The sequence below is a fragment of the Triticum aestivum genome, chromosome 3D, assembly GCF_018294505.1.
Source record: "Triticum aestivum cultivar Chinese Spring chromosome 3D, IWGSC CS RefSeq v2.1, whole genome shotgun sequence".
NCBI classification, from domain to species: domain Eukaryota; kingdom Viridiplantae; phylum Streptophyta; class Magnoliopsida; order Poales; family Poaceae; genus Triticum; species Triticum aestivum.
The window spans coordinates 15,339,576-15,483,171 of record NC_057802.1 but is presented as its reverse complement, the minus strand read 5'-3'; the positions used below and the strand labels follow the sequence as shown (position 1 = coordinate 15,483,171).

The following is a 143,596-nucleotide window of genomic DNA, read 5'->3' as shown; positions in this document are numbered from 1 at the left end:
TCTGACACCTGAGAGTGTCATCAAAATGAAACATAGAAGTATCTTAAGTCCCTTCAATATGGATTTTCTTAATACTACTAGAAGTTATGCTACTAAACTTCATTGCTTTGTGATGAAACAAAAGGAGCAAAGAATTGGAGGTAAATCATGTTGTAAGTGAAGACCTGAAGTAATTGAATTTCATGATCAGTTTGCAACAAACATTAGTGTGAAAGAGGCACACCCCATAATTCGTCAGACACACGATTGTAAGGGAAAAATGCCAAAGCCACCCATAATATAGCTGAACCAATATTAAATGGAACTAAATAAAAACATATCAAATCTAGTGGTACAGTGGTAGTAAACACGGGGAATTAAGAAGAACTTAAGCAAATTTCAGTGGATAGCTCAGCAAAATAGGAACATAGGTTAATGTGAACAAACTCAACATCATACAGTATATACGAATCTCAAGCAAAAAAAGCCATAAGATTGAAATACACCTACACAATAGCTAGTTAGCTACTGAACTACAAAGTTCAGATTTTCAACAAAATAGGTTTGTCTACCGAAAAAAAAATGTATGCCATTTGTTGACCCAATTACAATCTCTTTCAGTTAGGTGGAATGACAAAACAGGGGACAACCTATGAACAAAACCAAACATTACTTCTGATCGAACACATACAAATAGATTTTAGAATTTCAGTAGTATTAAGCTTGTACGTTTAGCTATGCCCAAAACAAGTAATGCTATTTTATGTCGATCTTTATTGCCAACCAATCTATATATATGTTTAATAGATCTTTATTACTCGTTCTTCTATCAACTTCATTTGTTCCTCAATTTCTCCAGCGACTGAAACATTCTTCTCAATAGTGCTATAGCCATTAGGTTCACCTTTCTTCTCACCAAAACCTAAATTTCGCTACTGGTTGTAATGAAAAGAGGACCTCAAATTTCAATTTAACATTACTTGTACCCACCACAAATATGAAGACATCCATATCCCACATACATTAGCGGTCATCCACCTGAACAGATACCTGAAAACAAAATATTTTCAGTTCTCAGAAGTACCAACACACAAGCGCACATATAACACTTGAGGGTTAACAGGCTTCATTACCATGCATTGGAAAGAGAAAACGCGACACTGCATCTTGCAATTTTTGCTAGTTGCAAGCGTGTATCCCTAGTAATCAGGTGTGCACCTAGAGGAAGTTCTGAAACCCTCCACATAGAGACCGTCAAATACTGCATGTCAAAAGTGAAAATCCATATTTTTACACCTGAATGATCCATGGAGAGGTATATAAACTGCTGTGAGAAAAAAACAAATATGATTGAATGCTTCCATTGAAAATAGAAGAACATACAAGAATAGTGCAGCGGCCACTCATGATTTGTAGTCGCCATGGGACTTGAGTTGCTTAGTTGCTTAAACAGTCTACTGTAGTCACCGTTACCAATTCGTCGTTGAGGAGAAGAACCTGCAAAGATCTAGAGACCACAAACCTGCGCCGGCAGATCCAGCGCTTTGCTCGGAGCACCAAAGCTCACCAGATCGAAGGATCCGAGAGCACCTAAAGCCGACAGTTTGCCGGTTCCGGCAAAGGCCTCGCCGGGATGAGGGGGAACCACCAACATCTTTATTCCACACCGACACCGACACCCCCACCATGACGGCAACTCCGGGAACCACTACCCTACTATCTACATACCGGAAGCACGGGACCGGGGTTCCCGCCCTCTCCCGTCGCCGGAGCGGCAGACGGAGAGGGAAGGAACCACCGGCCTGGCCGGCGGCAGATCGAGGGGACAAAGTCGCCTTCCTGTTCGCCTTCCGAGGGGAAAGGAAAGGAAACCGCTAATCTCGGCCCCATTAATTTCGTTCTGCACTTCGCTTATTATTCTGAACATCACCAGCCGTCTTACAAATGGACATAGAATTAGCATAAGAATAAAGAAACTGAACATAATTTCCAACTGAGCCATCTCCTCTGGCAAATTATGAATCATTGCAAATGGCCTTTAGAAGAGCAAAAGAAAAATTAGTTTCACACTATGATCAGTACAGTTCAGCAGATTTAGAAGCTAGTCAGATCCTATTCGCCCAAAATCATATTCAGGATAAGCAATCAACACGGTTCTTCATTTTTGCAATAGATAGTGGAGGCTTGTCACTGATTGTTGATGTCTTAACGTGTTAGGGCTGCTGTAGGCCGGTGAGGCTGGCTCGGTTTAGTCCCACCTTGCTTAGGGAGGAGGCCATGACCAGCTTATAAGGGAGAGATTCCTTCCTCCTTTTAGTCCGGGTTTTTGGGATGGAGTGGGCTCTCTGCAGAATGTTGGCCCATGTGCGCATAAACGTCCAGAACGTAAGTAGAGTGTGAGCTAGATCAAGTTGGACGCTAACATCTAGTATCAGAGCCAGCATCGCCATGCCTTCCTGAGGGGCTTCTCAGGGGGCCATGACCAGCTTATAAGGGGGTTTTTGGGATGGAGTGGGCTGATCAAGTTGGACGCTAACATAGCGCAACCTGAATCTCGTTGAGCATCACACTTTCTGATTTACAAATCCAAGGTACATCTGAATAAAGAGAAAACAGGAACAACCTGACCCGTCCAAGAAAGAAATAGACCCTTCAGTGAGAAGCAATTGCTTCACTTGAACACCCGGAATAAAGCTCAAGAAATCTTAAAAGCAACTGTTCTCAAGTATGTAATTACATATCTCGACAACAATTTCTCAGATCAATTTCCACGCAATTACCTATAGCATTTGTAAAAGCTACTTCATGTCCAGTAATAACAGATCGATGTTTCTACCAGCAAATTACTAATTAAAGAGGTGCTTTCTCGTATGTATGTATAGAAACCTCACTTTGGTATTTTTATACTAGGGGATAAACAAATGGTTATGATGGCACAGCCAATATTATGTACAGCTAAAATATTCCAGAAATTTTACCAAGGAAATCTCAAGAATTGTTTTGCAACCATGGATACATGGTGCACTCAGAGCCTAGCTAAAATATGACCTTATAAAATTGAATGAACAGGACAGATTGGGAAGAGATCAGAAATCAAACATGCATGCAAATCAGCTAGCCTGGGTGGAATTGTAGGCGGCCATGGCATAGCTTCTGGATATACAGCGCCGATCATGACCTTCATTCCTGCAAGGCAATCATTCAGATCTAGCAGGGTGAGCTGGGGTTGGAAGGGAAGCAGAGAGAAGAAGAGGGAGTGTGAGAAACGTGGAGAACCTGTGCCGGAGCCAGCTGTCGAGGAAATGGAAAGTCTGGTTCGGTGAATGTTGGTTGTCGCAAGCACCTTAGAGCATCTCCAGCCGAGCCCCCAACACGGCCCCCTAGGCGATTTCTTCGCGCTGGCGCCGAAAAATCGGCCCAGTCGCGTCCCCAGGAGCCCTTTTTCGCCGGTTTGGAGCAAAATTAGCGCCGGCGGACCCAGACCGAACCCGGCGCGCTGGAGGGCGCCGGAGGGAGCGATTTTGGCGTGAACATGGGTGGGCCCGCCGAGTCAGCGAGACGCCGCTTCGTCGCCCTCATCGCCTCGGTTCCCGCGGGAATCAATGCCAAGGCTATCGCGCTGTCGTGCCGGTCAGCCTCCATTGATGCCTCATGGGCGGCGCAGTGAAGACGCCGCCGATGCGCGTCCTGCCCGCTCCCGCCACGCGTCGCCCCGCATGCAGCCTCCACGCCGCCTCGCTAGGGCTATAAAAGGCGACCCCTCCCCGCCTGTGAACGCCACAACCTTCCCCTGCATCCGCCTCGCAAAAACAGCCCTCTCCCCCCTTCCCGCCGACGAGCAAAGATGGCCGAGAGGTTTCTAGGCGACGGCGCGGCGGCGAACGGCTTCGGCCTGGTCCGGCCAAAGCCTGAGCCTCCCCACGCTCCCTTCGCCTGGTCCGGCGAAGCCCGAGCCGGGCCTGCTCCCCGTGAAGCCGGAGCACGTCGACATGGTGGCCCCCGACGACGAGGCCGCCCTAAAATGGGCAAAGGAGGACTACGTCCGCGAGCAGGTGCGCCGCTAGCGCCAGGCGTACGCGGAGCTCCAGGCCCGGCGACGGGGCCGCGAGGAGGGCGGCGCCATCGTCCTCGACAGCGACAAGGAGGGCGAGGCCGGGCCGTCCAGTGTCCTGTAGAAGCAGGGACGGGGGTAGCTCCGGCGGGGCGCGCGACGACGATGACGACGACGACGGCGGCGGCGACTACACCCGCTTCTACAGGCTTCTTGGCATGTAGATGGCGCGCGGTGGACGCGGCGTAGTGGCTAGCGTAGGCTTCTTGGCATGTAGATGGCGCGCGGTGGACGCGGCGTAGTGGCTAGCGTATTTTGGCGTAGTTCACTTTTTTTGTAGAAATTTTAATGAAATTTCGCCGAGTTCGTATCAATTCGCCGAGTTTGCACAAGTTTGTACGTAATTTCGCCGAACTCGCGGCAACCTGGTGGGCGATGACTGGAGACGAAGTCACCCCAAATGCCAAACTTGCGCCGGTTCGTCCTCAGGCGGCTTTTTTTCGCCGCCCTGGGGACCAAACGGCTGGAGATGCTCTTATCCGACTGAGCAGTGGGATGGATTTGGGATTGGCCGCCGGTGCAGAATCGTTGTACGCTCCATCACCGCTGCCGCTGTCGGCTTCCGAGTCACACGAGAGGACGGGGGAGAGATGGACAGGGGAGTGAGGGAATCATCCGATGAGAATTCTCCGCCAAGCACATTGCCGTCCAGCACGCCGCCAATCACCGCCCGCTAGTCGGCGTTCAGCCGAAACCGCTCGCATCTATTGAAAAATGTATGCGATGGGGCGGTGGGCGTCAACGTTTTACATCGGTTTGTGCTGGGTTGAACCAGACCGTCACACGGCCGACTGACCCTGACCAGGGTGAAGAATTACTTATTCCTCACCCTGGGTCTTAAATAGACTTTCTATTAATGAACATTATTTATTTGACGATTTTCGTTTGGAATTGCATTATTGTATTTCGAAATTAATGAATATTTATTGAATCAGGGAATATATTTCGAATTGACGGATTTTTTTGTAATTCACAATCAGTTTTTTATTATTGTGAACATTGTAACAAATCATGAACAGTTTTAGAATTCCTTCACATTTTGATCAAATTCACAAACATTGTATTGATACGCGAACATTTTGTTATTATGGAAAGGGGGGTTGCGCGCTGCCTGGATCGCCAGCCCACAACGCGTCAAAGAGGAGCTCCCTGAAGGAGCCACTGTACTGGGCTAATATAAAACAAATGTTTATGAACTAAAAATATATTTGTGCATTTCAAAATATAGAATAATATTTTTTAAATATCACAATAATGAAAACATTAAATTTTGAAAACTACTCTGCAATTTATATAATATTCATGAATTACCAATTTTTTTGTGTGTTCAAACATGTTCTACAATTTTAAAAACGCAATTAAAAATGTTTACTCATTTAGAAATCGAATTTAAAATAATAATAATCAAAGTTCAAAAATGTTCTAGAAGTTTTTAAAAATGAATATTTAAAATTTGGAAAGTTCATATTTTTTAAACCAAAAATCAAGATTTTCAAAAGATGTTCAGGAATTATGAAAATTTCAATTTTTTAAAATATAACATGTCTTTTAAATTCTTCGCAATTTGATTTTTCTGCGAATTTTATAAATATTCATAAATTTTAGAAATGATGACAAATTTTGAAAATATTATGGAATCAATTTTTTTTGCAAATCACAAAATAAATCTAGAATGTTACATGAAGAAATAAAAAATGAACTGTAATTAAGAAGTGAAAAGGAAAAGGCAAACCGTTTAAGCTAATGAAGAGTAACAAGGACGAAGAAAAAGCGGTTCAAGAGAAAAAAGTGTGTTGTGTATAGCTGGCCCAAGGCAACCGATCGTGACCTGCTGCTTCTTCTTTGGGATCTCAACGCGGCTCTCTGCCCCACGACGTTTGAGCCTTGCTGCAGTGTGGCCTTGTTGGTCCTCACTGTCGTCCCCTCAGGGAGCTTTCCCTGTTCTAACTGGTTCCCCACAGAACTCACAGAATTTTTTTGAATTCATGGAATTTACCAATTTTGTTCATGTCATGTACTCTACTTGTAATAAATTATTTCTTCAACGTTGGAGTATAATGCCCACCTCTTTCCCATAGCTTGAACTTTTGGGTGAATTGTCTGGTGCGTGCGGTTTTACATGTTACCAGAGCCAAAGGTCTTGAGTTCAAGACCCGACTGACACAATTAAATTGCAGATGAGTTTGCTGGAGCACGAAATCAATATACTCCCTCTGTCCCATAATGTAAGACGTTTTTTGACACTAGTGTAGTGTCAATAAATGTCTTACATTATGGGACGTAGGGAGTAGTATCCAAGCCAAGAGGTCTTGTGTTCAAGACCCTGCCAACGCAGTATTATTAAAATAATTCTGCGACCTAAATAGATAAATGTTGATTGATTAAAAAAATGCACGAGTTCAACAAAAGTTTTACAGTTCGAAAACAAAATGTCCGCAAATTCAGAAAATGTTCATGAAATTGTAAAATGTTAACAAATTTTAAAAAGTTTAAAATTATGTACGAACTGTTCGCCAAATCATTATTTGTATATGATTTCAAAAAGGAAGTACGCGGACTTGAAAAGGATGTTCGCAAAATGGAAAAATAGAATGGGAAAAAGGATAAAGATAATAGAAATTAAAAGTAAGTAAATAGCTAACATGAAAAAAAAGAAAATAAAAAAAGAAAGGAAACAACGAAAATGAAAAAAAATCTGAAAGGGATAAAAAACCCGGTCTTTGAAAACCTTTCCAAAACCGATAAGGAAAAAGATCTAAGTTGACGTCGACCTAGTCACGTCCTACTACATAGTTTTATTTTTGCCAGGCAACGACCTACATAGTTTGAATTTACTAAATCAAAAACGCGCTGGTATATTCTACGATAGAGGATGTCTGATGCAAATAGGAACTGTATTTATTTTATTTATTCTAATCAGGGCAGCGTATCCATGTAACCCCCGGTGGCAAATCTTTGTGGAGTCCGGGCCTGTCCGTGTTTCCACAAGATTTCCGTTCGGGATATTATAACAGAAGATATCTCAAGCAATCGATGATCACCACGTAAGGAAGAGCTGAAAAAACTCCAGTGTTCGCTCGCAGATCGCAAGTCAAGGACCGATTATGCAGGGATTCGGCGGAAACGTCCGGCCCGCGTCCTCGCCGTGCACGTTACGCGGGCGGCGGAGGGCGCCGAGCGCAGCGGCAAGGACCGTCGCCGGTATCCCTTACCCGACGTTCGTCCTCGTCATGGTGGTTAGTTTGTAATTTCTTCTTCTACTAATTAACTTCTCCTTGTGTTCTATGCGCGTGGATACTCGAGAGTGTGCAATATACACATACTGATAAGATTGTTGTACTATGATTCTGGCTGCAGACACTATATGGCGCGTCGACGTGCAACGTCTTCTACCGCATTGCATTGCAGACGATCAGAGTCGCCCCAGGACTTTACGGCTTGGGAATGCTCGTTGGCGGGGTGCTCCCGTGTTTCCTAGCTTACCAAAGCTTAGGTTATTTGGTGTATCGTTTCTGCTATCCTGGAAAGTTGAAGTCTCCCCTAAAAAAGAGGAAAAAAGATAGAAAGTTGGAGTCAGCTTCTCCGGGAGCACCGATGACGAGGTCGGCAGCCTCGCCGGTGTCCCTCTTTCAGCGGTGTGTGTGAGTTTTGTGAGTAGATAGGTCGACTGGCTGCCCTATCTTATGGGCGTGTTGTGATAGTTTTCGCCTAATATTTCTCTAATTAATTGAAAAAGCTCTTTTCTTAATGAATCACAAAATACTTTGAGGTAGGACGATTTGTTGTACCCCCTCACTCAGTCACTCCTGCCCTCATGCAAACTCTCAACTAGGTTTCCTTGCATCTCGCCGGCGCCGCCGTCGGTCCACCTCGTCTCCTATGGTCCTTGGACCATGGCGGCACGATGGATCCCGACCCTTGCTGGTGGGAGGGCTCCGTTCAAGGTGCTTTTCTGAGTTCTGTCAGGGTTTGTGCCATGCTCAGAAGATGAGGTGGCGGCGGCTTCTTAAAGACGGAATAAGGTCCTTCCCACCTAGCGCCCGTCCCGGTCATGTTTCAAGCATCGTTGGAAGGCGTGTGGAGGTTTGTCTCTGAGGATCTCGTGGGATCCGGTCGGCTTTTGTCTTCGGTGGATCTGTCTTACTAGCTTGACAGTTGATGCATAGATCGGGAGTTTTCTCGCAAAAAATAAATTTACTTTGAGGTCGACATAAAAAAATCAAGTAAAGTAATGTAGAAATCCCTTCTTTAAACATGGTGCGGACGTTTTTCAAACAATCATACGCACACTCAATCTTATGAACACACGCACACAACTTCACCACTACGAGCACGTCCAAGAGAATGAGCCTGCAGATCTTGAGAGTTGAGATTCGCAAAGTGGTCATAGGCATCTTGTAGTCAATGAACATGATATGCAACTAAAAGAATACTGGCAGAGAGCCTGAAAAAATACAGCAAATATATTTGTTAGACATATTACTGGTAAATCAACGACAAAGAACGAGATCAACACGGAGAGACACTCGATTTAACGTGGAAAAACTCCTCCAACACAAAGGGGAAAAACCATGGGCACCAACCAGCGAACTTCGCCATATCGGGAGAGGTTACAAACGCATGGGATTTACAACTGATAAATCTATCCCATGCAGTGGCTTACAAAGGATATATATACCCCATCAGTTCAGGCCTCCTGACAACAGGCGTCGCTCCGCTCACTCCGAAGCACTTCTTGGATCTGTCAATTATGCTATGGCCGGAGTTTAGCTAATGGAGAAATTGACTCTTCCGGGAACCAGTAACGCGTAAACCATGTCAAACCAAGACCGATCAATATCCGAACGGAAGAAAGAAAAAAAGGAGACCCATGCCATGATTTTCAAATCTTTTCTCCATTGTTGCACCTTAGCCCGGTATAGTAGAAGGCGATCCATGCTATTCTTGAATGCTAACACCCTGGTGTCTCCTAACGCTACGCTTTCTAAGCAACCTGAGTGTTCTCTGAACTAGGTGAACAATCCAGGGCGATAGCGTGAAAGGGCCTCGTCTCATAGGAGTGATAGCTGGGGTTTTCACGGAGTTTCTTCGTACGATTGAAAAAAAGAGTGCTCTAGGTCGGAGAAAACAAGAAGAAGATTGTTCACCAGTCTGTCTCCCAACCTCTTTAAAGCAGCGCTCGTTTATACTTGAATTTGGAGCATAACATAATAAACTCCACCTTGAGACAAATTTCATGGTGTAGCATGAATGGTAACCTTCTCCCTGAACAAACAAAGAAAACACTTTCGGCGCCAAACAACCAGTAGGGCCAATGATCTATACCAACTAAGTCTGAGCAAAGCTCAAACTTAAGGAATTGGCTTTGTCAACATATCAGTTGGGATTATCATGAGTACTACTCTGGCATACATTCAGTTTACCTTGAGCAACAATGTTTCGAACAGGATGGTATTTGACATCAATGTGCTTAGTCCTCTCATGGAATGTCTAATCCTTAGTAAGGTATATATCACTCTGAGTGTCAGAAAACAGATTAATGTAAGAATTATCTCTACAAAGCTCATCATACAAATCTTTCAGCCAAACTGATCATTTACATGCTTCTGCAATATCCATGTATTCCGCTTTAGTGGTAGATTGGGCAACTACTGGCTGCAACGTTGCCCTCCAACTCACGGAACAACCACCAATAGTGAACACATAACTTGTAAGGGACCTCCTCTTATCCAAACCGCTGGAAGCAAAATCTGAATCCACGTAGCTAGCTAGTCCCTCACAAGTCCTGCCGGATTTCAAACAAGCATTGGATGTGCCACGAAGGTACCTGAAAATCCACTGAACAACCTTTCAATGTTCTTTACCAGGGTTAGCCATGTATCTACTTACCATACTCATTGCAAATGAAAATTCAGGAGGATAACACACCGTGGCATGCATTAAAGAATCGACAACACTAAAATATGAAACTCTTGACATATACTCAAACTCTTCATCATTACTAGGACAATGAGAAGACAAAATATGAAATGAGGAGCAATAGGAGTGCTTATTGACTTAGCATCATGCATGTTAAAATGAGAAGAACTTTCTTAATGTAACTATGTAACTCTGCTGACTAAGAAATAAAAAGCATGTCCCTGGTAATCTCCATGCCTAAAGTTTTCTTTGCAGCACCACAATCCTTCATCTCAAACTCAATGTGCCTTTAAAGGAGTGACCTGTTTCTTGACCTTTGCAACAATCAACATATCATCAACAGATAACAGCAGTATATAGGTGATCCATTAACAAACTTAATATAGACACAACTATCATATTCAGACCTCTTAAATCCATGTGCTATCATAAATGAATCAAACATTTTATACCACTGTCTTGGAGACTGTTTCAAACCATATAGAGACCTCTTTAACTTACAAACAAAATTTTCCTTTACCAGGTACTACGAACCCTTCTGGTTGGTCAATGTAAATCTCCTCCTCCAGTTCTCCATGCAGAGAAGAAGTCTTGACATCTAACTGCTCAAGCTCAAGATCATGCATAGCAACAATACCGAGATATTCACGAATGGAACTATGCTTCACAACTGGAGAGAACACATCATTATAATCAATATCTGGTATCTGACAGAAGCCCTTAGCCACTAACCTTGCCTTAAACCTCGCAGGCTCACTAGGAGACAAACCTTCCTTTCCCTTGAAGATATTTGCAGCAAAAGGTCTTCTTTTTGTTAGGTAAGCACATAATATCCCATGTATCATTGTTCTCAAGTGACTACATCTCTTCCTGCATAGCAGCAATTCACTTCTCGCGGTTGTCGTGGTACTAAGTCTGACAGTAAGAATATATAGGGGGTACCTATGAGGAGGCGAGGCCCTAACTACGGCGAGATTATACACACGAGTTTACGAGTTCAGGCCCCTCTCGGAGGAGGTAAAAGCCCTACGTCTCGGTGCCCTGAGGCGGTCGACTGGAATATGGGTGTGTGTTACAAGGGGTGCGAACCCTTGTCCCAGAGGAGGGGGTGGCTTATATAGAGTGCGCCAGGACCTCCGCCCACCTCCATTACAGGGGTTCAATGTACATTAAGACAGGGCGTTACTGGTAACGCTAGCTATAAAGTGTATGATGAAGGGACCTTCTTGGCTATGTTGTATGCTCCATTGTGAAGCACCTTGGTGATGATGAAGGGACCTTCCCAGGCCGGAGCAAGCTTGTGAGGCCGTTTCTGATCCACTCGGAGCACAAGCTCTCCTTCCTGGAACGCTCGACCTCTGACATTACGGGCATGGAATCGACGCAGATCTTGCTGATAGATGGTCCACCGAATCAAAGCCATCTCACGTTCCTCTTCCAGGAGATCAACTGCGTCTTCGTGTGCCTGCTCTACTTCAGCTTCTGAGAAGAATTCCACCCGGGGAGCATTGTGCAGCAAGTTGCTCGAAAGCACAGCCTCGGCGCCGTACACTAGGAAGAAAGGGGTTCGATCAGTCGACCAGTTCGGCGTTGTTCTCAGCCCCCATAAGACGGATGGTAACTTAGTCACCCAAGCTCTAGCAGCGTGCTTGAGGTCGCGCATCAGTCGGGGTTTTAACCCTTGAAGGATCAAACCATTCGCCATTTCTGCTTGCCCATTCAACTGCGGGTGTGCAACAGACGCATAGTCAACCCGAGTGCCTTGGGATGCACAAAACGCCTTGAACTCATCAGAATCAAAATTGGAGCCGTTATCTGTGATAATGTTGTGAGGAACTCCATATCTGAATATCAACTCCTTGATGAAACTGATGGCAGTGCTTGAGTCAAGGTTTTTGATGGGCTTGGCTTCGATCCACTTAGTGAACTTGTCGACTGCTACGAGCAAATGAGTGAAACCACTTCTGCCGGTCTTGAAGGGTCCAACCGTATCCAACCCCCAGACTGCAAACGGACAGACGAGCGGAATAGTCTTCAAGGCAGACGCAGGCTTGTGAGACATGTTGGAGTAGAACTGGCAACCTGCGCACTTGTCGACTATATCTTTTGCCATCTCATTTGCCCGAGGCCAATAGAACCCCGCTCGGTATGCTTTGGCCATGATGGTCCGAGAGGACGCATGGTGACCACAGGTCCCTGAGTGGAACTGAGTGGTCAGAAAAGTAGTGCGCAACTTTCTTCGTGGTCAGGTAAATCCCATAAACAAGCTTCTGATAATGAGGATATCTCTGCTTGGATGGGGTCAAGACTTCTGAAATGTAATACACAGGGCGCTAAACTTTGAAGGCCTTGCCTTCTTCTTCCCGCTCGACCGTGAGTACTATGCTGACAACCTGTCCCGTGGCTGCGATGTAAAGCAGTAAAGGATCCTTGCTGACTGGAGCAGCAAGCGCCGGCTGGGTGGAAAGCAAGGCTTTGAGCTCTTCAAACGCTGCTTCAGCTTCGTCATTCCACTCGAACTTGTCAGACTTCTTCATCACTCGGTAAAGAGGCAGTGCCTTTTCACCGAGGCGTGAGATGAATCGACTCAATGCAGCCAAACAACCAGTAAGCTTCTGAACATCGTGCACACGCACAGGGCGCTTCATTCAGAGGATTGAGCCAATCTTCTCCGGATTTGCGTCGATCCCTCGTTCAGAAACGAGAAAACCGAGTAGCTTTCCGCCTGGGACTTCGAATGTGCACTTTGATGGATTGAGCTTGATATCATATCTTCTTAAGTTGGCAAAGGTTTCAGCAAGGTCAGTCAGCAGGTCGGAACCTTTGCGTGACTTAACCACTATGTCATCCATGTATGCTTGCACATTTCGACTGATTTTGAGTGAGCAGGCACTTCGGAATCATGCGCATGAATGTGGCACCAGCATTCTTGAGGACAAAGGGCATAGTAACATAGCAAAAACACCCGAACGGGGTGATGAAAGCTGTCTTTATCTTGTCGGGTCCATATAGTCGGATCTGATGGTACCCGAAATAAGCGTCCAGAAAGGACAGTCGCTCACATCCTGCAGTTGAGTCGGCTATCTGATCGATGCGGGGCAGAGGAAAATGATCATTCGGGCAGGCCCGATTGATGTGCTTGAAATCAATACACATTCGAAGTGACTTATCTTTCTTGGGGACCATAACGACGTTGGCGAGCCACTCGGAGTGGTATATCTCGCGGATGAACTCGGCGGCCAGAAGCCGAGCCACCTCCTCGCCAATCGCCCTTCTCTTCTCCGCGGCGGACCGACGGAGATGCTCTTTAACGGGTTTTGCCTTTGAGTCGACTCGCAAACGGTGCTCAGCCAGCCCCCTAGGTACACCTGGCATGTCAAATGGCTTCCATGCAAAGATGTCCCAGTTCTCACGGAGGAACTGGATGAGAGCTTCTTCCTATTTGATGCCGAGTGTCGTTGAGATATGGGTCGGAGCAGCATTGGGGTTGGTCGGGTGAATGTGGACTGGCTTGGTCTGGCCGGCCGAATGAAACGCGGACTCCGAGGCAGGCCTCTTAGCACGCATCAAATCACTCGGATCTGCAGTCTTCTGATATTCTTGAAACTCTACTGCTGCCATCTGCTCATCGACAATCTTTGAACCGTTCTGGAGACAATCCTCTGCTCTCTGTCGGTTTTTCGGTGACCGTGATCACACCTTTGGGGCCAGGCATCTTCAACTTGAGGTACACATAGCACGGTCGATCCATGAAACTAGCATAAGCAGGTCTGCCTAGAATGGCATGATAGGCACTTTCAAAATCCACTACCTCAAACATCAACTTCTCCTAGCGGTAATTAAGAGAATCACCGAAAACCACATCAAGAGTGATCTGACCGAGTGAATCAGCTTTCTTTCCTGGAATGATGCCATGGAATCTCATGTTGTTCTCACTGAGTTTGGACATCGGAATGCCCATCCCCCGGAGGGCCTCTACGTACAATATATTCAGACCACTGCCACCATCCATCAAAACCTTGGTCAGTAGGGTGCCCCCAACGACTGGGTCGACCACCAACGCTTGCCGCCCAGGGGTAGCAACGTGCGGCGGGTGGTCGGACTGGTCGAATGTAATAGGGCTTTTTGACCACTTCAAATATCTTGGTGTCGGCGGAGCAACCATGTTCACCTCTCTGTTAATTACTTTCAGTCGACTTTTGCTCTCGAGATCAGCAAAAATCACCAAGGTGGCATTAACATTGGGGTAACCACCATCATCCTCTTTGTCTTCCTCCTTATCAGACTCCTTGTCCTTTTCATTGGGTTGGCTTTCTCTGAAGCTCTGGATCAGGAGTCGACACTGTCGAGTGGTATGCTTGGGGAAAATCAGATTCCCCTCCTCATCCTTTTCGGTGTGTATATGACATGGAAAATCCATCACATCATTTCCTGCCCCTCCTTCACTTTTTTAGGGATCCATGGCCCTTTAGGCTTCCCCTTGAATTTTCCTTGGTTCAGAACTGCTGCCTCGGCAGGGCCTGCTGCCTCAGCCTTTCGCTTATGCTTCCGACTGGAATTTCCTCCTCCGGTGTCCTGGGCGACTGGTCTATTCTTGCCACTCCGGAGTCGGTCCTTTTCTTCGCCATTAGTGTACTTAGTGGCAATCTCCATCATCCGGGCCAGAGACATGTCTCCGGTCCAACCGAACTTCAGACAGATTGAGCTCTCTGTAGCGGACACCTTCTTTAAAGGCACAGACTGCTTGGTGATCCGATACATTCTCCACTGTGTGGTGCAGAGTGATCCATCTATGGATATAATCTCTCAAGGTCTCATTATGTTTCTGCAAGCAATGTTGCAATTCCGGCAAACCAGCGGGCCTCTTGCAGGTGCCTTCAAATGTTCTGGTAAACACTCGGGCCAACTCATCCCAACTGAGAATGCTTCCAGGGGGCAACTGATTCAGCCAAGCTCTGGCAGAACCTTCAAGAATCAGAGGGAGGTGCTTCATGGCCACCTCATCGCTGCCGCCACCGATGTGCACAACCACTCGGTAGTCATCAAGCCAAGTGTCGGGCTTCGATTCTCCTGTGAACTTACTGACGCCAGTCGCCAATCTGAAGTTGTGAGGGATCTCAGCAGCTCTGATGGCTCTTCCGAAACACTCAGGGCCAGAAACGTGGACTCTGCTTCCACCGGGCCTGTCTCTATCCAGGCCCTCTCTGTATGCTCTGTTCCGGTCAACCAAACCCTGAACAAGGACTGACCTTGCGTTGAAGCCAGGTTCTCTTGGGCCGACTGGAACTCTGCGGTCATTACCATACTGGCGCCTGTCGTCATACTGTCGGGGCGCGTACGACCCGTCTCTCGGAAGAGGCAAAGGCACTCAACGGTGGTTGTCGCGGGCGTACTCCCGGTCGAACTCTCCATGAGCTCTTCCCAGGTGCCGATCTCGACGGTGATCACGATCTTCACGTCGCAAAGGCGACCCAGGACTTTGTGCCGACTGAACGGTATCTGCCCTTACTGATCTGCTATGGATCCTGTTCCGCGACTGGGACACGGCGGAGTTCAGCTCTCCCGCTGCTCGGAGCAGCGTTCTGATCTGTTCCAAGCCTCTTCCACCCTCTGAACGGGACGGCTGAATGGACTCTGCTATTCGCGCAGCAGCTGCAAGATTTTGTATCGGTTTGCGGAATATCTGAGTTTCAGGCGGAAACAACTGTCGTGGACGTCGACTGGACTCAGGGATCGGTCGACGGGCACGCTCATCGAGAGAGTGTTGGAGATTCTCCAAACGAGTGTGCTCAGCCAGCGTGGCCAGGCGCACTGCCTCCAAGGCCCGCGCCTCGGCGGTTTCCCCTAAGATGGGGGTCTGCAGGGCCTCCATGTTGCGAAGGTGCAGCTCCTCCCTCTGCTGCGAGTTGAGAGGTTGGGGCCGATACTCCTCGTGGCCGAATGACGGGCCATCGACGCTACCATTGCCGCCGTTGCGACGAAAACCAGGTGGGCTGCGACGGGAGTCGACCATAAGGACTTCTGTTGTGGGGTCACAGCTCCCGCTCTCGAAAAACGTGTCTGCAAAGTCAGTCGACGGGTCGATTGAACCGCAGTGAAACTCGTCGGGCTCGATTGCCGCGACTTGGGGGGTGACCGTCTGACGAGCCACCGCATGCTTCACCCACCGCTGGAGCCGCGACCGACCAGATCGCTTGCGGCGGCGTCCAGCGGAATGAGAAGGCGATGCGAGGACCAACCGATACGGGGTCGACGGCTGCCGAAGGAGGACTCCGCAAGCACTCGTGTGGAAGTGCGACGAACCATGGATCTGGAGAGCCTCGATGTCGAGGGGGGCTTCCTGGAGCCAGGCGGAGTCGTCGGTGACGAAAGTGAGCACGCCGAGTCGGAACTCGCGGCCCATGACCAAACCGCCGCCAGAAACCATGTCGATGAAGATCGGAGAAAATGCAACCTCGCCGGAAGTCGCTAAGATGCTTTGCCCCACGGTGGGCGCCAACTGTCGTGGTACTAAGTCTGACAGTAAGAATAGGGGGTACGTATGAGGACGCGAGGCCCTAACTACGGCGAGATTGTACACACGATTTTACGAGTTCAGGCCCCTCTCGGAGGAGGTAAAAGCCCTACGTCTCGGTGCCCTGAGGCGGTCGACTGGAATATGGGTGTGTGTTATAAGGGGTGCGAACCCTTGTCCCAGAGGAGGGGGGTGGCTTATATAGAGTGCGCCAGGACCTCCGCCCACCTCCGTTACAGGGGTTCAATGTACATTAAGATAGGATGTTACTAGTAACACTAGCTATAAAGTGTATACAATGACCTTTAAGACTACGGAGTGAACGCCTGACCGTTGTCATCCTGAGTGACTCTAGGTCTTCTGTACTCCGAGTGGATTCCTGTATGGTCGAATGACTACATCCAGGTCGAGTGAAGTGGGGGTATCCGAGTGAGGTGTCTAGTTGAGTGGATTGCACTCGGTGGCTTCAGTTGATACTTCCTACTGTGCTTTGAATGCCTTTGCTTCTAGGGTAGTTACCTTGGGTGGGGCGTATAGGTCAGGCCTATGACCCTACCCTAGGTCTACGTCGTCGTCAGCGGTCACCAGAAACAACGAATTCAGTGTCTATGGACGGCTCATGACTGTTCTCAACCTGTTCTACACAACTGAAAGCATAATGAACAATGTCACACTCCTCAATTAGGCATTTAGGTTTGTTAATGATCCTCTTTCTCCTGCCAGCTGCAAGAGACTGATTTTGTTGCCTCAAACCAATTTATTTGGATGCTTTTTGATACCTTTAAGGAATGAAAAGTTATGGGGTGAGTGTTGCACATCATTATCATCATAATCATCATGAACCTGTGTATTTAGATCATCATCCACATTATCATTAACATGTGGATCATCATTATCAACAATTACATTTTCCTCCTCATCAAGGTGCTCCACGTGCATAGTAACTTGTTGTGGCACATCATCAAAAGTATCTGATGAAACATCTATGGACAAGTTGCCATGATACATAACAGATTAATTGAAAACAACACTTCTACTCATAAAAACCTTTTTAGTTTCATGATTCCATAATCTATAGCCTTTTACACTTGAACCGTAACCAACAAACACACACTTAACAGCTCTAGGCTCTAACTTTCCATTATCAACGTGTGCATATGTAGTGTAACAGAAAACCCTCAACTGTGAATAATCAGATGATGTACCAGACCATACCTTAATGGGAGTTTTCTTATTAATGGAATGGATGGTGACATGTTGATGAGGTAGCAGGCGGTGGAGGCTGCTTCGGCCCAGAAATGTTTGCTCGTGTAAGAGTTAGACAACATTCAGTGAACCCTAGATATGATGGTTTGTTCATACGCTCAGCCACACCATTCTGCTGAGGAGTGTACGGGGTGGTGTGGTGCCTGACGATGCCCAAGTTTCTGCAAAAATTCTTAACAACTTTTGAACAGAATTCCATATCATTGGTAGTACGAAGTATTTTTGCCTTCCTCTCAGTTTGCCTTTCTATTCGCACACGAACACGTCACCGTGTACCCTCGACGCCGGGGGTGTTGCACCGCAGCTCACGTCGAAGGAGACCCGTCCGAAAGCGTGGTACGCAAGCAATCCGTCGGGTGCTTTTGAGGACCCGAAACCCCACACGCCCGGGAGGGACCCCGTCAGGGTGCATGGCGGCTATGGGCTGCCCTAGGTTGACCTGGTCGCCCCTAGGGCCTCGAGGTTCGCTGCCCTGCAACAAGAAGAACAAACGAAGAATGAGGAAGAAGAAGAACTAGGGTTAAGGAGAAAAGATAAAAGATAAAAGGTGGTAGATGAATTGCTCGATTGTGTGTTGTTCAATCGGCCGTCACCCCATAGGTATATAAGAGGCGGCTGGACTTCCCGTGCAAGGAAAAGGCTTGGATTCACGTCCAAAACCCTAGTCAAATTCGGATTGGTTTTGTCCGAACTTTCCAAAACTGTTCGGTTTAAACTGGTTGCACCTTACGGGTAATTGTTGAGGTGGTAAATGATCTCGGATGGAAACGAGCCCAAAAGCAATCTTCACCATTTCGACGAGACGAACAACTTTCATGTTGAATGTTTTTTTATCAGAGGTCATCTTGAGGGTCAAATCAGTCACGCAAAATAGGCTATTATTCGCGCTACCCATCAGACAGGATGTCTGGTGGGGCGTGCCAGTTTTTGCCTCCTGACAGGGTTGTATTCTGATGGCTCTAACTTTTGCATACGAACTCGGATTGGAATGATTTTTATATCAAAATCAATCATTTCGACGAGACGAAGACAATCCGTGCAGACCATTTTTCCGTTAGAGGTCGTCTTCGGGGCTTAATCGGCCAAACTGTACTCTGAATATAAGATCTTAGTACTTTGAGCATAGTTTCGTCCTTCGAGATGAAATCGGATGGCGATAACCCAAACTTCAAAGATGTTCATATCAACAATACGAAACTCTTTCATGTAGAACACTTCTCCTTTTAAGGCCATTTTAAATAAGTTCTTGACTGTGCCAAAATCTGGTGTCAACACATGCCCCCTGTTTTTCGGCAAAGCCCGTGTGCCGAAAAATAACTTGCACATAGCTTGCTCTAAGGACGATGTCAACACTCCATCGGCCATTTTGCATATTCTTAGGACGATAAGTTTATATCGGCCATTGCTTGTGTGAATATTTTGATGCAAACTTGGGTGAAACTTTCTCAACTTCATTAATCTGACTATAAAGTTCCTTTGATATGCATGTCAAAACCATCCATCAACCATATTGTTCACCCTTCTGCTAGGATCTTGCAGATAATCAACAATGAACTTTCTTGAATCCTTACTTTACCTGCATAAAAATTTCATTAGTGGCCGAGGTGGTGAGCTCCAATTCGGCCTTACCTATGTTGGCAAGAATAAGCATCGGCTATTGATAGACGTGCAATACACCATGACCAACATGGTAGCCGTATGTTTGCTATGCCAACCCTCTCCAATTTTCATGCCTAGATATATGATCAATTTTAAAGCAACCCAAGGTAAATTTTGCATCTAGACATACCCCAAGATAAACTATAAGTGATCCGTCAAAACATTGATAACCCTTGGATATTTGTTGCACTACTCATGACGAATCACCAAAAGCCTCAATATGTTTAGCACATATGGCAAAATTTTCAAACCGAATAACATTGCATATTCGGCTTTGATTATTGTGCAATAAATATTTTAAGAGGCATGAGGCTTCACAGAACAACACTATATGGAGATATATAAACAACACCAACACTGTGGCCATTGTTATGAATTCAACTATCAAAACATAATCTCCATAGTACTTGTCTCGCTCTCCAATCGAACTAAGGACGATGTTAGAATACTACACCGGCTATGCATTGACATACTCTTAGGACGATAGGTAAATATCGGCCATTACCATGTAAACTTCGTTAAAAGCACATATAGCCGAAACAAACAAACGAAATGTCAAATCAAGTATTTCGGCCCTTTGGATCAGCAACAAACTTGTAGCTAACCAAAAGTATAGTGACTTGGTAATACCCTTTCATGATGTAAGAAATTATATTGCATCCATGGATTAAAATAAGCCCATTGAGGGTTACCAATCATACCTGATGATAAATTCCATGGCATAAGCGTTAATGGCATAGTTGAAGAATATGGATAATGTGTAGACCGAAGATGCTAAAACCTTCGCCTTGGTCCTTCATAGTTTTCACTCTTTTCATTCTTCACCTTTGTCGCACTTCTTGTAATGGAAGCTTGCACATAATTCTTATTTTGAGCACTTCCTTTGGGAACCCATGCCATGTTCCTATCTTCAAGTTCTTGTGCATTAAGTTTTTGTAATTTCTTTTTTTGCCAATATGATAAGCCGAGTATGCACCCCGGCTGTGATTTTGTTTGAAGCAATGACAATTCTTGTTTTACCATGTGCACTTTCAACTTCTTTTCTTCAGATTTGGCACTTTGATTCTCGACAATTGATTGCTTCATCTCATTGACTTTAGTAGCCAATGTTAACACTTTAATTGGCTCTTTATCCTTTAAGATCAAATCTGAATTGGCACTCTTGCGACCATCTTTTTTAACTCGATATACTTGTTTGATCACCTCTTTCTTCTTTTCTTATTGAAACGGTCTTGAACATATGACTGTTTACTGAACGTTGATCTTCTTGGAGCTGCATAATAATGGTGAGATGGTCTAGAATATGATGGAGAATGTGCCATTGTATTATACCTATCCCATGATGAATATCGATATACATGAGCATAGGGAGGCATCCACGGCATTGGCATTGGCGATCCAAAATAAGGATATGAACACGTTGTATTAAAATTGTCTTCTTGCCAATACCGATCCTTGGATTTGCGCCTAGGGGGTGATCTTGATGCTTTTGCATTACTCGACCGATAAGCACCATTCTCTTTACTTTTCTTTTCATATTTATCTAATAGCTGTGCAAAAGTGACCTTGGATTTCTTGTGCTTGTGCTTATTGCAGCCTTTATCTCCTTTGGTTTTGCTTGCATCGATCTTTGGATTGCTTTGTTGCCCCCCCCCCCAGTCCTTGGCGTCTTCATTGTATCTTCGATAGAACTCATGCCTTCAAGAATATTTTCATTCTGCTCTTGAACAACTTCTTTACTTGAAAACTTGATCCCATCACCTGCAGTTTTTACATTCTCATCTTTAAAGGAATCGTCTTGAAGCAGCCGATTCAAAAACTTTTTTCCATTAGGACCAATCGGAATAGACTGGTCATCCCTTGGTGTTTCAACAAATTTTAATCGTCCTTTATCAATGGCCAATTTAACTATTTGACGAAACATGTTGCAATCCTCAAAATTATGCTTGGACGAATCATGCAATTTGCAATACATTCGTCCTTGGATTGATGGCTTCACATGGTGATCAAGAACTCTAATGTAATTATTTTTCAGCAACAAATCAAATATTTGATCACACATGCTTGAATTGAAGGTAAACTTTTTATTCTCTAGCTGATCTTGCTGTGAGAACGGCTTTGGAGTTAAGCTAACGAATAGTTCAGATTTTGCATTACCCCATTCGGCTATGCATTGTGTTTTGCACTCTATCTCCGATGACTTTGAAAAGGAAATTATACTATCATCGGTTTTCTCAACAGAGTATACCATTGGCTTTAAATTTCTGAAATCGAAGTAGTTAGAATATACATGTCTCAATTGAGCCCATGCGTAAGCCAAGTATGAAGCAAGCAAAGATACCCAATTAGATATGAACTTTAAATAAAGCAATGGGAAAAGCTTTGGTTGCAGTAATAAGTCACTATCGGTCTTTTTAAATGGTACAATATATTGACCGATATGCTTTGTAACAATTTTATTGCTAACAAGTAAATTTTCCTTCATCATTGGTCTTTCAAAATTAGTTATAAGATCTTTTCTAATAGATGTATCAACAATAAAGTTGCGACCAAATCTAAAAATAGGTAAATCACTTGCTAGACATACCTCTTTGAATATGTTGGGAGAGCATGACAATGGTGTAATTTGAATGATACTTTGTTCCGCTTTCGGTTGGCTCCCCAACGCCTTGGCATCCTCTTTTTCTCCAATAGATTCGGCAGATATAATATTTGATTCGGCTTTTTCAATAACCGAATTTTCTTTCTTACCTAAATCAATATTTTTATCTTTTTGAATTTCCAAAGCCTTTCGCTCTTGTCTAATTTTAGCCCACATCTCAGCTTGGCGAGCTTTAAACTTTTTCATCTCAATTTCCATCCACTCCTCATGAGATTGCCCCCCAATACTTTGAGACTCTTCCGGCAATGAGGTGCCAAAACTTTGCAATTGTTTAGGGGGTACACTAGATGGTACAACACTGGGCGAATGCATCATTTGCACAACTCTAGCTTTTACAGCAGCAAAATCATGAGGCTTCCCGCCTTCTATTAGTTCCTGTCAAATGGAGTTACACAAATCCCAAGAAAATGTAAGCTTGTTCTCAATTATCCAGTCTGGATATGGTTGCCCCCCAATGCTTTTAGAATCTTTCGGCAATGAGATGCTGCCGAAATTTCATAATTGTGTAGGGGGAACTGTTGGGGAACGTAGTAATTTCAAAATTTTCCTACGCACACGCAAGATCATGGTGATGCATAGCAACGAGAGGGGAGAGTGTTGTCCACGTACCCTCGTAGACCGACAGCGGAAGCGTTATCACAACGCGGTTGATGTAGTCGTACGTCTTCACGATCCGACCGATCAAGTACCAAACGTACGGCACCTCCGAGTTCTACACACGTTCAGCTCGATGATGTCCCTCGAACTCCGATCCAGCCGAGTGTTGAGGGAGAGTTTCGTCAGCACGACGGTGTGGTGACGATGATGATGTTCCACCGACGCAGGGCTTCGCCTAAGCTCCGCAACGGTATTATCGAGGTGTAATATGGTGGAGGGGGCACCGCACACGGCTAAGAGATCTCAAGGATCAATTGTTGTGTCTCTGGGGTGCCCCCCTGCCCCCGTATATAAAGGAGCAAGGGGGAGGCAGCCGGCCAAGGGGAGAGGCGCGCCATAGGGGGGAGTCCTACTCCCACCGAGAGTAGGACTCCTCCTTTCCTTGTGGGAGTAGGAGAAGGGAAGGGGGAAGGAGAAAGAAGGAAGGGTGCGCCCCCCTTCCCTAGTCCAATTCGGACCAGACCATGGGGAGGGGTGCGGCCACCTTTTGAGGCCTTTCTCTCCTTTCCCGTATGGCCCATTAAGGCCCAATACGAATTCCCGTAACTCTCCGGTACTCCGAAAAATACCCGAATCACTCGGAACCTTTCCGAAGTCCGAATATAGTCGTCCAATATATCGATTTTTACGTCTCGACCATTTCGAGACTCCTCGTCATATCCCCGATCTCATCCGGGACTCCGAACTCCTTCGGTACATCAAAACTCAATAAAACTATCATCGTAACGTTAAGCATGCGGACCCTACGGGTTCGAGAACTATGTAGACATGACCGAGACACGTCTCCGGTCAATAACCAATAGCGGGACCTAGATGCCCATATTGGCTCCCACATATTCTACGAAGATCTTTATCGGTCAGACCGCATAACAACATACGTTGTTCCCTTTGTCACCGGTATGTTACTTGCCCGAGATTTGATCGTCGGTATCTCGATACCTAGTTCAATCTCGTTACCAGCAAGTCTCTTTACTCGTTCCGTAACACATCATCCCGCAACTAACTCATTAGTCACAATGCTTGCAAGGCTTATAGTGATGTGCATTACCGAGTGGGCCCAGAAATACCTCTCCGACAATTGGAGTGACAAATCCTAATCTCGAAATACGCCAACCCAACAAGTACCTTTGGAGACACCTGTAGAGCACCTTTATAATCACCCATTTACGTTGTGACCTTTGGTAGCACACAAAGTGTTCCTCCGGTAAACGGGAGTTGCATAATCTCATAGTCATAGGAACATGTATAAGTCATGAAGAAAGCAATTGCAACATACTAAACGATCGAGTGCTAAGCTAACGGAATGGGTCAAGTCAATCACGTCATTCTCCTAATGAGGTGATCTCGTTAATCAAATGACAACTTATGTCTATGGCTAGGAAACATAGCCATCTTTGATTAACGAGCTAGTCAAGTAGAGGCATACTAGTGACACTCTGTTTGTCTATATATTCACACATGTATTATGTTTCCGGTTAATACAATTCTAGCATGAATAATAAACATTTATCATGATACAAGGAAATAAAATAATACTTTATTATTGCCTCTAGGGCATATTTCCTTCAGTCTCCCACTTGCACTAGAGTCAATAATCTAGATTACACAGTAATGATTCTTACACCCATTGAGCCTTGGTGCTGATCATGTTTTGCTCGTGGAAGAGGCTTAGTCAACGGGTCTGCAACATTCAGATCCGTATGTATCTTGCAAATTTCTATGTCTCCCATCTGGACTAAATCCCGGATGGACTTGAAGCGTCTTTTGATGTGCTTGGTTCTCTTGTGAAATCTGGATTCCTTTGCCAAGGCAATTGCACCAGTATTGTCACAAAAGATTTTCATAGGACCCGATGCACTAGGTATGACACCTAGATCGGATATGAACTCCTTCATCCAGACTCCTTCATTTGCTGCTTCCGAAGATGCTATGTACTCCGCTTCACATGTAGATCCCGCCACGACGCTTTGTTTAGAACTGCACCAACTGACAGATCCACTGTTCAATGTAAATACGTATCCGGTTTGCAATTTAGAATCGTCCGGATCAGTGTCAAAGCTTGCATCAACGTAACCATTTACGATGAGCTCTTTGTCACCTCCATATACGAGAAACGTATCCTTAGTCCTTTTCAGGTATTTTAGGATGTTCTTGACCGCTGTCCAGTGATCCACTCCTGGATTACTTTGGTACCTTCCTGCAAGACTTATAGCAAGGCATACATCAGGTCTGGTACACAGCATTGCATACATGATAGAGCCTATGGCTGAAGCATAGGGGACATCTTTCATCTTCTCTCTATCTTCTGCAGTGGTCGGGCATTGAGTCTTACTCAACTTCACACCTTGCAACACAGGCAAGAATCCTTTCTTTGCTTGATCCATTTTGAACTTCTTCAAAACTTTGTCAAGGTATGTGCTTTGTGAAAGTCCAATTAAGCGTCTTGATCTATCTCTATAGATCTTGATGCCCAATATATACGCAGCTTCACCGAGGTCTTTCATTGAAAAACTTTTATTCAAGTATCCCTTTATGCTATCCAGAAATTCTATATCATTTCCAATCAGTAATATGTCATCCACATATAATATCAGAAATGCTACAGAGCTCCCACTCACTTTCTTGTAAATACAGGCTTCTCCAAAAGTCTGTATAAAACCAAATGCTTTGATCACACTATCAAAGCGTTTATTCCAACTCCGAGAGGCTTGCACCAGTCCATAAATGGATCGCTGGAGCTTGCACGCTCCCTTTGGATCGACAAAACCTTCTGGTTGCATCATATACAACTCTTCTTCCAGAAATCCATTCAGGAACGCAGTTTTGACATCCATTTGCCAAATTTCATAATCATAAAATGCGGCAATTGCTAACATGATTCGGACAGACTTAAGCATCGCTACGAGTGAGAAGGTCTCATCGTAGTCAATCCCTTGAACTTGTCGAAAACCTTTCGCAACAAGTCGAGCTTTATAGATAGTAACATTACCATCAGCGTCAGTCTTCTTCTTGAAGATCCATTTATTTTCAATGGCTTGCCGACCATCGGGCAAGTCAACCGAAGTCCATACTTTGTTCTCATACATGGATCCCATCTCGGATTTCATGGCCTCAAGCCATTTTGCGGAATCTTGGCTCACCATCGCTTCTTCATAGTTCGTAGGTTCGTCATGGTCTAGTAACATAACCTCCAGAATAGAATTACCGTACCACTCTGGTGCGGATCTTACTCTGGTTTACCTACGAGGTTTGGTAGTAACTTGATCTGAAGTTACATGATCATCATCATTAACTTCCTCACTAATTGGTGTAGGAGTCACAGGAACAGATTTCTGTGATGAACTACTTTCCAAAAAGGGAGCAGGTACAGTTACCTCATCAAGTTCTACTTTCCTCCCACTCACTTCTTTCGAGAGAAACTCCTTCTCTAGAAAGGATCCATACTAAGCAACGAATGTCTTGCCTTCGGATCTGTGATAGAAGGTGTACCCAACTGTCTCCTTTGGGTATCCTATGAAGACACATTTCTCCGATTTGGGTTTGAGCTTATCAGGATGAAACTTTTTCACATAAGCATCGCAACCCCAAACTTTAAGAAACGACAACTTTGGTTTCTTGCCAAACCACAGTTCATAAGGCGTCGACCACAGTTCATAAGGCGTCGTCTCAACGGATTTTGATGGTGCCCTATTTAACGTGAATGTAGCTGTCTTTAATGCATAACCCCAAACGATAGTGGTAAATTGGTAAGAGACATCATAGATTGCACTATATCCAATAAAGTACGGTTATGACGTTCGGACACACCATTATGCTGTGGTGTTCCAGGTGGCATAAATTTGTGAAACTATTCCACATTGTTTTAGTTGAAGACCAAACTCATAACTCAAATATTTGTCTCCGCGATCAGATCGTAGAAACTTTATTTTCTTGTTACGATGATTTTCTACTTCACTCTGAAATTATATGAACTTTTCAAATGTTTCAGACTTATGTTTCATCAAGTAGATATACCCATATCTGCTCGAATCATCTGTGAAGGTGAGAAAATAATGATATCCGCCACGAGCCTCAATATTCATTGGACCACATACATCTGTATGTATGACTTCCAACAAATCTGTTGCTCTCTCCATAGTTCCGGAGAACGGCGTTTTAGTCATCTTGCTCATGAGGCATGGTTCAGAAGCATCAGGTGATTCATAATCAATTGATTCCAAAATCCCATCAGTATGGAGTTTCTTCACGCGCTTTACACCAATATGACCTAAACGGCAGTGCCACAAATAAGTTGCACTATCATTATTAACTTTGCATCTTTTGGCTTCAATATTATGAATATGTGCATCACTACGATCGAGATCCAACAAACCAATTTCGTTGGTGTGTATGACCATAGAAGGTTTTTATTCATGTAAACAGAACAACAATTGTTCTCTAACTTAAATGAATAACCGTATTGCAATAAACATGATCAAATCATATTCATGCTCAACGCAAACACCAAATAACACTTATTTAGTTTCAACACTAACCCCGAAAGTACAGGGAGTGTGCGATAATGATCATATCAATCTTGGAACTACTTCCAACAAACATCGTCACCTCGCCTTTTACTAGTCTCTGTTTATTCTGCAACTCCCGTTTCGAGTTACTACTCTTAGCAACTGAACCAGTATCAAATACCGAGGGGTTGCTATAAACACTAGTAAAGTACACATCAATAACATGTATATCCAATATACCTTTCTTCACTTTGCCATCCTTCTTATCCACCAAATAGTTGGGGTAGTTCCGCTTCCAGTTGACCAGTCCCTTTGCAGTAGAAGCACTTAGTCTCAGGCTTAGGTACAGACTTGGGCTTCTTCACTTGAGTAGCAACTTGCTTGCCGTTCTTTTTGAAGTTCCCCTTCTTCCTTTTGCCCTTTTCTTGAAACTAGTGGTCTCGTCAACCATCAACACTTGATGTTTTTTTTTATTTCTACCTTCGTTGATTTCAGCATCACGAAGAGCTCGGGAATTACTTTCGTCATCCCTTGCATATTATAGTTCATCACGAAGTTCTACTAACTTGGTGATGGTGACTAGAGAATTCTGTCAATCACTATTTTATCTGGAAGATTAACTCCCACTTGATTCAAGCGATTGTAGTACCCAGACAATCTGAGCACATGCTCACTAGTTGAGCGATTCTCCTCCATCTTTTAGCTATAGATCTTGTTGGAGACTTCATATCTCTCAACTCGGGTATTTGCTTGAAATATTAACTTCAACTCCTGGAACATCTCATATGGTCCATGACGTTCAAAACGTCTTTGAAGTCCCGATTCTAAGCCGTTAAGCATGGTGCACTAAACTATCAAGTAGTCATCATATTGAGCTAGCCAAACGTTCATAACGTCTGCATCTGCTCCTGCAATAGGTCTGTCACCTAGCGGTGCATCCAGAACGTAATTCTTCTGTGCAGCAATGAGGATAATCCTCAAGTTACGGACCCAGTTCGTGTAATTGCTACCATCATCTTTCAACTTTGCTTTCTCAAGAAACGCATTAAAATTTAACGGAACAACAGCACGGGCCATCTATCTACAATTAACATAGACAAGCAAAATACTATCAGGTACTAAGTTCATGATAAATTCAAGTTCAATTAATCATATTACTTAAGAACTCCCACTTAGATAGACATCCCTCTAATCCTCTAAGTGATCACGTGATCCATATCAACTAAACCATGTCTGATCATCACGTGAGATGGAGTAGTTTCAATGGTGAACATCACTATGTTGATCATATCTACTATATGATTCACGCTCGACCTTTCGGTCTCCGTGTTCCGAGGCCATATCTGTTATATGCTAGGCTCGTCAAGTTTAACCTGAGTATTCCGCGTGTGCAACTGTTTTGCACCCGTTGTATTTGAACGTAGAGCCTATCACACCCGATCATCACGTGGTGTCTCAGCACGAAGAACTTTCGCAACGGTGCATACTCAGGGAGAACACTTATACTTTGATAATTTAGTGAAGGATCATCTTATAATGCTACCGTCAAACAAAGCAAGATAAGATGCATAAAGGATTAACATCACATGCAATCAATATAAGTGATATGATATGGCCATCATCATCTTGTGCTTGTGATCTCCATCTCCGAAGCACCGTGCTTGTGATCTCCATCTCCGAAGCACCGTCATGATCACCATCGTCACCGGCGCGACACCTTGATCTCCATCGTAGCATCGTTGTCGTCTCGCCAACTTATTGCTTTTACGACTATCGCTACCGCTTAGTGATAAAGTAAAACTATTACATGGCGATTGCATCTCATACAATAAAGCGACAACCATATGGCTCCTGCCAGTTGTCGATAACTCGGTTACAAAACATGATCATCTCATACAACACATTATATCACATCATGTCTTGACCATATCACATCACAACATGCCCTGAAAAAACAAGTTAGACGTCCTCTACTTTGTTGTTGCATATTTTACGTGGCTGCTACGGGCTTAGCAAGAACCGTTCTTACCTACGCATCAAAACCACAACGATAGTTTGTCAAGTTGGTGCTGTTTTAACCTTCGCAAGGACCGGGCGTAGCCACACTCGGTTCAACAAAAGTGAGAGAGACAGACACCCGCCGGTCACCTTTAAGCAACGAGTGCTCGCAACGGTGAAACCAGTCTCGCGTAAGCGTACGCGTAATGTCGGTCCGGGCCGCTTCATCTCACAATAGCGCTGAACCAAAGTATGACATGCTGGTAAGCAGTATGACTTATATCGCCCACAACTCACTTGTGTTCTACTCGTGCATAACATCAACGCATAAAACCAGGCTCTGATACCACTGTTGGGGAACGTAGTAATTTCAAAATTTTCCTACGCACACGCAAGATCATGATGATGCATAGCAACGAGAGGGGAGAGTGTTGTCCACGTACCCTCGTAAACCGACAGCGGAAGCGTTATCACAACGCGGTTGATGTAGTCGTACGTCTTCACGATCCGACCGATCAAGTACCGAACATACGGCACCTCCGAGTTCTACACACGTTCAGCTCGATGACGTCCCTCGAACTCCGATCCAGCCGAGTGTTGAGGGAGAGTTTCGTCAGCACGACGGCATGGTGACGATGATGTTGTTCCACCGACGCAGGGCTTCGCCTAAGCTCCGCAACGGTATTATCGAGGTGTAATATGGTGGAGGGGGGCACCGCACACGGCTAAGAGATCTCAAGGATCAATTGTTGTGTCTCTGGGGTGCCCCCCTGCCCCCGTATATAAAGGAGCAAGGGGGAGGCAGCCGGCCAAGGGGAGAGGCGCGCCATAGGGGGGAGTCCTACTCCCACCGGGAGTAGGACTCCTCCTTTCCTTGTGGGAGTAGGAGAAGGGAAGGGGGAAGGAGAAAGAAGGAAGGGTGCGCCCCCTTCCCTAGTCCAATTCGGACCAGACCATGGGGAGGGGTGCGGCCACCTTTTGAGGCCTTTCTCTCCTTTCCCGTATGGCCCATTAAGGCCCAATACGAATTCCCGTAACTCTCCGGTACTCCGAAAAATACCCGAATCACTCGGAACCTTTCCGAAGTCCGAATATAGTCGTCCAATATATCGATTTTTACGTCTCGACCATTTCGAGACTCCTCGTCATATCCCCGATCTCATCCGGGACTCCGAACTCCTTCGGTACATCAAAACTCAATAAAACTGTCATCGTAACGTTAAGCGTGCGGACCCTACGGGTTCGAGAACTATGTAGACATGACCGAGACACGTCTCCGGTCAATAACCAATAGCGGGACCTGGATGCCCATATTGGCTCCCACATATTCTACGAAGATCTTTATCGGTCAGACCGCATAACAACATACGTTGTTCCCTTTGTCACCGGTATGTTACTTGCCCGAGATTTGATCGTCGGTATCTCAATACCTAGTTCAATCTCGTTACCGGCAAGTCTCTTTACTCGTTCCGTAACACATCATCCCGCAACTAACTCATTAGTCACAATGCTTGCAAGGCTTATAGTGATGTGCATTACCGAGTGGGCCCAGAGATACCTCTCCGACAATTGGAGTGACAAATCCTAATCTCGAAATACGCCAACCCAACAAGTACCTTTGGAGACACCTGTAGAGCACCTTTATAATCACCCATTTACGTTGTGACGTTTGGTAGCACACAAAGTGTTCCTCTGGTAAATGGGAGTTGCATAATCTCATAGTCATAGGAACATGTATAAGTCATGAAGAAAGCAATAGCAACATACTAAACGATCGAGTGCTAAGCTAACGGAATGGGTCAAGTCAATCACGTCATTCTCCTAATGAGGTGATCTCGTTAATCAAATGACAACTTATGTCTATGGCTAGGAAACATAGCCATCTTTGATTAACGAGCTAGTCAAGTAGAGGCATACTAGTGACACTCTGTTTGTCTATATATTCACACATGTATTATGTTTCCGGTTAATACAATTCTAGCATGAATAATAAACATTTATCATGATACAAGGAAATAAATAATACTTTATTATTGCCTCTAGGGCATATTTCCTTCAGGAACATGATATGTCACGGTAGTAGGTGAAGGCATTTGTGCTCCTGTAGAAGTTTCACTTATTGGCCATGACCATTAAGGTGCGGAGCCAAATTATGGACATCAACAGTTGCGTATGGTGCCAAAAAACTAGTAGCATGAGGTGTAGCATACGATGTTTGAGGGTAATTGGCCGAATAACTAGTAGTAGCATGGCCAATTCCCCTATCCACTGGCATGTTTGGATTAACATGTTGCAAATTAGTTGCCGATGAATAAAAAGATGAAACACTATGTTGCATGCCATTGAAAGTTCCTACATGGGGTGTTTCAACTTGATTAACCGAACTCATCATGTTGTTCATCGGCATATAGATTTGTGGGGTTGCCGATGCATGGGGGGAGTTAGGATACATATGTTGCATGTTGCTAAAATTATATCAAGTTGAAGCATGAAGATTATTCTGAATCGGCTGTTGCACATAATTAGATGCATGATTGATAAAAGTAGGGCTAGCCGATACATTATGTTCATTAGATGATCTAGCAACAACATATGCATTATTTGCATCTAAAGTGAATCGAGTATTCATATTACCTTTGTAGATCGCAAACCCTAGATGACGATCTCTTCGTAGCAAGAACAGGCCGGAGACCGTTCAAAGCTTCGTCCCCAGCGGAGTCGCCAAAAAGTGTGTTCGCACACGAACACGTCACCGTGTACCCTCGACGCCGGGGGTGTTGCACCGCAGCTCACATCGAAGGAGACCCGTCTGAAAGCGCGGCTATGGGCTGCCCTAGGTCGACCTGGCCGCCCCTAGGGCCTCGAGGTTCGCCGCCCTGCAACAAGAAGAACAAACGAAGAACGAGGAAGAAGAAGAATTAGGGTTAAGGAGAAAAGATAAAAGATAAAAGGTGGTAGATGAATTGATCGATTGTGTGTTGTTTAATCGGTCGTCACCCCTAAGGTATATAAGAGGCAGCTGGACTTCCCGTGCAAGGAAAAGGCTTGGATTCACGTCCAAAACCCTAGTCAAATTCGGATTGCTTTTGTCCGAACTTTCCAAAACTGTTTGGTTTAAACTGGCTGCACCTTGCGGGTAATTGTTGAGGTCGTAAATGATCTCGGATGGAAACGAGGCCAAAAGAAATCTTAACCGTTTCGACAAGACGAACAACTTTCATGTTGAACGTTTTTTGATCAGAGGTGATCTTGAGGGTCAAACCAGTCGTGCAAAACAGGCTATTATTCGCGCTACCCATCAGACAGGGTGTCTGATGGGGCGCGCCAGTTTTTGCCTCCTGACAGGGCTGTATTCTGATGGCTCTAACTTTTGCATACGACCTTGGATTGGAACGATTTTTATATCAAAATTGATCGTTTTGACGAGACAAAGACAAGCCATGTAGATCATTTTTCCATTTGAGGTCGTCTTCGGGGCTCAAACGGCCAAACTGTACTCTGAATATAAGATCTTAGTACCTTGAGCATAGTTTCGGCCTTCGAGATGAAATCGGATGGCGATAACTCAAACTTCAAAGATGTTCATATCAACAATACGGAACTCTTTCATGTAGAACACTTATCCATTTAAGGCCATCTTAAATAAGTTCTTGACTGTGCCAAAATCTGGTGTCAACACTTTCTACCATAACTTTTCATTCCTTAAAGGTATCAAATAAACATCATTTTTGTTTTTCAGGGAATAAGGCCGTACTTTTCTCGAGCAGTCATCTATAATGGTAAGCATATAATGAGCACCAGCAAGAGAGGGTTTACGAGAAGGTCGCAACAAATAAGCATGTAGGTAACCTAATGTACCTTTTGTTGTGTGAATAACAACATTAAAATTTACCCTTTTGTGCTTAGCAAATATGCAGTGCTCACAAAACTCCAACTCATTCAGGTTGCACCCATCTAGAAGTTCTCTCTTGGTCAATTCTACCAGGCTAAGTTTACTCATATGCCCAAGGTGCATATGCCAAAGATTAGGCTTTACTGGATTTATCAGAAGTAACAACAGCAGTACCAGTAATAGTGCTTCCTCTAAGAACATATAACTTAGCAGAATTCATTTCACCTACCATATGAACAAGGGAACCTTTTGTTACTTTCAAAACTCTACCTGGACTGGGGTGCTTGTACCCTTTGACGTCAAGAGTACTTGGTGAGATGAGGTTTCTGGCCATGCCTGATATGTCTCACATTTGTCAATGTGCATATCATGCCATCATGTGTCCTAATCTGAACAGAACCAATGCGCACAATCTCACGTGGGTTGTCATCTCCCATATGCACAAGATCCCCACTCTGCACAAACTCATAAGTACTGAACCAATATTTGTTATAGCCGAACATGCAGAATCAAGTATCCACTCATTGTGACAAGAAAGACAGCCAACAAAAACAACAAGAGCATCATCTGAATCAGACTAACTACCAGATGTAACATTGACCTTACAATCACCACCGGATTTGCTTTTAGGCTTCCACATACCGTTCCTTTTCTCCTTATTTTCAACCTTCCAACAATCATCAATGAGGTGACCCTCTTTCCTATAGTATGTACATAATTTGTCCTTCCCTTGTCCTCTGGACTTTGAACGACCTCTGTCGTTCTTGCTTTTATCTCTATTGTTGTTGTAGTATTTTTTCTGCTCAGGTCTGCCTCGCTCGTACCTGCAAAGCTTCTCCCCTAGAAGAGGAGTCCTCGGACAGGATCATATCTTACAACATCGTTTCCTCCTCTTCCCGCTCCTCCTCCCGCTCCTCCGGGTCACCGGCGCTCGTCAGCGTCTAGGCCGAGCTCGTGTAAACGCCACTCGACTAGCGCACCCGTGGCGCAACGAGGGCGGCCGTGCCTCCTTGGCTCCTACCTCCCGCCTCATCAAGCCGAAAACGGAGCCGGGACTCGCCCCCGTGAAGAGCGAGCACGATGACATGGCCGCACTCGACGACGAGGCCGCCATGAAGTGGGCGCGGGAGGACTGGGCCGGCTGGAGATGGAGTGCCAGCGCCGCACCATAGAGGAGATCGCCGCTCGGCGCCTTGGACGCGACGAAGGAGGCATCATCGTCCTCGAGGACAGGGACGACGAGGCGCCGCCGTCAGCCAAACCAGTCCGCCAGGGCGACCCCGGGCAGGGGTCCAGCAGGGACGGCCGCGGTGTGAAGAAGGAGAAGGAGGACGATGACGGCGGTGACTACGACGCCTTCAGCAAGTTCTTCGACCTGTAGTTGCGGCAGCAACAGCTTTTTTTCCTTTTAGTAGATTATGTTTTCAATATGAATAAAGACTATGGAAGGCCTAAATATCGCCGAATCTATGTCTTGTTTGCCGAATTTTGGCCGAGTATGTTTTTAAAAATATTTACAAAAGGGTGTCTGGGGGCGGCGCTAGGAACCCGATCACCCCCACACCGAAATTATCGCCGGTTCGCCCCCAAGCGGCGCTTTTTCCTAGCCTGGGGGGGGGGGGGGGGGGGGGCGAACGGCTGGAGATGCTCTAAGGGTATGCCATGCAGGCTTCGAGGAGCTATATTCTTCCAAACCGTTATCAAAGATCAAACATCAGTTGATAAAATTTGGCTTCTGAATCAACCTCCCAGCCTTTTCTTTTTCATTTCCGTTGACTGTCTTGGATTTTGTTTGAATCTTTGGTGCATGAATTGGTACCTTGCCAAGGTCTCTCCCGTGGAACCATGAACTCTCTCAAATGACCTTGAGCCCCAAAACAATTTCTTAGGGTTTTGTTTCTAAAACTCCAATGCCACCATATTAAACTTTGATTGATCCCTAGCCATTTCAAATGAAGCTTATTTTCCTTTGCACCCTTGATTCTAAAATTTGGATCATAGCCTATATGATATATATGAACCCCTCCTCCACAAAAATATTGCTAGGGCATTATGCAATATTTCCATTTATTGAATATACCTTTTATGTCCATTATTGCCTCATAAAAATCCAAAGTATATTTCCCTGCATCCAAAATTTATGAAACTTTGGGGACCTGTCATTTTTTCCCACATGATCATCCCATAAAATATCCCAGCTCCCTTGGAGTTGGGAAAATACATTTTTCCTATTTTCAGAAATGTCAATATAATGACCCTCACGAAGCAACTACCTTCTCTGTTGCTTCTAAAATACTGAAAATATTCATGGACCTCCTACTATGATATATTGCATATATCCACTAAGAAATAATCATGCCTTGCTCTATTTTGAGTAAGTCATCCAAAAACCCTTTCAGCCCGAAATACCACTTTGTGAAGGAAGTGTTATCTCCTTTGATATTTTTGATCTGCAAGTTTCCCAGTTTAAGAACCTTCCCAAGTGAACCACCCGAGAGGAAAATTGAATCCAGGATTGATCATCTTGACCAAATGCCAAGCACCAACAATATACTGATGTTTTAAAGTTTGACAATATTTGCATAGTGCATCTACAAGTTTGCATGGGGCAACACTTTACAGGTCCCTCCATCTACAAGCACCAACAATTCACGAACTAAGCTTGAACGAAGTCGCCCATAGAATTGTAAGCACTACTGCTCCAAAGACAAAATGAGCAACACCACCGTACAAGGCCATGACCTGGCCAGACCCTTCAGGAAAGAACTTGTAGAGACAGTACACAAGCATACCAAATATGTATATAACAGCCCCCAACGTGAGATGGGACACGACAACCGTCCTTCCTTGTCCATCATCAACCCCATGGGACAGCACCATTGCAAGCAGAATGAGGAGCCCCCCAAGAGCACACAACAAGATCAGTAAGCATTTCTCGTATTCTCCGAAAGAGAAGTTGCTTGCGAATACTGCCACCATTGTTGGAAACAGAAATGAGATTGAATCCGACAAGATTGCCTTGAATGATTCCATCATCTTCTCTTCTTTGAGCTTCTCAGATCGTTTCCTCGTCTTGATATTCTGAAGTCTCCTAATGCTACCACGTCTTCTTGTTTGGCTTGAACGAGTCCTAACCCATTATTCAGTCAATATTTTAGTGAGGAAATTTGAAATAAACATACACAACTATAAGCAACATTACGTAATCTGACGCAATACCTCCTATCAGGCAAACATCTATGTTATGGTAGTTATAGCCTTTCACAATCTCCATTCTGAAATCAGAATGAGCACAGCTTCTCTGAAAAACAAGAACGCACCTCTCCTCAAGAAACCTGACAAAATGCTCCTCGAGCAAGGTGCGGAGCTGAACGTCGATTGCCCCCGGGTCCAGGCGGCCACCGGCGACGAGCCGCTCCACGACCTCATTGCAGCTGTCGCGGACGCCTCCTCCCGCGCCGCGGCCGCTCGCATCAGGCGCGAGGGGCACATGCGACGGGGGTGCGGCCGAGCGAGGTGGCGAGGAGGTCGCGCCGAGGCCCTTGGAGACGCCGACACCCTGAGCTCCGGGCACAGAATCTCCCCCGTTAGCCACGCTGTCGGTGGCAGAAAATAAAATAAAAACAGGGAGCTTAGTTTAAATGGCAGTTGAAATGTGGACATAATAAAAAGTTGTTTTCATCATTCCTAAACTAATTAGTTAAGTTTTCATTGGCAGCAACAAAAGAAAAAGGATGATGCACAGTATACTACATATACTTCAACAGAAACCCATGTGAAATTGATCGAGGAAATTTGATATAAACAAGCACAATTGTAAGCAACCTTGTCCGTGCACGTAATCTGACACAATACCCCCTATCAGGCAAACATCTATGTTATGGTAGTTATAGGCTCTCACAATCTCCATTCTGAAATCAGAATGAGCACAGCTTCTCTGAAAAACAAGAACGCACCTCTCCTCAAGAAACCTGACAAAATGCTCCTCGAGCAAGGTGCGGAGCCGAACGTCGATCGCCCCCGGGTCCAGGAGGCCACCGGCGACGAGCCGCTCCACGAACTCATTGCAGATGTCGCGGACGCCTCCTCCCGCGCCGCGGCCGCTCGCATCGGGCGCGAGGGGCACACGCGACGGGGGCGCGGCCAAGCGAGGTGGCGAGGAGGTCGCGCCGAGGCCCTCGAAGACGCCGACACCCCGAGCTTGGGATCCAGAATCCCCCCCGTTCGCCACGCTGTCCGTGCGCGACCCTGGGAGCCCATGGCGGCCGGCGCTCCCATCGGGTGTGGGCGGCACACCCGGCGCGGGCGCGGGCGCGGCGGGGCGAAGCGGAGACGCGGGCGCGGCAGAGCGAAGCGGAGCCGCGGTCGCGCCGAGGCCCTCGTCGACGGGCGCGGCGGAGGGAAGCGGGAACGCGGTCGCGCCGGGGACCTCGTCGACGGGCGCGGCGGGGGGAAGCGGGAACGCGGTCGCGCCGGGGACCTCGTCGACGGGCGCGGCGGGGGGAAGCGGGAACGCGGTCGCGCCGGGGACCTCGTCGACGGGCGCGGCGGAGGGGAGCGGGGACGAGGTCTCCCCGAGGCCGTCCTCGACGCCGAGACCCAGAGACCCGGTCCCGTTCGCCATGTGCGCGAGCCTGGGAGCCCACGGCGGCCGGCGCGCTGGATTTCCTCCCTCTCCTCTCTCCCGCTCGTCTCCGGCCGGGGTTTCTAGAAACTACCGTGGGCTGTTGGGCGGCGGTGGCGGCGGTTATGTTTGAAGCTTTGGGGGGCGCGCTCGGCTGGCAGGGCCCGCCTGTCAGGTGATGGGAGCACGGGCGCGGTGGGTTGGTTGAGATAAATCGAGAAGTTTCTTTGTTGTTGAGATAAACCGAGAAGGTTTTAAAAAAAAAAATCAATAAACCGAGAAGTTATGATCATTGGACAACACAGCGATTTTTTTTTTAACTTTCGATCTATTCATCTTTAATCATGGCAGTACAACAAACACCAGAAATAATGAAAACTACATTCACAGCCGTAGACCACCTAGCGACGACTACAAACACTGAAGCGGGCCAAAGGCGCGCCGCCGTCATCGCCCCTCCCTCGCCGATAACACAACCATTTTGTCTGACACCATCGTCGCGATCGATAGGGAGAAGCTATTGCCACTTCTTCTTGTATATTGGGGATGGATCCCTTGCACATCAATGCTTTTTTCAAGAAAAAATACCTCTTGAAACAGGATTGCGCCCCGCTATATATTAATATAGTAAACACCAGATACAATCAATGATAGATGCTGGGATGGAAGCAGCACAATCACACTCAAAAGAGAAGAAAGAGAAATACAAAAGGAATAAATGCCGACAGCGGCAGATCAACAAAAATGAAGCCTCGCGATCGTTGTGCGCCCTGAAGAAGTTTATCAATCATTTAAGACATATTCCACCTGATAGGGCAAACGGAGGCTCGAGGGGCCCACAAGCTTAGGTGGCGCGCCCTATTGTGGTGGCCCTCTCTAGTAGATTTATCCACCAACATTTTTATTAACCTCAGAAAAATTCTCCATAAATTTTCAGTCAATTCCAAGAACTTCTATTTCTGCACAAAAATAACACCATGGTAGTTCTGCTGAAAACAGCGTCAATCCAGATTAGTTTCATTCAAATCATGCAAATTAGAGTCTAAAACAAGAGCAAATCTGGAGGAGAAGGGGGACAGCCACGGGTCGGCCAGCTCCGGCGATCGATGAGCAGATCCGGCTCGATCCCTACTGCGTCTTCTATCGGTACTTCTGCGAGAAGGATGGCAAGGGCGCCGAGAAGTGCAAGGGCAACCATGGATGATCTTCTCCATCATAGCCAAACATGTCAAAATTTGATAACCCGATGGCATGTTAGTGATAGTAGCCGGACGATGTGTGTAATGCATCGTTTACGTAGTTGCACGATTTTGTATGCATTTGAGGTATACTATTTGTGGTGTTCGGTTGTGAGAAGGAAAATATGAGGCTTGACCGTTCAGTGCCCGCAGACGCGTCCGGGCGCATCCGCACACGTTTGAGGGATGGGATTTGCCAAGTCCCCCAAATGCCATAGCCCACATGTCTTGTTTTGCTTCTCAAGTTAATTACATGTACATGCCACAAACTTGCACACGGGGACATTTTCATACACAAACTTTCAAATTGACTCAAATAGGCCAATGAACTTGTTTTACGGATTCCTTTATGCACAAAACAAGTCCGCAGTTGCCACGTCGGCCGGAGCCACTTTCCTGTCGCAGGAACATTTGCAGAAAAGGCCCCATTGTATGTCAAAATACGTAAAGCGATCCTCAGTCTCTCTCGACTCTATAGGAAACTGAAACAGCGGCAGCTCGGCCAGCAGTGGCGGCTCCTTCATGTCGTCCTGCCCACACGCGTCGTCGTCCACGAACGCCTAGATTGCCCGTCGCCGTCGAGCTCTGGGTCGTGGAAATAATAGAAAATGCAGTGTCAATCGCTCCATCTCTCCTACATAGCTTACTGGCAGAATTGCTGTGTCTGCAAATTTCAGGTCCTTGGTTCGACTGACAGGACCCATTTTTTCAGACTTAAAAATATTGCTGTATTCACAGGACAAGATTCCATCAGTATGCTCGCTCTGTAGATGCTCTGTTTTTCACAGGCGAAAATTTCATCAGTATTCAGACTTCAGGACGCATGTGTTAACATGCATGAAGAAACATAGCAGGTTTGTTCTTTGTTGTCGAACAGGTTAAGAACATGCATGTTTAGCAGTACAAAATTATGCATGGGCAAAATTCAGTTTAGTAGTAAAAAATCATGCATGGACAAGATTAAAAATTCGCAGCACAAAATTCAGTTTAGCACTACATAATTGTGCATGGGCAAAATTCAGTTTAGTAGTACAAAATTCAGTTTAGCAGTAAATAATTGTGCATGGACAGAATTCAGTTTAGCATTACAAAATTCATTTCAAGTACAAAATTATGCATGGACAAAATTCAGAATTCGCAGAAACATTGGGATTAGCAGTACCAATGCAATAGCATTGAGCTTAACAGTACCAACGCGGCAACATTCAGTTTAGCAATACAAACGCAGCAACATTCAAGTTTTTAGAAGATTACAAAATAAAAAGCCTATAGAGTTCAGACATGAACTACGACATGATTAGCCAGTTCATCGATGAACTTTCCTAACATCCTACTTAAAAAGGACCAGTTGGCGCATTTTGGATGACATTGATCTCTTCCGCAGCATTAAGATCAGGGATTGCTTTCTACATTAAGGTCAGGTATTGCTTCTGAAGCATTTAGGGATCCATCTTCTCCAAACAGAAGGTGGCACCAGCCCCTTCCACCAACACTTCCTCCACCACTTGTAGCATTTCTTCCCCTTGTTGTAGCATTACTCCCGCCTCTTCCTCCACCTCTGGAAGCATTGCTTCCCCATCTTCCACCACCTCTAGCAGCATGGCTTCCCCCTCTCCCACCATCTCCGGCAGCATTGCTTTCCCTTCTTCCACCAGCAGTTGCTCCACCTCTCACAACAGATCTTCCACCACCTCTGGCAGCTTTGCTTCCTCCTACAGTACAGGTACATTGGTTGTTGCTGCTGTAGCATTTCTTGCCCCTCTTTTAACTCTCTTGGATATTCCTCTCCCTGTAATCATACTCCTCTTGAGTGCTTCCCCAAAATGTCCTTCTCTCATCTAGCCCACAAAATATGTCATTGTGTTCAAAAATACAAGTAAAGAAACTTGAGTTTTCTCCCGCAAGAGCAAGCATGGGGGTTGTTACTGAACATGCGCAACACTTACTGTATAAACTAACAAAGCATTGCAAATCTGTACAAATACCATACTGTTAAAAGACAGTGTTTCTTTACAATACATCAACATGCAATTTGTAGTCTGAACTTCATAATTTCTAAACCTATATAACATCAATATATCTTTAGAGCATAGCAGCATGAAAATACTCTGAACTTTATAATTTCTAAAACTATATAACATCAATATATCTTTAGAGCATAGCAGCATGAAAATACTCTGAACTTCATAATTTCTAAACCTATATAACAGCCACCAGATCAAGTGACAAACATACATGAAACACTCCACCAATCTGAAACTCTGTTCCAAATCAAGTGACAAACCATACATGAAACACTGTTCCAGACACTTATCTGAACTTCATAGTTTCTGAACCTATATGACAGCCACCAGACCTTCTGTGTTTCTCGCACTTATTACTACTGATTCAAGTGAATCAAAGGATCCTACTACAACCGACACATAAATAGCAGCGAGCATTCAATCTGAACAACACAAGACATGAACTAGTTTCTGAACTTAATTCGCATCATGAGCAGGCAAAGGAAAACTAACTGAAACTTTACATATGAACACAGCACAAAGATCATAACAGATTGTGATCCAAACTCCCCCGAAATACAGACATTTAATCTCGATTTCACTCAGGATCATACACGATCAAAACCCTAGGAGGAGATAGGGGAGACAGTGAACAAATCATCGCGTCAACGGCGGTAGAGCTCGATTACATACCGTAATCCGGAGGAAACTCGGCGCAGATGCCGCGAGGACGTGGCTCCATCCAGTGTAGATCGCCTCCGCGGCGACTCGCCATGCGTCGCTCCCTTCTGCGTCGAGACTCGAGACCCAAGAACATGAACAGCCGGAGGCAAAGCGACGAGGGGTTTGTGAAGGGTTATCGGTAGCAATATCATATTATGCATAAGTACAGAGTTATTCTGATACTTTTTCGGCTCTCAATCTGCTTTAAGACCGCGGGTTGAGTATTTATATTTCACGGGGGTTCTCTGCAAATTAGCAAAACGACCGGCGCGTGCCTCTCTGCCGACGTGGCGTGGCACCGGGCTTCAGGCCCGGCCAAAAAAAAGCCCGGTGCTAAAAACCCAGGCCCGAGCCTGGCCCGGCTTGAGCCCGAAAAAGCCCAACATGGCCTGACTACGGCTAAAATCTTGTATTCTGCGAGCCCGAGCCCGGCCCGATCTGCCCGTCGGGCTCAATTTCCAGGCCCGAGCCCTGACCCGATGGCACACGCAGGCACAGCCCGCCCCGGGATTTTCGGGCTGGGTCGGGTTGGGCCGTCCGGGCGGGCTGCCTATGGCCAGGTATACGTGACACGCAGGCAATTCAGACTCTTTTGTACCCATTTGTTCCCGCACTGTAGCAGTTTCAGTGGCCTGTTTGAGTCATTTTGTAAGTTTGTGTAGAAATGTCCAGGGTCGTATGTTAGCATGTGCAACTGGAGCAATTGAACGGGCCCCCGGCTGCAGGTAATTAAGGTGTTAAACAGAGCATTAAGTGAAAAATGATGGAAATATCGCACCCCAAGGCATCCTACTACTCCCAGTGCCCTCTCTCAATGCATTGCTGCTATTCCAAAAAATCAATTTCACAAGCCCCAGATTAACTAATAGACCCATCGTTTCCTCCCCATCTTGATTCTTTTCCAATTCTCCTCGGGAATAATGCTTCACAATTTCCCCAAAAGAAAGACACTAGTGGCAGCAAACTGGCGTGGTCATGTACTCCAATCTTCTATATGTTGGGGAGTTTTCCTCTCAATTCTCATGTGCTCTTGTGCATCATTTAGAACCCTGTAGAGATTGGAGTCGCCCCTTGCACTGCTTTGTCGCTGACCTACCAATGAACCATCTGAGCTTCATTTGCAGTCTCGCATGATCTAAAACTACAGAGTCCTGGTAAGGTGGTGGCAGTTCTTACACCCAGTTTGCTGTTCTTTCTTGAACTTGTGCATCTGGTGGTGTATAATTCTACAGTGAGAACAGACTATACATTTTAATCTGCTCTTTCAAACGTCGGGGGCCTAAATTTTGATTCACACAGGGCGAGTCAATTGCACAAAACCACCACATTTACGGCTAGGTTTGCAGAAAACCACCAAGTCAATAATCCGTTGCAGAAAACACCGCGATTTCAATAATCCTGTTGCAAAAAGCACTGATTGGGTGATTTGGCTCGTTTAATCACTTACTGTCAGATGGGGCCAGATTGTTAGGATCTAACTTAGCAAAAACACACACACGCACACCCCTACAGATCTTTAAAAAACGCAATCGAGTCCCTCCCCGTCTGGGCCGGGTACTGTGCGGCGGCGACGGATCGCATGTCCACCCCGCAGGGCTGGAGCTCGCCTCCGATGCTCCGGCGGCTTCGGCGAAGAGGCGTCGCGCAGTGAGGCGGACCTCGCCGGCGCGGACGGCTACGGAGCGGAGGAGGCTGCCGACGGAGAGCACGTCGACGGTGGCGGCCAGGTAGGCGGTGTGGAGCGTCTCGGCGTCCGCCATGGATGGATCTTGGAATGGTGGCTGCTGCAGGGAGCCCGTCCCTGAGCCTGCGCTGCCGTCGGGAGCCCGCCCCTGCAACCCTTCGTCCCTTCCCTTTCCTTCCCGACGCATCTCTGCAGAGGAAGGCCGGGGCTCACCGGCGGAAGAGATCGAGGGCGAGGAGCTCGTCGATGTCTTGCTGTGTTGAAGTAGCACGGCCGCCGGCTCCGGTGTGCCCTTTGCGGTAACGTGGTTTGCAGGCGAGTGCCGAGGACGCGCTGGTGGAAGAGGCATCCCGGCGAACGGCAGGGCCAGGGCGCCGTGGTTGCGCCTCGCTGACAATTTTCCGCACGGAGGGACTGGATTGCATTTTGTTTTAGAATTGAGGGGTGTGTATGTATTTTTTTGTCAATTCAGCTCCTGACAATCTGGCCCCACCTGACAGCAAGTGATTAAACGAGCCAAATCACCCGATCAGTGTTTTTTGCAACAAGATTATTGAAATCGCGGTGTTTTTTTGCAACGGATTACCGACTTGGTGGTTTTCTGTAAACCTAGCCACAAATGTGGTGGTTTTGTGCAATTGACTCGCACAGGGCCTCTGATTTTCTAGGTACGGCCCTGGAAATGTCCCTGCAGTGCAAGTTTGTGTACTGTACATGTAATTCACTCTTGTTTCTCTTTGCAAAAAAATATTCTTGGCACCCAGCCGCATTGGGCATTCTAGAAACATAGCGTTGGTTCCGAACTCCAAACCGCGAAGAAATATAACCTGAAAGATCTACCTACTCACCTTGCTCAATTGTGTGGCAGGTTAGGGTTGCAAATAAAAAAGACCGCTAGTTACTTTGATATGATGAGGCAGCGGACACCATGAAATGTGGCAACAAAACCGGTTCTATTGCGAGGACGTGGCGAGGCCAGACATGGGTATTGGTTTACCTCCTTACACCTCTTTTTTTAATATCAGTACAGATGCAAGCGCTTATACATACGCGCATACACTCGCCCCTATGAACGCACACACGCAAGACTGAGCCGGCATATCATCTTGAGATTTACGAAGTCACCGTAGGCGCCTCGTCGTCGACGGGAACGTCTCCTCCCACTAAAAGCGCATCGCCGGAAATCCTGAAATAATCCAGGAATAATACGAGCACCAGGACTTGAATCCTGGTGGGCTGGGGATACCACTGTCCCTCTAACCATCCAATCACAGGTTGGTTCGCACCTCCTTACACCTCAGACCAAGTGGTGAAACTGTCTGGGTAGAATCCAAGGCTCACCAAAGCCAAAACAGAAGAAGTGAAGGTTTTGTTGAAAACATTCGGCGCATTTAAGATGAAGGATTGCACAGGAATGATGTCTCAATAGAAGACTCGAAACGAGTTAAAATAAGTTCGAAACAATATGTTTGTTATAAACAGATCACAATACTGGCTTCTGATAGAGTAAACGAGGAGAAAATATCTTAACATAATGATCCAGCAATCAGCATTATGCAAGTACTAATACAGTTCTATATAGCAATATATCAATAAACATGTTTGGCTAGCTCAAGTACATTCCAAAAAAAAATACATAACCAATATAAAGGCCAAATGGGTCCAAGAAAGAGAAAAACGCCTCCAGAACCATGGTGCATCACGAACATCATCTTGTCTGCATTTTTGAATTTGCTTTGCTTGAGTACTTCTGCCCAGCCAACAGGCAAGCTCCCTCGGCTCTACTTCCCGCCTGAGGGTGCCGGCAATTCAGGCAAGGGTAGCCACGAATCAGGCCGCTCCTCGCAAGCATACATCGACAAGGACGAGTCAGGTGTCGTCGGATGTTGGCGTGGTGCAGGGTGAGCCGACTACGTGGAGAGGTGTGGGGGGCCATTATTATCACCGAGAGGAGGACCATGCAGGGGATCCGAGGGGCGTGCATTACGTATGGAAGGGGCATTTCGACTGAGAAGCCCTGTCGCCGGCGTCACGTGCCATCGTGGTGGCAACGTAGATGGGGTGAGCGGGCAAGAAGGAAGGATGCGGCGGACAGATCGAGCAGAGGGACCTAACCAGGCGACCTCACATCTAGTTGTTGGAAACCCTACCACTGGGTCGCACACATGCCGTTGGATCCGGATCCGCTGTGTGTAGTGGCGGTGGCGCAAATGGTGAAGCCCTAAGGGCCCAACTGGGCCTCAACGGGCAGCAAGACCCACCCATCGCATAGCCCGACAGCCTTCCCCGTCCATCTTGGCTGCACCGATGGAAATGGGCCGGCCCGCCACACAGGATCCATGCGATGCTTCGGCCCGATCCTTTTGGTCACAGCCGCGCTGGGTGCCCGGCAACCCTAGCGAACCCATTGGCGGCGGCGACTCCTCACGAACCGCCACGACCGTGCTCGACACCGGGGAAAGCCCCAGGGCAACTCCCCAGAGCTACTCCCCCCATCACTGTAGGCGCCGAAGTCAGCACGGCCGACGACCCCGTGAGGGAGGACCAGGAGCGCACGACAGTGCCAAGTCCGGCCGGCGGCAGGCAAGGCCAAGCCAGGGGAGACCTCAGGGCGTGAGGAGGGGCCTCTCAAGCCTTGTGCCGCCGAGGGGCAGACCTGCACCCACCGGCGCCTGCAAGGCCAAAGCGAGAAAATCCCCAAAGGCCGGGCGCTCCGGTGGCGACAGGCGTCCGCGCGCGTATCCCCGCGAGGCCTCATCATCCTCCACGAAAACGAAAGCCGACTCACGATGAACACCAACTCACGATGAAGAGTCCACTTTTTTTTCCTAAAATAGAAAAAACGAAAGCCGAATCACGATCAAAACCGACTTAGTATAATTGGAGTATTTCGTGGCCCACCCGCCCGTCTCCTCGCTACTAGCACCACTATTTATATCGCCGTCGCCGCCAGGTCGGGGAGAAATCGATCGAAGCCAGACAGAGTCGAGACCCCCCAAACCCCAAAACCCAAAACCCTCTTACGTCCCGGCCGGCGGCATGGATCAGGACCAGACGCCGATCGCGCTCGAGGACGGGTGGCGCGACATGGAGGCCGGCATCGCCAGGCTCAAGCGCATCCTCCACGGCGTCGACGGCACCAGCTTCACCTCCCAGGAGTACATCAACCTCTACACGTACGTACGCTCGCTCGCGCGGCGCGGCTCGCCCTTTCCATCTAGGGCCATATATATACTTCTCCGGCGTGCTTTTTTCCTGCACCCGAAAACCCCAATCTGGTCTGACCTAATTCTTCGCTGTGGCAGAATGATTTTCAACATGTGCACGCAGAAGCCGCCGTACGACTACTCGGAGCAGCTCTACAAGCGCTACAAGCAGGCCCTCGAAGAGTACATCAAATCCACCGTACGTACGCCCGTTTCTTAGTTGGTTGAATTAATTAGATTGCTTCTTTTAATTGTGATCTTAATTTGTTGTGAGATTGCTCTTAACGCCAGTCGCCCGCCTCTATAAAGTTGCGCATGCGTTCCCCTCAGATTGTAGGCGTTGCTTAATTTCTTTTCTGGCCATGTTAGGTCTTGCCCTCGTTGAAGAGCAAGCACGGCGAGTTTCTGCTGAGGGAATTGGTGGAGAGGTGGAAGAACCACAAGGTGATGGTCAGGTGGTTGACCAGGTTCTTCCACTACCTCGACCGCTACTATGTTTCGCGCAAGTTGCTTCTGCCGCTCAAAGAGCTCGGCTTGAGCTGCTTCCATGATCTAGTAAGCCTCCGCGTCCTTGGACGATACTTTCCACCGGAGCCTCTGCTCATGAGCAATTTGTTATTTTTCTTGTGCAAGGTTTGAACATGTAGTAATTGGTTGTGTTGCCCTTTATAGGTTTTCGGCGGGCTGAAAACAACATTGACGACGATTGTTATCGACATGGTAAGCCTTGCCCAATGCTGCTTTTTTCCTTCTTCTGCCACATTTTTTTTACAAAGATGATGAGTTACAACAATAACTCGTGCTCCTGCGATTGTCTTTAATAGGTTGATAATGAGAGGGAAGGCCAGCTTATAGACCGTGCTCTTCTGAAGGATGTTGTTGGTATCTATCTCGAAATTGGACAGGGTAGTGTCGGTCTCTATGAGCTCGATTTCGAGAAAGCTTTTTGCAAGGGTACCACAGATTACTATTCTAAAAAGGCACAAATCTGGATGCTGGAGGATTCCTGCCCTGAATACATGCTCAAGGTTAGTTTTCTGTATTATGACTGAAATTTATACTAACTTAAATCAAATGTAAGGATACCTTCTGACTAGTACTCTCTGCTTATATAGGTGGAGGACAGCTTACAGAAAGAGAAAGAGCGAGTAGGCCATTACTTGCATGCTTCAACTGAAGAGAAGTTGCTAGAGGTTTTTAATCAGTTATTTATTTTGGTGTTTTTATAATAAGCTTTCCGTTATTCTCTGGGTTAAGCTTTTTCACGCAACGGAAATCTAACCTTAATGTTTACAGGGTACTATATTGGAACTCATAAGTTGGCGCGCAGAAGAAATTTTGTACAAAGAAAATTCTGGATGCAGAGTGTTGCTTTTAGATGGAAAGGTTTGATGTTTCTAATTTATGCCTTGCATATTTAACATTCGGATTGTGGGTTTACTAAATATTTAAGCTGTCTTATTTTACTGTAGTATGAGGATCTATCAAGAATGTACAGGCTCTTTTCCAAGATAGACGCTGGGCTGTTTCATGTATCGAAAATATTTAAGGAGGTATATATATATATATTGACAACCTCATATTAGGCTTTAATCCGTTGCACCCTTACGATAGTAAGATCTAATCAAGATGCTTACTTCTATGCAGCATGTCAAGGAAGAGGGCATGTCCTTGTTGAAACATGCAGCAGATGCTGCCAACGGCACAAAGGTGGGTAATCCATGTCTTCTCCCTCTGTTCTACAAGTGATTTGTATTGGATCAATGTTGGCATCATCATGTTAAAATCTCAAATTCCTTTAGTAATTCTTAATTGATTTGTCATTTTTCGCTCTGTTATAAACCAGTTTCGTGGGAGTACATGTATAATAAACGTGCTGATTAGTTGACATATCCCTTGAATAAATTTTAGAGGAACTTTTGAGAGACTCTTATTAAATGCTAGATTTGTGTTGAACTATTCCTTCTTGAATGATTATTATATGCTTCAATGTCATTGCATATAATAAATCTTCATAATGTGGTGAGTATATTTTATTCCAAGGTTGCTGGACATAGCCTTAGTTTAGCTATCTAGTAGGTTATTTTTGCCAGCTAACTGATTTAGCCGTTTAAAAAGCCTTCTAGTTTTTCTTCTTTGTCAAACTTGATATTTTTAAATTTTACATTGTTAATCGTCCACAAGTGGTCTTTAGAACCATTCTAGTCACCACTTTATTATGCAAAACAATTTTCTTATTCGGACTATTTTTGCAATGTCAATATGTGCAGAATGAGAAGAAGGAAGCTGTGGGTTCGCCGGAGCAGGTCTGTGTCACTTTAGCATACCTTTGATTAGCACCACCATATATATTTTCTCTTTTTCTCATGGTTTATTGCTCTGTTTAGGAATTTGTGCGGAAAGCGATTGAGCTCCACGACAAACAGCTAGCATATGTCACCAACTGTTTCCAAAACAACTCAGCATTTCATAAGGTTTGCACGTCAAGTATTTCCATCATTATACTTTGCCGTATCTCAGTTTCATTGTCTGGCGAAACCTGAGCCCGTTCTGTTTGCCTTCTCTATCTCTGTCCTTAATTAGGCTCTTAAGGCGGCCTTCGAAGACTTCTGCAACAAAGATGTTGCTGGTTGTACTAGTGCTGAGTCGCTTGCATCATTCTGTGATAGCATCTTGCGGAAAGGTGGAAGCGAAAAGCTAAGCGACGAAGTCGTAGAAGATACCTTTGATAAGGTACGGCAACTGCCATTCTTTTTCCCAGGAGCTTACAACAACAATATGCTTTTCTTGGTGCTCATGAGACTCAATTTTCTCCAGGTTGTGACCATTCTTTCATACATCAGTGATAAGGATCTCTTTGTTGAGTTTCACAGGTTTGTGTTTTCCTGCTGGCTGAAATTAATGTTACGCAAGCCTTTATACATTAACAAGAATCAAATATGATTTTTGAAGATTGAAACTGATCATGAAAAACTGTGTTGCAGGAAGAAGCTTGGAAAGAGATTGCTCTTTGATAAGAGTGCCAATAACGAACACGAGCGAAGCCTCCTTTCCAAGCTCAAGCAGTACTTTGGGGGACAGTTTACTGCAAAAATGGAGGGCATGCTCAATGACGTGTCAACAGCAAGAGACCATCAGACAGCCTTTGAAGAGTACATGAGGGACAAACTACCAAATCATCGTGTAGACTTCAGTGTTACTGTTCTGACGACAGGATTCTGGCCAAGTTACAAAACTTCAAACATAAATCTACCTTCCGAGATGGTATATCTTTTTATTCCTTCATCACATACCTGATTGGCTATCTCGTAGAGTTAGTCACCTGACATCTATTTGACCCGTGTATATATTGGTCTAACTTTTGTTCTCATGCTTTTCAGATTAAATGCGTCGAGATTTTCAAAGATTATTACAATTCGAAACAGAAATCCAAAAGGCTCACTTGGATCTATTCCATGGGAAATTGCAATATCGTTGCAAAGTTTGACGCCAAACCTATCGAGCTGATCGTTACAACATATCAGGTACTCCCCGCTAGCTATTTTAAACCCTTGACAAAGTACACTTCACTTTGTGATTTTTTTTTTAAATTCTTACATTCCCCGCTATTTTGACTGGCCAGGCTGCAATGCTTCTGCTATTCAACGGATCTGAACGACTAAGTTACTCCGAGATTGTGACGCAACTAAATCTGCCCGATGATGATGCCGTGCGCCTGCTCCATTCACTCTCATGTGCAAAGTATAAGATTCTTAACAAAGTGCCAAGCAACCGAATAATTTCTCCGAATGACGTCTTTCAGGTCAACCACAAATTTATCGACAAAATGAGGAGGATAAAGGTGCGTTTCGTAATTCAGTCTTCCTACCTTGTTTCTCAATTTTGCTCTGGTTCTTTCCAGATTATATCTTGTATAACCAAATGACTTTGCAATGCGCGTGCAGGTACCACTTCCTCCTACCGACGAGAAGAAGAAGGTTGTCGAGGATGTCAACAAGGACAGGAGGTTTTCAATCGATGCGAGCATCGTGCGCATCATGAAGAGCCGCAAGGTCATGGGCCATCAGCAACTCGTTGCGGAGTGCGTTGAGCAGCTCAGCCGCATGTTCAAGGTCCGTCCATCAAACTCCCAAGTCAATTTAGCTTTTGGATATTGCGATATTACTTTTTTGTGATGCTTACTAGCGTCTCTCGTGCAGCCTGACATCAAGATTATCAAGAGGAGGATCGAGGATCTTATCAGCAGGGAATACTTGGAACGAGACCTGGAGACTGCAAACACCTACAGATACTTAGCTTGATTCATGGACCGATAACCTCAGAATGTGAGGGTGCCTCAAGGGCCCGGCAAGTTATTAAAGTATTTGTTCAATTTGTTTCTGATGATAGATGCCGAGATGGGGCTGGCTAAAACAGCTATAGCGGGCTCGTTGTTTTGTAAACAATTGTACATCAATACCATTTAGCGGCACTTTCGTGAAAGAGAAAGATGTTGAATTACCCAAGTGCTTTATAATCTGTTGAACATCTTGTACCTTTTGATTTCCTGCCTTTTTCATTTTGTCTTGACTTACATCATCTGCAACTAGTCGAAATGAACAAAGGCACGATTTGCTTACAACAAACTCACTCACAAAAGGCTAGTACTGTGAAACTAACTTTTCCTCCAATCAAATTTGGAGATTAAGTGTACCTGAGCTGATCACCTTGGAGATTTCGGCGATTATACCAAATTCAGCATGCACATTTACAGGAAAGATTATTAATATTAAGCTATCTCCATCCATGACAAACAAAATCATCATATTTATTCATGGGATTTGCAGATCCGGCCAAAGTGAGGCTTTTTAGACATGATCAGCATCTGTACTTCTACATTTAACATCTTTTGTTCAGAACAACATATCAAAATTCTGAATTTCACAGACAAATATATTCCCTTTTTTCTCACACCTATAGAAATTTGCAAATCACTTAAGACAACCTGCATGAACCCCGTGATGGAGAGGTGAGATCCAGCCGGCGTCTCATGGTGAGATATTAAACACACGTTCAATTTTAAAAAACTGTTAATTTTAATGATTTATTTTCAAATGACACGAGGCATATTTTTAACGCATCAACATTTTTAAAATACCATGACCTTGCGAATATTTTTAACAAACTACATGAATTTTACTTATATTTTTGACAAACATTTTTTAAAATATCATGAACACATTTTTAAACATGTGAACATATTTTTGAATGCTACTCCCATTTTTATAAAATATGCGTGAAAAAATGTTTACACCGCGTGAACATTTTTTGAAATGCAATTATTTTAATTTAACTAAAAATCATTTCACAAATCTCTATCTCTACTCACCCCGTGATGGAGAGGTGAGATCCAGCCGGCGTCTCATGGCGAGATATTAAACACACGTTCAATTTTAAAAAACTGTTAATTTTCATGATTTATTTTCAAATGACACGAGGCATATTTTTAACGCATCAACATTTTTAAAATACCATGACCTTGCGAATATTTTTAACAAACTACATGAATTTTACTTATATTTTTGACAAACATTTTTTAAAATATCATGAACACATTTTTAAACATGTGAACATATTTTTGAATGCTACTCCCATTTTTATAAAATATGCGTGAAAAAATGTTTACACCGCGTGAACATTTCTTGAAATGCAATTATTTTAATTTAACTAAAAATCATTTCACAAATCTCTATCTCTACTCACCCCGTGATGGAGAGGTGAGATCCAGCCGGCGTCTCATGGCGAGATATTAAACACACGTTCAATTTTAAAAAACTGTTAATTTTCATGATTTATTTTCAAATGACACGAGGCATATTTTTAACGCATCAACATTTTTAAAATACCATGACCTTGCGAATATTTTTAACAAACTACATGAATTTTACTTATATTTTTGACAAACATTTTTTAAAATATCATGAACACATTTTTAAACATGTGAACATATTTTTGAATGCTACTCCCATTTTTATAAAATATGCGTGAAAAAATGTTTACACCGCATGAACATTTTTTGAAATGCAATTATTTTAATTTAACTAAAAATCATTTCACAAATCTCTATCTCTACTCACCCCGTGATGGAGAGGTGAGATCCAGCCGGCGTCTCATGGCGAGATATTAAACACACGTTCAATTTTAAAAAATGTTAATTTTCATGATTTATTTTCAAATGACACGAGGCATATTTTTAACGCATCAACATTTTTAAAATACCATGACCTTGCGAATATTTTTAACAAACTACATGAATTTTACTTATATTTTTGACAAACATTTTTTTAAAATATCATGAACACATTTTTAAACATGTGAACATATTTTTGAATGCTACTCCCATTTCTATAAAATATGCGTGAAAAAATGTTTACACCGCGTGAACATTTTTTGAAATGCAATTATTTTAATTTAACTAAAAATCATTTCACAAATCTCTATCTCTACTCTCTACCTAATATTAAAGGGAGGGTTGTTTCCCCAAATTGTTTGGTTTACGGTAGGACCTAGATAGTTTTCGTACGTCAGACAAGTCGTTTTCATTCGCCACAATTTGTTCAGAACAAATATATTTAACAATTTCGTTCCGGCCAAAGTGAGGCTTTTTAGACATGATCAGCATCTGTACTTATACATTTAACCTCTTTTGTTCAGAACAACATATCAAAATTCTGAATTTCACAGACAAATATATTCCCTTTTTTCTCACACCTATAGAAATTTGCAAATCACTTAAGACAACCTGCATGAACCCCTTGATGGAGAGGTGAGATCCAGCCGGCGTCTCATGGCGAGATATTAAACACACGTTCAATTTTAAAAAACTGTTAATTTTCCTGATTTATTTTCAAATGACATGAGGCATATTTTTAACGCATTAACATTTTTAAAATACCATGACCTTGCGAATATTTTTAACAAACTACATGAATTTTACTTATATTTTTGACAAACATTTTTTAAAATATCATGAACACATTTTTAAACATGTGAACATATTTTTGAATGCTACTCCCATTTTATAAAATATGCGTGAAAAAGTGTTTACACTGCATGAACATTTTTTGAAATGCAATTATTTTAATTTAACTAAAAATCATTTCACAAATCTCTATCTCTACTCTCTACCTAATATTAAAGGGAGGGTTGTTTCTCCAAATTGTTTGGTTTACGGTAGGACCTAGATAGTTTTCGTACGTCGGACAAGTCGTTTTCGTTCGCCACAATTTGTTCCGGCCAAAAAAATCGCACGACGCACAAAGACGAGCTGCGATGGGCCGGCCCACTAGCGGTTGCTGTACCAACAGCTCGCCCCAATAGCGGTTGATGGACCGTGAGGACTCGAACCCGGGCGCTCGCGCTTGACAAGTCAGAATTCAAGCCACTGGACTAAGCGTAACACTTTGTTGAAGTTGCAGCGCGACATCATAAATTAGCAAACAGCCGCGGCAGATACTAAGAGCAAAAGGAAAACATTTTTTTTGGAAAAAGTAGATATATTTTAGAACGTGAACATTTTAGCAAATTTCTAAACAAAAAATTTAAACTCGAGCATATTTTTCACAAAGAACAATATTTCTCTTTTTATTTTATTTTTGAAACCTGAACATTTTTTGAAAACTAGGAGGTGCTATAGCGTTTTTTCCGAATTTGAGAACATTTTCTAAAAACACAAATATTTTTTTGAAATTTGAATTTTAAAACTAGGAAGTATTGTATCTAACACCTTTTAATCTGTACCCACTAATACTAATAAAGCAAGGTGCGGTTCTCTGAATTTTTGATATGTCCATCGCATAGGATTTTTCATCCGTCTTGCACAAGGGCCACACGCAAGTGAAAAAAAACACCTTTTGTTCCCAGGTGAAAGATAAACGCTTAGCTTTTTTTATTCCTCAGTGTGTTTGTTTTTATGAATGTCTCAGGTGTCTTGCTTGGCCTCAGTCTGCGTTGTGGCCCAGCAAAGCCGCCCCAAGGCAGGCAAGGTAAAAATATTAGTTCCCGTTTGGAATCAAACTGGCGATCTCAATTCATCGCAACCGATTGAGCTAGATCATTTTTTGTGTTTAGGTGAAGGTTGTTTTGTCTATTCAATTGTCTCACCTTGGTTGCTTATAGATAATCCCTTCAGTTGATATGCTTTTGTGAGTTTTTAGGTATCAAGGAGCTGACTTGGGAATCAATAAGCCAAGGGTAAGGAACAGCGTGACAAAAAATAAAGGAGGAAAATTTAGTTGAGAGAACTACATGTCAAATGACATGAGACCTGACAAAGGAATGAAAGAACTAGGAGAGAGAGAAATAAGAAGGAAGAGGAGAACTTTTTTTGGGGCTAGGAAGAGGAGAACTAGACCTAATTAAGATAGAAGGAAGGAAGGTACATGGTGGATTATTAATAGGTGATGGGCTGGAATTCAAAAATACACGTGACATGGAAAGATACATGGTGGACCAGACGGTGATGGGATGGAATTCAAAACATGAGACATGGCAGAGAAATAAAAAGGAAGGGAAGAATTAGACGTGACATGTTCTTAAAAATACTAGATGTAACATGGAAGGTTTCATGGTGGGGGCCTAGAAGGATTCATGAGACTACGTACTAAAGGAGTAATATGTATTGGAAGCGCCGATAAAATACCAGTAAAAGGAATTTAATAATAAAAATTTGTACTTTTTTAATAATTATTACGAGGGTTAAGAAAATAGAATGCACACAGAAGTATTGTTTTAGTTCAATTTATTAAACTAGGGATATAGAGCAAACCTTTTTCTCCATCGCGTCTTCACGTATGACTAGCCTCGCTCGGCTTAGTGACACCCGTCATAATGCATGAGTCCAACTAAGGATTCACGGTCTATCTAACACAAACTACTCAATTTACATGATAACACAGACATATATTAGGTGCAGTGCATTTTCCTATTATATTATGTAAAAAAAATATGTGTTCGACGCTCTTGATCTCCTCGGACACAAAGGAGGCTTAACAATCCAGCTATTGGACCTGTCCAACATTGGTTAGTGACAACTGGTACCGCAACCACTGCCGACGAGGACAACAAAGAGGATAAGCGGAAACATGGGTCTGATGTCTGAGGGTGAGGTATTAGTCATATTTTTTATGTTATGGGCATAAGGGTGAGGCCTTTAGGCATGTTCAGTGGGTAAGAGTGTGTGGGGCTGTTTTCCCCGTTGCAACGCACGGGCATGTTTGCTAGTATAAATAAATGTGAGAAAAGAAAGAACATAAGGAAGAAACTAACTATTACGTACAGTGCCCATTGAGGTGAGGAGAGCTAAGGTCTCGTAATAGGCGAGACATAGTCGCGCCCATAAATGAAAATAAAATAGTTAGGAGGACTCCCATGTGATGACCGGAAATTGCTAATGGCTTCTTGAAGCCCGATTTTTGGAAAAAATATAATCAAAAATCATGTTGAAGTTTCAAAAAGTTGTGAAAAAATACACATGCATATAGAAAATATACTACATATCTGTAAATTTTCAAGATGGAATACGTTTTGATGTGATCTACAAAACAATTCATGATTCGCTAACACATGCACTATTCACTATAGGAGTTTATGTTTTTTTGTATGTGTAGATGACATCAAAACTTATTTCATCGTGACACTTTACAGAGATAAAGTATAGATCACTATATACATGTCTATTTTTTTTTCACATTTGTTAGATATTTTATTGTTTTGTTTTTGAATTTTTCATAATATCGAGCTCCATGGAGCTCGGGATCCAGAAAATCCTCTCTCATGTGACGAGCGATTAAGCTTCATGTTGCATTCCATTCCTGGGCAGACTCTAAGAGCTTAATTGGTTTGATGCCAATATTTGGCATGTCAATTGTTGGCAAGTCTAAAAAGTTGGCTATCAATTGGTTGCTTCCCAATTGGCTCTGGCCAATCTCTAAAAAGTTGTCAACTTTATTTATTTTGATTTTGCCAAATGTTAGCATCAAACCAATTAGGCCCTAAGAAACCAGCCAATAAATAGACCCTAGTACTCTTCAAAGAAGGGTTACTTCTGGATCCTAAATTACGAAAATGAATAAATGGTTTTTTCGGACTTCTAAATTTTAAACGAGGAATAAATCACGTATACAACTGAACACCCTTTTCTTAAATCTAAGCAACTATTCGTAAATCCAAGTAAACTTTTCCTACGTTTTTCTGTTTCATTTTCAAATCCACAATTTTCTCAATCCGTTCTCACTTATCAAGGGCAAAATTCTCATCGGGCCTCATGCACCAACATTCTTTGTTTTTCAAAATGGTACAATTTCTTTAATTTCGATTCTGATGTAAGCTATTTGCTTAATTAACAAAGTCAGAGCATCTGTCATAAAAAATGCAATGTCAAGAACAGCTACTTGTGACCTTCAAGTTGCAGGCCATTTCACATTTCAAAAAGGACAGATCATAGCAAATGACTTCATCAGGAGGAGTTTCAAGAACATGGCGTACTAACAATACCAAGTCAGTCATGCATGGTTGACGGTTTCTCTACAATTATTTCTTTTGTAAAAAAGGGATGGTGACTGGTTTCTTGTCCTGATCAAGCCTCCCTGCACTGTTGCTAGAACCAAGCTTATAATTAGTTGGTGGTGGCCGGACACGTCAGATAGTTTCTCTGCAATTGATGAGCGCCCGAGTCAAGGCGCACCGTGGAAATTACTAGTCGCTGGTCGGTAATGCTAGACGCACGGACGGGCCTATTACGGGATTTACGGAATAGCAGACGTGGGCGATCGGGATTGGAGAAGAGGGAGCATGGGCCCCACCCCCGCTGAAAATAAGGGGGGGGGGATTAGTTTAGAAGAAAATCACGTAAAACCCCGTAACAGGCCCGTGAGTCTAGGATTATTGGTCGCTGGTACATTTGATGGTGACTGAGAATGACAACCAACAATGACATTTAGTCTCCTAGCTAATTATATCATGTGGTCCTACAACTTTCCAGCTAAATTGCTTGGATGCTTTCTACAATTCTAGCCAATAAAATCCATTCTTTTACGATTGTAAAAGCTATTATCATAAGATAAACCATCTTATCACATAGGCTCGGTCCGATTCTGTATTATTCCGCCAAATGAAAACCATATAAATGAGGGTTTAATTCTCTCCTTTTTATTCTCAATTAGTCTCTCCACATAAGTAATTAAGCTAAAGCAGCGGCAGTATGCATGCTAGATTATGCAGAAACAGAAGTGTGGTTCCAAAAAAGACTTATCGACGAATTTGTGCAGGCCAGATGGCAAAAGGTTAAAATGAAGAACTATATATACCGAACTAAGTGCATGCTTTGTCTTGGAAAGAAAAGATAAGAAATCTATTCTAGCAAGCCGGCGATCAAGTGCAAGTGGAACCTCCAATTCACGAAATTCAGCATGGTTGGCGCCTTGATCGTTCCAAAATAATTAAATCCATTAAGCTACGCGTGAAGGGCAACCAGCTATGCCATGTGGCGCAAGCTGGTTGGCCGCAGTGAGAATTTTTTTTGATTTTTTTAAGATGAAGGTGTGGATTATTTTTTTAATGTATTTTTCATTTTTAGATGAAAGTGAGGACCTCTGATATTTTTTAAATAGAGGGTTATGCAAAGTGGCACTCGCTTGTAGGCTCTGGTGGTAATTTTTTTTTACTTCTTTTTTTAGATGAAGATGAGGATTTTTTTCCTGAGATAGTTTTTTAGACGGAGGCGAGAACTCTATGTGTTTTTTTTAAATAGAACGTGCGCACAACTTCCTCTCAAGCGGCGCCACAGGATGAAGCCCCAACCACTAGTAATTAAAATTAAGCTACATGTTCGCTAGTGAGAACTGAAAGCAACTGAGATGACCAGTGGCGGTGGGAAATTAACTGAAGAATGGTCCAAGTGGAATGTACATACTTCCAGTGTTCCTTTTTCCAAGTGGAAACAGAACTAGTGAGTAACATATTTTTCCACACAAGATGGAATAATTTGTCAAAGTAGTACAGTTTTTCCATGGAAAGAAAACAACACTGAGCTTTCATTGTCGCTAGCTGGCTTGACCTCCTCAAAACCAAGTGAACGATTCAAGACCAAGTAATGCAGTATTGACCGGTGGTAATTTTTTCCAAGTGACTAGGACCGATAGTGATTTGCTAGCAGCTGATGCATAACGCACCTTCGTTCATCATCTGGCTCTTCGTTCAGCAGCTGGTCGTGCTCGGCTGTTAGCTTCCTATGGCGACCACCGGCGTCCTCATCCTGCTCCTCCTACTCGCACCCACACCGTTTCTGGCGGCCGCCGATTTCTGCGACAACGTCAAGGCCGTCGGCGCCGCCCTCTCCAAGAACGCCTCCTCCTCCCCGGTAAACTTCGCCACCTCCACCTTCGGGCAGGCCCCCGACGTCGTCTACGCGCTCGCGCTCTGCCTCGGCGACGGCCCCGTCGGCTCCGCCTGTGGTGACTGCATCTCCAACTGGTTCGCTCAACTCAACCAGACGCAGTGCAACAAGGTCGGCGCCAACTACGGCGGCTGCATCGTCGTCTACGGCGCCAGCGCCGACATCCTAGCGGCACCCTCGAACGCCACGGGAGGATACGGCGACAACACGCCGCCGTTCCAGGATTGGAACATCAGGAACGTCACCACCGGCGACGTTCCCCGCATCGTCAACCTTACACGCGAGCTGCTGGTGGGGACCGCGGCGATGGCGGCCACCACAACGCCGAAGCTGTACGCCACGGGCGTCATGGACATGGAAAGAGTGACAACCTACCCCAACGTGTACTCCCTGGCGCAGTGCACGCCTGACCTGTCCGCCGACGACTGCTCGGCTTGCCTGCTCCGCCTCCTCGGCATGGTCAACTCCACCATGGCCCTGCGCATGGGTGGGCAGATGGGTGTCACGCGGTGTTATTTCAGGTACGAGGCCTCTCATTTCTACGGTGCCCAGCCCATGCTAAGCCTGCCGTCGTCGCCGCCGGGGACGACTCCGACTCGGACCAAACGCAGGAGCATGCTGTGGGTGATTCCCGTAGCTGTAGTTCCTCTAGCGGCAGCAGCGTTCTTCTTCTTCATCTGTTACTGTCGCCGGCTCAAAAGACAAAGAAAAGGTATGCTAATTATCTAGTGGAACCTTGTTATTTCATATAATCTTCAAAATTAGTGGTAATAGTTCTGATATGATATTTGATGCTACAAGTATCAAGAGGTGCTCACAGTTTAGAGTGGCAAGGGAAGAATTCGGACTTCTCTTTGTTTGAGTTTGAACAGCTACTGGAGGCCACAAATAATTTCTCAGAAGAAAGTAAACTTGGGCAAGGTGGCTTTGGCGCTGTCTACAAGGTAAATCGGTATATCTAAAAGGCTAATATGCATGACCTTTTGTATGAAACAAGTATGCCTACATCGAACCTGGCTTATAACTTGGAGTAAATGGTAGAGGAGGATTAATTACGACAAGCCTAGTTTTTCTTTTTAAGAAACAATGAGCCTAACTTTGGACCATGTCTGTTTTTTCTCAGGGCCAGCTTGCAGATGGGTCGGAGATAGCAGTTAAGAGACTTGCTTCACATTCAGGACAAGGTTTCATAGAATTTAAAAATGAAGTGCAGCTCATAGCCAAACTCCAGCATACAAATTTGGTTAGGCTCTTGGGCTGTTGCTCTCAGGAAGAGGAGAAAATACTGGTCTATGAATACTTGCCAAACAAAAGCCTGGATTTCTTCATCTTTGGTATATACATTTGAATTTCTTAATTTACTTGCAGTATTCTATATCGATATGATGCATCAGACTGTACTCGAGACTTTTATTTCTATCAGTCCTATGAGTATAATTTCATTCTCTTGGCTGTTTATTTTTATTTTCCTAGGTGTTTTTCTCCTGTTATACTAATATATCTAATTAATGTGCAGATGAGAAAAGAAGAGCTTTGCTGGATTGGACAAAACTTCTGGCAATAATTGAAGGCGTAGCACATGGACTTCTTTACTTGCATAAGCACTCTCGGTTACTTGTGATACATCGAGATCTTAAACCAAGCAACATCCTCCTGGACAGCGCAATGAATCCCAAAATTTCAGATTTCGGGCTAGCAAAAATATTCAGCTCAAATGACACCGAAGAAGACATTACAAGAAGAGTTGTTGGCACATAGTATGTTTCTTAATAAAACTCCAATTGCAATTATATATATAGTACATTTCAACCAGATAAGGCAATCTTGACACTTACCATATACCATTTTAGCGGCTACATGGCCCCTGAGTATGCTTCGAAGGGCATCTTCTCTATTAAATCCGATGTCTTCAGCTTTGGTGTTATCATTTTTGAGATTCTTAGCGGAAAACGGAATTCTGGCACCCAACAACGTGGAGGTTTCATCAATCTTCTTGGATATGTGAGCTTATGCACAAACTTAAGCTTGGGAAATTATCTCTTATTTTTCATTTTCTATACAATCTAATGTGTGTAATGGAATTGCAAACAGGCATGGCAATTATGGGAAGAGGGAAAGTGGATTGACCTTGTTGATGCATCATTGATTTTTGATAGTCACTCAAAGATAAGGCGGTGCATTAACATAGCATTGTTGTGCGTACAAGAGAATGCAGTTGATCGACCAACCATGGGAGACATTGTTTCAATGCTAAGCAATGAAACTATGATCTTGGCTGAGCCTAAGCAGCCAGCATATATCAATGTAAGAGTAGGAAATGAAGAGACATCCACTGCTCTTGAGTCATATAGTATCAATGATGTGAGCATATCTATCACAAGTCCAAGATAGTGTTTCTGTGTATTGTCCGTTGGTAATACATTCACACCGACATAAATGGTGTATAATGTGTTAGTTTAAGTGGTATCTCAAATGCGTGGTTTATGTACCCTAAAAAGTATAAGAGAAGGCTTCGAAGCTACTTGGAGTAACTTTTTCCGTTCTTCTTTTCTTCTTAATTTGCAACTTTTACCTAACTTTAGTTATGTGCATGAGGTGTTTTTTCTAGCTTTTTTTTGTCACACACAACTAAATCACAATACAACTATGGATCGTGCCAAATGATGCTTCGATTCTATTAAGTTGTTCCAAAGATAATGATTTGGTATCTAGGGAGTATGATGCTTGGCTATAAAAAGAACACCACAAACTACAATGTCTAAATGGTCAAAGGAGTAGAGGTGGTTTTGGTGCTTGATAAATGCTTCAATCTATCTATAGTAGATCACGATCTATTCAAAGGCTCGTCCAATATGAACCGGCTTTTGTTCCTCCATGAGGGGCCTTCGCCTTGGCAGGTACATGAATCCTCTACCGAGCGAAACTCTTTTTGTTCCTTGTACTAAGATTGGTTTTCTTGGAGGGATTCCAAATATCGTATGGGTAGTTTTCATATTTCTTAATTAGAGTACAGCTAGGTGAGGTTTTCTAGAAGGCCCCTTGGATATATAGTAGTTGTACACAACTTGTAGTCAGATTGATTCTATCTTTGGTGTCACTCCGTTTGTTGAGATGAAGATGTGTCGAGTTAATCATAGCCATGGGAAAAGAGAAACAAAGGAGTGGGACGAAAGCAGAGGGGGCTATGAGATGGCGAAGGGGTGTGTTCTGACTAGTTGGGTGATGTCCGAAATCAGTTATCTGAAGGAACGACTTTGAATTAGGCTTCCTACAGCAGGCTTTCCCATTTGTTGTTGTGCAAATTTTGTTGTTCTTCTAATTTGGACATGTGATTTTGTTCTTGTCTTAATATAGAAATAATTTGTTGAAAAAAATTAGTACTATCTAGTACAAAGTTGAGACACTTATTTTGAGAGGAAGTATATTATATTCCTGCTGGCCGGCAGCTAGCTAGTAGACCGAAATTAAGACACTTATTTTGGAAGAAAGTATATTATATTCCTGCTGGCCGGCAGCTGGTAGACCGAGTGTAAGTGAAAGTGAACTGAGCAATACTAAGTCAACAAATTAATTAACTGGGGATTACGCCGAGATTGATTGTTCAAATTAGTAGGAAAGCAACAGCAACAGTTAGCAGAGACTGGCCGGCCAATGCATAAAATTTCTTTCATTCTTCCAAGTCATCCACCAAGCGACGTGGAAAAAATATGATTGCCGGCCGTGCCAGACACGTATGGTTAGGTGAACGTGAACGTCCGTGACTTGAGTAATTCGTTATCTCATGTCATATTCAATAATTTGTCCTTGAGTCTCCGAAAGAAAGACTTTCTCAACTGAAAGCAACGACTAAGAGAATTGCCAGCGGTTAGTCAATTTGGAGTCCGAGGAATGGCATATCTATACCTATTAATAATAAAGAACAGAAGTTTTCATAGTTCTTCATAAGTCATGTATTTATATCCGTTGATTTTATGTTAATCATAAAGATTGACGATTGAGATTTAAAAGTAGATCTACACAATGTTACGTAAAATAAAAAACATGTACAGAACCTATAGTTTCATCATTGACACGTCTATGCCTTCTCTTTTTAGAGTACGAGAGTCCAACCTATTCTCAACTTTTTTTCATCCTATCATGATTTTCATAAGTCAGCACGTGTGTGTTCGATTTCCCTGGTCTCCTGCGTGGAGTCTTCGCTGCCATCCAGTTTGCTAAGCTCACGATTATGCTCAGCCAGGGCGCCTGGTCTCTTTTGACTCGAACAGACGTGTGTGTAAATTAAACAAATAAACAAAAATAAGCGACCTATAATTCGATCCCTGACATCCTGAATGGATTCTCGCACTGGAAAGTGGCAACCACATTGGTTGGCTCCTGCCTGTGATTTATAAGGGCGCTTGGTTCGTTTTGAAAGATAAGACGATTCTTCTTGTGGCGCAAGGATGTGGTCGAGTTCAGGTCTTTTCAGCGAGCAAATGAGTTTTAGTACGCCGTGGGCGTGCAGAAATAGGGTGCGGTGGCGGCACGGACATGTGGAGCAGCCGCAGCTGTCGCGTGCGCAATGATATGCCCAAGGCCTTTTGAGGCAGCGTATAACAATTCTCTAATGAATATTTTCATATCTGTTCAACCATTAAATAGTCCCATCTTGCTATCTTACACACTATTTTCACCGGTTTATGCATAATTAAGCCTATCATTAAGAAGGATAGAGCAATGAGGCAGCCCCGTTGGTTTCAAAAAATAGGGATTTATGACATGCATTATGAAGGATTGTGTTAACTCCTCGGATCAATCAAAGGAAAAAATGAAAAAAATCACAAGGTGACTCAGACTAGCCACAGTGGAAGTAACTTCGGTAGTAACATCGAGTCCAACTCAGCAATTTTGCTTATGTGGCAATGAGTTAATGAGGAGAGATGTAGTACTAGTAACTTAGCTAGTTACTGTAACATCACATGTCCCAATGCAATATGAGTCTATAACGTAATAAATGAAGTTTTGCATGTTACCATACTTATGTTACTACCCACTATTGACGTAGTAACATAGTCTAGGGAAATGTGTATGTTACTACTCTATGTTACTACTCATTGTGGCTAGTCTCAAAGGATGATGCACATGAAACGCCATTATGATCATTGAGAAGGCTGGAGCAATGAGCCGTTGGTTTAAACAAAATAGGATTCATAACATGCAAGATAAAGGTAGTTAAATTCTTGGATCAATCAAAAGAAAACAACATAAGGTGAGTAAGAGAATGAGGACGAGTCAAGCAGCGGCCAAGATGACATAGAACATACGAACTGACCCTATATATCGCGGTGCCGCTCTACGGACCGGAGGAACTCGCGATTTCCAGACTCGGCCACACTCATGAAGCTCGTAATAATGGAGGAGCCTCCAAGGTGCTCGGAAAAGGCCGTGCCGATCCAAAGTCTCCTATTGCAACGCACGGGCAAATGTGCTAGTTTCTATGTAATGATGGCAAAGGCAGGTTTCCTCAAAAAAAAAAAAAGATGGCAAAGGCAGGTGATCTTTTCCACTTAAAATCCAAAGGATGTAAATTATTAATTCACCGAATAGACCGCAAGATGTGTTTTCTTTTCTTCTGCAAGCTTTTCTGGTGTCTATCATTTTTTTATCCAAAGGATGCTTATCTTTTTTTATTCTGATTAGTAACTATCCCCTTTTTCATTTATCACAGAAATAACAAGTTCTTATAGAATAGAGGGGATGGGACAGATACTATTGGAAACCGGCAAAGTGCAAGAGGAAACATACTTTTTAATCGACCACGGCCTTGGTGGTCTCTTGACTGATCAGACCTCTCCGGTGCTTCTTCTCAGCGGCTTGCCGGAGGCGTCTAGTGGTACATTTCTAATATTTGTTAGCGTGCTCGGTTTATTTTCTAGTGTCTTTACTTGACCGGCTTGTATAAATATTGTTTACACATTATGTAGCATCCAGCTGTGTGAGGGCATCTCCAACACCGACCCCGAAACGGACATGGTAGTTGTCTACGGACTATGATACGGTAGCCGTTCATCCAAAACTTGTCCAAAGCTCCACGAACCCGCAATACAAAACAAATTCATACATTATTCATGCATACAGAAATAAAGTTTCATATAATTTACATAAACCGGATATTTTTTCCATTCAACTAAAAGCTTTAAAAAAAATCCAAACTAATTTGTAGCGGAAGGTTACCTTGTATGTCTGGCCTAGCTGGTCGGCGGCACCTCCATCACCATCCTTGTTGTCATCATTGTTGGAGTGGTCCTTCCAGCGACGGAAGGGCGCGGCAGCCCTGCCCGCCGGCCGCCCGACGCTTGTGGAGGAGCCGCTCGATTTCGTCCTGTGTTGTGCACAGGCCTTGGCCAACGCCAATCCAGGCGCCGGGGGGGGGGGGGGGGGGGGGGGGCTGCACTTGCCCTTGCCGGCGGTGTCGCGTAGAGACCACTCCTCCCGAATCATGATGAGATCACCATCGAGGCAGCGCAGTCTACGTGTGATCGGGGACGATGAAGAGGGGATCGGGGCATGACAGAGAGGAGATAATGTAAGGTGTGATGTGGACCGCGCTGAAGCCGTGCTTAAATAGCCGCAGCAAGGCGAACCGCCGGGCAGCCGACTTCTATGCGGCTCACCAGCCAAACTAGGCTTCTCGATCTCCACGTCAGCATTGAAGCTGCGCCATCTACTCGTCTGGTCGCATTCCTACGCCCGACATTAATGCGATGGAGTCACGTCCATTCTGAAGCGGGCTGACCAATATGAATGTGCGGTAACCGCTGCACGCGGAGAGGGTTTTTCGGGCGGAAAGGGATTTGGATTGGAACCAGGGTGTCGGGCGTGTACGTAGTGGCGGTCCAAATGCCCACATACCTCCCCCTGCTTTCCGTCTTGTTTGCGGGAAAATGGACACACGGACAGGTCCACAAACATATAGGGATTCACGTTGAATGACAAACTATGTCCAAACACGTGGACATGTGACGTTTGCGAATTTGGAGATGCCCTGCCTATTATTTATAAAACGGAGCAAAAGATTGTTCAAACACTGCAGAATATTTTTTCCACCAACGACAGTGAAATCCCCGAAGACCTGATGACCTTGACTTTCCCTGCATTTTGCCATGTTAAAGCAACAAGAAGCAGAGGCAATTCAGACAAGCAGCACCTGGAGTCATACGTACGTCCGGTCAGCATGGCGGGCGTGCTGCTCCTCCTCATCCTCATGCCGGCGTCGGCGTCGGCGATCGGGATCGTCTGCGGCAGCGGCGGCAACTACACGGCCAACAGCACCTACCATTCCAACCTGGCCGTGCTCAACGCCACCCTCCCCGCAAACACCTCCTCCTCCCCGCAGCTCTTCCTCACCGCTACTGCAAACGCCACGGCCAACTCGACGGCCGGCGTGGTGCGTGCGCTCGCGCTCTGCCGACACGACACCACCAACCTCACCGCGTGCAGGGAGTGCGTCGCCTCCTCCTTCAGCTACGCGCAGAAGATGTGCCCCAACCACACGGCCGCCACCGTCTACTACGACTACGACGAGACCAACGCCTTACAACCAGGGTGCCTCCTCGGCTTCTCCGGCGACCGCGACTTCCTCAGCCCCGCGTCCGGCACCACCGGTAACGGTACCTTCTTCCAGTATTTCAACACGGTGACGTCCATCCCCGGCAACGCCGGCGTCGTCGCTGCCGCCGTCCGCCAGCTCCTGGGGCAGACGGCGCGCTACGCGGCCGCCGCAGCCAGGAGGTTCGCCACAGGGTTCATGGACTCCATTGGCCCCGGCACCACGACAACGCTCTACTCCCTGGCGCAGTGCACGCCGGACCTGTCTGCCGGCGACTGCCTGGCGTGCCTCCAGCGTCTCGTGGGCTCCATCAACGCCACCAACTCCGTGCGCCTCGGTGGCCGGATCTTCCGGCTCCGCTGCAACGTCAGGTTCGAAGCGTTCATGTTCTTCGACGACAAGAACATACAGCGGATTCCATCTCCATCATCCCTGGCTCAGGCACCGGCGCCGGCTCCGGCTCCGGCAGGCAAGAGTATGTGATGAACAATCCTAGATTATTTACTTGGCATGTTATTACTATGACTTGTATGACAATTCCTTGCTTATGCTGATTTTGAAGGACATGGAGTCAAACCTTGGGTAATCGCCTTATCGGTGGCTGCTTCTGTGGCACTAGTTGCACTCTGTTTCATCGTCTACTGTCTTCGGCGGCTTAGAATAAAGAACACAAAAGGTGCGTCAATTAATTACCTAAATGATCTATATAAAGAGTCGGAATTTCAGAGATTGATATTCATAATTTTCAGGTAAAGGGAAACGTCCTCACGAGTTTCAAGAAGGAGATGAAGTTTGGGAAATGGAAGCAGAGCTGTCTGAGTTTGCAGTATTTGACTTTAACCAGATATTAGAGGCTACTGATAACTTTTCCGAGGAAAACAAACTTGGCGAAGGTGGATTTGGCCCTGTTTATAAGGTAAATATATATAACAATGTTACGTAATAATCCTTGTTTTATAGGCAAGACAACATGCATCACCATTATTGTCAGAGTATATATAGATATTAGAAACACAATGGATAAGAGGAAGAATATTATTGGTCTTAAAGCCCCCAAAATACTGATAGATGTTTTTTTTTTCCTAGGGCCGCTTTCCTGATGGAGTGGAGATAGCAGTTAAGAGACTTGATTCGGATTCAGGACAAGGTTTCATAGAGTTCAAAAATGAAGTTGAGCTCATAGCCAAACTGCAACACAGGAATTTGGTTAGGCTCATGGGATGTTGCTCTCAAGGAGAGGAGAAAATACTGGTCTATGAATACTTGCCAAACAAAAGCTTGGACTTCTTTATCTTTGGTACATATTTGCATTTTCAGATTCATATGTTACATTGTTTGTCATACTGGTACCTGGAAAGTTACTCAAACTGAAGTTCTCTTCTTTTGATTGTTTCTTTAGATGTTTTTGCTCTCTTATACCAACATTTAATTTGCGTGCAGATGAAGATAGAAAAGCTCTATTGGACTGGAACAAACGCATTGCGATAATTGTAGGAACAGCAGAAGGACTTCTTTACCTACATAAGCACTCTAGGTTGCGTGTTATACATCGTGATCTTAAACCAAGCAACATTCTTTTGGATGGCGAAATGAATGCTAAAATATCAGATTTTGGATTAGCAAAAATATTCAGCTCAAATAACACCGACACAAATACTACAAGAAAAGTGGTTGGTACATAGTAAGTTTCATATGAATTACTCCACTTATAAACATTTTTATTGCAAGTCACCCGTATAGTAATTTGACATATATTATTACACTATTTTAGTGGCTACATGGCACCTGAGTATGCATCCCACGGCATTTTCTCTATCAAATCGGATGTATTCAGCTTTGGTGTTTTAACTCTCGAGATCGTTAGCGGGAAGAGGAATTCCCATGAATGCGGAGCTTTCATCAACCTCCTTGGACATGTGAGTGCATGTTTACACATCCAATTAACTGAAAAAGGCTTTGTTTATTCTGTGGTCAACTAACTATTTGATGAAATTTCAAATAGGCTTGGCAATTATTTGAAGAGGAAAGCTGGGGCGAACTCATTGATGCAGCATTGGTTCCCAACATTTATTCGACAGAAATGATGAGGTGCATTAACATTGCATTGTTGTGTGTACAAGAGAATGCAGTTGATCGACCGACCATGTTGGATGTAATTGCAATGCTAAGCAACAAGAGCATGATCTTACAAAAGCCTAAGCACCCAGCATATTTCAGCTTAAGCACGGCAGGGAACAAAGAAGCACCCACTACTACTAAGTCTTGTAGTGTAAATGATGTCACTATATCTACGGTGACGCCTAGATAGTTTTCCATTATATGAACGTTATTTTTAATTTAAATGGTCTATAGTGGGCAAGTTCCAAACAATAAACGAAGTGCACAACACTTCTTCTCTATATATTACAAATGTAATGTGTTTTGTACAATGGATGTTGCCAATAAAAACCGTATTTCTGTTAATTTGTGTCGATATCATCTAATATCCTACCGATGGTTGACGGGGATCGAACTACAAATATAGTTGTATGGTATCAGACCATCTCTTCACCATCCAGATAAAAAAGAAAGTGGGTCGTTGGATGGAAGAGAGGAGCACGTCTCCACTTTTTTCTTAACTATGTATAGGTTGAAAAATCAATGTGTAGTCACTCCCAAAGATTTTTATAGTCCTGAAATTCATTTGCTTGAATCACCGGTGGCTAGATAGGCAAGAGGTATGATGGCATTTCTAACCGATCCTCTGTAAAATAGTGGAGTATCCGGCTGAGTAAAGCTTAGAGCAACTCCAACGCGCTGACCTAAACGGACGGCGATTTTGTCCGTTTGTGTCAGCCGCCCACTTAACGTCAGCCCTGTTTATGATTTGGGTCGATAGTGCGCTCAACACGCTGACCCATACTTACCGGCGTGGCCAGCTGGCCGCTGTTTTTGAACAAGTGCACAGTTTTTTGATAGTTTCAGAAACAGAAATAGCATAGTTTCACAACCAAATAAATTTAGCATAGTTTTACATGCCGAATAAAAATTAAATTGTCTCAAATACATTTGAAAAAAAGATACATCTACTGGTTGCCAACATGATCCCATATATACTCAACCAAATCATTTTGCAGTTGCATGTGAGTTTCTCAATCACGCAATTCATGATGAAATTGGGTGAACTGTGCAAACGTTGCCGCTCCTCCTCCATGCTCGGGCACACCATTCTCACCCTAAAACTGAAACCCTTGATCATAGTGTTGGGGAACGTAGTAATTTCAAAAAAAAAATCCTGCGCACACGCAAGATCATGGTGATGCATAGCAACGAGAGGGGAGAGTGTTGTCTATGTACCCTCGTAGACCGTAAGCGGAAGCGTTATGACAACACGGTTGATGTAGTCGTACGTCTTCACGATCGACCGATCCTAGCACCGAAGGTACGACACCTCCGCGATCTGCACACGTTTGGCTCGGTGACGTCCCGCGAACTCACGATCCAGCACACTGTCGGGGAAGAGCTTTGTCAGCACGACGGCGTGATGACGATGATGATGAAGCTACCGGCGTAGGGCTTCGCCTAAGCACTGCAACGATATGACCGAGGTGGAATATGGTGGAGGGGGGCACCGCAAATGGCTTGGAACAATCAAGTTGTGTGTCCTAGGGTGCCCCCTGCCCCCGTATATAAAGGAGCAAGGGGGAGGCCGGCCGGCCTTGGGGCGCGCCAAGGAGAGGGGGGAGTCCTCCACCTAGTGGGGAGAGAGGAAAGAGGGGGCGCCGCCCCCCCTCCTTGTTCAATTCGGACTCCCAAGGGGGGGAGGGGCAACCCTAGGCCCTCTCCTCTCTCTCCCACAAGGCCCATGTTGGCCCATTAGATCCCCCGGGGGTTCCGATAACCCCCTGGCACTCCGATAATTATCCGGTGACCCCTGGAACTCATCCGGTGTCCGAATATAGTCGTCCAATATATCAATCTTTATGTCTCCACCATTTCGAGACTCCTCGTCATGTCCGTGATCATATCCGGGACTCCGAACTATCTTCGGTACATCAAAAACACATAAACTCATAATACCGATCGCCACCGAACGTTAAGCGTGCGGACCCTACGGGTTCAAGAACTATGTAGACATGACCGAGACACGTCTCCGGTCAATAACCAATGGCGGAACCTGGATGTTCATATTGGCTCCCACATATTCTACGAAGATCTTTATCGGTCAAACCGCATAACAACATACGTTGTTCCCTTTGTCATCGGTATGTTACTTGCCCGAGATTCGATCGTCGGTATCTCAATACCTAGTTCAATCTCGTTACCGGAAAGCCTCTTTACTCGTTCCGTAATGCATCATCCCGCAACTAACTCATTAGTTACATTGCTTGCAAGGCTTATAGTGATGTGCATTACCGAGAGGGCCCAGAGATACCTCTCCGACAATCGGAGTGACAAATCCTAATCTTGATCTATGCCAACTCAACAAGTACCATCGGAGACACCTGTAGAGCACCTTTATAATCACCCAGTTACGTTCTGATGTTTGGTAGCACACAAAGTGTTCCTCCGGTATTCGGGAGTTGCATAATCTCATAGTCATAGGAACATGTATAAGTCATGAAGAAAGCAATAACAATATACTAAACGATCAAGTGCTAAGCTAACAGAATGGGTCAACTCAATCACATCATTCTCTAATGATGTGATCCCGTTAATCAAATGACAACTCATGTATATGGTTAGGAAACATAACCATCTTTGATTCAACGAGCTAGTCAAGTAGAGGCATACTAGTGACACTCTGTTTGTCTATATATTCACGCATGTACTAAGTTTCCGGTTAATACAATTCTAGCATGAATAATAAACATTTATCATGATATAAGGAAATATAAGTAACGACTTTATTATTGCCTCTAGGGCATATTTCCTTCAGTCTCCCACTTGCACTAGAGTCAATAATCTAGATTACACAGTAATGATTCTAACACCCATGGAGTCTTGGTGCTGATCAGTTTTGCTCGTGAGAGAGGCTTAGTCAACGGGTCTGCAACATTCAGATCCGTATGTATCTTGCAAATCTCTATGTCTCCCTCCTTGACTTGATCGCGGATGGAATTGAAGCGTCTCTTGATGTGTTTGGTTCTCTTGTGAAATCTGGATTCCTTTGCCAAGGCAATTGCACCAGTATTGTCACAAAAGATTTTCATTGGACCCGATGCACTAGGTATGACACCTAGATTGGATATGAACTCCTTCATCCAGACTCGTTCATTTGTTGCTTCCGAAGCAGCTATGTACTCCGCTTCACACGTAGATCCCACCACGACACTTTGCTTAGAACTGCACCAACTGATAGCTCCACCGTTCAATATAAACACGTATCCGGTTTGTGACTTAGAGTCATCCGGATCAGTGTCAAAGCTTGCATCGACGTAACCATTTACGATGAGCTCTTTGTCACCTCCATAAACGAGAAACATATCCTTAGTCCTTTTCAGGTATTTCAGGATGTTCTTGACCGCTATCCAGTGATCCACTCCTAAATTACTTTGGTACCTCCCTGCTAAACTAATAGCAAGGCACACATCAGGTCTGGTACACAGCATTGCATACATGATAGAGCCTATGGCTGAAGCATAGGGAACACCTTTCATTTTCTCTCTATCTTCTGCAGTGGTCGGGCATTGAGTCTGACTCAACTTCACACCTTGTAACACAGGCAAGAACCCTCTCTTTGCTTGATCCATTTTGAACTTCTTCAAACTTTATCAAGGTATGTGCTTTGTGAAAGTCCAATTAAGCGTCTTGATCTATCTCTATAGATCTTGATGCCCAATATATAAGCAGCTTCACCGAGGTCTTTCATTGAAAAACTCTTATTCAAGTATCCTTTTATGCTATCTAGAAATTCTATATCATTTGCAATCAACAATATGTCATCCACATATAATATTAGAAATGCTACAGAGCTCCCACTCACTTTCTTGTAAATACAGACTTCTTCAAAAGTCTGTATAAAACCATATGCATTGATCACACTATCAAAACGTTTATTCCAACTCCGAGATGCTTGCACCAGTCCATAAATTGATCGCTGGAGCTTGCACACTTTTTTAGCATCCTTTGGATCGATAAAACCTTGAGGTTGCATCATATACAACTCTTCTTCCAGAAATCCATTCAGGAATGCAGTCTTTACATCCATTTGCCAAATTTCATAATCATAAAATGCAGCAATTGCTAACATGATTCAGACGGACTTAAGCATCACTACGGGTGAGAAAGTCTCATCGTAGTCAACTCCTTGAACTTGTCGAAAACCTTTCGCAACAAGTCGAGCTTTGTAGACAGTAACATTACCGTCAACGTCAGTCTTCTTCTTGAAGATCCAGTTATTCTCGATGGCTTGCCGATCATCGGGCAAGTCAACCAAAGTCCACACTTTGTTCTCATACATGGATCCCATCTCAGATTTCATGGCCTCAAGCCATTTCGCAGAATCTGGGCTCATCATCGCTTCCTCATAGTTCGTAGGTTCGTCATGGTCAAGTAACATGACCTCCAGAACAGGATTACCATACCACTCTGGTGCGGACCTTACTCTGGTTGACCTACGAGGTTCAATAGTAACTTGATCTAAAGTTACATGATCATCATCATTAGCTTCCTCACTAATTGGTGTAGGAGTCACAGGAACAAATTTCTGTGATGAACTACTTTCCAATAAGGGAGCAGGTACAGTTACCTCATCAAGTTCTACTTTCCTCCCACTCACTTCTTTCGAGAGAAACTCCTTCTCCAGAAAGGATCCATTCTTAGCAACGAATATCTTGCCTTCAGATCTGTGATAGAAGGTGTACCCAACAGTCTCCTTTGGGTATCCTATGAAGACACATTTCTCCGATTTGGGTTCGAGCTTATCAGGTTGAAGCTTTTTCACATAAGCATCGCAGCCCCAAACTTTAAGAAACGACAACTTTGGTTTCTTGCCAAACCACAGTTTAGTAATGGAGTTTATAAACCATAGAGAAGTTGGAATATAGTAGGTTTAACACCAATATAAACAAAGAATGAGTTCATTACAGTACCTTAAAAGTGGGTTTGTTTTATTTCGCTAACGAAGCTCATGAGATTTTCTGTTGAGTTTTGTGTTGTGAAGTTTTCAAGTTTTGGGTAAAGATTTGATGGATTATGGAACAAGGAGTGGCAAGAGCCTAAGCTTGGGGATGCCCAAGGCACCCCCCGGTAAAATTCAAGGACAGCGAAAAGCCTAAGTTTGGGGATGCCCCGGAAGGCATCCCCTCTTTCGTCTTCGTCCATCGGTAACTTTAGTTGGAGCTATATTTTTATTGACCACATGATATGTGTTTTTCTTGGAGCGTCTTGTATGATTTGAGTCTTTGCCTTTTAGTCTGCCACAATCATCCTTGCTGTACATACCTTTTGAGAGAGACACACATGATTCGAAATTTATTAGAATACTCTTTATGCTTCACTTATATCTTTTGAGCTATATAGTTTTTGCTCTAGTGCTTCACTTATATCTTTTAGAGCACGGCAGTGGTTTTATTTTATAGAAATTATTGATCTCTCATGCTTCACTTATATTATCTTGAGAGTCTTTTAGAACAGCATGGTAATTTGCTTTGGTTATAAAATTAGTCCTAATATGATAGGCATCCAAGATTAGTATAATAATAACTTTCATATAAGTGCATTGAATACTAAGAGAAGTTTGATACTTGATGATTGTTTTGAGATATTGAGATAGTGATATTAAAGTTGTGCTAGTTGAGTAGTTGTGAATTTGAGAAATACTTGTGTTGAAGTTTGCAAGTCCCGTAGCATGCACGTATGGTAACCGTTGTGTGACAAATTTGAAACATGAGGTGTTCTTTGATTGTCATCCTTTGTGTGGAGGTCGGGATCGCGCGATGGTTAACTCCTACCAACCCTTCCCCTATGAGCATGCGTGTAGTGCTTGGTTTTGATGACTTGTAGATTTTTGCAATAAGTATGTGAGTTCTTTATGACTAATGTTGAGTCCATGGATTATACGCACTCTCAACCTTCCATCATTGCTAGCCTCTTCGGTACCGTGGATTGCCCTTTCTCACCTTGAGAGTTGGTGCAAACTTCGCCGGTGCATCCAAACCCCGTGATATGATATGCTCTATCACACATAAACCTCCTTATATCTTCCTCAAAACAGCCACCATACCTACCTATTATGGCATTTCCATAGCCATTCCGAGATATATTGCCATGCAACTTTCCACCGTTCCGTTTATTATGGCATGTTTCATCATTGTCATATTGCCTTGCATGATCATGTAGTTGACATCGTATTTGTGGAAAAGCCACCATGCATATTATTTCATACATGTCACTCTTGATTCATTGCCCATCCCGGTACACCGCCGGAGGCATTCATATAGAGTCATATTTTGTTCTAGTATCGAGTTGTAATCATTGAGTTGTAAATAAATAGAAGTGTGATGATCATCATTAATAGAGCATTGTTCCAAAAAAAGAGAAAGGTCAAATAAAAAAAGAAGGCCCAAAAAAAGAGAAATAAAAAGGGACAATGCTACTATCCTTTTTTCCGCACTTGTGCTTCAAAGTAGCACCATGATCTTTATGATAGAGAGTCTCTTGTTTTGTCACTTTCATATACTAGTGGGAATTTTTCATTATAGAACTTGGCTTGTATATTCCAACAATGGGCTTCCTCAAATGCCCTAGGTCTTCGTGAGCAAACAAGTTGGATGCACACCCACTTAGTTTCTTTTGTTGAGCTTTCATACATTTATAGCTCTAATGCATCCGTTGCATGGCAATCCCTACTCCTTGCATTGACATCAATTGATGGGCATCTCCCTAGCCCGTTGATTAGCCACGTCGATGTGAGACTTTCTCCTTTTTTGTCTTCTCCACATAACCCCCATCATCATATTCTATTCCACCCATAGTGATATGTCCATGGCTCACGCTCATGTATTGCGTGAAAGTTGAAAAAGTTTGAAAATTCTAAAGTATGAAACAATTGCTTGGCTGAAACCGGGGTTGCGCATGATTTGAATATTTTGTGTGACGAAGATGGAGCATGACCAAACTATATGATTTTGTAGGGATGAACTTTCTTTGGCCATGTTATTTTGAGAGGACATGATTGCTTAGTTAGTATGCTTGAAGAATTATTATTTTTATGTCAATATTAAACTTTTATCTTGAATCTTTCGGATCTGAACATTCATGCCACAATAAAGAAAATTAAATTGAAGAATATGCTAAGTAGCATTCCACATCAAAAATTATGTTTTTATCATTTACCTACTCGAGGACGAGCAGGAATTAAGCTTGGGGATGCTTGATACGTCTCCAACGTATCTATAATTTTTGATTGCTCCATGCTATTATATATTCTGTTTAGGATGTTTAATGGGCTTTATTATACACTTTTATATTATTTTTGGGACTAACCTATTAACCCAAGGCCCAGTGCAAATTGCTGCTTTTTTTTTGCCTATTTCAGTGTTTCGCAGAAAAGGAATATCAAACGGAGTCCAAACGGAATGGAACCTTCGGGAGCGTGATTTTTGGAACAAACGTGATCCAGGAGACTTGGAGTGGATGTCAAGAAATGAACGAGGAAGCCACGAGGCAGGGAGACGCGCCTGCCCCCCTGGGCACGTCCCCACCCTCGTGGGCCCCTCATGGCTCCACCGACCTACTTCTTCCTCCTATATATACCTACATACCCCGAAACCATCGAGGAGCACCACGAAAACCTATTTCCACCGCCGCAACCTTCTGTACCCGTGAGATCCCATCTTGGGGCCTTTTCCGGCGCTCTGCCGGAGGGGGCATCGATCACGAAGGGCTTCTACATCAACACCATAACCTCTCCGATGATGTGTGAGTAGTTTACCTCAGACCTTCGGGTCCATAGTTATTAGCTAGATGGCTTCTTCTCTCTCTTTGAATCTCAATACAAAGTTCTCCTCGATCTTCTTGGAGATCTATTCGATGTAACTCTTTTTGCAGTGTGTTTGTCGAGATCCGATGAATTGTGGGTTTATGATCAAGATTATCTATGAACAATATTTGAATCTCCTCTGAATTCTTTTATGTATGATTGGTTATCTTTGCAAGTCTCTTCGAATTATCAGTTTGGTTTGGCCTACTAGATTGATCTTTCTTGCAATGGGAGAAGTGCTTAGCTTTGGGTTCAATCATGCGGTGCTCGATCCCAGTGACAGTAGGGGAAACAACACGTATTGTATTGTTGCCATCGAGGATAAAAAGATGTGGTTTATATCATATTGCTTGAGTTTATCCCTCTACATCATGTCATCTTACCTAATGTGTTACTCTATTCTTATGAACTTAATACTCTAGATGCATGCTGGATAGCGGTCAATGTGTGGAGTAATAGTAGTAGATGCAGGCAGGAGTCGGTCTACTTGTCGCGGATGTGATGCCTATATACATGACCATACCTAGATATTCTTATAACTATGCTCATTTCTATCAATTGTTCGACAGTAATTTGTTCACCCACCGTAATACTTATGCTATCTTGAGAGAAGGCACTAGTGAAACCTATGGCCCCCGAGTCTATTCTCTATCATATTAATATCCTGTTATTTCTATCACCGTTTATTTTGCTTTCTTTACTTATAGTCTTCATTATAAAAATACCAAAAATATTATCTTATCATCTCTATCAGATCTCACTTTTGCAAATGGCCGTGAAGGGATTGACAACCCCTTTATCGCGTTGGTTGCAAGGTTCTTATTTGTTTGTGTAGGTACGAGGGACTTGAGTGTGGCCTCCTACTGGATTGATACCTTGGTTCTCAAAAACTAAGAGAAATACTTACGCTACTTTGATGCATCACCCTTTCCTCTTCAAGGGAAAACCAACGCATGCTCAAGAGGTAGCAACTCTCCCCGCTCGTTGCTATGCTTCTCCTAGATAGATCTTGCATGATCGTAGGTAATTTTTTTGAAATACTACGTTCCCCAATAGTACCGCCCCTATTCGCATCCCTAGTACTCACCGTCAGATTCGTTGCCTCGACATCGGGCGTCCACCGTGGGCCTGCGCGTCTAGCGATTTCCGGCACAGGTGGATTTTTCATCATCATCATCATGGTCCTCGGCGGTGAGATGGTCCTCCGCGGCGAGATATGATTCGGCGCCCTCAACTTCATTGCCGGCGACGTAGGTGGCTTCAGGAAGCTCCACTGGGCATAGAGTTTCTGCCCGTCCGTGATGCGGCGCACTTCCACGCGTCTGCTTATGGAATTCTCCTCCGATAATCGTCGGTCCCGTACCAAGCGGCACCCCTCCTTCCCGATGGACGTCGTCGCAAGCGCTGATGTGTACTCCTCTGAACGAAGGGCTATGTTGGCACCTTATATGCAATTTTGACTGCATGAATTAAGCAGGAGTAATGAAGGAAGTGGAGGAATGAAGGGGCCCACCCCACTTAAATTCAAGTGGAGGAAGATTTAGTTTGGTGTAGGTGTAGGTTTTTTTTGCGAGAAAACTTCCAATCTATTCATCGTCAATGATGGCAATACAACGAACACCAGAAATAATAAAAATTGCATCCAGGTTCGTAGACCACCTAGCAACGGCTACAAGCACTGAAGCGAGCCGAAGGCGCGCCGCCGTCATCACCCCTCCCTCGCCGGAGCCGGGCAAAACTTGTTGTAGTAGACAGTCGGGAAGTCGTCGTGCTAAGGCCCCATAGGACCAGCGCAGCAGAACAACAACCGTCGCAGATGAAGAGTAGCGTAGATCAGAAGGATCCAACCCGAAGAAACACAAACGTAGATGAACTACGACCAAATCCGAACAAATCCACCAAGGATAGATCCATCGGAGACACATCTCCACACGCCCACCGACAATACTAGACACACCACTGAAACGGGGGCTAGGCGGGGAAGACCTTATTCCATCTTCAGGGAGCCGCCGTCGTCTCATCTTCCTGAGCAGGACACAAACCTAACAAAACTTGAAGAAACATCTAACAATGGAGCCTTACCACCGGCAAGGCTCAGGATCCACCGCGCCTCCATAGCCCTAAGGCCACCGGAGATGAGGCGGATCGGCGGCGGCGCCGGCGGGAGGCAAAGGAACCAGAAGCTTCGTAGGTGTAGGTTTATCGATTAAGCAGGGTAGATTGAGTTGATTGATTGATTTTTGTAAACACGATCGATAGCTTGATTAGTGCTAACGAGGTAGCAAACAAAATATAATTTTCTAATTAATGACTTGGCATTTTTTTATAAAGGGTGGATTGTATTGGCTCAAAATGAAGCATCAAAAGGATACAAAACACGATGAGCACACACCTGATCTCTCCATAACTAGAATGCACATAACCAACATCAACACACACAAAACACACCGGCAACTAGAAAACTCATATGAGATCAAAGCTATGTGTACTTGTGAAAAAAATCATTTCATGACACCATACAAACGACGGTATTCTTCGAAAACAACGCCATCATGAAGGCAGTGACACTCAAGCACCGTCGTCACCGTATCCAACAACAAGGTTGGCGTCTAGGTTTTCACCCTAAACAATCAGTCCGATTATATCCGAGCAATGCCTACAACAAGGTAATGACGTAGAAAAAACACCGCCATTGCTAGGTATAACAAACCTGAGTCAGACCTAGGCTTTCACCCAGAGCTCAAGACCGGGTACACGAGTAGCACCACCTTGAAAGTCACTCATGTGTTGTCGCCAACACTTTTCCGCGATCTCAACAGCTACATGTCGTGTGAGACTGCCTTCGATGCACAACCATCCGTTTGCATCAAGCCATCATCCATAGTTCGCATCTCACTGTCCAATGTAATGTAGGCATGTATTCTGTATATAGTCATACGTACTTATAATAAGAACTTGCATGCCATCTTTTGTCCTACCCTCCCGTGGCAGCAGCGTGCATAAGGAAATCTAAGGGATATTAAGGCCTTCTTCTAATAGAGAACCATAACAACATATTAACACATAATGAATACATGAACTCCTCATACTACGGTCATCCCCGGAAAGAATCCCAATTGTTGTCACCTTGTGGTATGTGGATCATAACACTTAATAGGTGCATACAACTTGCAAGATATGATTAAGAACTCAAATATAATCATAAAAACATAGAGGTTCAGATTTGAAATCATGGCATTCGGGCCCTAGTGACAAGCATTAAACATAGCAAAGTCATAGCAGTATCAATCTCAGAACATAGTGGATACTAGGGATCAAGCCCTTAATTGACTCGATTTACATGACATATCATCCAACTCCATCAGCGTCCTGCAAGCCTACCATGAAATTGCTCACTCACGATGGTGAACATCATGGAATTGTTGATGGAGGATGGTTGATGATGACGACGACGTCGAATCCCCCTCTTCGGAGCCCCGAACAGACTCCAAATCAGTCCTCCTGATAAAAAACAGAAGGTGGCGACGGCTCCGTATCGTAAAACGCGATGATTCTTTCTCTCTGATTTTTTCTTCGTGAAACAATATTTATGGAGTTGGAATTAGGGCAACCGGAGGCTCGAGGGGCCCACAAGATCACATGGTGCGCCCTGGGGGGGAGGAGGGGGGTTGGGCGCGCCCCTTGAGCTTGTGGCTCCTGGGTGGCTCCCTCCCGTAGTTCTCTTCATCAATATTTTTCATATATTCTGAAAATATCTTCATAAATTATCAGCTCAATCCGAGAATTTATATTTCTGCACAAAAAATAACACCATAGCAATTCTGCTGAAAATAACATCAGTCCGGGTTAGTTCCATTCAAATCATGCAAATTAGAGTTCAAAACAAGAGTAAAAGCGTCTATAAGTAGATACGTTTGGGACGTATCAACCGCACCCCGACCAGCCTCGCCATGGTCTCCGGCCAGCCCAGCAGCCGCAAGCGCGACGAGGGGCATGGCGTCCGAGCGTCACCTGTCGCCGCGTCAGTCGCCACTCCCTGACGGCCATACGATTCAAAATTCAAAATTCAAATATCCCTAGTGGCTTCCCGTGTATTAGTCATATCACGAAAACCAAAAAATCGAAAATGCTTAGGTGTGGAACATTAATTTTCACCTCGTTCCTTGTTTTTTGATATGAATAAAGGAATCAACCAATAACAGCTACTTGTCACCTTCAGGTTGCAGGCCATTTCACATTTCAAAAACGACAGATCATAGCAAATGACATCATGAACAGGAGTTACAAGAATACGACGTACGCTAAAAATACTAAGTCAATCGTGGTTGATGTTGACTGGTTTCTTTTCTTTATCCAAAAAAGGATGGTGACTGGTTTTTTGTCCTGATCAAGCCTCCCCTAAATTGGTGCTAGAAACAAAACAAGCGCATAATTAGTTGGTGGTGGCCGGTGACGTCAGATAGTTTCTCTACAATTGATGAGTGCTCGACTCAAGGCGTTCCGTGGAAATTATTAGTCGCTGGTACTCTTTTGATGGTGACTGAGAATGACACCCAACAAAGACTCCTAGCTAAAATGACTTCAGAACGATACACTACGTAAGCAATCTATATGTATATTTAGTGGGGTAGAACGCCTCGGCACTTGCAATCAAGGTCATCGAAATCATGATTCTCTATCATATGGTTCTACGACTTTCAGATCTAAATTGACTGGACACGTTCTATATATGATTCTAGCCAATAAAGTCCATGGTTTTACGATTGTAATCGATATGATCATAAGATAAACGATCTTACCACATAGGCTCGGTCCAATTCAGAATCACGATTCCCTCTAACTCTTGCAAAATGTTAAAATGAAGAACTGATACCAAACTAATAAGTGCATGTTTTGCCTTGGAAAGGAAAGACAGAAATTCTATTCTAACAAGCCGGCCACCAAGTGGAACTTACAATTCACGAAATTCGGCGTGATTAGTGCCTTGTTGATCGTTTCAAACTAATTAAATTAAGGTATGTTTGCTAGTGAGAACTGAAAGCAACTGATATGACCGGTGGCGGTGGGAAATTAACTGAAGAATGGTCCAGGTGGAACGCACGTGTTCTTTTTTCCATGTGGAAACAGAATTAGCTAGTGAGTAACAGATTAATTTATCCACACAAGATGGAACAATTTTGTCAAAGTAAGACAGTACTAATTGGTGCGTCGATCGTGTCAAATTAAGTAATGCAGTATTGACCAGTGCGAAATCAGCTGAAAAAAAGGTCCCACTCTTCTTCTTTTCTCCAAGTGGCCGATCCGAATCCGATAGTGATCATTTGCTGATGCATAACGCACGTTGCTCAGAGATCATCGATCTGGCAGAAAAAAAACAAGAAGCTCCAGTAGGCCGTTAGCTTCCCATGCATGGCGACCACCGGCGTCGTCATCCTCCTGCTCCTCCTACTCGCGCCGACACCGTATCTGGCAGCTGCCGACTTCTGCGACAACGTCAAGGCCGCGGGCGCGGCGCTCTCCCGGAACGCCTCCTCTTCCCCGGTGCAGTTCGCCACGGCCACCATCGGCCAGGCCCCTGACGTGGTCTACGCGCTCGCGCTCTGCCTCGGCGACGTCCTCGACAGCTCCGCCTGTGGCGCCTGCATCGCCGACTGGTTCGCCACCGTGAACCAGACGCAGTGCGACAAGGCGGGCTTCAGCTACCGCGACTGCATCGTCGTGTACGGCGCCGGCGCCGACATCCTGGCGGCGCCCTCGAACGCCACGGGGGCATCTGGCGACAACACGCCGCCCTTCCAGGACTGGAACATCAGGAACGTCACCGCCGACGACGCCCCCCGCATCGTCAACCTCACCTTCGAGCTGCTGGCGAAGACCGCGGCGATGGCGGCCACCGCGACGCCCAAGCTGTACGCCACCGGCGTCATGGACATGAAAACAGTGGGAACCTACCCCAACGTGTATTCCCAGGTGCAGTGCACGCCGGACCTGTCCGCCGACGACTGCTCGGCGTGCCTGCGCCGCCTCCTCAGCATGGTCAACTCCACCATGGCCCTGCGCATGGGTGGGCGGATGGGTGTCACGCGGTGCTTTTTCAGGTACGAGGCGTTTCCTTTGTACGGCGCCCGGCCCATGCTAAGCCTGCCGTCGTCGCCGCCGGGGCCGGCTCCGACGACTCGGACCAAACGCAGGAGCATGCTGTGGGTGATTCCCGTAGCTGTAGTTTCCTTTGTAACGGCAGCAGCGTTTCTCTTCTTCATCTGTTACCGTCGACGGCTAAAAAGGCAAAGAAAAGGTACATATGCTATTTTTCTAGTGGATTCGTTCTTTCATATAATCGTCACAAATAGTGGTAAATTGGTGATTTGTTACTGCTATGGTATTTGATGGCAATAATGTTACTGAAAAAAAAATGTTACTCAAGGATCGAGACGTGCTCGCAGTTTGGAGTGGCAAGGGAAAAATTCGGATTTCTCTTTGTTTGAGTTTGAACATCTACTGGAGGCCACAAGAAATTTTTCAGAAGAAAGCAAACTTGGGCAAGGTGGCTTCGGCGCTGTCTACAAGGTAAATTAGTAGTATAGGCCACTTTTATTGTCAACTGTTTAGGAGAAGCCTAATACGGTCCCTTGTATGAAAGATGAACCTGGCTGATAAGTTAGTAAATGGTAGCTAGAGAAGGATTAACTACAATGATCCAAACTTTTGAAGAGATTGTTTTTCTTCAGGGCCAGCTTCCAGGTGGGTCGGAGATAGCGGTTAAGAGACTTGCTTCACATTCAGGACAGGGTTTCATGGAGTTCAAAAATGAAGTCCAGCTCATAGCCAAACTCCAACACATGAATTTGGTTAGACTCTTGGGATGTTGCTCTCAAGAAGAGGAGAAAATACTGGTCTATGAATACTTGCCAAACAAAAGCTTGGATTTCTTCATCTTTGGTATGCATTTGCATTTCTTAGTTTACTTCAATTACTCTCTGTCGATATGATGCATCAGAATGACTAAATATTACTCGAGGCTTGTTTTTGGCAGTCCTATTAGTATAGTTTCATGCCCTTGGCAATTTATTTTCATTTATCTGGGTGTCTTTTTCCTATTATATTAATAACAAATTGATGTGTAGATGAGAATAAAAGAGCTTTGCTGGATTGGACAAAACTTGCAGCAATAATTGAAGGGGTAGCAAATGGACTTCTCTACTTACATAAGCATTCTCGGTTGCTTGTCATACATCGAGATCTTAAACCAAGCAACATTCTCTTGGACAGTGAAATGAATCCAAAAATTTCAGATTTTGGGCTAGCAAAAATATTCAGCTCAAATGACACCGAAGGAGACATTACAAGAAGAGTGGTTGGCACATAGTACGTTTAAAAAAACTCCAATTTCAATTACATATGTTACATTTCAACAAGATAAGGTAATCTTGACATTTATCATATACCATTTTAGTGGCTACATGGCCCCTGAGTATGCTTCGAAAGGAAACTTCTCTATTAAATCCGATGTCTTCAGCTTCGGTGTTGTCATTCTTGAGATCCTAAGCGGGAAACGGAATTCTGGTACCCAACAATGTGGAGGTTTCATCAATCTGCTTGGATATGTAAGATTATACACACAAACTTTAAGCTTGCAAAATTATCTTTTACTTCTCATTTTCTATACAACCTAATGCATATGATGGAATTGCAAACAGGCATGGCAATTATGGGAAGAGGGAAAGTGGATTGACCTTGTTGATGCATCATTGGTTTCTGAGAGTCACTCAACAAAGATAATGAGGTGCATTAACATAGCATTGTTGTGCGTACAAGAGAATGCAGTTGATCGACCAACCATGGGAGATATTATGTCAATGCTAAGCAATGAGAATCTGATCTTGGCTGAGCCTAAGCAGCCAGCATATATCAATGTAAGAGTAGGAAATGAAGAGACGTCCACTGCTCCTGAGTCATATAGTATCAATGATGTGAGCATATCAATCACAAGTCCTAGGTAGTGTTTTTCGTCGTATCATGGTCTTGTACTATCCATTTGTAGTACATTCACACCAAGATAAATGGTGTATAATGCGTAAGTTTCGGTGGTGTCTCAAGTGTGTGGTTTATGTGCCCCAAAAAGTATAAGAGAAAGGCTTTGAAGCTACTTGGAGCAACCTTTTTCCGTTCTTATTTTCTTCTTAATTAGCAACTTTTAACTAACTTTAGTTATGTACATGAGGTGTTTTCCACCTTTGTTGTCACGCATACTAAAACATTGCCAAATGCGGTTGATTATGTTAAGTTGTTCCATACATAATGATCGTTATCTACGGACAAAATGAGAACTACAACGTTTAGCTATAAAAACACTACAAACTGCAATGTCTAAATGGTTGATACCAAAGTAGAGGAGGTGGTTTTGGTGCTTGATGAAGGCTTCAATTTATCTATGACAGATTGCGTCTATCCAAAAGCGCGTGCAATATGAATCACCTTTTTTTCCTCCATAAGGGGCCATCCGCTTCCTGTATATATATAGTTAGGGGAAAGTATCGTGGCGGGTACATGAATCCTCTACCGAGCGGAACTCTTTCTGTCCCTTGTCCTACGGTTGGTTTTCTTGGTTGGAGGGATTCCAAGTGTTGTATGGGTAATTTTTCTTATCTCTTATTAGAGTCTTTCCAAAGTACGACTATGTGTGGGTTTCTAGAAGGCTCCTTGGATATAGTAGTTGTACACTACTTGTATTCAGATTGATTCTATCTCCGGTGGCACTCCATTGGTTGAGATGATGATGCATCGAGTTAGTTGTGGCCATGGGAGGAGAGAAAGAAGGAGTGGGAGGAAAGCAAAGGGGGTTATGAGATGGTGAAGGGGCGTGTAACGGCCATTTGGACAATGTCGAAAATCGATCATCCCAAGGAACGACATTGAATTCGGCATCCCGCGGCAGGCTTTCCCATTTGTTTCTTGCGCAAATCTTGTTGTTCTCTTCTAATTTTGGACGTGTGATTCTGTTCTACTCAGTTCTAATCTAGAAATGACTTGTTCAAAAAAATACCTTATATTATATTTCTGCCGGCCGGCAGCTGGTAGACCGAGTGTAAGTGAAAGTGAACTGAACAATATTAAGTCAACAGATTAACTGGGGTGACGCGGAGATTGATTTTTCAAATTAGTTGGAAAGCAACAGGCAAACAGTCAGCAGAGGCTGGCCGGCCATTGCATAAAACATTTGCTTCATTCTTCCAAGTCATCCACCAAGCGACATGGAAAGCATGTGATTGCCGGCCGTGCTAAACACATACGTTAGGTGAAAGTGAACGTCTTGATCTGAATAATTAGTTATCTCACTCTGAACAAGTTGTTCTTCACCTGAATAACCCGTGCGTTAGGTGCCAAACACGTAGTAACATATTCAATAATTTGTTCTTGACTCTTCGAAACAAAGACTTGCTCAACCGAAAGCAACGACTAAAACAATTAGAAAGTTAATTTGGAGTTTTGAGGGGTGGCATATTTCTATGTGTGATGACAAAGGCGGGTGACCTTTTCCACTAAAATCCAATGGGTGTAAATTTCTAATTCACGGGATAGACAGCCAGATGTCTTATTTTTCTGCAATATTTTCTAATATGTCCTTTTTTCATGTTATTCTGGTTAGTCCATCGTACACATTTACTATAATACAACAGAATATTTTTTAGGTGTGGTTCCAATCTTTCTCTTTTGAACCGGACTATCCCCATTTGCATTTATCACGAAAATGATGAGTTCTTATAGACCAGAGGAAACGGGAAAGAGAGAAATAGTTTGAGACACTAATTGTAAACCCACTGTGACCTTGTTGTGGTCCGGCAACTCATGTGTTTCTTCTCAGCGCCTTGTAGAAGGCGTCTAGTAGTACACTTTTGATTCTTGTTTGGCTTGTTTTGTTGTGTGTTTATTTTTAATTCTTTTTTGCGGAAAAGCCAAAGGCCATATGGTCATATATTAAGTACTGTTTAGAAATACGCCTTTACAAAAAATGGAAAATACATTCAGATTCTATAGGGTTGCCGAAGTCTTTTTCCTCCTGCATCCATTGACTATTTCATCAGCCTGTATAAAAAGTCCCTCAACACTATATTGTATCTTTAGGCTGTGTCATGTAATTTATGAAACGGAGTAAAACCCTGCTTTGAAAAAACAAATCAAGACACTAATTGGAAGCCTGCTGCTAAGGGCATCTCCAACGCCGACCCGCAAATTCCTCTGGTATATGTCCGTTTTCATGTTCGGACATGGTCCGTGGACATGATACGGGAGGGAGCCATCCAACGAAAGTTAAAAAGTATTCGGCTGAGAGGAGAAAAAGTAGATGGGGACATGCATGCGGTGGGATATTTATGGTTTAGTGTCCGGTTGAGAGGAGAGGGAGAAGAGGGGACAACGCATGTGCGGTTGGGAGGAGAGAGAGAAGAGAGAGACATGCATGTGATTGGTCAAGTACATGTCCGGACTCCGGCAAAACTCCTCCATGTTTGTCTCCAAAATACCAGAATTTGGAACTTCGAGGACTGATAAAGGTCTCCATTGAATTGCAAAAGTGAACAAATATGTCCAGTCGGACAAATACCAATATTTTGCAGGTCCCCCATGGAGATGCTCTGAAATATCTGAAACACAAGTACGTGCTTTTTTAAAGGAAAATTCACCATGGCGACTATTAATTTTCGAACATACTTACGTTGTCCAAAAGGCTACATACAATGAATGACGGAGGATCTCCCGTCTAGACACAAGTCTGGGATCCCTTCTACATGGGGAGCTAGCAAATGAGCTACAATATTCCTCTCCCTCGGATGTTGTTCTATGATTACATGAGAGAAATTCCTAGCTAAGAACACACACTCTTTGTATATTGCCGAAACTTCTGTCGCTGAAAAACCTCCATCATGCATAGTTTGAACAACTTCCAGGCAGTCTGAGTTGATAATTATCTTCTCGCTCCAACTTGACATGCCACGATGAGCCCGTCTTTCAACGCTTGAGTTTCCGCAGTAGCAACCGAGTTTACATGTTCAGTTCTACTGTTACTCGAAGCCACAAAGTGCCCATGGTCATATTTGATCACAGCTCTAGTAGCCCCCTTCTCCTCCTGAAGACAGAAAGCAGTATGGATATTCATTTTAACATAGCCCTCAGGAGGTTTCGACCAACCTTGTTTCTTGATGAAACAGACACAGTTAGGACAAGCACATACGGTCAGCATGGCGGGCGTCCTGCTGCTCGTGCTGCTCGTTCTCATGCCAGCGTCGGCCACGGCGATCGGCCACGTCTGCGGCAGCGGCGGCAACTACACGGCCAACAGCACCTACCAGTCCAACCTCGCCGTGCTCAACGCCACCCTCCCCGGAAACGCCTCCTCCTCCCCGCAGCTCTTCGTCACCGCCACCGCCGACGCAAACACAAACGGGACCGCCGGCATGGTGCGCGGGCTCGCGCTCTGCCGCCATGACACCACAAACCTCACCGCGTGCAGGGAGTGCGTCGCCTCCTCGTTCGCGTACGCGCACAAGATGTGCCCCAACCACACGGCCGCCTCCGTCTACTACGACTACGACGAGACGAACGCCCTGAAGCCAGGGTGCCTCCTCGGCTTCTCCGGCGACCGCGGCTTCCTCAGCACGGCGTCCGGCACCACCGGTAACGGTACCTTCTTCCAGTATTTCAACACGGTGAACATCGCTGGCAACGCCGGCGTCGTCGCTGCGGCCGTCCGCCAGCTCCTTGCGCAGACGGCACGGTATGCCGCCGCCGCGGCGAGGAGGTTCGCCACAGGGTTCATGGACGGCGGCACCACGACAACACTCTACGCCCTGGCCCAGTGCACGCCGGACCTGTCCGCCGGGGACTGCGTGGCGTGCCTCCAGCGGCTTGTGGGCTCGATCAACGCCACCAACTCCGTGCGCCTCGGTGGCCGGATCTTCCGGCTCCGCTGTAACGTCAGGTTCGAGGCCTTCATGTTCTTCGACGACAAGAACATGCGGCGGATTCCATCTCCGTCATCCATGGCTCAGCCACCGGCGCCCGCGCCGGCTCCGGCAAACAAGAGTATGTGATGAACAATCCTTGATTATTTACTTGGCATGTTATTACTATGACTTGTATGACAATTCCTTGCTTATGCTGATTTTGAAGGACATGGAGTAAAACCTTGGGTAATCGCCTTATCGGTGGCTGCTTCTGTGGCACTAGTTGCACTCTGTTTCATCGTCTACTGTCTTCGGCGGCTTAGAACAAAGAGCACAAAAGGTGGGTAAATTAGTTACTGAAATGATCAATATAAAGAGTCGGAATTTCAGAGATTGATATTGATAGCGGCAGTTCATAATTTTCAGGTAAAGGGGCCTTACAAGGAAAACGTACTCACGAGTTTCAAGAAGGAGATGATCAAGTTTGGGAAATGGAAACAGAGTTGGCCGAGTTTTCAGTATTTGACTTCAATCAGATATTAGAGGCGACAGATAACTTTTCCGAGGAAAACAAACTTGGCGAAGGTGGATTTGGCCCTGTTTATAAGGTAAAAATATATAACAACGTTACGTAATAATCCTCGTTTTGTAGGCAAGATAACATGCATCACGATTATCATCAGAGTATACATAGGAATTTGGAACAGTGGATAAGAGGGAGAATATTGATCCATCAAAAAGCCCCAAATTGTTGCACAATACTGATAGATGTTTTTTTTCCTAGGGCCGCTTTCCTGATGGAGTGGAGATAGCAGTTAAGAGACTTGATGCGGATTCAGGACAAGGTTTCATAGAGTTCAAAAATGAAGTTGAGCTCATAGCCAAACTGCAACATAGGAATTTGGTTAGGCTCATGGGATGTTGCTCTCAAGGAGAGGAGAAAATACTGGTCTAGGAATATTTGCCAAACAAAAGCTTGGACTTCTTTATCTTTGGTACATATTTGCGTTTTCAGATTCATATGTCAAACTTAAGTTCTCTCGTCTTTTGATTGTTTCTTTAGACATTTGTCCTCTGCTATACCAACATTTAACTTATGAGCAGATGAAGATAGCAAAGCTCTATTGGACTGGGACAAACGTATTGTGATAATTGTAGGAACAGCAGAAGGACTTCTTTACCTACATAAGCACTCTAGGTTGCGTGTTATACATCGAGATCTTAAACCAAGCAACATTCTCTTGGATAGCGAAATGAACGCTAAAATATCAGATTTTGGATTAGCAAAAATATTGAGCTCAAATAACACTGACACAAATACTACAAGAAAAGTGGTTGGTACATAGTAAGTTTCATATGAATTACTCCACTTATAAACATTCTTATTGCAAGTCATCTGTATAGTAATTTGACATTTATTATTACACTATTTTTGTGGCTACATGGCACCTGAGTATGCATCCCACCACATTTTCTCTATCAAATCGGATGTATTCAGCTTTGGAGTTTTAACTCTCGAGATCGTTAGCGGGAAGAGGAATTCCCATGAATGTGGAGCTTTCATCAACCTCCTTGGACATGTGAGTGCATGTTTACACATCCATTTAACTGAAAAAAGGCTTCGTTTATTCTGTGATCAACTAATTAAGTATTTGATGAAATTTCAAATAGGCTTGGCAATTATTTGAAGAGGAAAGCTGGAGCGAACTCATTGATGCAACATTGGTTCCCAACATTTATTCGACAGAAATGATGAGGTGCATTAACATTGCACTGTTGTGTGTACAAGAGAATGCAGTTGATCGACCAACAATGTTGAATGTAATTGCAATGCTAAGCAACAAGACCATGATCTTACAAAAGCCTAAGCACCCAGCATATTTCAGCTTAAGCACTGCAGGGAACAAAGAAGCACCCACTACTACTCAGTCTTGTAGTGTTAATGATGTGACTATATCTACGGTGACGCCTAGATAGTTTTCCACTATATGAGCGTCGTGTTAATTTAGATGTTCGGTAGTGCGTAAGTTCTAAATAATAAATGAAGCGCACAACTTCTTCTCCATATATTACAAATGTAATGTGTTTTGTACAATGGATGTAGCCAATCAAAATCAAAATTGTAGTTATGTTAATTTGTGTTGATATTTTTTAATATCCTACCAATGGTTCTAGGCGATCAAACTATCGATAGTTGTATGGTATCGCACAAACTCTCCACCATCCAGATCACGTCCTCTCTTTTTAAACCATGTAGCTTGGAGAAATCAAGGTAGGCACTCCCAGAGTCTTTATAGTCCTGAAATTAAGTTGATGTACACCGTGTAGAAACCGAACCATCTCCGAGTGTCTTTCGTGGTTTTGAGAAGGAAGTGGTTTGACCGGAGGGGTGCAGGGAAAAATATAGAAATCAAAGAAAGAAAAAATAGGAGAGAAGAAAGGAAAAAATAAAATACAAAAGCTGGAACACGTCGCTGTCCCGTTGGTAGGCAAACCTGGAGCAGGCGAGCTCGTCCATACCATCGCCGCTCTCGTACGTGGAAGAGCTAACTAAGAGTGTGATTAAGCGGACGTAGTGGTGGATAGTTGGTTTGGGGGTGGCGGCCAGGGGATACTTTTTTATTAATTGGAGGGTAAGGATGGGCAAGACGCCGTTTAGGTCAATACGGCTCAGGTGGGCTCAGGATGTATCCCGCGCCGTGGCTGTCTTCCCGAGCCGTGCGAGAGCATTGCTGGTGCGGCCGCTATAAATGTGCTCATGGCCCACCGTTTTTTGGTTCGAGTACGCAGCGGAATACAGCTTCGAATACTTCTGCACGCACAGATCCAGATGCAGCTGAAAGGTTGTGATATCAGGTCCATCTGAGCACGGGCTTAGATTAGAATTTTCGATAGCTGGATGGCATACATGCGCGAATAAAGCGGATAATTCAATAAATTATATTGTATTTCATTAGTACTGTGAAAGATCTGCCTTTGGTCTTCATCTCTTGTCGTCAATTTTGTTCATGTTTTAAAAAATCGTTTGCAATCAAAAAAATATTTGCATTTTTTGAAAAATGTTTAGTATTTCAAAAAATAGTTGACAATTTCAATAAATATTCAAAATATTAATATTAAAAAATTAAATCCACAAACATTTTTTGGCAAATTCGTAACTAACTTTTGAGTTTATGAACATTTTTTAAAATCCGCAAGAAAAAATAAATCCGCCAACATTTTTTAAATGCACAGATTTTTAAAAAAATCCGAGAACAAATTTGGACTTCGCATAGAAATCAATCCATGAACAATTTTTGAATTCCAAACATTTTTTCAATTCTTGATTTTTTTTCCAAATTCATGATCATTTTTTGAAAACACAAACAATTTTCAAATTCATGAAAACCTTTTAGTTGTTGGATATTTTTAAAAATCACAAAAATGTTCTGGAGAATTTGAAGTTTTTTTGTTGTTGGAAAAAACACAGAAGGAAAAACTCCACCAATCAAACCTACGGTACACTATAGGAGCTAGCGATTCAATGTACTGGGCCAGTCCACCCATGGTGTGGGATCGCTCCCTTAACGCTGGCAACAGGCGCGCTATAGCAACTCCCTGTAGCATCTCCCACAAAACATTATTCAACACTAGTCATCAGCCCGTGCTACAACACGGTCTAGCATGCATCTAAAATAATTAGATGACTTTGTCTCGTAAAAACACTACTTGTAAAAAGCAGGTTGTTAGGAATACCAACACTCAAGCCCCAATAGGGAGTAAGGGACTTTTGAATGAGAAAAGGGGGATAGCAATCGGTAATTGTATTTCACGAAAATCATAGGATATTTTTTTTCTCCTCCAAGTTTTGGAGGAATCGGACGATGAAATCGAATGTCATGCAATGTTTTCTATAAGAGTGTGAATATAACTTCTATCTTTATCTCCTTTCTCTTTCAGCAGGCACCACATATTTTCGAGGTTCATGTCTTTTTTCCTATGCAAAATTTAAACACTGATTTCAAAGCAATGCATGCGTTTCATATTCTTGTATTGTTCAACTTAGCATGTAATTGAAATTCAGTCTGCCAGTTTTAAAAAAATGTTGTTCCAAAGTGACATTGTATATTAATCACCATATATTATGGTAGATTAGAAAATATATTGTTTGCCTTGGTTTACGTCTGACACTTCAGTTAGTTTCTGATTAGACTTTCATGTATTTATTGTTATTAGACTGACCTACAATATTTCTGGTGACAAACACACCTGACAACTTCTTTTGTAAAATTGATATGGCATTCTAACACCCCCCCCCCCCCCCACACACACACACACACACACATTTCTAGATTAAATTACTAACATTCTTACTGTTTGACTAAAATATGCATTATCTTAATTTTGTGTCACCTAATTAAATACAATCTATATTTGACATCCCAAATGAAGTATCTTTTTTTGTCTTCTAAGTGATATCTTTGTATTTTATTTTGGTTCCTAGTTATACAATACACAGCTTGTGGATATTACATATATGGCTGTGTTTTTTTATATCACATGCAGTTTTTTTTAGAATAATCACGTAAGGCTGTTGGAAGGTAGAGGACGAACAGCTTACATGGATATTCAGATCACGTGGGGCTGTTGGGAGGGTGTCTGGGACCTACATATTTTAGAGAAAAGGCATACGCCTGACTTTATAAATAAAGCCACCAGGCAGAGTAACAGAGCAAGCACCAAGCCAACAAAGTTTCACAACAACAACTAATAAAGTACGCATACATGGCTACCTAGCCAGTCATGGCACGCAGGCCAGCAACAGAACCCAGAAGGGAGGGGAACTAAGCATCGCCCGGTATCGTCATAACAGGGAAGAAGTCGTATATAGAGAAATAGGACTCCTACATATAGAAATAGCTAGGACTCTTTTTCTATCACGTACGTAGAGAAATATGACTCCTTTTCTACCACATCCGTATAGAAATAGGACTCTTTTTCTATCATGTTATCTCAGCCGCATAATTATGATCTAAAAGCTAATATTATGCGTTTTCTAGAATTAACGTGGAGGCTTCAATGGTGCCTCCAATTAGTAAATATAAAATAAAATTGTTATGCTTAACCTCTGTTAGTGTTTTTAGTTCATTTCATGAGAGAAGAGAGTCAAATAAAGAGGTGCATAAGTCTCGTTTTTCACTCCATTATGGAAACGGCCGCCGCTTGGGTATTATGTCGCCGCCCACTAACCTTGATATTCCAGTCATCCTGACTGTTTAATAAATGGCAGTAATTCAAACAGAAGGAGAAGTAACCTACGCATGACGCAATGATAACAGATGAAAATGAAGGGTCTGTCTAGGACACATCTAGATATGACATAAACATAGTTATGTCACATCTAACCTCATGTCCACTATGTTTGTGGTCTTTTCTTTTGTCCCAACATTTTTTTTGTTCCTTGTTGCTACGTTATTTGTGGGAGCTTAGAGGTGACATCATTAAAAAAAATCTAGATGTGAATTAGGCAAACTGTAAACTGAAAGCTAGAAATTTAGCAAACACACCCCCACACACAAAAAAACCAAGCTTCTATCCTCGCTAGCCGGGATGATAAGAAAGAGAATCTCTCCTACTTTAAAAAATAGTGTTCTCTCTAGCTCATTGGTTCGTCCACCCTTTCATCCGTAGTTTCTATTTTTATTTTCTCATCCCATCTTTTGGCTTTTCCTCATCAGTTTTGCATGAAAACCACCTTAACTATAAAGCTTTTTTCTTTAATTTGTAATCACATTAACAATAAAATGGCTTGTAATCACGGTGATTACCTACACAAATTCACTAAAAAATTAATACAAAGTTACTCCTTACGATCTGAAAAAGGTGTCATGGGCTCATGGCTTCAGTTTAATTTAAACTAAAGATGAACTAAAGCCACGACATTTTTTTTAGATCGGAGGGAGTACAAATTATGGTCCCGTTGTAATGCATTGACAATTATCTAGTGATTCAGAAGAACAAAAAATAAGGCCCCCCGCATTCAAAAGTCTGAGTGTGCGTTGATCGTTCCAAAGTAATTTGCCTGTCAGTGCACGGTGATGGGTGCGTTGGTCGTTTCAAAGTATAGTAAGTATTAATTGACCCATGTGAAATCAGCTGAAAAAAGGTTTCCGTGTTCATTTTTCCCAGTGACCGATGGTGATTTGATGACACACAAGCGCACTTATTTGTGGATCATCTCATCTGGCAGAAGGGAAACAAGAAACATGTTGTAGCTAGCTAGTCGTGCACTCGATCGTGATAGATCGGCCATGGTGATCATCCTGCTCCTCCTCCTACTCACACCGTCTCTGGCAGCCGCCGACGTGTTCTGCGACAACGTCAAGGCCATCGCCACCACTCTCTCCAAGAACACCGCCTCTTCCCCGGTACACTTCGCCACCAAGACCTTTGGCGGCGCCCCCAACGTCGTCTTCGCGCTCGCGCTCTGCCGCGGCGACGTCGTCGATGGCCCCGCCTGCGGTGACTGCATCGCCAACTGGTTCGGCAAGGCGCTGAACCAGACGAGGTGCGACAAGGCCCGCTCCAGCTACGGCGACTGTATCGTCGTCTATAGCGCCGGCTATGACATCCTAGCGGTGCCATCGAATACCACGGGAGGGTACGGCGACAACACGCCGCCATTCCAGCAGTGGAACATCAAGAACCTCACCACCGGCGACGTCCCCCTCGTCCATGAGCTGCTGGTGGAGACTGCTGAGAAGGCGGCCACCACGCCGCCGAGGCTGTATGCCACCGGCGTCATGGACATAGACGAGGTGACGACCTACCCGAAGGTGTACTCCCAGGCGTAGTGCACGCCCGACCTGTCCGCCGACGACTGCTCTGCGTGCCTGCGCCGTCTCCTCGGCATGGTCAACTCCACCATGTCCCTGCGAATTGGTGGGCAGATGGCTGTCACGCGGTGCTATTTTAGGTATGAGGCGTATCGGTTCTACGACGCCCAGCCCATGCTGAGTCTGCCGTCGCGGCCACCGCCGACGACTCCGGCCAAACGCAGGAGCATGTTGTGGGTAATTGCGGTAGTTGCAGTTCCACTATCGGCAGCAGCATTTCTCTTCTTCAATTGCTACTCTCGTCGGCTCAAAAGGCGAAGAAAAGGTATTCTAGCTAATGACCTAGTGGAATGTTCTTCCTTCACGTTCTTTACCGTTAGTGGTAATAATGTTTTTTTTTTGCGGCACTGGTAGAAAAAAGCCCTTTAGTCCCGGTTCGCAACAGCCTTTAGTCCCGGCTGTGCAACCGGGACTAAATATGCGCGACTAAAGACCCCCCTTTAGTCGCGCCTCTTACGGACCGCGACTAAAGGCTTTAGTCCCGGTTCTTGTGGCTGACCGGGACTAAAGGCCCGTCCACGTGGGCGCCCGTGGTCCGTCGGGGCGGAGGACCTTTAGTCCCGGTTCTCGTGGCCAACCGGGACTAAAGGGCTCCTCCGCAGGTTTAGGGTTTTAGCCCCCCTAAACCTGGTTTCTTTTTAGTTTGGAGTGTTTTATTTCTTTTATATTATATTTTGTGTTTTATTTTAATTTTGATAAAGTTTCAGTACACATATTTTACGCTACTATATACATGCATATGAAATTTCAAACAAGAAGAATTCAAGAGGAATATATAATATATATTCAATCTCGGGTGACCATATACAACTTCGAACAAGTTTCCATACACAATTAGGATGGATGACCATATACAACTTCGTACAAGTTTCAATCTCGGGTATGCATATAAATTTCTTCGTCCTCGGTATAGTGTTCTCCTTTAGGATTGATGACTTCCCTCATGAAAAATCCTGCTAATTCTTCTTGAATTGGTCGGAAGCGAGCTTCTGGACTAAGCCTCCTCCGCAAGTTATCCGTCGCGTTCCGCACGCTATCCGATGCCTTCCGCTCCGTGGTGTGTCTCCGGATGTTCTCACAAACATAGTATCCACATAGATTGGTCCCCGGTGGCTGCTTATCCACATTAACTAACCTTCTGAAATCTAGCTCATGTTTGAATTCACCGACAATTTCTTCTGAGAACCGTCTCCAAACCCTACAGGGCAAAGAAAATTAAATGAATAAGGAAGTTATTAGTTACTTGATATTAGGAAATGAACGAAAGAGACCGATCGATATAGAGCTCAAATGATTGAAAATAATTACTTTTGCAGCATTTTTCTCATGTCGGCCCAACGCTTTGGATCCGAATCCATAGAGTCCATGATTAGAACTCTGGAGGTGTGAAGTTCAATATTTAGCAGAATCCAGTGGAACCTGCGGACACGTTACATGCACAGTCATGCATAACTCATCGATTAGACATACCATGCATGGAGTAAACAAAAGAGAATGGGCACAAGAGAGAAACACTCACCCAAAATGGTAAGGAAATAGAATATGACTTTTGAGTTGATGCTTTCTAAGAAACTTGTACAGGTCTTTCTCCACGTCTTCGGGGTGATGTTGTAACACATGTCCATTAACGATATGTGGGTCAATGAACCCAACATCATGGATGTTTCTTATTTTGCATTCCCAAATCTTCAATCTGCATAATAGCGTACGCAACAATATAGTTAGGACAATATATATATATATATATATATATATATATATATATATATATATATATATATATATATATATATATATAGTGCAGGCAATGAAGAACGAGATGAGGTAGAAATAAATCACTTACAGAACGTAGCAACTCAGCATAGATTTGTCGAGGTCACGCAGATTGAACAGCTGGAACAATTCACTCATATGAATTTCTACAGAGTACCGTTTGGTGTGATGCTCATCTGTAACATCCGCATAAACATATTCTTTGTCGGCCCATGTTATGAATTGCTTGTACCAACGTAGCAGATTTCGCATTTGTGGTGGTAGACTCTTTTCCCGCGCAGGCTCGACGAGAGGCCCATTCCGCACATATTGTAATGCTATCTCACATACTGGCGCATCCTCAAGGCCTAAGAAGGCACGAAGAGTCAAACCCATCTCGGACGCTTGTTTCATGGCACCCGGTACAGTCAATCCAAGTGCTGCCGCAGCTGCTATGATCTCGGGGTCCTCTTCCGGACCGGCTTTCACTATGAGCGGGGGGATCGATTGTTTCTTCTGCATCCCGAGCTGGTCAACTTGTTTCCCGCTTTTTTTACTTTCTTCTTTCTCCTCCTTCAATATTTTTGCTTGCCTACGAAGTTCATGTCCATAGTCGTCAGGCATATTCAGCTCGGCTTGGGACGGTGTCGTCAAAAAATCCTTAGCCCACTTCTTTTGCTTCTCAGTGAATACTTGCTTGGGCTCAGGCTCTTTTTTCGCCTTCATATCCGCCTTCCATTTCTCATAATCAGCAGACGCGGCCAATTTGGTTTCAGCTTCACTAAGTTCCCCAGGCCTTGGGAGGAGAGGCTTCAGTGATGGCTCCGGTACCCTTGTGGTCTTAGGTACATAAGGGTCCGGGTTAATAGTCCAGGAGCGGGTTTCCTTGCTGTCCGCCTGCTTCCGCTTCTTCGCCGGAGGTGGATTGGGGGGCGTCTTACCCGCCGGAGGAGGATTGGGGGGCGTCGTACCCGCCGGAGGTTGTGGATCGGGGGACGGCGTCGAATGGCGTGAAGGAGGTGTAGGTGAACCACCACGACCACCACCACCGCCACCACCGCCACCACCACCACCACCACCATCGGAGGGGGGTGGACTTGCTAGCCTTGGCGCCTCGCCTGGAAACACTATGTACTTCTTTTTCCATAGAATGAACTGGCGCTTGACATCTCCAAGTCTTCTCTCCCCTTCGGGTGTAGGTTTGTCAATCTCCAGGTCCTCAAACCCTTGGACTATGTCTTCCACCGTGACACGAGCATAGCCATATGCAATGGGGTTGTTGTGGTGGAGTGCTCCAGGTGTACAGGGTAAAGCACTGCCGCTAGCTACCTTCGTGGAAACGTTCCCCACGGGATAATGCAGATCACATTCTTTCATCTCCTTTACATCATCCACGGGGTAGTGAGGCTCCGGTGCACGAATCTCGATCATCGGTGCACTAGCACCAGGCGGGGCATCCGTGGAAGCCACGCTGCTTCTCCGCTGCTGGCTTCCGCGATCCGCTTCATGATCTTCATGCGGCCCTGCAGCCGATTTTTCTTTCACTAGTTCATGCACGGTCTGCTTCAACTCATGGAGTTCCGATGCAAACTTCGTCATAAGATCTGCATCCCGGTCCGTCTTTCTCTTACGGCTTCTGTAACAGTACGGGTCATTGTCCTGGGAAAACCCTACTTTCCACGGAACTTTGCCTTTGCCTCGTACACGTCCTCCGTGTTCATCATTCCCGAGGGCTGTTGTCAGTGCGTCTTTCTCTCTGTTGAACTTGATCAAGCCCTCTTGAGCTTGGGTCATTGCGTCAATAAGGGCTTGGGTGGGAGCAAACTGTCTCTGCCGGTGAACACACACCCCTGTCTCCGGGTCTAGCGATCCCCCATGCCCGTACCACCAGCTTTTGGCCCTTGGGTCCCATCCCTCTGTACCTAGAGGGATTCCTCGCACCCTCAGGTCCTCCTCCATCTTCTGCCACCTAGGCTCCGAAAGGCGGTATCCTCCTGGCCCCATAATATGATGGAACTTTTTCTTACTCGCATTATCCTTATTTTTTTTGATATTTCCTTGAAATGCTCCGATTGCTTTTGCCTCACAAATTCTGGCCAATCATCTTTCAGTTTCTCATGTTGTCCATTGAAATCCGGAGTCTTGCCCTTGTTGACATAGTCACGGGTTAAATTTTTCTTGAAGTTCCGGAATGCTTCGCCCATCTTCTGAAGAGCGAACTCTTTAACTAGCCTCCTCCTCTGACGTCCACCCGGAACCTCGTTACCGAATTCATCGACTTTGTTGTATTCCGGAGGTAGAATGAAATGTTCCATAAGCTTTCTCCAGCAATCCTTTTTCGTTCTCTTGTCGACAAAACTGAAACCAAGACGTGCCTTCTTTGGCTCCTTCCATTCCTGGACGGTGATCGGGACGTTGTCTCTAACAACGACTCCGCATTGGTTGATAAACTTTGAGGTGTGCTGTAGGGGCTTGCCGGTTTCACTGACAAACTCAATGGCATATGTTTCTCCTGTTTTCATCGCCTTGGATTTGCCACGCTTTGTCGTACTCGATCCGGAGGGCTAAAAAAAGAAAGAGAGTCGCGCGCGTTAATACATATGTATTCACATTTCAGTAAGTTTGTATCACGAGAGGCTCAATGTATATATATACCTCGCCGGAGGTGGTTGCTACTTGCAATTCGAGATCGTCGGTTGTTGACGGTTGACCTCCGTCGACAATGTCCGTTCCTTCACCTTCTTGATCATCGACAATCTCTGTTCCACCATCAAGGTTCAGATAAGAAGAGACTACATCCTCTTGTTGCTCATATTCTGAGCCCGGCACATAAGGAATCTCGTTGTTGATGATGCCCATTAAATAACGTTCAGCCTCCGGATCCCTAAGCGGCTCGGTTCTATCGTCCGCCATATGTCACTCCTGCATGTAGTAAAAATTCTTTAAGTATAAAGGAATTAAAAAATAAGATTAAGGGGACATAGAGGAGGAGGAATTAAAAAATAAGATTCTTTAAGTAAAAATTCTTTTTTTCTTCTTCTTCCTTTCTTCTTCCTCTTTCTTCTTTCTTTCTTCTTCTTCCTTTCTTCTTCCTCTTTCTTCTTCTTCCTTTCTTCTTCTTCCTTTTTCCTTTCTTCTTCTTTCTTTCTTCTTCTTCCTTTCTTCTTCTTCCTTTCTTCTTCTTCCTTTCTTCTTCTTCCTTTCTTCTTCCTTTTTCTTTTTTCTTTCTTTCTTCTTCTTCCTTTCTTCTTCTTTTTTTCTTCTTCCTTTTTCTTTCTTCTTTCTTTTGGTTTTCATTTGGTTTTCATTTTTTTTTCTTCTTCCTTTTTCTTCTTTCTTTCTTCTTTCTTTTTTTCTTCTTCCTTTTTCTTCTTCTTTCTTTTTTTCTTCTTCCTTTGTTTTTCTTCTTCCTTTGTTTTTCTTCTTCCTTTTTTTTTCTTCCTCCTTTGTTTTTCTTCTTTCTTTTTTCTTCTTTTTTTTTTTTTTTTTTTTTTTTTTTTTTTTTTTTTTTTCTTCTGTTTGTTTTTTCTTCTTCTTTGTTTTCTTCTGTTGTTTTCTTCCTTTTTCCTTTTTTCTTCCTTTTTCTTGTTTTTCTTCTGTTTTTCTTTTGTTTTTCTTCTTCCTTTTTTTTCTTCCTCCTTTGTTTTTCTTCTTTCTTTTTTTTCTTCTTTCTTTTTTTCTTCTTCCTTTTTTTGTTTTCTTTTGTTTTTTCTTCTGTTTGTTTTTTTCTTCTTCCTTTGTTTTTCTTCTGTTGTTTTCTTCCTTTTTCTTTTTTTCTTCCTTTTTCCTTTTTTCTTCCTTTTTCTTGTTTTTCTTCTGTTTTTCTTTTGTTTTCTTCTTCCTTCTTTCTTCTTCTTCCTTTTTCCTTTTTCTTTCTGCTTCTTCTTCTTCCTTTTTCTTCTTCCTTCTTCTTCTTCTGCCGACGCGCGGAGGACGGCAGGCAGGGCCAGTGGGCGGCAGGGCGTCGGGCGGCGGGCGGCAAGGCGTCGGGCGGCGGGCGGCGGGCGGCGGGCAAGGGCGCAGGGCACGGGCGGCGGGCAAGGGCAGGGCACGGGCGGAGGCGGCGCTCACTGGGGACGGGGGCGGCGGCGCGCAGGGCTTCGGCGTCGGCGTCGGCGTCGGGGCAGGGCTTCGGCGTCGATCGGCGTTGGGGCAGCGCTTCGGCGTCGAGAGAGAGGAGAATGGGAAGTGGCGAAACTGCTAAGTGCAGTATTTATAGACGCACCTTTAGTCGCGGTTGGGGAGGCGGACCGCGACTAAAGGTACCCTTTAGTCGCGGCTGGCCACACCAACCGCGACTAAAGGGTTTTGGCGCCGCTTTACTTCCCGCGCAGAAAGACCCTTTAGTCGCGGTTGGGGACAACAACCGCGACTAAAGGGTACCCTTTAGTCGCGGTCCTCCTCCCCAACCGGGACTAAAGGGTCTGTGCTGGAACTGGCGCGGTGCGGTGGGATGTTTAGTCCCACCTCGCTAGCCGAGAGGCTTCGACAGTGGTTTATAAGCGCGGCTGCGCTCACCACTTCGAGCTCCTCTCAAATGCAGGCTTACGGGCCTATTCTGTCACTATGTGCCTGTGGGCCTACTGGGCCTTCTGCGGGCCTGAATCCTGGCCCATTGATGGGTTTCTAGTCGTATTCAGGCCGTGGTGGCCCAGTAGGTGGCATATTTTTTATTTTTTCCCTTTTTTTGTTTTCTTTTTTGCTTTATTTATTTTGTTTTGTTTTTCTTCTTTTTCTTCTTCCTTTTTTCTTCTGTTTTTTCTTCTATTTGTTTTTTTCTTCTGTTTTTTTTCTTATGTTTTTTTTCTGTTTGTTTTTTCTTCTGTTTTTCCTTTTTTCTTCTGTTTTTTTCTTCCTTTTTTCCTTTTTCCTTTTTTCTTCTGTTTTTTCTTCTGTTTTTTTCTTCTGTTTTTTTCTTATGTTTTTCTTCTGTTTGTTTTTTTCTTCTGTTTTTTCTTCCTTTTTCCTTCTTTCTTCTTCTTCCTTTTTCCTTTTAAAATCAGAAAAATAAAACTAATTCATTTTAAAATCTTAAAAATACAATTATATATCAAAAAAATCAGAAAAATAAAACTAATTCATTTTAAAATCCCTTGAAGGTTTGATAAAAGGTTTGATACATCATTCAGTTCATCGACCAAATACAAAGTTTGGTACAATAAATTATTACACATCAATTCTTCCCTTGTGTCCCTGCTTGCTTACGATTGTGCCGTATCCATGGAGCATCCTCATCATTTAACTTAATGCTTGGGTCAGTGTTCACTTTGAAGGGCGGAATTTCACCAAACATATTATAATCTTCTGACATGTCTGTCTTGTCCTCCACTCCCACGATGTTTCTTTTCCCTGAAAGAACAATGTGGCGCTTTGGATCATCGCATGATGTACTGATCGTTTTCTTATCTTTCCGTTTCCTCGGTTTGCTACTCATGTCCTTCAAATAAAAAACCTGAGCGACATCTTTGGCAAGGACGAATGGTTCGTCAAGGTAACCAAGATTGTTGAAATCCACCATTGTCATTCCGTATTGCTCGTCCACCTTTACCCCACCTCCTGTTAGCTTGAACCATTTGCACCGGAACAAAGGGACCTTAAAGGAGGGTCCATAGTCAAGTTCCCATATCTCCTCTATGTAACCGTAATATGTGACCTTTTGCCCATTCTCGGTTGCTGCATCAAAGCGGACACCACTGTTTTGGTTGGTGCTCTTTTTATCTTGGGCGATGGTGTAAAATGTATTCCCATTTATCTCGTACCCTTGGAAAGTCGTTATAGTCGAAGATGGTTTCTTGGCCAACATGTACAGCTGATCTCCAACATCATTGCCATTCATTAAATGTTTTCGCAACCAACTGCCGAAAGTCTCCATGTGGGCCTTTCTAATCCAGGATTCAGGCTTCCCCGGGTTGTCCGAGCGTAAAATATTCTTGTGTTGCTCGAAGTACGGAGCCACCAAGCTGGAATTTTGCAGAACTGTGTGGTGTGCTTCAGTCATAGAATGACCGTCCATACATATCGTGGATTCCCTTCCGATCTTGCCTTTTCCACTTAGTCTCCCCTCGTGCCGCGATTGAGGAATACCAATCGGCTTAAGGTCAGGAACATAGTCAATACAGAACTCAATTACCTCCTCATTTCCATAGCCCTTGACGATGCTTCCTTCTGGCCTAGCACGGTTACGAACATATTTCTTTAATACTCCCATGAACCTCTCAAAGGGGAACATATTGTGTAGAAATACAGGACCGAGAATGGAAATCTCTTCGACTAGGTGGACCAGGAGGTGCGTCATAATATCGAAGAAGGATGGTGGGAACACCAACTCGAAACTGACAAGGCATTGGACCACATCGTTCTGTAACCGTGGTAGATCTTCTGGATTGATTACCTTCTGAGAGATTGCATTGAGGAATGCACATAGCTTCACAATGGCTACTCGAACATTTTCCGGTAGGAGCCCCCTCAAAGCAATCGGAAGCAATTGCGTCATAATCACGTGGCAGTCGTGAGACTTCAGGTTTTGGAACTTTTTCTCCGCCATGTTTATTATTCCCTTTATATTCGACGAGAAGCCAGACGGGACCTTCATACTGCTCAGGCATTCAAAAAAAATGACCTTCTCTTCTTTGGTAAGAGCGTAGCTGGCACGACCTTGAAACCATTCCGGATGCCGGTCATCTGGGTCTTTCAAAAGTTGCTGGTCCTGCCGTGCTTCCTTTGTATCATTTGTCTTCCCATACACGCCCAAGAAGCTTAGCAGGTTCACGCAAATATTCTTCGTAACATGCATCACGTCGATTGCAGAGCGGACATCTAGGACTTTCCAATATTCTAGCTCCCAAAATATAGATTTCTTCTTCCACATGGGTGCGTGCCCGTCAACTCCCCGCGGAACTGATTGTCCGCCAGGACCCTTTCCAAAGATGACTTTCAAATCCTTGACCATATCAAATATCTCAGCACCAGTACGTTCCGCAGGCTTCGGCCGGTGATCTGCCTTGCCGTTGAAATGCTTGCCTTTCTTTCTTACGTTATGATTTCGGGGAAGAAATCGACGATGACCCAGGTACACGTTCTTCTTACAATTAACCAAACGTACACTTTCAGTCTCATGTAAGCAGTGCGTGCATGCATTGTATCCCTTATTTGTCTGTCCCGAAAGGTTACTGAGAGCAGGCCAATCGTTGATGGTTACAAAAAGCAACGCTCGTAGGTCAAATTCCTCTCCTTTGTGCTCATCCCAGACACGTACACCAGGTCTGGCCCACAACTGTAAAAGTTCTTCAACTAATGGCCTTAGGTACACATCGATGTCGTTGCCGGGTTGCTTAGGGCCTTGGATGAGAATTGGCATCATAATGAACTTCCGCTTCATGCACAACCAAGGAGGAAGGTTGTAGATGCATAGAGTCACGGGCCAGGTGCTATGGCTGGAGCTCTGCTCGCCAAAAGGATTAATGCCATCAGTATTTAGACCAAATCTTATGTTCCTTGCGTCAGCTGCAAAATCTTTGAACACTCTGTCGATCTTTCTCCATTGCGTTCCATCAGCGGTGTGTCTCAACTCCCCGTCGGACTTACGGTCCTCTTTGTGCCATCGCAACGACTTGGCATGCTTTTTGTTCATGAACAGACGTTTCAACCGTGGTATTATAGGAGCATACCACATCACCTTGGCGGGAACCCTCTTCCTGGGTTTCTCGCCCTCAACATCGTCACCAGGGTCATCGCCTCTGATCTTATAACGCAATGCAGTGCATACAGGGCATTCATTCAAATTCTCGTATTCACCGCGGTAGAGGATGCAGTCGTTAATGCATGCATGTATCTTCAGAACCTCTAAACCTAGAGGGCAGACAACCTTCTTTGCTTCGTACGTACTGGCGGGCAACTCGTTATTCTTCGGAAACATATTCTTCAACATTTTCAGCAAATTTTCAAATGATGAGTCACCTACACCTTCTTGTGCCTTCCATTTTAGCAAATCCAGTGTGCAGCCCAGCTTTTTCAGACTATTATCGCATCCTGGATACAACGACTTTTTGTGATCCTCTAACATGCGATCCAAATTCTCCCTCTCCTTGTCAGTTTCGCAGCGTCTCCGTGCATCAGCAATGGTCCGACCAAGATCATCAGCGGGCTCATCATGTGCCTCTTCTTCACCTTCACCTAACCCTTCCCCACCTTCAGCATCATCCTCCATGAAAGTATCACCGAAATGATCATGATAGTTGTCATCGATATCATCCCCTTCTTCATCTTCTTCCATTCTAACCCCTCTTTCTCCATGCTTGGTCCAACAATTATAGCTTGGCATGAAACCGTGCCGAAGCAGGTGCATGTGAACGTCTCTTGAGGAGGAGTAACCCTTCTGATTCTTACAGACAGCACATGGACAGATAATAAAACCTTGCTGCTTGTTCGCATTTGCCACTACGAGGAAATCTTTCAAACCCGTAGTGAACTCGCCGGAGAGTCGGGGACCGTACATCCATTGCCGATTCATCTGCATTATTATTATATAAAGTATATAATTAACCATCATGCATTTGTTAAACTAACTAGCTAGAAATAATACAAATTAAACAATGAACTACACACATGCATATTTTATCAATGACACATGAAAGGTTCAAGTTGCTAACCGCGATCGCGGAGGAAAAATAAATGAGAAAGCTCAAGTGTGGCTCGGACACTTCATATCATGTTTGTTTCAGGCTCTCGGGCATTTCATCAAACACCTTGTGTGCATAGGAGGAACCAAAAGCAAACCCACCACCCCCTTCTGAAAATTGTGAAGTGAGCTGAGTGAAGTGAAGTGAGCTGAGTCCTATATATAGGGATGGGCCTTTAGTCCCGGTTGGCCTGGCCAACCGCAACTAAAGGCCTTCGGGGACCTTTAGTCGCGGTTGGCCAGGCCAACCGGGACTAAAGCCCCTCCCGTCCGCCAGCTGGATGGGCCTTTAGTCCCGGTTGGCCTGGCCAACCGCGACTAAAGGCCTTCGGGGACCTTTAGTCCCGGTTGGCCAGGCCAACCGGGACTAAAGCCCCTCCCGTCCGCCAGCTGTCGACCGAGCGCGCTGGGCCCAGATAGTTGGTCGCGGGTCTCCTCCCGAACCGCGACTAAAGACCCCTTTGGTCGCGGTTCGATTGTTTTGGGGACTAATGGGGGCGTATGGAAGCCTCTTTTTCTACCAGTGCGGGTAAGTAATAATGTCTTTTTAACATAGTGGTAATAATGTTATGCTGATGATCTAGTGAAATTTAGGGAGAGAGGACCTAGTTTGGCAAGGGAAGAATTCGGAGTTCTCTTTGTTTCACTTTGAACAGCTATTGGAGGCCACAAGTAATTTTTCAGAAGAAAACAAACTTGGACAAGGTGGCTTTGGTGCTGTCTACAAGGTAGTACTACATTTGTAGGGTTTACATATTTTGCTTCTGAACTGTTTTAGCAGCCTAATACGATCTCTTGTATGAAACAAGTATGTCTACATTGAACCTAGCTATCTTATATAGCACTAACTTTTAAACGGGAGAGGATGATTAATTACAGCGAAGGTGGGGAAGAGCCTAACTTTTGGGTAGATATATTTTCCTCAGGGCCAGCTTCCAGATGGGTTGGATATAGCGGTTAAGAGACTTGCTTCACATTCAGGACAGGGTTTCACTGAGTTTAAAAATGAAGTCCAGCTCATAGCCAAACTCCAGCACACAAATTTGGTTAGGTTCTTGGGATGTTGCTCCCAAGAAGAGGAGAAAATATTGGTCTACGAATACTTGCCAAACAAAAGCCTGGACATCTTCATCTTTGGTATGCATTTGCATTTCTTAATTTACCTTAATTATTTTCCGTGGTTGTGTTGCATCAAAAGAACTAAATAATACTCGAAAATGTTATTTATATCAGTTCTGCGAATATGTAGTTTAATTTATGAGGCCGCTTTTCGCCGTATACTAAGTATCTAATTGATGTGCAGATGAGTATAAAAGAGCTTTACTAGATTGGACAAAACTATTAGAAATAATTGAAGGAGTAGCACATGGACTCCATTACTTACATAAGCACTCTCGATTGCTTGTCATACACCGAGATCTTAAACCAAGCAACATTCTCCTAGACAGCGAAATGAATCCAAAAATTTCAGATTTCGGGCTAGCAAAATTATTCAGCTCAAATGACACCGAAGGCGACACTACAAGAAGAGTGGTTGGAACATAGTAAGCTTGATAGAAAAAACTCCAATTACAATTATATATATTACATTTCAACCAGATAAGGTAATCTTGACATTTATCCTATATAATTTAGTGGTTACATGGCCCCTGAGTATGCTTCGAAGGGCGTCTTCTCTATTAAATCCGATGTCTTCAGCTTTGGTGTCGTCATTTTTGAGATCCTTAGTGGAAAACACAATTCTGGTAACCAACAATGTGGAGGCTTCGTCAATCTCCTTGGATATGTAAGCGTATACACACGAGCTTCAACTTGCAATTTTTTTCTTCATTTGCTATAAATCTCATTTTTATTAATGGGATTGCAAACAGGCATGGCAATTGTGGGAAGAGGGAAAGTGGATCGATCTCCTCGATGCATCATTGGTTCCTGATATTCACTTGGCAACGTTAATGAGGTGCATTAATATAGCATTGTTATGTGTGCAAGAGAATGCAGTTGATCGTCCGACCATGGGAGATATTGTTTCAATGCTAAGAAGTGATACTATGATCTTGGCTAAGCCTAAGCAGCCAGCATATATCAATGTAAGGGTGGGAAATGAAGAGACGTCCAATGCTCCCGAGTCATGCAGTATTAATGATATAACCATATCTGCCACAATTCCTAGATAGTGGTTTTCCTTGTGTCATGTTATTAGTCTATCTCATTGTACTAGTATGAACAACACTAATAACATTATATGATGTGGAAGTAGAAGTGTTGCTTCAAATGTGAGATTATGTACCCCAATAGATATAAAAGATTTTCCCATGCCTTTGATCATATTTCCCTTTTTGGTGTTGCAAAATATTACATTACTTTAATGATGTGCACGTAGTAAATTTTCTGGCATTATGTCCTATAGAACTGAAAAAACATGTTGCATGACAACGTAGAAAATGAAATGCAAATATGAATGGTTGCATGGAAGAAGTAGATGGAGTGCTCCCAGGAATTCTCTTGTGCCCGGAAGACATCGGAGAGTGGGCGGAGTGGAGTGTTGTGTCATGGCATGCGGAGAAGGGCTAGCCGTGGCCTGGAGGAGTAGAGGAGGTTGTCGACCGATGCAGTGGAAGAAGGGAAGAAGCGGGCTCACCACTTGATCCTGGGGAAGCAGGAATACGGTCGTGTGGCGAGGCACGCGGCGAAGGTTAGGAGTCTTTGCTTGGGCGATGGCCACTTGATGCATGCAAGGTGCTCGATGGGTGGATCTAGAGCTCGGGGACAAAACCTGTGCCATGTGGCCGGTTTTCCCATATAATTTGATTTTCGGACGAAAGTTATCCGGTTTTGAAACATGAGGGACTAAATGTCGCTCATAAAAACCTTAAGGGACCAGATGTAGACGTTTGTTAAACTTGTGGGACAAAAACATACTTTTCTGAAAAAATTAGGATGAAGCCTTGTCAAGCAGGTCAACAGACTGGTGGGCATCCACTATGAAAACTAGTCAACAAACTGGTCGGCATCCACTGCGAAGACTTGCTTTGCATTCTTACAAGTCAATCCACTATCTTTTTTATTTGAAAAGAAGTCAGTCCAGTGCATCAACTTGCTCAAAAATGCTAGATGGACGGAGCCCCACAAGCTTGTACAGGCTCCTTCGGAGTGAATTGTGGAAAACCACCACATTAAGGCCTAGGTTTACAGAAAACACCGGTTTACGAATTTCTGGTAGAAACTACTGATTCTTGACCTAATCTTTTGCAGAAAACAATAGTTGAGTACTTCGGCCCATTTGATGATGATTATGACAGATGGAGCCCACCATTTGTTGACGTGGCGTAACGTTTCGTTAGACGGGGTCTTTTTGCCAAAACCTCCTCCCCTCCCTGAAAGTTTTTTCCCTGAAAAACCTCCCCTCTCCGGCGCGACGCCGCCCTCCCAGTGCCGCCACCTCCCTCCCGGCTACAACCCCGGCGCGCAGCTGGGGCGCAAGCGGAGCAAGTTGCGGCGGCGCGCAGCTCGGGTGCAACCCCGGCCTCCAAGCGGAGCAAGCGGTGGCGGCGACGCACGGCTTGGGTGCAAGCGGCGTGCTTGATCCCGCCCTCCCAGTGGAGCAGGCAGCAGCGACGGAGACGCACAACTCGGGTGCAAGCAGCGACGCGCTTGACCCCGCCCTCCCAGTGGAGCAAGCAGCAGCAGCGGCGCACTTGACCACTACCTCCTAGCAGAGCAAAGCAGCGGCGCCGCGCAGCTCGGGCGCAAGTAGCGGCGGCGCCGCGCAAGCAGCGACCTCGACGGTGAGCGCACGGTGGCCGATGGCACCAAGCGCATGAACGAGCCCCACTGCCATGGCTCCTAGTCGCCGGCGACCCCGTACCAGCAACAGCGTCGCGGGCATGACCCAGCCGCCGCCTCCTCCTCTGGCGCTGGTCTCACCACCGCCAGATGCGGATGCGGCACCACGGGCCGACGGCGATGAGCCGCCCTCTTCCCCCCCCCCCCCTCCGGACGTGGTGGCCATGGCCGGTGATGAGACCCATGAGCGCTGATGCCTCCGCTGCAGTTCTGCGCACAGCCTGGAGCTGATTGCGTTTTGGACTTTTGCCCCAAGGGTGTCTATGCAAAAATACCAGGGACTATTTGGTAAATTTGTATCACACCTTGTCATCACATGCAAGCCCCACATGTCATAATCGAGGTTCAAATGACTAAAGCAACCGCTCAGTGTTTTCTGCAAAAGATTAGACTAAGAATCAGCGGTTTCTGGCAGAAATTTGTAAACCTGTGTTTTCTGCAAACCTAAGCTTCAATATGATGGTTTTTTGCAATCCACTCGCTCCTTCCTAACCAACTAAACATGCCCCCCTCTTGATTTTTAGATGGGTGGGGCCAACCTCCTATTAGTCCAGTCACAAATTGACAGCTTAAACACATCCTGTAAAACCTCATAAATGTCCGTCGACTTAGCATTGCTGGTGCCTTGCATTCTTCCAAGTCAATGGTGGGCGCGAAACACACGTACATTTCCAAGTGCATCCGTGCGTGTCAAACACGTACGTTTTGCGTTTTAAGCAACGAGAAACCAACACAAGCACGGACCATCAGAAACCCAGCCGCGCACAATGGTGGGCGTGCTGCTCCTCCTCCTCCTCCACATACCGGCGTCGGCGTCGGCGATCGGCCACGTCTGCGGCAGCGCTGGTAACTACACGGCCAAAAGCACCTACCCGTCCAGCCTCGCCGTGCTCAAGGCTACCTTCCCCGGCAACGCCTCCTCCTCCCCGCAGCTCTTCGCCACCGCCACCGCCGGCGTGGTGCGCGCGCTCGCGCTCTGCCGCCACGACACCACAAACCTCACCGCGTGCAGAGAGTGCGTCGCCTCCTCGTTCAAGTACGCGCAGAAGATGTGCCCGAAACACAAGGCCGCCACCGTCTACTACGACTACGACGAGGTAAATGTCACGCGGCCAGGGTGCCTCCTCGGCTTCGCCGGCGACGGCGGCTTCCTCAGCCCGGGATCCAGTGTCACCTGGAACGACACGTTCTTCCAGTTCTTTAACCCGGTGCAAATCCCGGGAAAGGCCGGGGTTGTCACCGCCGCGGTCCGCCAGCTCCTGACGCAGACGGCACGGTACGCGGCCGGCACGGCGAGGAGGTTCGCCACAGGGTCCATGGACTCAATTGGCAGCGCCGCACCGACACTCTACTCCCTGGCGCAGTGCACGCCTGACCTGTCCGCCGGCGACTGTCTGGTGTGCCTCCGGCGGCTTGTCAGCACGCTCAACGCTACAAACACAGTGCGCGTGGGCGGACGCATGTTCGTGCTCCGTTGCAACGTGAGGTTCGAGCCTTTTATGTTCCACAACGACAAAAGCATGCAGCGGATTCCATCTCCATCATCCATCGCTCCGGCACCGGCACCAGCACCGGCACCAGCACCAGCGCCAGCTCCGGCAAGCAAGAGTATGTGATGAACAATTCACGCATGCAACAATTCAAATATGCGACAAGACTCTTGATAAATATGCAACATTTATTTTTACTTTCAATATATATATACCGTAGAACGATTGTTTTACGGTTTTTGGGTCAAAAAAAATTATGACGTATGAAATTATTGTGACGTAATGCTAATTCATGGACGTATGGATTTTTTATTTTGAAGGACATGGAGTAAAACCTTGGGTAATTGCCATTTCGGTAGCTGCTCCTGTAGCGCTAGTTGCACTCTGCTTCATCGTCTACCATCGTCGGCGCCTTAGAACCAAGCACACAAAAGGTGGGTAAATTAGTTATTGAGATGATCAACATTATACTCCCTCCGTTCCCAAATATAAGTCTTTCTAAGGATTTCAACAAGTGACCTCATACGAAGCAAAATGAGTGAATCTACACTCTAAACTATGTCTACATACATCCGTATGTTGTAGTTCATTTAAAATGTCTAAAAAGACTTATATATATATATATATATATATATATATATATATATATATATAGTGATACTATTCATCACCCAGGGTGCAGAATAAGTTATTCTTCACCCGGGTAATTTAACGATCAGTTCATAATTAAATTATGTTTGGAATTCAAATAGTTACATTTTTATTGATCCACTACGTAAAATTTGGCATAAGAAAATAAAAATATAGGTCATAAGACAAGAAAAATTGCAGTTTACGATGATCATATATTTTTTTACGGTCTCTTTTTACGTTGGAAATAAGACAAAAACTTACGGAACGTAAAATTACGGTGTATCGATGGTAAAATAGAGGGGGTGAAGAATAACTATTCCTCACCCAGAGTAAAATATATATTGAAGAGATCCATATTGATTGCACTGGTTCTTAATTTTCAATTAAAGGGACAACCTTGCAAGAAACGAGTACTCACGAGTTTCATGAAAGAGATGAACTAGTTTGGGAAATGGAAACAGAGTTGGCTGAGTTTGCAGTATTTGACTTTCATCAGATATTAGAGGCTACAGTTAACTTCTCCGACGAAAACAAGCTCGGCCAAGGTGGATTTGGCCCTCTTTACAAGGTAATTATATACTCCCTCCGTTTTCAAATACAAGTCTTTTTAGATATTTCAACAATTGACTACATATGGAGCAAATGAGTGAATCTACACTCTAAAATATGTCTACATACACCCATATGTTGTAGTCCATTTGAAATGTCTAAAAAGACTTATATATAGGAACGGAGGGAGTACAACACTGTTCTGTAATCCTTATTTCTAGGCAATACAAAATGCACACCAAAGCCTCGTTAGAGTATAGGAAAAATATAGATCCAAAGTAGTGTAAATGTGCTTCTCCTCGGGACGCGGCGTTTCTGCTCCCTGTCTCATCTCCACCCGCGGTAAAAAAAATCAAAACAAATACAAAAAAGATTTAAAAAAATCCAATTTTTTTGTGTTGTAGATAATTTGACGCGTGGGGTCCGCTCTAAATTTCAACTCATTTGGAAATCTGAGTAGCTCTCGGCAAAAAAGACAAATTCAGGGTCTGTAAAAAAGTTTACTGTTCATGCACTCTTCTGACCCGATTTGCCTTTTTTTCCGAGAGCTGCTCAGATGTCCAAATGATTTGAATTTGGAGTGACCTCACGCATATTATCTACCATACAACAAAAAATTGTTTTTTTTGAAATTTTTAGTATTTCTTTTTGTTTTTCTTCTGAGCGAGAGCAGATGAGCCTGGGCACCGAGTTGGATTTCTGTTTTACTCGGCATTATTGAATTGTGAATTAACTTGTGCAAATCAGCCTAGATTGTTGCATAATATTAATATAAATATTTACGTTTCCTAGGGCCACTTTCCTGATGGAAATGAGATAGCAGTGAAGAGACTTGATTCACATTCAGGACAAGGTTTCATAGAGTTCAACAATGAAGTTGAGCTTATAGCGAAACTTCAACACAGAAATTTGGTTAGGCTCATGGGATGTTGCTCTCAAGGAGAGGAGAAAATACTGGTCTATGAATACTTGCCAAATAAAATCTTGGACTTCTTCATCTTTGGTACATATTTGCACTTTCAAATTCATATCATAGACATTGTTTGTCATGATGGCACCTTCAAATATTTTCAAAAATTAAGGTTCTCAGCTTTAGATTGTTTCTTTAGATTACTCTATTATACTAATATTTGTTTACGTGCAGATGAAAATAGAAAAACACTACTGGATTGGGACAAACGTCTTGCAATAATTGTAGGAATAGCAGAAGGACTTCTTTACCTACATAAGCACTCTAGGTTGCGCATTATACATCGAGATCTTAAGCCAAGCAACATTCTCTTGGATAGCGAAATGAATGCAAAAATATCAGATTTTGGACTAGCAAAAATATTTACCTCAAATAACACTGAAGCAAATACTACAAGGAAAGTAGTTGGTACACTGTAAGTCTCATATAAATTACTGCATTTGTGAATACTTAAATTGCAACTCGACCATATAGTAAGTGGACATATATTGTTGCATAATTTTAGTGGCTACATGGCACCCGAGTATGCTTCCCACGGTCTCTTCTCTATCAAATCAGATGTCTTCAGCTTCGGTGTTTTAACTCTTGAGATCCTTAGCGGGAAAAGGAATTCTCATGAATGTGGAAATTTCATCAACCTCCTCGGACATGTGAGTGCACCTTTACACATCCGTAAAATAAAAAGAAAATGCTAGTTTATTATGTGTCTTCCTAAAGTATTTGATGAAATTTCAAATAGGCTTGGCAATTATTTCACGGGGGAGAAAGAAGCACCCACTACAACTGAATCGTGTAGTGTTAATGATGTGACTATATCTACGATAACCCCTAGATAGTTTTCTTTTGTATGAGTGTTGTATGAACTTAGATGGTGTGTAGTGCACAAGATTGAAGTACTATATGAAGTGCATGACCTTCTTGATATTATAGATGTACCATATTTTGCATGATGCATATAACCAATCAAAAATATGGTTTTGGTAGTTTGTAGTAATGTCTTTTCATATTTTACCGATGGTTTTAGAGCATGGGACTACTTCGAGGGATCGATTGTGTATTTACACTATGCATAAAAACATATTACTTTTTGACCATGACATCGTCTTGGACATGATACATTTGCTAATTACTTTTTACATGTATAGGTTAGTAGAAAATATACAAAAACTAAAACTTGCAATTTTCATGGCAAATACAAATACATTTTTAATTTTAGCAAGTGGATTGTTTAAACAATTTAACAAGAGGAGTCACGCGAGTTTGACGGTATAATATTTGGGATGGCATGTATCAATGAATAATGATATACTATTTTTAGCAAAATAAGAAATCCAATTATAGTATAAAAATATTTTTCATGGCAAATAAAAAATATATTTTAGTTTCGGTAGTGGGGTTTGTTTATATATTTTGATAGAAAGAGTCACACAAAACTTAATTGTACAACTTTTAGGATAGTATAACTTTAAGAATAAACATATAGTACTAATTTTTACCAAAGTAATGAAGCCAAATCATCTTAGAAAAGAACAATAAGAGGTACATGCAGATTCAGGAGAAATTTTTCTAAAATAAGTTTTAAAACATTTATCCTTTGTATGCTATTAATATTAATGTGTTCTCTTTTATATAATCATCAATATATCGCATAAATTTGATATATACAAGAGAGATGTCATGTCCTTGTGCACTTCTCTTGTACATAATGGTCTTGATATGCATATCCAGTACAATGCATGCATGTGTTGCCACATCGAAACATAGTTCTTGAGAAACACAAGGACCAATTACTATAGCTTGCATAAGCCAAGTCAAATATCATGATCTTTTGTCTCTGGGAACTTCCACTAGTTCTCATGAGAATACGATACTACCTGAATCTAATATATTTGTATTAGTAAGGAAAGAATGGCCTACATGGACGAGAGGGACAATTATTGTAACATGAGCAAGTGTGGAGATGGGCCGAGGAATGAATATGACATTTCTAGTACTAGAGATTTCAGGACTTTAAGGCTGCCATAATGCCCCATGAAGGCATCTACCAAATATACGCCATTTCATAATTTCGTTCATGATCATCCATAGGTGTTGCGCCACCTCAAATTTGGGTGAACACATGTACTTTTGGAGTAAAAGACTATGTGCAGTTTTGCGAGTATGTTTTTAAGGAGGAGACCTACAATTCATATTGCTTCGTAAGTTCTTCTTTGTTCTTCGGCTGCGTGTAGGGATTGATCTTCACGATCAAGTTGAATGTCTTTTCGACACCATCAATAAACATACCAGAGTTTGTTGTTGGTTCGTCAAAGGCTCCTACAACAAAATAGAAACACCTTTGTACCTATCACGTGGTATCAGATTTCAGGTTGCTTGGTGAGAATGTTTTAGTTTTTCTGTATTTAGATTGCATCTGTTTTTCATATTATACCAACGAAATACTACAAAAATCGGGTTAAATTCCTGTCCAAACCAAACTAAGCCGTCGTAAAATTTCCTTTCCGTGCATTGCATCGTTGACTTTACAAATGCATCATCATGTTGAGTTTCTCGTCTTAGGGTCCAGTCCTTTAGAGTGTTGAGTTATGTTAGCCACCATCCTGCCATCATCATCATCTCCACTGTCGACCACCACCTTTTGGCAATCACCACCGCCCTCTTACATCATCATACTTGTGATCACTTGCATGTTTGCTCAAGCTAACTGTATTTTCCTCAGAACATAGAAAGAAGCCAAAAAATACTAGATCCAACTAAATAACTACACTCTGAATTGGGGTCAGAATTAGGTTTGCGTGGTGTTCACTAAAACGACTAAAGGATCATATCTCACTCATACAAAGTCTGTTTGGGCCCACAAGTACTCAAAATGCTCATGATGGCAAACCACATCCAAATACTACTTTAATAAATTAAAATGCAATTAACTAAATTAATTTGTTCCAATAAAGAACGGTCCATATAGCAAGTGTGAACAAATCATTTGCTCGCATTGTGGAAATTTTCTTCCGGTGCAATTAATTGAAATATTTTGGCCCTATACAAACTTGTGTAAAAATTCTATCAATGGAGATATGTTTCCAATGCTACATTTTTTCTACTTTCTAGTGCAATTCAAATTTGTGACCCCATTGTTTTATCATGTTTAGATTTGTTTCCATGAAAGTACATATGTGGTCTTACCTTCTATCAGTATGGACATATGTTTCCTTAAGTGGTTAAGCCTACATATGTACTCCCATAAACTGTTCTGGAACATGGTTTTTCATGCTTCATCCCACACATATATTAGTTCCATTGTGCCATAATATAGTTTCCCCACATAAATAGGGGGGCAGGGCTAGCCCCTAGAACACAAGTTTTGGAGCCTTCTCTAGTTGATCTAGTTCTAGTTTTAGTTGGTCCTAATTGACTAAGTAGAGTTAGCCCTAGCCACCTCTAATCCTCATAATTAGAAGCCCCGTGTGGTTATAATCTCCTTTCTCTAATTCTTCGGCAATGATTAGCTCTGGACGGCGAAGCGCTGCTGGATCGTGAAGACCGTACGTTTGCAACCAAGTAGAGAGGTCGTGCTTTTGGTCTTCAATTCGAGGGATCGTTCGAGGGCGATTTGCGAGATCGTCATCGACATTAGAGGGAATCCAAGTACGATCCAAACCGACTCGTCTACTTCTGCTGCATTCCGGAGTCGGTAATGATCGTTTATCCAAACCCGATATGCATCTTCATATTGTTTCTGGGTGTTCGTAGGGCGATTTTTGTTTTCTACTACGTTTCCCAACATCTTGATGATGAGACACTAGAAGAGGCTGCCACCTAGGCCAGGCTTGGCTCTCCTGCTGGTGGGCCACCTCCACCTGCTCCGTGAAAACCCGCTCCAATCCACGCTCGCCGGCATCGCCCGCGGCACGGCCCCATTCTCTCCCTCCGCCTGGGCCGCAGCGTCGCATTGTTGTCACCTTTCTGCAGCTGGCCAAGGAGTGCTTCTCCTTCGAGCTGGACGTCAACTTCGCCAACCGCTTGCGGTTCACCTCGGCATGGGAGGTCTCGTTCGGCTACATGGGGTTGTCGGCCGCCAGCTACGACTCGCACTGGCGTGCCATGCGCCGCATCGCCACTGTGCACCTCCTCTCGGCGTGCCGCGTGGACCTCATGTCTGACGCCGCCATCGTCGGCTAGACCCATGCCATGGTGCGACGCCTTGCACGCACTGCAACTGCGGTTGCCGGTGGCGTCGCTAGGGTCGAGCTGAAGTGGAATCTGTTCGAGCTCTCGCATGGCGTCCTCATGGAGGCCATCGCGGGAACCAAGGGCAAGCGCGTTGCTGGCTCCGACACCGACTATCCTAGGACGCGCACGAGTTCAAGAAAGTGGTGGACGAGATTGTGGCGCTCCTCGGCATGGCCAACCTGCACGACCACTTGCTGGCACCCCTGTGCTGGCTGGACTTCGGCGGCATCTGCCGGAGGCTCACCCAGCTGGTGAACCGAAGGAGCGCGCTAATCTATGGCCTGATAGATGTAGAGAGGCAGCAACGTCGGCAGGAGGACGCCAACGAGCTGCCGGACTCAAAGAGCATGATCCGCGTGATGCTCTTGCTGAAGGAGTCCGATCTGCAGCAGTACACGGACACTTTCATCGCCGCTCTAGTGCTGGAGCTTGGGTGAAAACCCTGTCTCGGCCTTGTGCTGTGACCAGCGATGGCGGCGGATGCGGCCGTCGTTAACCTTCTTGAAGGTATCGTTGCTTTGCCTCTGCACCGCTCCTGCACGGATCTGGCCATCTCGGCCTCTCTAGGGGAAAACCTTGATCTTGTGTGATCGGACGATGGCGGCGCCTTGGTGTCGTGTTCCCTCTTGGGGGCTTCGTCTTAGAGCTCGGGATCGGCAAGCGGGACCGGTGGATTCATCTCCACGTGGCTCTGCAGTGTGTATTGAGTCGACAATCGCCTACGGCAAAGTCAGAGTCGTTTGCTCAGTGTTTAGGGATGGCGATGACACCTCTAGGGGAGTAGTACTGTTTGCAAGAACAATTTAAGTATGGTTATTTTTTTGCGAATCATAGGAGTTTTATTTCATATTTAAAGAGTTACAGTGGAGAGGCAAAAGATCCTCAATACATGATGGTCCTTGGTGCATCCACACAGCTGTGGCACAGTCAGTACAACTATACTTTGCCAGGCAGTCGACAACTCTATTTTGATCCCTAATTAACTTTTGTGGAATGAACTCCCTGGCTTCCATCAACTCCTTAATTTCATACACGAGATGACCATAAGCAGAACGATCTAGCCCATCCGTTGTTAAACTAGACAACGCCTCACTTGAGCCAGATTGGACAATGACTGGAAGGTTAGTGTGTTGAATACCAAGCGCCATTCCTTGCATGATTGCAAGTATCTCCGTCTCCCGTGCATCGTTGCAATTTAAGTACGGTTAGTGATCATAATAGCTAATATTAATAGTTTGATTTATGTCTTGGCCCCTCACTTTTTTCTCCACGCTCCGCCAAAGCAAACGTGATCAAACACAAGTACTAATAAAAAGCTACTATGTAGTAGTTATCAAAATGACTCATATCAATAAAATGCAGTACCTAAAGTCCTAAACTATGTAGTAATCATCAATCAAACACCAATATAACAATGAACAACTTGATCACTCAAGTATCTTTCACAAGTCACCACCTAATCCAACATATACAACACCTAATGATTGTACCATCTTTTTCCTAAAGTCCTAATTAAACTAGACCTGAATTAGTGAAGTCCTTTTACTTTCAGGCCAACCAAGTACCTAAGTCCATTGCTGAACGATGCCAGATCGTGGAGTTATAACCAAAGGTAGCTAGAGCTAAACTGAGAGCTTAGTTGGAAATGGAATTGGGAGCTTAGTACGGCATGGTAATGAGCAATTTGATGCTTGTGCTAACAGTGTTCATGGTCTCTGCTACTTACCTCTTGATGAGGAGGATGAGAGGAAAGAATAGGCTACCACCAGGGCCAGGCTTCGCTCTCCCGCTAGCGGGCCACCCCCACCTGCTTCGTGAGAAGCCGCTCCATGTCACGCTCGCCGGCCTCGCCGCGCGCCACGGCCCCGTCCTCTCCCTCCGCCTTGGCCGCCGCGACGCCGTCGTCGTCACCTCGCTGCGGCTGGCCAAGGAGTGCTTCTCCTCCGACCTCGATGTTGCCTTCGCCAACCGCCCGCGGTTCCCCTCCGCGCGGGAGGTCTCGTTCGGCTACACGGGGCTGCCGGCCGCTAGCTACGGCCCGCACTGGCGCGCCATGCGCCGCATCGCCACCGTGCACCTCCTCTCGGCGCGCCGCGTCGACCTCATGTCCGATGCCGCCATCGCCGACGAGACCCGTGTCATGGTGCGACGCCTTGCGCGCGCCGCAGCTGCGGTCAGCAGCGGCGTCGCCAAGGTCGAGCTAAAGCGGAATCTGTTCGAGCTCTCGCACGGCGTCCTCATGGAGTCCATTGCGGGAACCAAGGGCAAGCGCGGTGCCGGCTCTGACGCCGACATGTCCGAGGAGGCGCACGAGTTCAAGAAAGTGGTGGACGAGATCATGCCGCTGCTCGGCATGGCGAACCTGCACGACCACCTGCCGGCACCGCTGCGCTGGCTGGACTTGGGCGGCGTACGCCGGAGGCTCACCGAGCTGGTGAACCGGAGGAACGCGCTGATGCATGGTCTGATCGATGCAGAGAGGGAACGGCGGCGGCAGGAGGACCACGCCGCCGACGAGGAGGAGCTGCTGCCGGAGTCGAAGAGCATGATCGGCGTGATGCTCTTGCTGCAGGAGTCCGATCCGCAGCAGTACACGGACACTTTCATCGCCGCTCTAGTCACCGTGAGTGCTCCTCCTCCTACTGGTTCGTCTTGCACGTTCACGGCCAAAAGAATGCATATATCCACGTTCTCTGCTCTGCTCTGTGAAGAACCTCTTCGGCGGCGGCACGGTGACCACGTCGGCGACCATGGAATGGGCCATGTCGCTGCTGCTCAACCACCCGTACGCGCTGCGGAAGGCGCGAGAGGAAGTGAGCGCGCGTGTTGGCCACGCCCGCCTCCTGAGCAGGGACGACCCCACCTCCCTTACCTCCGGTGCATCATCAGCGAGACCCTCCGGCTCTACCCCGCCGCGCCGCTGCTAGCGCCGCACGAGTCATCCTCCGACTGCAGCCTCCATGGGTACCACGTCCCGGCGGGCACCATGCTGCTCGCCAACGCCTACGCCATCCACCGGGACCCGTCCGTCTGGGACGACCCAGAGGAGTTCAGGCCGGAAAGGTTCGGCGTTAATAGCGCCGACGGGCAGGGCCAGCAGGGGATGATGCTGCCGTTCGGGATGGGACGGCGGCGGTGCCCCGGGGAGAGCCTTGCGCTGAGAACCATGGGGCTGGTGCTGGGGACCTTGATCCAGTGCTTCGACTGGAGCAGGGTGGCCGGCGACGAGGTTGACATGACGCAGGCCTCTGCCAAGATCCTGTATAAAGCTGTTCCTCTGGTAGCTCTCTGCAAACCCCACGACAACATGCGGGCTGTGCTTCACAAGATCTAGCTAGCTAGTCCATCAAGTCTCCAGCAGATCACCAATAAGACATCCATGCTTATATTATGCATTGTTGCAAACTAAAACTAATTTAAGGTGATCCATGTATGGGTAATACTCCCTGTACTAAACCAAAGACACTTATTTTAGAATGGAGGGAGTATTATATTGCTCCAACAAACCATGCAATTGCTCTAAGGCAAAAAAATCAACCACGGGGGCGTTCGATACTTCAGATGAAACCATTAGTCACTAAAATTGAAATGCTTTCTCTCACTATTTTGTATCTTTCAAGCTTTCTCTCACTAAAATGTCTTCAGACTAACCAACTGTCCTTGGATTTGTATCAATCTTTCTAATCAGTTTCGACCTTAAATGAACCCAATTTGTTACATACAGTATATTTGGATGTCTCATTTGGAATGGAATGCATTATGTTGATCCAAACTGAATGATGCACTTTGAGCCTTATATAGGGAAGATCGTCCTCAACTAAGAGAGAATCTGCTAGTGGCGCAAATGGTTCGGTAAATAGGTTGCATAGAGCATCCAATTCATTCGTAAGCTTTGCTTTCTTTGACTCCAAAAAAGGATGATCCTATTCTCTCAAGAGAAGGTTGAAACCGAATCAACTAGATATTGTAGATATATAAACGCATCTATCAGACATTCGATAAGATCTTGACAAGATCAGCAGCTAGCAAAGGCCGGTGTCAAATAAATTCATTTTGATGGTGACATTCCTGAATCGCTTGGGAGACTCGTTTCACGTCATGTACTAGACATGTCAAGCAATGCCTCCGTTGGTGATATATTCCGCAAAAATTGGCCAGATGAGTTAACTAGAATTGCCAGAGCTATCTTGGAACTAACTTGTCCAACAAACGAACAAAGGCTTAAGCGAAGGTGGGACTGAAAAATAATTCGGCAGATTCTTTAATTTGACCACTTGGGATTATTAATAAAAAGCTACTAGAAAGCAGTAGCACCCAGGTTGAACAATAGGGTATCCGCGAGAAAGCAGCATGAGAAGAAGAAAAACAGTAGCCCATTTTGTGATAATTAATTATTAGAAGAGTACCTGCGCAGTGACGAGGGCGAACAGAATCAACTCGAATGGCCTTCGCACCATCTTTCCTGACAGCATCTCGGATCAGCACCTTGGCTTCCCTGGTTCCACTTATCATGAAAACATCAGCAAGCATGCTTGCTACAATCATCGCGAACTGTAAACGGACATCACCATCGCAGCAATTAGGGTAAGGTTCAGGTTTCATAAATTACACACACCTCCAATGTAATTAATGGAACCGAACACCGATCTCCCACACATGTTGTTCACTGGTTCCTACACATGACACCCATGCGAAGCGAAACAAAGGGGTGGCTATCACGGAGCCCATGCGAAGCGAAACAAAGGGGTGGCTATCACGGAGCCCATGCTGGACACTAGAAACGATCACTCTCTCCGAGTGCTTCGTCTTTGGCAGCCAAATGTGGATTCATGCTGTTCTCCCTCATGGCACAGTTTCTGTCGCTGGGCTGACACGACTGTCAGCGCAAGGCGGAGGGATTGCGCAATTGTTCATCATCCACACCATCTTTCCAGCCGGCAGTTCGCTTACACGCAATAAAATCAGCAAGCTGAGGCAGCTGGATCACAGGCTGTTGGCCTAGCACGAACTGCATGTGCGTCGGACAGCATTCAGGTTGATCAGCCTTCTGGCCAGCACATAATTCACAACTCTGCACCGGCTATGCTGGTTTTATTTTTGCAATGATCTGACAGACAGAGGAATAAGAACTCTGCAATATGACTGTTTGCATTCATGTCGCAATAGTACCTGAAACAATTAACGAATTACATCATCATGCTTATGTTCCAGAGCTAGTACATCTAGCCATCTAGGCCAAACAACATCACATACTCCTACAGATAAGCCGTCGTAAGGCTCAAGACATGATACAACTGCATATATGCATTCTACGACACGGAACATATGTGAACTTCAGAGTGAAAGTAATATATGTACAAGTCGTATTACATCTGAGTACCTCAGGGATAGCACCCTTCCAGGAAAACATGCAGTTCACTTTAATTAGATGGAAAATATTGGCACATAATCTAACATACCATGTCCCAACAAATCAAGGACCTTAGTTTTTTTTATTGGAAGATTCTACTAGGGCACAAGCGTTGGATATTTTTCCAAGCAAGCTGAAGAAAACTTAAATTGTGAGAATCCATGAGCATCTCCCGAGGAGGTGACAGACGTATCAAAGTTATCTTGGAGACTGATCACAGCTAGGGAGTGCAGGGTCGACAGGGAGGGGCAAATAGGACCAACAAGATTACAATATCTCAAGCTGAGAACTCGGAGATTCGGAAGAGAATCAGCAAATGCATCACACCAATCATCTGCACTGGTAGACATATCCACTCCATCAAGGTAGAGCTCTCTCAGATTGTTGAGGTTGCCAACTAGGATCTGAAAGTTGGGTTCCTGCAGCCATAGCCAACTAGTAACGCCAGGAATGCTGGTGCCATAGCCATTAAGAGAATCATCAGAAGCCATATAATAGAGAACAGAAAGATCCAAGGAGATAAGGTTGGCAAGTTTGCCGATGCCAATAGGTATCTGGCCTTGGAAGCCCGAATTGGAGAGGTTGAGGTGTGTGAGCAAGGAGAGCCTCTCAAACCCGGTCGCCGGGAGATTGCACTGGCCAAAATTGTTCATGCTAAGGTCGAGTAGTTGGAGCGAGGTGAGGTTGAAGATTGCGGGGTCAAGGCCTTGACTGTACAAGCCACGATTACTTAGCTCCAGAGCGGTGACATACCCCGAGGAGTTGCGGCAGCCAACACCTTCCCAAAGACAACAGTCGGTGTCATCCTGCCATGACTCAAGGCCACTGGGGTAACGGAAGAAAGAGAAGGATCGCTTTAGCAGGAGGAGGCTTGCAGCCTGGTCTGGATGGCATCGGAGAGTGAGGTTATCGTCGCTATGGGTGTCGGAGGTGGCTAGTGCCGAAAACATTGCAAGAAAGAGTAGTAGAGCCCAACAAATTGAAGCCATTTGGTTCTAAGTAGTTGTTTCTCTTCCTTCTGAGAAAGCAAGCAGGAGTACAGTTAGGCTTTATAGAGAGAAGAATACCAAAGAAAATTAGAAACAAGAGGTTCAGAAATTGTAGTGACGGATCTCTGTCACAAGTTGTATCAATTCAAGTTTTATGCCGGTCTTCGCTCAGATCGTCCAAAAACACAATCGGCCAAAAAAATGAAAGCCCCCGGTGACACGAGACGACTTCCACCATACGTGTGAGACGGGTTGCGTGGAATTGTGATCCTTGCAGATTTTCCCGTAGGACAGGGGCCATAGGTTCCTTCAGATATGTCCATAATAGCTAGATATTGTTTGGAAGCTACTGTCCCAGTGGCACTAGCTAGATTAGATGATGAAAACTATTGAAAAGATAAAGATATGCCTTCATGCAGAAGAACAAAATTACTAGAATAACATCTCCGAAAAAAATAGAGTAACAAAAAAATATCATGTGTAATAAAATAAGTATAAAAAATGCAAAATTTTCGGTGAAACGAAAATTGTACATGGGCTCGTGGGAGGAAATAACAATGAGAAAATTGACACGGTTAGGCAGGGAATACACAAACACTCAATATTCCTGTAAAAGAGAGGTAGAGAAACTAACTCTGCAATATGATAATCAGATTCATCTGTCACTCTGCGCCCAAACAAATTACAGCAGCACAGTTATCTTCCAGAAATGGTACTTTGTCACAAGAAGCTAGTGCAACTTTAGGAGAAAAAACAGAAGTGTTGGTGAAGCGTATAACCCTTGTCAGGCCGCGTGGCATTTATTTATACTCAAACAATATAACATAATAGTTACAGATTCATCTCCAGGCTAAACATATACATGATCACACTTAAACTAGAGATAACAACAAACAGATACCGGAGGTAGATTACAAGATGTTCAGCCATCTAGCCATCTAATCTAACCCAAGAAATACTGTATAGCATACACCACAGGAGATAATGTGTAGCTTGGGCTTAATACATGAAAGCACAGCACACAACGTACACTAGATAAAAAGCATACTTACAATATACTGCAGGAGCAACGACTGCTGCAGAGGAATAAGCTCTCTTCCAGGACAGCATTCTTGCACCAGGGAACAGTCTCCCAGATCAGATCAAGTCCACAAAGCTCTTGCAGATTTAACAAACCATTTGCCGATTCGACCCCATCTCATCAGAATGGCAGCTGCAAATCCAACACCGAAGCCCAGCCCGGCGAAGAGAAACAGGATGACATCCACATCAGATGACTTCTCCACACGTGCCATGCTTGGAGGAGCAAGTGATACACCACAGGGGTTGGAGAATGGCGGTCCACACAGTCCCAAATTCCCTTCGAATGAATTGATATCAAATGTGAGGAACTGGCCTGACTGCGGTATCTTCCCCACCAACCGGTTGTCGGACAAGTTCAGGGTGGCCAGAAAGTTGAGATTTGTGAGTTCCTGTGGAATCTCCCCAGAGAGTTGGTTGCAAGACAGGTCTAGTGACTCCAGATCAGTCACACCGCCAAGCTGGGTTGGAATTTTTCCCGTGAATGCATTGTGTGACATGTTCAGTACGCGCAGTGAAACAAGCCGTCCAACTGACTCAGGAATGGTACCTTCCAATCTATTATTTGAAAGGTCAATTGCTGTTAAAGTGGTCAGGATCCTTGTAAATGTCACGTCGGACCCCTTGTATGTGAGCTCAGTAGAATCTTGGTAGTATTCCGCCATACCTTCTAAGTTTGTAGCACGGACAATATCTCCAGAACTATTGAACTTGCCCATCATTGATTTCAACTGACCAAACCATTCTGAATTCAAATTGCCAGAGAAGTTGTTCAAGGAAAGATCAATAATTTGCAAGCTAGGGAACAACCCTCCAGATTGGTGGTTCCCAATAACATCATCTATGGAACCATAGAACTGGTTGGATCTTAAGATAAGAACATATAGATTGGAAAGCTCCCCTAGCCAGGATGGAAAAGTATCAACTATTCGATTGTTTCCAATATCAAGAACCTCCAAATAACTGCAGTTAGAAAGTCCCCTCGGAATTTGTCCTTCAATCTTATTGTCATGTAAATCTATTGTCTGGAAAGTGCATTCGCTTGTAATATTGGATGGCAACGTCCCTTCAAAGTGATTCTCTCTCAAATTTAATACGCTCCGTTGAGCATTTTCTATCAAACAGGACGGAATCGGCCCGCTAAAGTTGTTATATGATAGGTCAAGGACATCCAACATGGAATGGCAAACTGTTTCTGGTATATATCCATTTATACTATTGTTGGACATACTGAGATAGTTGGTGTGACTGAGATACAGAGTGAAGTTTGGAAGAACAGAAGAGAAAAAGTTGTGTGAATAATCCAAATATTCTGATGATAAGTCTGGCATAGGGATCTGTCCCCGTAGCCTATTGGAACTAAGATCAAACACTTCCAGGTACCCACTGAATGGAAGAACATATGAAGTAAGTTGCATACTGGTGAACATGTTGTGTGAAAGATTTAGTTGTAAAAGGCTATTGTTCCATCTCTCCCATATCAACTTTGGTATATCTCCAGCGATCTTGTTGCAAGAAAGGTCTAGATAAACCATTCTGTCAAGATGTGTCAAAAAACTAGGAAATTTGGTTATATTGCAACATGCTAGTCCCAGTTCGTCCAGTCCAAACAGAGAGGTATACAGAGAGTTATTGCCTTCGTCAATCATAACAGACAACTTATTGTGGGAAAGATCCAAACCAGTGAGCTTTCTTAACCTCCCAAATGATGAAAGATCCACTGAATCTACAAAGTTGTTCAAGTTGATTTCTAGACGAACCAACTCTGCAAGTTGAAAGAACGACTTGGGAAATTGTCCTGCCAATGAATTTCCGCTCAAAATCACCAACTGTAAGCATGAAGATAGTGCGTCGAACTCTTCTATAGGACCATAAAGTTGGTTCCAACCAAGATTCAAGTAGCTTAATTTTGGAAGAGCGAAAAGAGGTGTCGGAATATGACCTGTAGAATGAGTAGAGGTTATTATTCTCCCTGTGCAGTTCGAACATGGGGTATACACAATTGATCGCTCCTGAACATAATAATAAAAAAAAGGCAAGCTTCTGTTTATCAATGAAATTTTATCATTCAAATTTAAAATTGGTGTGATCTGCCATTGTACCATCTTGACTATCCATCCACCAAATCTGATGGTCAATAGCTCATTAAATACCTGTGTGGGGCCATGAGTTATCCGGATACTGTTGTTTTGAGTCATAACTAACAAAAATTATTCCCCTCGTTACCATGATGACACACTACCCACTACTTACACCTGAATATATAAATTTTTTGTCGCCTATGCTTATCTTGTTTCAGTATTTGGTGGCTTCTTGAGAATGTCAAAGAAAACAAAGTGATAATTTGAATTTCATACTATAATCTTACCTGTCACATGATTATAAGAGAGATCCAGTCCAACCAGCTTAGTCAAATTGAGAACTGAACTTGGTATCCTCCCAGAGATGTTCCCGACTGTAATAGTTAGCTGTGTCAATTCCTTGAGTTGCCCAACTGCATAAGGTATTGGCCCAGAAAGCTGACTACGTTCAATAACCATGCTTTTCAAATTAGTGAGGTTGCCAACTGCAGATGGTAATGCCCCAGTAAAGTCACAATGGTAGATCGCCAATCTTCTTAAGTTTCTGAGATAGCCAATTGCAGCTGGAATTGCTCCACAATAATCACAATTCTTCATGTACAAGCTTCTTAAATTTGTGAGGTTGCCTATTGAGGATGTAACTGAACCATGCAATTTGCAGTTAGACATACCAGATATTTCCAAGTTTTGCAAATTAATGAGATTGCCAATTTCAGACAGTATGGGCCTAGGGAGGTTGCAATCAAACATCTTCAAGCTTCTCAACGCCTTCAGGTTGCCAATGGAGGAAGGCGTTGTCCAAGAGAAGTCGCACCTATAGATATCCAAGCTCGCCAAGTTCCTGAAGTCTCCAATCCATGAAAAAATCGGTCCCAAAACATTTTGTGAGTTCCTCAAATCAACTTTCAACTGGCATAAAGATCCAAGTACACCGAATGAAGAGAGAAAATCCATCGACAGAAATATCCCGTCAAGAGTTAACTCCCTCAACATCTTGAAATCGCCAGAAGAACTTGGGTTACGATAGGAGAAGTTGGTCCCCTCTAGCCTCAAAGTATGTAGAGAACTTGCATGGGGAAAGTTTGGCAAATGCCCCGAGAGATTCGGGTTTGAGGACAAATCTAGGACCCTTAAATTTTTGAGTTGAAAAATTCTTTGAGGGAACCACCCCTGAAGATTCATATACGAAAGTTGAAGCTCACTTAGATTGGGAAAATCTGCGAAGAACTCTGGAATCGGACCAACATCATTGGATCCAAGGTTGATCGCAACAAGAGAATGGAGGCTCGAGAGGGAATGATGAATAGGACCATTCAGCCCGCATCCCTCCAAGCTAAGTACCTGAAGACGAGGAACATATTTTGCAAGAGCTTTGCCCCAATCTTCACCGCTGCTAGACATTATCTCCACCCCATCAAGGTAGAGCTCTCTTAGATTGTTGAGGTTCGCTACCAGGATCTCAAAATTGGGCTCCCAAAGATGATTAAACCAGTCAGCTGCAGAGGTAGGATCATCATAATCAGAAACTCTGCGACTTGAAAGATCCAAGGAGACAAGGTTAACGAGTTTGCTGATGCCAATAGGTATCTGGCCATCCAAGCCCGAGTTGGAGAAATTGAGACATCGGAGGGATTTGAGGCTGAAGAGCGCCGGGTCCAAGCCATAACTGTTCAGGCCATGCCCACTGAGGTCTAGTACTGTCACAAGACCAGAAGAAGCATCACAGCTAATGCCCTCCCAGAGACAGCAATTGGTGCGATTTTGCCATGACGGAAGGAGAGTGGCGGTGGTTGCTGCAACAGAGAAGGATTGCTTCAGTTGGAGAAGCGCTGCAGCCTGATCTGGATGGCACCACAGTGTGAGGTTACCATCATTGTAAGCTCTGGAGGTGGCCAGTATGGGGAGTTGTACAAGAAAGAGTAGTAGCGCCCAGTGAATGGAAGCCATTAGTCTAACACGGTTCTGAACCTACGGCATGTGCTCAGGCTTCCAAATGGACATATATTATATATAGTGGTACTGCAATAAGCCAGCAATCAATCCAATGATGCAAAAGAAGTAGCACAATGATGTATCTTAGAACGGATATTAACTCAAGTTTTAGTCCGTTTTTCCTGGAATCTTCCAGTTAATGCAACGGGCCTGGGAAAGCTCCTGGCAAGCAGGAGTCTTACCGCGTGCAAGACTGGTTCCACGTAATTGTGACTCTTGCGGATTTTTCCACTAGACAGGGACCAGACGTGACATTTTTTTTTTTAGAAAAGGAGGATGCCCCCGGCCTCTGCATCTGGGAGATGCATACGGCCACTTTATTAATTATTCTCGAGGACCTTACAAAGTATTACAAACAATATATCTGAAACTACCATCTTGGCAACATATGCCGCTCCTCTTATCCATATGATGTAGGGATGCTAGCTGGGCCACTACCCAAACCACTCACTTAAACCTAACATCAAAAGCCGGAAGCCCCAGCCGAGCCACATACCGGGTCTGGGGCACAATCCGGTCAGACGCACTCTTGTGTCGTCGCCGCCATCTTTCACAGGTCCGTCTTCAGATTATATTGAATCTTCTACCTTGTGAAGGCCACTACTGCCATCGACGTCACCATGACGCCAGACAACTACCTCCTCCTGCGCGAGTCCATCTCCGCACATCGGACGCCGAGCCTCCACGGCGCCATGCCGCCGATCTCCGCCGCCATCAATGAGTGAGATGAAGTACCGCTCCACCACGGCAAGTACAAGGTGAGAAAGGGCGAGGTCGCCATCGGAGACACGGCCAGACATGGGCCGCCACCAGGAACCAGACAGACTCGCCATGCACACCCAACATCCCCAAGCCCAAGTCGGCGCCTTCAAGAAGGTAACGACGCTGAGGCGCCGCCGCCGCTTAGCCACCGGGGCTAGGGTTTTCACCCGGGCGCAGGGGGAGGGAGGGAGGCAGGGGAGGTTTAGCCTCGGCGCCGCCACCAAGGAGGGAATGGCGTCCGGGACGCCATCGACGCCGTGACCGCCATCGGCGGCCAAGGGTTTCCCCCAGCCAAGCACCCTGCCGCCACCTCCGAACCAGCCACAAATCAGCAGGCGCGTGCACGCCGAAGATCCAGACCGGCCGGAGGTCATGCATGACGAGCGGACCAGCTCGCCTCCGATCCGACGAAGGGAGACCGGGACCTCCCCGCGCCATGACCAGCGCCCACCGGGACCTCGCTGCCCACGCAGCCGAGGGGATCCGGCCTACCTCACCGACGAGCACTCCCTGCCGCCAGAGGATCGCCGTCCGTACCAGCGGGGCCGCCGCCTCAGATCCGACACACCGGTCGCCGTGCTCCGCCGCCGCGCCCGAGGAAGCCGGACCCCACGGCGCCGTCCGCAGTCCTCGCCGCCCGCAGCCCGCGTCACGACACGGCTAGATATGACGGAGTTGCGTTGCCGCACCATCCGCCCCGCACGCTCCGCCACCACGACGCCCGTCGCGCAGCCAGAGAGGCCGTCGCCGCACAGCTCCGGCTCCCCGCCACGCCGCAGCGCCCACCGCCAGCGCCGCACCCCAGCCCGGCCGCCCCGTCCCGCATCAGGGCCCCGCGCGAGAGGACGAGATCTCCCCGCCGCCGCCGGCGCCAGCCGCGCTTCGCCCGGCTGCGCCCCCTGGCGGCGGCGAGGGAGGGAGGAGAGGAGGAGGGAGCGCCCCGGCGGCGGCGGCTAGGGTTCCCTCCTGGCCGCCCGCGGGGTGGGGGGCGCAGGAGGGTCGGGCGAGATCTCTTCTTTTTAACCAGACGTGACATCACAACCATATATTTAACTTTTTCTGGTTTGGAGGATGGATCTTGTTTCACTGTCAGAGTTACTCTAGATTGTGATTCGAGAGTACCAACTACCATGACCATCTAGTGTTGCAGGTTAATTGCAGCACCGGCACGTAACCGCACAATCAATGATCAAGGAAAGCTCAGACTCGAATTATTTTCGTGTTCCACACAATACATGTACCATCAGATGGTTAACTGTGGTAGGTTGACCGCTTCCAAGTCAAGTAGGCACCATCAGATAATTAATGGTGGCCAATGGCCTGCTGCCAGGTTTGTTCCTGCTAATTTTGATCTTTCGTAACAGTACATTGTCTTAAAAGAAAATTAAGTAGGCAACTATATACAAGTAGCAAGGAGGTGAACTGAAGAAAAATTTGAATACTTTTTGTACTTGCAGCCCATGAATTGAGCCTAACAGGATTGGACAGTATGGGCCACAGTGGGCTTGGGCTAAACCGGGGCCTAGGGACGACAGAACGGATGGATGGCCCAGTGCGGGGCTCGTGGCCGCACCGTACGAGTCTCATATTTTCCAGACCTCAAAAAAAAAATCTCATATTTTCCCACTTTGCCAGTGAGTTACCCCTCAAATTGGCCAGTGAGTTCGTCCCAGAAAACAAGGCTAGTGAGTTCTAAAGAAAAAATTGGCTAGTGCCAAGTCATCTAGAAATGGGACTGGTAGCCTAAAAAGTTAGGACCTGGATATCCAACGAACGTTTGATTTTTAGGCATACCAAATCAAATATTTCTCATGGCAAATCATGTTCGTCGAGAATGACAAGTTTACTTGGCGAGCATGACAAATCCGCTCCTGTTCATTTTTTTGTTAGAAATTTGCAGAAATTGCAAACTTAAATTTTCCATCCTCTCGCCAATATAAAGTGCGATGAGAAATGTTCGATTTGGCATGCCTGTAAATTTGACGTGAGACTTTTAGCCTTTTTGTAAGTTTATTTACCATAAGTCGGTTTTCTGGGTCCATTAGACGAAGATCCATCTTCCTTTTAGCTTTCTTCCTCCACCAACCATTTTCTCTATCCCAATCGACTAAATCAAGTTGCAAACTCACCAATCTTACATATAGCTATTGTGTAAAAAAAAAAGGCCAAGTCTACGTTTGCAGAGACAAAAATAACCGTAACTGGCACATGAGTGCCGAGCAGTAAGCACATTGCACAGCCGAATCCCTCTGCTAGATATAGTATCTCTTCACACTTTTCCGATGCAGTTACTAGATAATACCCACGAGTTGATGTGGAAATTTTTAGCAATGAAATTCAAAAAAATAAAAATTACAATGTATAAGAATAGTATAGCACCACATTGAACGTAGATGTAAAATGGAGTGTGGATGCATGTTATATTATCTTGTTACATTCAAGTTCAATTATTTATTGTTGAAAAATGATAAAAACGATGTGAAGGCTTCGATGTGGTAGAAAGTGAAAAGCTCAATGATTGCACGGACTCTTGGCGCGTGTTTGGTTGCAGTTTGCAACAGTAGTTGCATTGCATGTCCATCTCCAGTCAGCCTGGTTGCTGAAATACAGCCTCATATGCAGCAGATGCAACCTGTTTGGTTGCCTGCATCGCATCGAGAGGCACTTACCCCCTGCTGTTTGGTTGCCCGCATTTGTGCTTAGGGTGTGAGCAGATGCAAACTTCAGCTGTTTGGTTGCAAACATCATTTGTGTTCTGCTCACCCCATTCAAATGTGGTGGCCTTACCACCACACATGATCAGCACAACAGCAACAGCACAACAGCAACAGCAAACAAAGCAAGCAATGTAATGACAATAAACTTAACACAACAAACTACTTAACTAGATAGCATAAGTCTAGATTAAGAGTAGGGGCATCCTCCTTCCCTGCTCCGTGCCAGGGTGCTGCTCCTGGCCAAAATATAAACAAGTTCCCAGCAGAAGTCTCGCCACACACTATAAAAGTTCTCCACTAACACCTTACTTAACTTAACTACATAGCCTGCTCGATGCCACCAAGGCAGTTGTGCCTGCTGCAACGATACCTGCACATCACCGACGAGTCGTGGTTGTAGATCTGAACCTTCAGTCCGAGTCCTGAGATGCGCACAACGACGAGGTCGCCGGGGACGATGCGGCGGCGGCGGCAGAAGTAGTTCCACCCCCGGCCAAGCACCATGTGGCCCTCGGAGTTCTGGACCTGCACCCAGAACACACACCGCTTGTTGGCCGAGAGCCTGACCACACGCGGGAGTCGCTTGATGACCAGCCAGGTGTTCATCACCTCCACGAACTTGGGAGGGACCACGAGCATCGCGAGGTCCTCGTTGTCCTTGATCTGCTGGTAGAACCTCATCGGCTCCCTGGCTCCCTCCTCGTGGCCCTGCCTTGGAGATCATCCCCTTGAACAAGGCACGCTCATGAAGGAGATTGTCGGTGTCAAAAACGGCGGATCTCGGGTAGGGGGTCCTGAACTGTGCGTCTAAGGTCGATGGTAACAGGAGACAGGGGACACGATGTTTACCCAGGTTCGGGCCCTCTCTATGGAGGTAATACCCTACTTCCTGCTTGATTGATCTTGATGAATATGAGTATTACAAGAGTTGATCTACCACGAGATCGTAGAGGCTAAACCCTAGAAGCTAGCCTTATGACTATGATAATGAGTATCCGCCTATCCGGACTATGCTCTCCGGTTTATATAGACACCGGAAGAGATCTAGGGTTACATGGAGTCGGTTACATACAAAGGAATCTACATGATTGATCGCCAAGCTTGCCTTCCACGCCAAGGAGAGTCCTATCCGGACACGAGTATGGTCTTCGGTCTTCACATCTCCACGGCCCATCAGTCCGGCCCATGGCTAACAGGCCGGACGCCCGAGGACCCCTTAGTCCAGGACTCCCTCAGTAGCCCCTGAACCTGGCTTCAATGACGAGGAGTCCGGCGCGCAGATTTGTCTTCGGCATTGCAAGGCGGGTTCCCTTCTTTCGAACTCCAGAATAGTCTTCAAATGTAGTAAGTATATCCGGACCTGTGTAACATGAATACCAAACACATAGCCGTAGGGAGTACAATATTCCACGAGTCCAATCCGCTGAAAACTTTTCGTAATGTGACATCACGCCTCCCCGGCTCATTATTTCGAACTGTTTTCTTAACCTACCACTGCACATCTTGCGAGGCAGTTTTATTGGCACGTCTTGTCGAAGCAGAGATCGTGTCCCCTTATCGCGGGATTCTCATTAATACGGGTGTGGGTAACCCAACCGTGCCATTTACACAGGCCTTGGGAATAGGCGAGTCTCGAGGCGAATGGGGAGGTGTGAGATATTCACTGCCTTTATAAGGGGATAAGGATTCCCTTCTTCCCCCACGCCTTCTCGCCTTCTCTGCCCTTCCAATCTCGAGCTCCAGCGCCCAAGTTCTTGTCTCCTTTCCACTTGAGCTAGCACTGCAACCATGTCCGGATCCGGAGGCCAGGGTAAGTGGATGGTCTCCTCCGTTAAGGAGAAGGACATTACTGAGCTTCGGGCGGCCGGGTACTTCGCGAAGGAAATCGCCCACCGTCTTCCAGCCCAGGGACATGTTGTCCCCACGCCGAAGCCCAACGAGAGGGTGGTATTCCTCCCTCATTTCTTCCGAGGACTAGGGTTTCCACTCCACCCCTTCGTCCGCAGGCTGATGTATTATTACGGGATAGATTTCCACGATCTGTCCCCGAATTCCTTCGTCAACATCTCGGCGTTTATCATCGTGTGCGAGGCCTTCCTCCGCATCCAACCCCACTTCAGGTTATGGCTTAAAGTCTTCAATGTGAAGCCGAAGGTGGTGGATGGCCAGCACGCAGAGTGCGGCGGCGCCATGGTGAGCAAGATGCCCAACGTCACATGGCCGAAGGGCACTTTTGTGGAGACTGTCAAGGAGTGGCAGAAACAGTGGTTCTATATCACTGAGCCACGCGACGATTCTTGGGCGGCGGCTCCGGAATTCAAGTCTGGAGCTGCAATGCGGCTCACTTCTTGGATAGAGAAAGGTCCCAACTGGTCTGCGTCGGACGAGCTATTAGTGCTGCAAACACGCATCCAGAGTATGGTAAGTAGAAACGTCAAGCTTGTCGACGTGATCCAGGTGATGCTAGTCCGCCGGATCCTCCCCTGCCAAAGCCGAGGTTCTCCTCTATGGGAATTCGATCCGGAGAAGCACCAAACCCTGGAGAGGCTCTTCGGAACTACTCACGAAGACGCCTGGAAGTTGCTCTTCAAGGGCGACGAGAAGCCACCGGCCATGGATTCGGACCGCGGGCACAGACTCGCCCGTCCCGCTAATGCGGTTAGTCCTTTACATCTTTAAGGCGTACCCTCTACTCGCCTATCCAAGGGGGATGCCTGATTTTTACCATGTTGTTTCAGGAGTGGACGGAGAGAGCGGAGCGGATTCGAAGTTCGGCTCCGCTGCCCGAAGAGCCAGTCATCCCGCTCCTGGCAAAGATGCTGGTGCCGGCACCATACAAGGCGCCGGAGAAGAAGGCCAAGAAGAAGGCCAAGGGGGGCAAAAAGCGGCCCCGCCGCAAAGGCGCTTCGGACGGGTCGTCCGAAGATGAAGAAACCCCCTCCTCCGCCGCTGGGGGTGACGACAACGAGGAGGAAGCGGGGGAGGAAAACAATCCTCCCCCCGAGGAGGGGAGGAGGAAGAGCCCGGCCTCCAACAAACTGGAGGCGGGGTTGCCCAAGAAGGGGAAGGGCTCCGTCGCGGCTAACGCCGCGTGGGACATCGACAGCAGTTCGGAGCGACACCTCCGCACTAAACCCCGAGCCGCGTCGTAAGTTCCATGACTCACACGCTCCCGTGTATCCGGCCTCTCATCTTCATTGTGTTAACGTGATTCAATTGCATCGTTACAGTCCAGCCCGCACCAGTATCCAGTGTTCCTCATCTGGAGGTTCGTTAGATCCAAAGGAGATGGCCAACGAGTCACCACCGACCGCTCACTCCCCCGAGGTCGAGGGTGACGAGGAAGTGAGGTCCCGAAGGACCTTCCCAGGCTGGGGAGGGGCTCGGAGGCGCCAGAGGGCGAAACCTCCGTCCCTGAGCACCAGGGGGATTCCGGCCCCCTGGAGACTGAAAGTAAGGGCCGTACTCAGTTAGGCACTCAGCCGAACACGGTTCCAGAGACCGAAGTGGTTCCGGAATCCGGAGCGCATCCTCCTTCGAAAGAGGGAGGTGCCGCAGCTCCACCGGTGACCCCCGTCCATCCAGGGGCACTGACTGATCTGATGGAGGTGCTACAAGGCGCCACCATCGTGGAGGAGCATCGTGTCCTTATGGGCACGGTGATTGAGAAGGTTCGGTCCGCCGAAAGCGGATGGACCGAAGCCTGTCGCATCCTGCTAACAGGTTTCGAGGTAAGCGACACAAAGAGAGAAAATCCCAATATAGTCAGTAGCCCCTGAGACACTATCCGACGTTCGGAAAGAAAAGCCAGACAGAGGATCAGCCCCTTGCAGGAGACTAACTTGATATGTATGAATAAGCAGGCGTCGCTGTTAGCCGCGACTTCGCATACTGCCAAAGTCTCTGAACTGAAGCAGAGGCTGGAGCAAGCCGAGAACGAGTTCAGAGAGGTGAAGACTCAGCTCCGGGAGAAGCAAGGTGTGTAGCGACTTGCTTGTGTATTCTTAAAGAATAAGTGGTGTGTATTGACCAGAGTGTCATAATATGTGTAGGAGCGACGACCGAGGTCGAGGCCCTAAAAAAGGCCCTGGCCGAATCCGAGGGGAAGGCTGTCCAGCAGCAAGCCACCCGTAAGAAGCTCAAGACTCGGGTCAGCGAGGTTCAGCAGGAGCTCCAGGACGCGGTGAAGAAGTGCGAGGACCTGGAGCGTGATGCGTCGGTCCGAGAGACCGAGCTTGCCAAGGCTCGTCAGAGCGCGAAGGCCGCACGGAAGGAGGCCCAGGACGCCCTCGAAAAGGTCCAGGGGGCCAAGAAGATCGCGTCGGGTAAGGCATTTAACATGCAAAGCAAGTATGCGGAGAGGAAGTACCTTTTACTAACCCAAATTCGGAGTTGCCCAGGGGCTTTTGCGGATCTACCATGCAGCGTGTCCGATGCGGCGGAGTTCTTCCGGGCCAAAGAAGGGAGCTCCACAGAGAAGCTGTTCTGGACGCAGTACGCCGTGCCAGAACATCCGGTGCCCTTTACTGATCAGCTGAAGCAGCTGGTCGAGCTGCACAGGGTGGCCGAACTGGCCATGAAGGATTTGATAATTCGGTTGTGGCCAGCCGAGGCGATACCCAGCAGTTACTTTAGCCTCGTGAAGCGGGTGGTAGAGGCCTGTCCTCGGCTAGACATCGTCAAGCGATCAGTTTGCATCGAAGGTGCCCGCATGGCCTTCTTCCGTTGCAAGATGTGGTGGGCAAAGATGGACGCCGTCGAGGTGGCCAGGGGGCCGCCGAAGGGCAAGGAGCACCGCACACCCGAGCGATATTTTGCGAATGTCCTAGAAGGGTCTCGACATGTAGCAGCGCAGTGCGGGCAGGACATTGTGTTTGAATGAATACACTCGTGTTTTGTCCATGCCTTGTATGATAAAAACAAAGCCGGTTTGTGTGATATAACACTTGTTATGTTTTAATTGTTTCCTCCTGTGCGGCCGTGTTGTATAAAATCTGAGGGTTGGCCAGTCGTCGGCTTCTGCCCTCACGTAGGTAGTACGGAGGTGTTCGGGATGGAATCTAAACAATCTCTATCCAATTATATGGTCCTTGAAGGAGTTGTTTAGCGCAACGAACCAGGCAATCGGACTATGCGACTTAAACGCCCTCACTTAGCCATAGGAGTTTTATAATAAAACATGTGCGCAGCCCCTGGTATACGAACCAGAGTGTTGTCGGCGTCTGATCGGGAAGTACCGATCCGTCGCGGAATGCGGAAAAAATCTCCAACAATTTGTGACCTCCGAACAGCTGACCGGCTCTCGCCGCATCATGACAGTCAGTTTTCGGCTTTCTCTACTGAGGTGCTCATCCGGTTTAGGCCAGGGTACAATCGCAGTAGTTCTCCCTTTACTACCCTAGCCGATGTAGCGGAACATAGGGTAGCAAGCACAGGAGCCGGGCAACCCAACTATTCACCAAAGACAAGATTCGAAGCCAATGCATATAATGCTAAATTCGGGGTGCCGAACTTATCTATAAGAAGTGTTCGGACTTTGCTGCTATATTATGGGGCGATCGTGAGCCCCTGGCGGATATGAAGCGTACCAAAGTGTACGGATGCGGTCGATAAGCAAATCAAAATAAGATGCCGTAAGGAGCGAAAACCACAGAAACTGGGCCGCAAACTATTTTCATTATAACTGGATGGATACGTCAAGGCGTAAGTTGTACAGATAATGCGATAAGCATCTGGGCTGTTTAACATGCCGGAATCTAGGGGGCGCAGCGTGCGGGTCCTAAGAAATAAATAGAAATACCGTCAAGAAGAACGTATAGAGGTTACCCTACACACCTATGCTGCATGTCGCCTTTGTATGTCGATCCTTCGAAGGGACTGGTGATCAGGCCCGCGGGAAGAGGGACCTGAAACAAATTAAAAGAAGAAAAAAGGTGAAAGTATGTGTGAGTCCCGGGTCGGTCGAGCCGTACTGTGGACCACAAGCTATGCCTCCGTCGATGCCCATGGGATTTTGAGTGCGTAATTATGTACGCGTGGTACTAGCGCCACTATGTGATCGGGACTTGGACGGAGGCCGGATTGCTAGTCGAGCTCATGACGAGCCGGGCTGTCCTCCTGTGGCGTAGTTCGTACTCTTTTGATGGTGTCCAGGGGCTCGGCAGCCGGATTCCGGTTCTGCTTGAGAAGGCCGCTCTGTACCTCCGCTGCTAAGGCGGCGGTGTGTTCTTCTGTACGGAGAGAACGTTCTGAATTTCCAAATACTGTTATAACGCCGCGTGGACCGGGCATCTTGAGCTTAAGATAAGCATAATGTGGCACTGCGTTGAATCGAGCAAACGCAGTCCGTCCGAGCAGTGCATGATAGCCACTGCGAAAGGGGACGATATCGAAGATGAGTTCTTCACTATGGAAGTTGTCCGGAGATCCGAAGACAACCTCCAGCGTGATTGAGCCCGTACAACGGGCCTCTACGCCGGGGATGACTCCTTTAAAGGTATTCTTTGTGGGCTTGATCCGTGAGGGGTTAATGCCCATTTTCCGCACTGTATCCTGGTAGAGCAGGTTGAGGCTGCTACCGCCGTCCATAAGGACACGCGTCAGGTGGAATCCATGGATGATCGGATCAAGGACTAGCGCGGCTGAACCGCCATGGCGAATACTAGTCGGATGATCTCGACGATCGAAGGTGATCAGGCATGACGACCATGGATTAAATTTTGGGACGACTGGCTCTACTGCATAGACGTCCCTGAGTGCGCGCTTGCGCTCCCTTTTGGGGATGTGCGTAGCATATATCATGTTCACCGTTTTGACCTGGGGGGGGGGGGGAACTTCTTCTGTCCCCTGTATTCGGTTGTCGGGGCTCCTCGCCATCGTCCTTGCTTTGTGATCCCTTTTCCTTGTTCTCGGCGTTTAGCTTGCCGGCCTGTTTAAAAACCCAACAATCCCTGTTGGTATGATTGGCTGGTTTATCTGGGGTGCCATATATCTGGCACGGACGATCAAGTATGCGGTCCAAGCTGGACGGTCCCTGATTGTTCTTTTTATACGGCTTCTTCCGTTGGCCGGACTTGGAGCCACTGAATCCGGCATTAACCGCAGTGTCGTCGGTGTTGTCGCTATTGTTTCGGCGTTTATGCCTGTTACGTCGGAGCCCGCCGTTGTTGCTTTTGACCTCAGAGGGATCTGCCTTGCTAGCTGTATTTTTGCTGCGAGCCAGCCAACTATCCTCACCTGTGCAAAAGCGGGTCATGAGTGTCGTGAGGGCTGCCATAGATTTTGGCTTTTCCTGGCCGAGGTGGCGGGCGAGCCATTCGTCACGAATGCTATGTTTAAAGGCCGCCAGGGCTTCGACATCCGGACAGTCGACGATTTTGTTCTTTTTAGTCAGGAACTGAGTCCAAAACTTTCTGGCTGATTCTCCAGGTTGTTGAACTATATGGCTTAGGTCATCGGCGTGTGGTGGCTGGACATATGTACCTTGGAAGTTGTTCAGGAAGGCTTCTTCCAAGTCCTCCCAGCTGCCGATAGAATTTTCTGGCAGGCTGTTTAGCCAGTGCCGAGCTGGCCCTTTGGGCTTTAGTGGGAGGTATTTGATGGCGTGGAGATCATCTCCACGAGCCATGTGGATATGGAGAATAAAATCCTCGATCCATACTGCCGGATCGGTTGTGCCGTCATATGATTCAATATTGACGGGCTTGAACCCCTCGGGGAATTCATGATCCAGTACTTCATCTGTGAAGCACAGAGGGTGTGCGGTGCCTCTATATCGGGCCGCATCGCGACGTTGCTCTGATGGAGTTCGTCTGCGGCATTCGGCTCGGGCGTGGTTAGGTTTGTCGCGTCCGAATAGGTAGCCGTCGTCGTGTCTCGAGGCACGTCCTCGTGATCCGTAGATCGATCTTGTACGTCTCGCTCTATTGTCCAGGGTCTGCCGGAGGTCGTACATGTAATCTCGAGTTGTTTTGTCTCTATTTTTACGGGGCGGCGGGGCAGGCTGCTGCTGCTCGGCCTGAGTTGCCGCTTTATCCCGACCACGGGGTGGTCGGTCCGTATTGCGCGGGGGAGATATAGGCTCCGGCGCTTTGGCTGGGCGCTTAAGGCCATATTCTTCAGCTGTCAGGACATCAGTCCATCTGTCGACGAGCAGATCTTCTTCAGCTTGAAGCTGTTGCTGTTTCTTCTTCAGGCTCCTTGCAGTGGCTATGAGTTGGAGCTTAAAGCGCTCCTGCTCTAGAGGGTCCTCAGACACGATGAAATCTTCGTTCCCGAGGCTCGTCTCTTCTTTGGAGGGCGGATGGTAACTATCGTCATCCGAGTTTTCTTCTATGGTCTGTTCGTCAGGGTTGACTTGCCCTGGCTCCCGATTGTCTCGTTCGACGGTTTGCTCATCATCATCTGTTTCTTCGGCGCCATCTGGAGTGTTGTCATCTCCTGCGCCGGTATTGCTGTCCCTGCTGCGGCGGGACTTAGAGCGGCGCCGCTGACGCCGGCGCTTTGGTTGTGTTTTAGGGGGGGGGTCCTCCTTTGCTAGATTTTCCCTGTCATCGCCGCTGTTATTTTTTGGCGTATCTACTATGTAGACATCGTATGAGGAAGTGGCCGTCCAACGTCCAGTAAATGGCGGGTCCTGGCCCTGCTCCTGATCGGCATCGTCGTCCATACCGTCGATGTCTTCGGAGCCGTAGTCAAGCACGTCGGTTAAGTCGTCGACGGTGGCTAGGAAGTGGGTGGTGGGTGGGAAACAAAATTCTCCCTCCTCAGCCCCTTGCCCGAACCGGACATAGTTTGGCTGTGAGTTCCCTGCCAAGGACAGGTTCTTAAAAGAGTTTAGCACATCGCCCAAAGGTGAGTGGTGAAAGACGTCTGCGGCGCTGAACTTGAAGATCGATAACTCAATCGAGTTCGGTATCCGCGGACTCGCAGGGTTCGGAACTTATTGCCGGAGACGAGTCCGGTGTTCCGTTGATGCAGATATCATATGAAGCAGAATCTGTGCGCGGCTCCAACGCCGCGGAATCGGCAGCCTCCGTGATGGGGTTGAGCTTCCCATCTTCGGATGACTCGATCTACTCCAGATCTAAGGCCAGAGTTGTTATAGGAGCTATCTCCTGGATGCGGCCCGATGACAGGTTTAAGCCATGCTTATTGGAGCGAAGGGGAGCGGTTGCCGAGGTCTCCAATCCGTCAGAGATTGAGTCTCCACGGATGTCCACGACGTGGCCCAAGCTTCCGAATCTGACCTGATGGCCAGGGGCGTACTATCGATCTGCTCCAGACGGCCAAACGAGTTGGCCCGTAGTACGAAGCCGCCGAATAGGAAGATTTGTCCGAGGAGGAAGGTTTCTCCCTGGACAACGTCATTATAGATGATCGAAGGGGCCATCGAGCCCTTTGCCGACCGCACAGTGGAACTCTCAATGAAAGCATCAATGTCGGTGTCAAAACCGGTGGATCTCGGGTAGGGGGTCCCGAACTGTGCGTCTAAAGTCGATGGTAACAGGATACAGGGGACACGATGTTTACCCAGGTTCGGGCCCTCTCTATGGAGGTAATACCCTACTTCCTGCTTGATTGATCTTGATGAATATGAGTATTACAAGAGTTGATCTACCACGAGATCGTAATGGCTAAACCCTAGAGGCCTAGCTTGTATGACTATGATAATGAGTATCCCCCTATCTGGACTATGCTCTCCGGTTTATATAGACACCGGAGAGATCTAGGGTTACATGGAGTCGGTTACATACAAAGGAATCTACACGATTGATCGCCAAGCTTGCCTTCCACGCCAAGGAGAGTCCTGTCCGGACACGAGTATGGTCTTCGGTCTTCACATCTCCACGGCCCATCAGTCCGACCCATGGCTAACAGGCCGGATACCCGAGGACCCCTTAGTCCAGGACTCCCTCAGTACCCCCTGAACCTGGCTTCAATGACGAGGAGTCCGGTCCACAGATTTGTCTTCGGCATTGCAAGGCGGGTTCCCTTCTTTCGAACTCCAGAATAGTCTTCAGATGTAGTAAGTATATCCGGACCTGTGTAACATGAATACCAAACACATAGCCGTAGGGAGTACAATATTCCACGAGTCCAATCCGCTGACTACTTTTCGTAATGTGACATCACGCCTGCCCGGCTCATTATTTCGAATTGTTTTCTTAACCTGCCACTGCACATCTTGCGAGGCAGTTTTATTAGCACGTCTTGTCAAAGCAGAGATCGTGTCCCCTTATCGCGGGATTCTCATTAATACGGGCGTGGGTCACCCAACAGTGCCGTTTAAACAGGCCTTGGGAATAGGCGAGTTTCGAGGCGAATGGGGAGGTGTGAGATATTCACTGCCTTTATAAGGGGATAAGTGCCATTGATAAGTGGCATTTTGCCCAACAGCAAGTGCCATTGATAAGTGGCATTTGCCGGGGCAAATGCCACTTATCAATGACACTTGTTGTTGGGCAAGTCACTGATCAGTGGCATCTTCTTTGCTGCAACTGGTACTGATCACTGCACTATCCTAAACAAGGAAACATCTAAAAATAGCAACAACAACTGCCAATAGCACACATGTGCAGCCATGCAGATTTGGGACCATCCTAAAATGGTCCTACTACATGCACGTATAACATCCACTGATGGCACAAACCCTAGCTTCAACATGCAACATGAAACAAGGACATGATCCTAACATGAACATGCCATCAGTCAACATGATTCTAGCATTCATCACTCAACATGAACATGCCATCAGTATAACATTCATCAGTCAACATGAACATGATTCTAGCATGAACACAGCTACTAGCATGTAGCACAAATCTTAGGACACACAAGCAGTAGCACAAGAAAATTATCCTAGCACACACACTATACAAAACAAGAACAGATCAGTCCGATTGGATTCGATTGGGATCGCATCCAATCGGATCTGCTAGAATCCTATCAATCCTAGCACATGCCTAAGAAATTAACTG

The 143,596-nt window shown here is 45.3% G+C and overlaps 8 protein-coding genes and 4 pseudogenes across 8 annotated transcripts; 9 read left to right on the top strand and 3 right to left on the bottom strand.

Moving 5' to 3' along the window:
- Positions 1 to 6,998: 6,998 nt before the first annotated feature.
- Positions 6,999 to 7,862, top strand: LOC123073804 (uncharacterized). The gene is made up of 2 exons (XM_044496835.1): positions 6,999 to 7,326; positions 7,448 to 7,862. The coding sequence occupies exons 1-2, from the start codon at positions 7,195 to 7,197 to the stop codon at positions 7,733 to 7,735; spliced, it is 420 nt and encodes a 139-aa protein (XP_044352770.1). The 5' UTR covers positions 6,999 to 7,194; the 3' UTR covers positions 7,736 to 7,862.
- A 27,809-nt stretch (positions 7,863 to 35,671) lies between these two features.
- LOC123073803 (translation initiation factor IF-2) lies at positions 35,672 to 37,976 on the bottom strand. Its single transcript, XM_044496834.1, has 3 exons — positions 37,119 to 37,976; positions 36,483 to 36,758; positions 35,672 to 36,292 (listed from the first exon to the last, which is right to left on the bottom strand). The coding sequence occupies exons 1-3, from the start codon at positions 37,784 to 37,786 to the stop codon at positions 35,812 to 35,814; spliced, it is 1,425 nt and encodes a 474-aa protein (XP_044352769.1). The 5' UTR covers positions 37,787 to 37,976; the 3' UTR covers positions 35,672 to 35,811.
- Positions 37,977 to 46,355: 8,379 nt separating this feature from the next.
- On the top strand, positions 46,356 to 51,174 carry LOC123073802 (cullin-1). Its single transcript, XM_044496833.1, has 18 exons — positions 46,356 to 46,610; positions 46,740 to 46,839; positions 47,010 to 47,195; positions 47,313 to 47,360; positions 47,465 to 47,668; positions 47,756 to 47,833; positions 47,937 to 48,026; positions 48,113 to 48,193; positions 48,288 to 48,350; positions 48,911 to 48,946; positions 49,028 to 49,114; positions 49,224 to 49,373; positions 49,458 to 49,513; positions 49,625 to 49,904; positions 50,021 to 50,164; positions 50,263 to 50,481; positions 50,585 to 50,752; positions 50,840 to 51,174. Exons 1-18 carry the CDS (start codon positions 46,474 to 46,476, stop codon positions 50,939 to 50,941), a joined length of 2,229 nt encoding a protein of 742 aa, XP_044352768.1. The 5' UTR covers positions 46,356 to 46,473; the 3' UTR covers positions 50,942 to 51,174.
- A 7,690-nt stretch (positions 51,175 to 58,864) lies between these two features.
- Positions 58,865 to 61,604, top strand: LOC123073801 (cysteine-rich receptor-like protein kinase 10). The gene is made up of 6 exons (XM_044496832.1): positions 58,865 to 59,785; positions 59,875 to 60,017; positions 60,197 to 60,407; positions 60,590 to 60,830; positions 60,924 to 61,074; positions 61,165 to 61,604. The coding sequence occupies exons 1-6, from the start codon at positions 58,909 to 58,911 to the stop codon at positions 61,462 to 61,464; spliced, it is 1,923 nt and encodes a 640-aa protein (XP_044352767.1). The 5' UTR covers positions 58,865 to 58,908; the 3' UTR covers positions 61,465 to 61,604.
- Positions 61,605 to 66,266: 4,662 nt separating this feature from the next.
- Positions 66,267 to 69,127, top strand: LOC123073800 (cysteine-rich receptor-like protein kinase 10). Its single transcript, XM_044496831.1, has 7 exons — positions 66,267 to 67,139; positions 67,227 to 67,340; positions 67,414 to 67,580; positions 67,751 to 67,961; positions 68,105 to 68,345; positions 68,436 to 68,580; positions 68,667 to 69,127. Exons 1-7 carry the CDS (start codon positions 66,290 to 66,292, stop codon positions 68,970 to 68,972), a joined length of 2,034 nt encoding a protein of 677 aa, XP_044352766.1. The 5' UTR covers positions 66,267 to 66,289; the 3' UTR covers positions 68,973 to 69,127.
- A 12,910-nt stretch (positions 69,128 to 82,037) lies between these two features.
- On the top strand, positions 82,038 to 84,628 carry LOC123073799 (putative receptor-like protein kinase At4g00960). The gene is made up of 6 exons (XM_044496830.1): positions 82,038 to 82,939; positions 83,048 to 83,195; positions 83,357 to 83,567; positions 83,753 to 83,993; positions 84,082 to 84,232; positions 84,326 to 84,628. Exons 1-6 carry the CDS (start codon positions 82,038 to 82,040, stop codon positions 84,626 to 84,628), a joined length of 1,956 nt encoding a protein of 651 aa, XP_044352765.1.
- A 3,177-nt stretch (positions 84,629 to 87,805) lies between these two features.
- On the top strand, positions 87,806 to 90,544 carry LOC123073798 (cysteine-rich receptor-like protein kinase 10; annotated as a pseudogene).
- A 4,313-nt stretch (positions 90,545 to 94,857) lies between these two features.
- Positions 94,858 to 109,584, top strand: LOC123076054 (cysteine-rich receptor-like protein kinase 10; annotated as a pseudogene).
- Positions 109,585 to 110,481: 897 nt separating this feature from the next.
- On the top strand, positions 110,482 to 114,487 carry LOC123073796 (cysteine-rich receptor-like protein kinase 10; annotated as a pseudogene).
- Positions 114,488 to 119,143: 4,656 nt separating this feature from the next.
- LOC123073795 (cytochrome P450 81Q32-like) lies at positions 119,144 to 120,920 on the top strand (annotated as a pseudogene).
- Positions 120,921 to 122,707: 1,787 nt separating this feature from the next.
- LOC123076914 (receptor-like protein 6) lies at positions 122,708 to 124,130 on the bottom strand. The gene has a single exon (XM_044499067.1). The coding sequence runs from the start codon at positions 123,983 to 123,985 to the stop codon at positions 123,095 to 123,097; it is 891 nt and encodes a 296-aa protein (XP_044355002.1). The 5' UTR covers positions 123,986 to 124,130; the 3' UTR covers positions 122,708 to 123,094.
- Positions 124,131 to 124,758: 628 nt separating this feature from the next.
- On the bottom strand, positions 124,759 to 129,107 carry LOC123076913 (receptor like protein 22). Its single transcript, XM_044499066.1, has 2 exons — positions 127,434 to 129,107; positions 124,759 to 127,007 (listed from the first exon to the last, which is right to left on the bottom strand). Exons 1-2 carry the CDS (start codon positions 129,091 to 129,093, stop codon positions 125,128 to 125,130), a joined length of 3,540 nt encoding a protein of 1,179 aa, XP_044355001.1. The 5' UTR covers positions 129,094 to 129,107; the 3' UTR covers positions 124,759 to 125,127.
- Positions 129,108 to 143,596: the final 14,489 nt, after the last annotated feature.

Coding starts and splice junctions, on each gene's coding strand:
- LOC123073803 (XM_044496834.1), bottom strand. CDS start 37,786: ATGGCGAACGGGACCGGGTCTCTGGGTCTCGGCGTCGAGGACGGCCTC. Junction 36,759..37,118: donor GTCAGGTTTCTTGAGGAGAG/GTGCGTTCTTGT, acceptor TGCCACCGACAG/CGTGGCTAACGGGGGAGATT. Junction 36,293..36,482: donor GTCAGGTTTCTTGAGGAGAG/GTGCGTTCTTGT, acceptor ATAATGGGTTAG/GACTCGTTCAAGCCAAACAA.
- LOC123073801 (XM_044496832.1), top strand. CDS start 58,909: ATGGCGACCACCGGCGTCCTCATCCTGCTCCTCCTACTCGCACCCACA. Junction 59,786..59,874: donor GCTCAAAAGACAAAGAAAAG/GTATGCTAATTA, acceptor TGATGCTACAAG/TATCAAGAGGTGCTCACAGT. Junction 60,831..60,923: donor AGAAGAGTTGTTGGCACATA/GTATGTTTCTTA, acceptor ATACCATTTTAG/CGGCTACATGGCCCCTGAGT.
- LOC123076914 (XM_044499067.1), bottom strand. CDS start 123,985: ATGGCTTCAATTTGTTGGGCTCTACTACTCTTTCTTGCAATGTTTTCG.
- LOC123073802 (XM_044496833.1), top strand. CDS start 46,474: ATGGATCAGGACCAGACGCCGATCGCGCTCGAGGACGGGTGGCGCGAC. Junction 47,834..47,936: donor CTGAAGAGAAGTTGCTAGAG/GTTTTTAATCAG, acceptor TAATGTTTACAG/GGTACTATATTGGAACTCAT. Junction 48,947..49,027: donor CTGTGGGTTCGCCGGAGCAG/GTCTGTGTCACT, acceptor TGCTCTGTTTAG/GAATTTGTGCGGAAAGCGAT.
- LOC123073804 (XM_044496835.1), top strand. CDS start 7,195: ATGCAGGGATTCGGCGGAAACGTCCGGCCCGCGTCCTCGCCGTGCACG. Junction 7,327..7,447: donor CGTTCGTCCTCGTCATGGTG/GTTAGTTTGTAA, acceptor TTCTGGCTGCAG/ACACTATATGGCGCGTCGAC.
- LOC123073800 (XM_044496831.1), top strand. CDS start 66,290: ATGGCGGGCGTGCTGCTCCTCCTCATCCTCATGCCGGCGTCGGCGTCG. Junction 67,962..68,104: donor CTTGGACTTCTTTATCTTTG/GTACATATTTGC, acceptor ATTTGCGTGCAG/ATGAAGATAGAAAAGCTCTA. Junction 68,581..68,666: donor TCATCAACCTCCTTGGACAT/GTGAGTGCATGT, acceptor AATTTCAAATAG/GCTTGGCAATTATTTGAAGA.
- LOC123073799 (XM_044496830.1), top strand. CDS start 82,038: ATGGCGACCACCGGCGTCGTCATCCTCCTGCTCCTCCTACTCGCGCCG. Junction 83,994..84,081: donor AGAAGAGTGGTTGGCACATA/GTACGTTTAAAA, acceptor ATACCATTTTAG/TGGCTACATGGCCCCTGAGT. Junction 84,233..84,325: donor TCATCAATCTGCTTGGATAT/GTAAGATTATAC, acceptor AATTGCAAACAG/GCATGGCAATTATGGGAAGA.
- LOC123076913 (XM_044499066.1), bottom strand. CDS start 129,093: ATGGCTTCCATTCACTGGGCGCTACTACTCTTTCTTGTACAACTCCCC. Junction 127,008..127,433: donor CTCTTATAATCATGTGACAG/GTAAGATTATAG, acceptor CTCATTCTACAG/GTCATATTCCGACACCTCTT.